Source organism: Neodiprion virginianus, chromosome 3 (genome assembly GCF_021901495.1).
Source record: "Neodiprion virginianus isolate iyNeoVirg1 chromosome 3, iyNeoVirg1.1, whole genome shotgun sequence".
NCBI classification, from domain to species: Eukaryota; Metazoa; Arthropoda; class Insecta; order Hymenoptera; family Diprionidae; genus Neodiprion; species Neodiprion virginianus.
In genome coordinates, this window is record NC_060879.1 from 3,627,973 (window position 1) to 3,737,143 (window position 109,171).

The window sequence follows — 109,171 nt, forward strand, 5'->3', positions numbered from 1 at the left end:
GGAAATTCCTTGCAAAATCGACCAAAGTCTGATCCTCACCATTTCCAATATTGTTTAAAAAAATTTCTGCAATTTTCCCCAGTCCGAAACAGCATCCTGAATTTTTGTCAGAATTTTTATTCAAATGCTCAATTATTTATAAATATTTGAAGTGATTTTGGAAAGGGCCTTTTGTAGAATTTTTAAAAAATTGTTAGAAATTGTATTTTATATTTGAAACATTTGAAGACTGGGTCCATTATTAAAATCACTCGCAATATTTATAAATAATCATTCAAAAAATTTTTGAAAAACATCAAAGGTGGTGAGGTTCGAACGTTGGTTGGATTCACATGGATTTTCCAATAAAATATTCGAAAGGCTCGCATAATATTTGTGTAAATTTTAATTTCAAGTACTTACTCATAAAATGTTGCCCTGATACAATATAAACATCTCCAAATTTCTTCACAATCTTGACACAAGAATCAACTTGATGAAAATATTTGGACGTCTTTTTCGTTTCTTCAACTCGTTCGCGAACCCTTTTCTCTAGCACAAAGGTTTTTGCCATCTGAAAAAAAAAAAACTGTGATAAGACAAAGTGTCACCGACTTCAATCTTCACATCAAAGGGCTATTCATTCTTGAAATCAGCTGTACACCCTAGTTTAAAATCAGTTAGAAATCGTTGTGACTGAGAAAGAAAAATTACAGTATATTACATTCGAAATTATCTGAATGGAACTGAAATCAGTTAAAATCACTTAAAAATATTTGGAACCGGAATGAAAATCGTTTCGAAATCATAATCAAAATCATTCAAGATCGTTTGAAATAATTCAAAATCAATCGACATCGTTAGAAGTCACTAAATCACTTGTGTCGCAGTAAAGCCTGATAGAATAGCTCCCTGCTTGACGCAATGAAATTTTTCTATTGACGGAGGGTTAATCGCCGATCGCGACGTCAGGAGTTAATAATTATATCCATTTGCGCAAGGTCCGTCTTTCAAGGCTCCGGCTGGATCGATACCGAGATAAAGGGTTCAAGCGCGTTAGTTGTTTGGACTTTAGGGAGAGGAGCGCATTTTCAAGAGGAAACCAAAAGACCTGATGAAGTTCGCGTTTTCGCTCGTAGATATTCGTGCAGATCGCGAACAGCGAATATTGGCCAGACGGTTTCCAGCGCGCGATGATCACCATGCTCTCTGGTCTTGGCGTTCAAAGGACGCTTGTAACCCGGCGTCCGGACGCCAGTTGACGCCGCGACGCTGCAGCGACAGGCTCGCGAATAACGGCAGAACGGCGTTTGCTAACTGTCGGATTTTATTTTTCGCCGAAAAGAAAATAACCAATATTTGAATGACCGAAGGATTTCTCACCACGCGATGTGCGAAAAGAGTAGTTATTTTAACGGGAATAAGATAGGAGGATAAATAAATTTCTAATTGAACCTTGACGAAGTGAAAATGAAAAAACTGGGTGATACTTAAAACGTTTATGTAAACGTTTGTGTATATATATATACGTGTATAGATTTGTAGTCGAATATTCTTGCGGATAGTTTTGGGTAAATGACCGTTTTGTGATGTACGTAGCGTAAATAAATCTCGATATAAAAGCTTCTCAGATACATAACATTTTAACGTACTTATCGTTTACATTATACTCCGTGTATACTCGACGTCCAATTCGTGGGAATTATCAAAATCTGATAGAACTCGGTTGGATTTCCTAAAAAACAGAAAAAAATTTAAGCTCAATGTAAACTGAACCGTACTCGGTAACTCTGCGTTCAATGATACTGATACTTTTCTTTCAAAGTGACACAAGAAGACTGAAGTGTGACATCGAAGCTTTCACGGCATTGAATTAGTGTGTGGATTGTCTTTCGAAAAATCCCGGACGCCGGCATATACGTTACATATACATACGTGTAACCTGTAACAGATATATTTATAAAAAGACACGTGAAAATGTGGGTGGTTAGTGTATTTTAGAACCCCTTCAAAGCAGCGGCGTATATGAAACAGCTGAAATTTTTCAGAGCAGTAGAGAAGTGTTTTTTCTTTGGTGAACGTGCTCGCGAAATCGGCATCGCCAAAGGCGGGAAAAGTCGGCGTCTATCCGATTTAATTCAATCGTGGATTTCAAGTATTATCCTAGGTCCGGGATCCAGCCAACTAGGAACAAGAGAAAGATCTACGTCCGAATGTTATGGACCGAATTAAATTGCCCGGCAGCAGCTGCAGTCCGCCAAAATTCTCGCCGGCATTCTTGAGCTTGGAATTTATCAGACTGTCCGAGACAAGTGGATCGGAACGGATTTTCAAAGCGTAGAACGATTTGGAGTTGTTTTTTTTTTCTCTCGCGCGCGAGTGAATTTCATCGGAAGAAATCGAACGCATTGTAATTTTAAAAGCTATGTGAATCGAACGATACAGTCGCATTCGTCCAACAGATTTATTGACGATCGTCATCTCCGCGAATCGATCGTCGATAGATTGTAATTTTTTGGGAAAAAGGAGGCGAACAACAACTCCGAAAATGTCGAACTCACCGAAAGTACGTCAGCTCCCGCCTAGGCCAAGAATCACACTTCCGGTTCCCGGACAGTACATGGGATATCCCCAGACGCCGATGGCCTATGTCGGAACCCCGTACGGGCAATCTCCGATCCCCGTGACGCCGATTGCCGGCACACCGCACGTTATGTACGCAAATAAAGCCAGCGAGTTTATGTTCACTCAGTTCAAAGGTATCAAGGATTGGACAAAGTCGGGGCTCAGCGTTGGCGAAAAAAGCGCCTTCTGGCTTTACGAGAAGGTAAATTAGTCGATGACTCTGACGACGTTTTATCCCTCTTGAAATTTCTCCTCAACTGCAAAGCAAAGTAAATACGCGTCAGAGACTTATCAAAGAAATTAGGTTAAAGCTAATGTCTGCAAATTATTTCAACATGCTTGGGATATTAGGAGAATTTTGTTGCAAATGACCAATTTATGAACATTCATCCGCATTTCTTTTGATCCTTTCAGTCACAGTGGGATGCTCACCATCCCTCTACAAAAAATTCCATATCCCAGCCTTGTCAAATTTTGTTATCAAATTCGTCATCAGCGACCTCAAAAACCTCCGAGTAAAAAAAATTCAGGCCAAGATATTGAGTTTAAAAATGTGTGACTGAAAGGGTTAATATTGTTTCTAAATTATCCCGGTGCAGATTTTTTGTTCTTACTTATCAAGCAACGCAGAGATATAGACGTAAAAAATAGAGACACGCACTGCTTCGTTTGTAGCTTCATCGAATTTTGTGTCACGTTCGCAGGTCAGCTCCTGGAGTAAAAGATGGTTCACCCACATTTTCCTGTTCCTTATAGTCTTCCTCTACAGCGTCGTCGGCGCCGTGGTCTTCGTCGAGGTTGAAGGAAGCAACGAGAACAAGCAGCGAGAAATGTTGCGAAAGCACAGGTGCGTGAACCCAACACCCTAAATTCGACGCTGCGATTCATTTCAAATTTCTTGACAAAACTGTCACTTGAAACTGTCGAAAAACCAGGAAATAGGGAAGAAAATTCACGAACTTCGGCGTTGGAACAAAATTTTCTTCTACGAGCTGGTATTACAGACGTTTGCTAGTTCTTTGGAATGTTCAGTGAGTTCATCTGGTTACTGAAAAAAAGAAAAGATACGTATAAGTTGAATCATTTTTTTCAAAAACAAATAATTTTTGTACACGTTCTTGATTGTTAAGTATGTGTATTTCCTAATTTTTTAGACAAGTAATCGAAAGCTTCAATTTCTAGACTATCGCAATGGCTTTGTCAGAAATACTTAATCAGTACGCGATAAAAACCAGAAAAAAAAAAAAAAACTTTAGGATTAAATCAACCGATTCCTCGAAGATTACATATTTTCGAAGTACATTTACTTTCTGTGAAATTTCGCGTTGTTTCTCTTGATTAAAAATCCCAATAATTCCCCGTTCGTCAATTTTTTCTTTTAATATAATCCGAAGTGGATGATTTCGTCAGGCTTCATGAATTTTAGTTACGAAAATTTCTGACAAGGTTTCAGGCTCGTTTACCGAGTTTCACGACGATAAATTTCCATCAGAAACTGGAACGAAACTGATAAGCAGACGTTATGAAATCCCCTCGGGGCGTTTAGTTCCTTAAACATATAAAAGGTTCGCCCAAATTCTGGGCATGTAGGCGTACAATTTACCCCCTTCGTAAGGCGGAAAATCGGCCACGCTTTTTCGATACCGAACAACCTCGTTACATGCAACCTTCCTCGACCCCGGTTATCTTTTATCCGTATCATAATAATAATAATTCGCGATCAGAGACTCGTGTAACTGTTCAAAAATTTTTCGATAACACCACACCGGTCCAATAAGTTGACGACAAGCTAAATCGAATCTAAAATCTTCATCACGCTTTAAAATGTTGCTTTTAGAGCGCTCGTTTGTCACGAACAATTTTTGTACGGTACAGTACACTTTTTATGCGCTATGCATACCGGTTGTATATTTTTTTGAAATTCCTCAAAAATCGTAAAAAAAACATCTTCCGAAGTTGTCTGATAGTTCAAAATTCAATTCTGCAAAGTATAATCATTTTTTTTTTTGTATACCCAAGAACTTGTGCTTGAATATCTTATTGCACCTTCGTCGTTGCCTGAATTTGAATACGATCGAAACGGTAGTTCCTCGGAAAATCGCGATGATAGTCAAACTCCGCGAACTGCGACCGAATCGCTTTTCACAGCAATAAAACGTCGTTAAAATCGTTTCTCCGCGGTCCAGCTGATATCGATTACGCGGCAAACCGTGTCACTGGTTTAATCTGCGCGTATAATACGCCGAGAATCTATAATCCCACGATTCTTCATCCACACGTGCATCATCGAATCACGAATTGTCCCGGACAGCCGAACCTTCTCATGGAATTAGTCTCGGAGTAGTAAGAAGAAAAAAAAAACGTTCCATGTTTCGGAAAATCCGACAGGACTTTGTACGAGAGATTACTAATCAATTTACCTTCTCCGTAGAGTTTTGGGTCGCCTAATTAAAGTCCCTTGATTAACGGTCAAGCCATTCTCGGGCTTCAAAGCTCCAGCGAAATACCTGGTTCTCAGGAATGTGCAATGCGACGCTTTTATAAATCCCATGAAATGCTTTTCTGCAGATAGTTAACGAGCTCCATTCACCGTCTGTCCTTCCGCAGATAAATTCGTACTGTCGTCGTGGTCCGAGATCGTCTCGTATGTCACCAATTTACGTGATATTCCATAAATAGCAAGGAGAATGTGAACATAAAGAGCATCGATTGAGTTATCGGAATCCAAATACGGGCGTGGCTGATCAATATGGCGCCGATAAGGGAATCAGCTGATCCTTTCAGGTTATTATCCCGCGTATTTGGGGTGCAAGAAATCCCGTTCAAGCTGCTCGGAGCTTATTTCGTTGCGCTGATTGAATTCGGAGTATATAATGGAACGAAATACGATCGGTTTAATCGGTAAATACAAGAAATGTATTTTGCCACCAGATGGCGTTGTTGGGTAGGTCGAATTGCGTAGAATCTGTACGTCGATCACACACGTCATACACGTGCGATATTAATGATCGTTGTGAAATACATGTCTCTGGATAATAGATTTTCTGCGTTTTGCAAGTTATAGGTTAGTACAATTTTTGTAGTTAAACGTTGAGCGCGGTTAAACGCAAGCGGTATATTATTATCCGGCACCATCGATTTGTAATAAAAACTGAAGCCCCGCTGGCAGGAAAAAATCTCCTCCCGGTAAACTCGTGCCGAAAAAACGGCGCTTAAGCCAGTCGGTAAATTGTAACAAAATAACTTTTCAATTATTCCGATGGATCGTTCTCTCGAAAATATAGGGATTTTGACAGGGATAAAATTTGTTGGACACTTTGAAGTTGTCGCTATTTTTTTAAATACTTTATTTTTAACTCTTTTTCAACCTTTTTCGAACATTTTATTGCGAATTTCCGCGTTTATTTGATTTCTGCGAATTGTAACTAGCGTAATTCGCGATCACGGAAGCGTGGCTAATTCGAGTCTAACACAGGTTTTATACCGAGGTCAAGGCTGATCGTTAAACGTGTTCTCATTCTCGGCAAGAACTTTTGGTTCGTGTAAAGCGGGACCAAGAAACGTTTCTAATCTTATCAGCTTCTGTGGAATTTTCTCAGATCTAAGGAAGTCTCTCAAAATCTCATTTTCTCTTGATTTGGAGTAGAGTTATTGCTTATCTACTTGCTATGGCGCCAGAGTGCTAAGACTCAGAGAAAAACAGCTGCCAAAGAGAGCGGTGGATCAATGTTCAACCTTGAATTATTTAGATCTACTTGCTGCGGGATGAAAGCCAAGCTTTTTTCCAGAGAACTGATCAGTCCAGCATCCTGATTGTTGTAGAGGTTCGAATACATATTTTTTTTTTCTACTCTGAGCCTATTTTGCATGAACGATAAGATTTAAATAATGTTGAAGAAGTGTATGGAAAAATGTACAATTCTAAATTTTTGTTCACAGAAACGTTTAATTTATAAATATATTCAATTTCAGTAATAATTTCAATTCAAACCAAGCTTAAAATTAGTTGCGACTCTGATGGGATTGCGCATCGAATGAAAATTATTTTTAATTCAGCGCACTGTAAATTAATAGCGAAATACAATCAACTTTGAAAAATTGAGACAACATATTCTACGAATGTTGTATCAGACGATGTAAAGTCCAAGACTACTTAATCGATAAAATTTCCATCTTACCCTGTGATTTCACAGTCCTCCACAATGTAATGTGATAAATTCGCAATTTACTTCAGATTACCACGAGCATTATAAACTTCCTGTGATAAATTCGATATCAGTATACACCAGTCGCAAAATAATATGAAATCCCGAGTTAAACTCGAATGAAAAAAATGATTTCGTAATAAATTCGTCGTACAAATGTAAGACGTATTCCATACATTGAAAACATGATATTAGAAAAAGAAGAATAATTTACTTTGCAGAAACGAGACTGTACAGAGTATCCGAGGACTATGCGACAACGTTGATCTGAGAAGGAAAGACGCGTTAGTCTGGGACGGAAACGTCGTAAAAGAGTTGCAAGAGTATGAAGATTACGTTATTGAATTTTCGAAAAGCGGCTTCACATCTACACTGAACGACAGGGGCGAGGAAGAGAAGATATGGACGTTTTGGAATGCGATATTCTACTGCGGTACAATCTACACAACCATAGGTAAGATACTCCGTAATACGTTAGTTGTACAGGGCATTCCGTGCCAACTACTCGAGGCATGCTTCTGACCCGCAAAAAAACATTTCGATTAATCCAACAGCTGAACATTTTCAATCGGTGTATTCTCACGGTGTCTCAAAATGTTTCGCATCACACCCGATTGCCAAAAAATTTACAACCATGGAAATGCTCCGTGTGTTTAACAAACGTCACAGAACACGTGAAAATCGTTATACGACCAGATGGCGAGTTCTATTTTACTGTTGCAAGCACACCGTGTAGTGTCGATGAAAAGCTTCAGCGACACTCTGGTGTCTGCAAGAAAAAAAAAAAAAAAAAATCTTTCACCACCAAACGCGAATACCAATTTCCGGTCTGATTTCATTTCCTACTTACAGCTGCACTCACTGCTTGAATTGTATACTGAACAATAAATAAACATTGCCACCTATCGCCTTGTGGGGATTGATTTGTCTCTCTCTCTCCCTCTCTTTATCTCTCTCCTGGAAGAGAGCAAAAAAAATCGTGAAAGCACGTAGTAAAAAATTAATCGCGACGACGATCGACGCTAGTTTCGTGCTTCCGGCTACCTCACAGCTGACGATCCAAGAAGTGGGCGAGGTTGATAATCGATTCGTAATCGAGTCGTAAACGATGACCGTTAGCCGCGTTCGACGAGCCTCGTTAATTCGATCAGCAGACGTATTTATCATGTGTTTCAACTCTGGGTATCGGAATAACGATTCGTAGGTTCAATTAACTGAATCGTATAATCGCAAAACGGCGTGCTGACTGAATAAACGTTACGAATCTGATCTCCTAAAGTTTCCCACTGTATGTAATAGTATTGCAATGAAATGGTGGAAAATAGTGAAGAACGAGATTGTTATGAATTGCTGTGACCCAAACGGTGAATGCATGACGATTGGCGTTGACAGTTGGTATGATTGATTTTCGTCAAATCAGTTAACTTTTGTTTCATCAGAAAATGTATTTGCATCAGTCACCGTTGAACTAGTTGGCACCTGGCTAGACGGTTGCGATATTTCTTTAGTTGGCCCAAGTCATTATGGTTCAGAGATCTATTTTGCGAAGATTGAGGCAATGACGAAGGGTAATGACTGACACGCGCCCTTAATATAAATTTCGACAGAATTTATTTATTCTGAAGCTCAAGGCTGAGGCAAGTTATTCAATTTCCGATGAATCGTTTTTCATTGATGCAATGAGAACTGATCGACGTCGCATTTTTGTGTGCTGAAACTTTTGAGAAAACTAAATTTATTAAACATTTTTATCGTCGACGCGTTATTATTTGCTTTTTGAGCGTATTTGGAGTTACGTTTCTATTCGAAATGCCGACCCTAAACACATAGTGAGACGATATTTCAACCGAGATATCGAATCCGTTGTCTTAAAACAATTTAGATCTTATTTCAAAACTTACGCCCACACTTCCTGTTCAAAATGCTACACCCTTGACAATTTTCTGAAAATTTTCTCCGAATGAGACTTCCAATAATCACTAAGCTAAAGGTCGCAAGAGACCTTTCAATCAACTAAAAAGATGAAAGGAAAGATCACACCCTTTAAATTAGGAAGAAGGTAGAAGCTCTCTGAGTTGTAAATACCGCTTCCGAAAATTAATTTTCGATTGCTTTTGAACTGTCCTTGATATTCGGTATGGAAAAATACAGACATTATTAAAGTAAAGTTTTCGCATTTGATAATTTTTCTAATCAATTATGCAGTTTAAAACTTTCAAGTTTGTTTAAACGAGGTTCAAATCTTGCTTGAAGAATAATCAATTCAAAGGGAAACCAGAAGAAAAATCGACATTGTATATAACAGATTGAATATCATAAATTGAGAAAATTCGATAAAAAAAGAAGAAGGGTTCAGCGGGTGTTTAAAAAATTGGCTAAACAGAATTACATTTACAATTCGATAAATTTTGCCCTTCAACGGACCAACAAAATTCGCTGCTCGGTGCATCCTGTGACGTGACGAATGACCAGAGACAGAGCTTTTCTACACGCGTCAATGGAATGCGGAAAAGCTCCGGACATTTGTATTTCTCATTGCTTGTTCCCCGTGTGTATAATGTTTTATGCACAGCCTGAAGAGGTAGCTAATGTATAGTGTTCCATATTCTGTCAGGTCGTTGATCGACGTGTTTTTACTTGAATACGTGGGTAAGAGAGACTAAAGTACCACTAAATCTATTTCTAGGAAATTCTCGCTTCTGTGGGACTCGGTGAACGTGTAATTTGCCGGCATTTATGAGTGCCAAACTGAGATATTTGCTGCAATTTATACACAGACGTAATTTGTCCGTAGTTTCTAAAGCCACGTGTTTAAACTTCTACACGTCTAAACAAAAGTTGTTAGAATGAAATAAGAAAATGGAAAGAAAATTGAAGAAAAAAAGAGACGATCTCCTACGTGAAATTTCCCGTAATATCAACACGTCTAACGTGTTCTTTGATTCTTTGCAAATTATCGGCACGTGTACACACTCACACATATATATATATATATATATATATATATATATATATATATATATATATGTGTGTGTGTATATGCAAATACATACCCGTCATTAACATCACGTAGACCAGAAGTCAGTAAGTTCCGGTCGAGTATACGACGTGATGAAGTTCGAAGGTGTCCGAGGACGGGTTTTTCTACTTTTGAATCTTATCGCGACCGAAGTTATCCTGCTTGCGTAACACTCAAAACTCAACCGAAATAGGCAACGTGGGCGGTTCACAGTTGGCGTCGCCGACCCAACAGTTTATCTGCAAAGTTTCAGCAAATTCCTTGACGCCCAGTCGCGATTTTAACTGCACGTATATATAGAAAGACCAGAAATAGTGAGAAATATCCGACTGCAAGTTTTTCTTCCTCTCAGAATTTTAGAGTAGAACAAAACTACGTTTCTCACATCAGACACCTTTTTTTCCTCCCGTTGACTGTTATTTTCATGAACAACAATTTGGAATATCCATCGACGAATGTATGCAGATTCGAAAATTGCACGACAGATTCGGATGTTCGTTTCTGGAAGAAAACGTCACAGCTGCAGTTAAACATTGTGCGGCAGGGTTATTTTTAAACGGCGCTCAAGCTGAGTTGCAGCTGTCGTCAGGTGATTCTCTGTGATTTTTACCAACCGCTCAAAGTTGCAGGAAAAATCATAATACCGATGATTTAGATTTTATTATATACAAATTTTGCACATCTTACGAAATACACTTTTCCTCGCATCGTCGTGAGATATAGAAAAATCTTTACACATTTTCATTACTTGTCAAGTTATAAAACGTGCGAAAGACGTGCTTGAATTTTTTAGCATTCGAAAACAAACAATTAGATCTAAAAATAAAAGGTGTGAAGTGTTTTCTGGGAATATGTATTTCTGAAGAGAATGAGAATATTCACTCAGGTTATCAAGTGTTAAAGTTGTAGTCGAAAATCACTTCAACGTGTTTATTTTCAAATCAAGAACAATATACTTCTTCAAAATTCTCATGTTATTCGTCTTTTGCTTTTTTTTTGTGATCATTTCGGACACGTGGATTAAACTTTTCAATTATTATATTAATTTTGTGAATTACTTTATACGTCCCTTTCTAATTTTATGAATAGGCGTGTCTCACTCTGCATAAAATTATATCAACCACTCACTCTAAGATTTTACTATCCAGTAACTTGAGTTGTAACACTTTTTTTGCCAAGAGAAGCTTGGATTTATAAATTAGAGTAGACGCATGAAATTTCTTTGTCGAAAAATGTCTGTGCAATTTATTTAAAAGATTTATTTAAAATCATAAATTTCCGTAATCACTCATGATGCACATAAAAATGAAATGCATATAAAAACTGAATGGTTGTTAAAGCATGTTCCGTAAATATTTGCAACTTGTTTCCGTCAATAGTGTATAAAGAAAAAAAAATTAAATCAATACCGAAAGTAAACAATCTTACTCGTGGGGGAATGAAAATTACAAAATTTTCTGTCTGGGTCAATGAATTTAAAACAAGTCTGTTTCAAGAATCACTTTGTCACAAATAAGTTGAAATTGTTGAAGTTTGAACCTTGAATATTTGCTGGACATGAAATTCTGAGACAATTCTCGAAATGTTTGCCCATAAAGGTCTTGTGTTTTTAAAACAATGAAGATTAATTGCCAGATAATTCTGTCAGTACAATAAAATTGATTCCAACTCTCAGTGCTGACGTATTTCCCTTTGAAAAGGTTCTATAAGAGTCCGAAATTTTCATCGCTTAAGATGTCGACGGGGAAAAAAAAAACGTTTGTTTCAAATCGTCTTCCAAAAATTCGCTACGTCGTCCACGTTTAATTCAGTATTTCAATTATATTACGAGACAAAACAAACCATTTTCATTTATCAGTCGAGATTAAAGTTCAAAAATGTCTCCCCAGAATGAACTTTCGAAAGCTTTTTTTTAACCCAACCCTGCAAGATTTTTCGTTATCCTAGAGCGTCTCACGTCTTCGGCGTAGTAGATACGGTTCGATATCTCGACGGTGGTTTTGCCGCAGCGTCCAGCCTAGCCGGCGCTTGACGTCGGGACGCGACGAAGTAGCGCCGCGTCGCGACGCTGAGAGACGCAGCGGCGGCGTCGTCAGTTGAACTCGGTAGTGGGAGCGGCTGGCGCGCAGTTTTATTTCGGTCGAGAGTGTTTGCCGGGGAGTAAGTAAGCAGGCAAGGAGTCAGGCAGGCAGGCAGGGGTACCATAACCGGTTACCAGGCCTCAGTAAAAAAAAAAAACAATGGAGGACAGTTACACGGTGCATCGTCGCCGCAAAGCGGCGGCAAGAAGACGCGAAAAGACGCCGGATCCTCCGCGTCGGGAGGAAGAATCCGGCGAGGATGATACCGTGGCTAGGGCGAAGATGGAGAGGATGGCTGAAGACACGGAAAACATGGCTCTTCGGGTCGACGATCAGCCACCGGCGAGCGACGTCAGGGTCGAAAAGGTGCGTCGAAAAGGGGCTGGGAATGGTACCGGAAATCAGCCGGAACCCGAAGCAGCGGAAGCCGGGATCGAAACCGAGTTAAAACCATCCAATGCGAACGATGCATCCGACGCGGTGAAGAAAATGGTCAAAAAGTCCGTCACAGAGAGCGACGGAAGCGAGCCAGCTAAATTTAGCCACGTTTCAGAGAGCACTGTGCGGCCACGTGACGAGACTGACGTACCAACGCCGCGGAACGATACCGAGGATATTCGAAACGCCGTTGTTGACACCGCGCCAAAACGTCATCCGGATGAAAAGATGGCGGCGGCGATAAACGAAGGCGCCGATTTTCATCCCAAAAAACGGTCCCGCGACAGATCGGCGCAGAGCAAACAGATTCCCTTGACCGACTCCAGCGAGGATCAGGACGAGGGAATGAGGTCCTTGCGTAGGAAAAAGTCACCCGAGGGTCTCAGGGCCAAGACTCGTTCTCGACATACGGCGCCTCCAGCTGACACTGATGAAGATCAGACCACCTCGAATGCGGAATCGAAGGTGAAGTTGAACCGCGATAAGAGACGAACCAGCAGGCACAGGTATTCGACAGGTACCGAGGACGAGTCCGGGACCAGGAAAGGCGATTCTGGAGCGATTACGAAAGGGGTTCAGAAGGTTTCTGTGGAGCTGGATAACGAACCAAAGGCGAAAGTGCGGGAGAAAAGGTCCCTGAGTCGACATCGGTACCCAAGCGAATCGGAAGAGGAGGTCGGGATCAGGAAGAGCGAGACCTTCCCCCAGAGGTCGGCCGACAAGCAGATTATACGGAGGTCGGCATCCGAGATGAAGAAGCAGATCATTCCGCTGAAAGATGACAGTCTCATAGAGGACTTCGCCAAGGCGCAAGAGGAGTATTTGAAACGAGAACGCGGAATTCTTGATCATGACGACATGGACGATGACCGGAAGTATGCAGCTGACAGAACGGATCCTACGACATTGAGGAAACGTAAACTTGGCGTCCTCCATTCGGACCACGATGAAGCGTTTAAGATGAAGGAGAAAGAGCATGGAATGAAAGGCGAGGTAAAGAAGTCCTGGTTCTCCTGGTTCCCATTCTCCCGAAAAGAGAAAGAGAAACAAAAAGTCGACGATCCTCCTACGGATGATTTGACTCCACGGAAAGTAACTGTGAAAAAAGTTTCTTTTCTGGAAGTCTTGAAGGCCGTGCGTGATATCGTGACCGAATTCAAGGCCTACGTTGATCAAAATCCGAGGGAGATCGAGGCCTTGAAGAAGCTAAGGAACTCCTGCATCGGCGAGTTCATCGTCATCGTAATTTACTGCGGCCTCGGGGCGTTCGCATTCAGATTCACCGAGGGAGCTTTCGAGACGTTCTACAAATGCGGTGTGAAACGTGTGAAGAGGGACTTTCTTGACAACCTCTGGAACTATAGCCACAATATGAGAGAGGAAGACTGGAAGAGCATGGCACGGAGGAAACTTATGGAGTTCGAGGAGCAGCTGCACAGCGCTCACGAGGCTGGGGTCCATTCTTACAGTGGTCAGAAGAACTGGACATTTTTGAACGCCCTCGCCTTCTGCATCTCCGTTATTACAACCGTCGGTGAGAAGGATATCTGTTTACACAGAGTGCCCGACTACGATGATGAAACAACAGTGTGATACGAATTTCGAAACTACCCCTGTATTTTGATCCCCTTAAATACTGCGTACTTTTTGCCAACTTATCTATGAGTCAGTTTATTTACCTTGGAACGAAAATCCCCCACGACGTGTGTTCACTTCTGCTTGATCAGCGTTATTTTCCTGGTTCATTGCTTTCCAGGTTACGGAGACATCGCGCCGAAGACTCAGGCAGGAAAGGCGATAACGATAGTCTACGCCATATTTGGTATTCCGATGTTCTTGATAATACTCGCTGATTTCGGCAAGCTCTTCACTCGAGGTATGAAGTTCCTATGGGCCTTCGTACGGAGGGTCTACTACACCGGAAGCTGCCGTAAAGTTAGAAGAACAGGACCTGTTCAGGTGAGTCGGATGATTCATTTTCGTCAAAGTAATGGAAGGTTCACGTCAAAATTCATGGATCGTGCGAGTGGAAGCGTTTCACAGAGTACGAACATCCTTAACGTGACTTACCATAATTTTCAGGAGGTAATGAAAGGGGTGCAGCTGGTGTACGACTTCGCGACCTTCAGAAGACCGTCGCAGATGAACCCGGAAGAGGTTGAGGAGATCCAGAGACAGCAGACGCAGACGATACTGAATTTGGACGGGAACTTGCCGCAGCCGGAAACTCCGGGCACACCGGCGATGTCGAACTTTGTAATCGATGATGAGTTCAATCTTCCGATATCAGTCGCTATCTCCATTCTACTCGGTTACATTTTCGTCGGTGCAACTGTCTACCAAATTTCCGAAGGATGGGGATTCTTTGAGAGCTTTTACTTCGTCTTCATATCCATGAGCACCATCGGCTTCGGCGACTACGTACCTCAGGTATTGGCCGAACGGCCTGCTGATGCAGTGTGGTCTCTGATAAGCTGAGAAAAAAAATTACAGTTTTCGTTCAATCATCTGGTCCCTAACTGATTTCATTTTTGACCAAGAGGAAAAAATATCGTTTTGGATAAAAATTGAAATTAGTTTTTCTATCTGTGACCAAGAAATCTAGCATGTCTTACTATTCTTTTTCGTTATAGTCACTTTTACTATTATTCTTTTGTATCTGTTCCGATCATTCAATGTTGATACAATAATGAGTTGATATTGAAGCCTTGCTTGGCTGAAAAAAAAGTTAGGAAACTCAACGGAGAGATTTGACATAGCGATAACAATAAAATATAGTATTGACAACTATGATCAAACTAAATTGTTACTTGTAGGTATGATAATGTTTTGTCATACCAACAATATTTAAATCGTTACTGAAACGATACTTGCGTTACTAAAATTACCTTAGTAACTATAGCACGTGAAACTCTTCTCACACCAGTCTAAGGTCATGAGGGTTTAGAAATTCTCGAAGTTTGTAAGTTTACGAATTCATCGTCCGCAACCTGTTGTTCTACTTGAAATACAATGTGTCATGATTTGTTGTCGCGATTGATGCTGTCGTGTTGGGAGAATTCAATTCACTGCAAATTGTTATTTTTTTTCTTTTTTTACAACGGACGTTGCAGCAAACTCAATTCAATCAACTCGGCACAGTCTGGAACGTAAGTAAGCATTTATGTCATAAACGCTTTGGCAATCGTACGGAAGAAGTGAATTTATGGTATGCGAAGATCCGTAGGAAAGAAGAAGGAAAGAAGTGTCAAATCAGACAACCAAGCTCACTGTATTTTTATTTCACAGAATTCACTGGTCAAGATGTTGTCGCTTGTCTACCTGTTCTTCGGCCTTGCTTTAACATCTATGTGTATCAACGTTGTGCAGGTGAGTAAACCCCATAAGACTTGGTCGCCGAATTCCCCCAAGATGAAAAAAAATTCTGATTACAGTTAGGGGTATTTGTGTTTAAAAAAAAATTATCCTATTATTTTTCCAATACAACAGGTGATGCTCTCAGACTCCTTTAAAAAAGCAAGTCAGAAAATAGGCGCCTCGATCGGATTCGAAGTTGCGGCAACTGACGGTGCCGAGGGTGCGGTGGTGGAGGTTTTGGGTGAGGATGATCCGGTTGGTGAAGTACAAGTTACGGTCAAAGAGTTCGAGAGCCAAGAAGAGATTGCCGCTCCTAAGGCGAAACCGGAAGTCGTCGACTTGTAGGCTGCGTTAGAGTTCCTAAAAATGACGGTAATGAGAAAGAAAATTGGAAGTAATAGACGTAGTAAAATAAGGAAAGAGAAATATCGAATTTAACGATAACGAAGCAAATTAAAACAGTTGAATATAAAGTTACACAAAATGTCGCCAATTGCTGCCGTAAAACGAACGATATTTAATTACCATACGTTTCGACGCTAATCTTGCCACATATTACATTACATACGCATTATTATACCTAAGCATTACATACGTTTATCTATAATAAAAATCTGATTGTTGCCATGATAATAATAATAATAATAAACGAACGTGGCTAATGGATTGGCTTATCGAGGATTTATTTTTCGATGTCAGATTAGGCACGTATTTCCATACATTTTTAATAGAAACTTATTTATTAGTTTTTTTTTCTTCCGTAGAACAAAATTTCATTCTACTGGCAATAAATGTAATTTTATTCACATTTTCATTAATGCCACGATCGATTAATTATCATCAAGACATTCGCCGAATTTCTTTACACCTTTATTTTTTGTAGTTTTTAGACCGTTTTTTACGCTATTATACAGCTGCCATGCGAGCTTCCGGATAATACAATATAATCTTCTCGATTGCATTTAATTGAGGGATAGATTTGTTTTATCTTTTTTCTTATGGAACGAATGTTTCAATGTAACGAATGTGCAACTATTTATCGTAATATATTAATTGAGTGCTCGTAGAAAATATCGAATAATGCGGTATGTTTATAATTTTTGAATATATAATGTTCGCTGTATTATATTATATTAATAAGAATCTGAAATGTAGTGCTGCAAACGCACCGAAATCTTGTGCCTTTTACGACGAAAAATATTTTCTTTAACAATTATTCTAGTCTTTATTGCAAATAAATGCATGTGATATATTTAATAAATGAATATAAATAAATACATACATACGCGCTAAGAGATGTATTTATATCATACTCATATGGTATAAGTTTGCGTTTATACATATAAATTTACTTCGTTATTCTTCTTCCAAGTGTTATCACACAAGATCAATTAATTACCACTTTTATGCTTTTGCCACAAACTGCACGTGATCAAAGTCAATAACTATTGTATATTTATATCGTACAATATGCATTGTTACACGTATAATAATCTCATACAGATATTCGCATATATTATGTAGGATACATGTGTGTGTTGGGTTACGAATTATGACGAAAAATAAAATAAAAAAAAAAAAAAAATGAAGGATTTGCCACTGTATCAGATTGGTTTTTTGACTGAATGATTTCACGATTGTTGAAATGAACGCTTCATCACAGTGAACCTCTCAGTGATTCCGTTACTTTTCGTTCGAAAATTAGAATTTGCGTTTCCTTTTTTATTTTAGTAAATAAATGTGATAGATGCTAAAATGAATTGCAAAATTGCGCCACGTGATAGCTGACATATTTATCGCAACTCATACATTGCGCATTCGCAACGGGATGATCTGTGAGCTTTTCCCAACAGATAAAAAGCCATGCGATTTTAACGATTGATAAAAAGTAAGGGACAAGCTCTTTTCTCCACCTGCAAACTCAATTGGCATACATTAAATTCCAAACTTACCAACCGAGCAAGTCGGGAAAACCGAATTTTCATCATACGTGTTACCGACGGTCGGTTATTCTTCTCACAAAGCTCAACGTTCGTGTTACTATGGCGGATAAAAAGCTCTCTTCACGCATCGTGATATCTCACAGAAAAATTGCAAAGGTGCAAAACAAAGAGCAATTCATCGTTAATTGAAATAACAGCCTGCGTATATACCGATAAATCAAACGCTTGAAGACCGTACGAAGCTTTGAGTGGACCTCACGGTTTTGGGTTTTTTTGAAATACAGTTTTGTTTCACATACGTTACACGCATAAGAAGTTTCAGATAAGATATTAACGCTCCGCGTTTTGAACTCGACACATTGGGTCAAATCGAAGAAAGCATGTGGGATACTACATCGCTTCTGATTTCTCACTTGACATTTTGTGACAAAGAGCAAAATTTATTGAAGCGTAGATCGAAAGGCGTCACATTATACCTCGATTACTTTTTGTTTCGCTGTGGTTCAACTTTTCTTTTCGTTCTTTCATCTTAATTTTTTTTTTTTCTCTCTTTGGATTTTTCTTCTCCATTTCGTACACACATTTACACACCAACGCACATACAATCACCAAGTTCAAGGACACACCGTACACTAGAATAGTCGTATGTCTGATATCGATTCCTGTGACCTTCTCTTACCATACAAGTATACAACCAACCGTACTAACACTCATTCCCAATGACGAAGGCAATTGGCACCGACGATATAGCTGGCTCTATATAAATATAGCAATGTTGCGTTTTGGCGCTTGCGTTGGAAACGGTTCCCTGGTCCTAATTAAACGGTAGTTAGGTAATGTAGCTGAGCAAGAAAATATAAGGGCCCAGATCTATTGTACAGGCAATCAGCGAATTCAGGGAACCAGAGTAGCGAAAACTGAATTGCACCAGTAACGATATAATTCCGAGAAGTCATATTACCGCCGTCTGCGAACGAATTATTGCTCAGTGGATACATATTTTTTGTATGTTCTATTTTCCAGGTCGGTGGTTCCATTGGAGACACGGCAAAAGTTTAGAAGTCGGAAAATGGAAGGGTGACAATATCGAAATTTTAAGGACGCACGAAAAATCTACAATCTTGTATCAAATATCGAAATGTAACACGTCGAATTACAGAAAAATGTTAATGTAGAAAGTCCAATACGTAGAAAATTAAACTAGGCAAAATTTCATTTGTTTTCATTATACTAGAAAATTTTTTTCGAAATCGGCTTGAATATCGTTGGATTTACTGGAAAGTACGTTACGCTCAACTGTTTAGTGGGACTATATAGCAACAAATGCTACATGTTATGGGTGATTGCAATCAACATTAAATTATCCGAAAAGTTGAAAAAAAAATTTTTTTGATTACAAGTATGGAATGTAGACTTGCATGATGTGGATGAATTTGCAGTGACTATGAATTTAATTTTGTATTGAGAAAAAAAAAAGAAAAACAATATTGGTTCACAGCATTCTGAATAAAAGTGAGAAATAAAAAGTTCGGGTGATTTGCAGGAAATTTATTAACTTAAATGGTTTCTTTGAATAAAATAGAAACACTTTTTACACCAGATTTGGCACCACGTGTGGTGAAATTAGATGAGTTTTTTTCAACATGTCGAATTATGATAAAATTCATTATCATATTTACGTTGTTCCTAAATACGGATAGAGGTAAATTGCAAAAATTCTCGGGGAAAAACTCACATCGCTTTCAGGATCGAAGGAGCTAGTTAAAGTCGACATTTTGTATATCTTCCTAAGAGAAGGTTCCAATCATACGTAACGCGGGGCAAGAACCTTTGAAACAGTTTGGCGAAGCGTTGAAAGCCACGTTGATTTGCCTGAAAAAGAAATACATATACTCTGCAGATAACATACGGGATATCCCAAGGTATTTGACCAAATCCTTCGCTTTCATCTTTCGCGAGCTTTCCAGAAAAATATCCGCTCGCAATCATTCCACAGGTACGTCGTAAAATGAAAAAGCAAGAAAGCAACCACTCACTTCAAGTATACTATAACAGATTCGACTCGAGAGAGTAAAAAATATCGTTCCACAATTCAGGGTAGATAAAGAAGGACACAGATTCCTATACCGATATCTTACCGACACTTTCCCAAGACACAAACCTTTTTCTACGATGTTCGAGGTTGAGGGATAACCTTTTTCGAAAATGTGTTTAGGGTTCATATTCGTTGCAAGTCTCTCGACTTATCACTTTCCCGTCATGTTCACTGGTCATCGAAGGGATGGGAAAGCCTTCTCGAATTTGACTCACGATCGAAGGACCTTCTGGAAACTGTGGGACTGGGAGAGGCTTGCAAAGGATATCGAATCCTGAAGAATTCTCGGAAAGGGATATCTCGCGGCCTCCAACATTCTATAAACAGGTTTTTGTATCAACGAACTGTCATTAAAATGTCAGTGTCGCAATCTGTGTCGAGAACTCTCCTTCTGTAGCTAATTCCACGCGCATAATTCTGGACCGATTACGAAGACACAAGATATACCGTCCAGATTGCAAATTATTGGCCAATAGTATGGCGTGATTCTGCAGATTCCCAAGATCCACTGCAGACTGGAAAATTTGCAGATTTCTTTCCTTCGACAAATTCTCACTACACTGCTAATTAAAATTTTATTGACGATTTTGGAATCAGTTTGTGTGAAATTAATTGAAAAATGTTTTTGGTTACGTCACCGCGATGCTACGATACTGAGAAATCAAGTTGAAATGAAATGGACACAAAATTATTGTGAATTAGTGAAATTTCGAGTCCATTGCCTCATTTCTAAAACAGTCGTAGATATTTTTCATCTAACTTTGTGTGCAAAATAATACTTTGCTGAAGTTACAATTTCGCAATTCCATTACAAGTTTTTACATTTTAATATAAGCAAATATGGGTGAGATAAATAAAATTTCAGGCCAACGTCCCCTTATGTCTAGCCCTCATTTATAACAGTTTAGAGAACTGGGAAGTTTTGAATTGCAACTGCGTGTACTTGGTAATGTATTTCAGTATGAAATACTACCTGCAAAGACCATCTGACACAACATAAAGTTGTACTTTTGTTTCAAACTATCTGACATAAGCTCTAAGACTATAAATAGCATTAAGGAGAGCTTTGAGAATCATGACTCTTCAGTCATGTAAATAATTTTTCCATGTCATGATGAACGGAATAGTATAATAATCAGGAAATTCTTCGGCTGATGAACGACAAATCAGGTAGAATATATATTGGGACTAATTATTACTATTCAACATTTGAAATTGTGTTACTATAAGTAAATTTCAGGACTAACATACACCAAAACCTTGCGTCGGAGTAGCTAACGAATTTTTACAAACTGGTTTGTAGAAGAAATAAAAAAATCAATATTCACCCCTTCTACGAAACAATTCGGCATTACAAACTAAATTTAGTGAATATGTTTGTTAAACTGACTAAAAAAAATTATTTAGTTGAATCTATTACCAGAGGCTGGTAAAATATCGTTATTTTGATGATACCAGGAATCGAGGTATTATTTCATTGAATTTGCAGTATCGAAAGTAAGATTTAGCATATCAACAAGTATATTTTATTCAGTCAAATTTTACTGTCAAAATCTCGTTGAAGCAATTACTTGAACAATTTTGGTATTTGCTATGAAATAATTAGTACTCTTGAAGAAATTTTGTACACAATACGCGTTTCTTAAATCTTTACTGTCATACCTCCTAGGAATAACATAACTGTCACAGGGGGTCTATCGGTCACCAATACGGAGATGTGAAAATTTCTTAAAATGCTTTCAATACTTTGTTATGAAAATATTTCTCTACATCTTTAAAATAATTTTTCGGAAGACTGCCCAGTACTCAAACTAAAATTTCGATTTAAACATCATCAAGAAAATTGTTCAAATTTTTTTTGTTTGCAATAGTTCGAAATGTAAAAAAAAAAAATAGAAACCTGCTTTAGTGGAAGTAACAGATTTCGCTTGAAACGGGACTATTCAAATATTACCAATAAAAAAAATAGGCCGAGGTCAAGTGCATCCCGTGTCATAATAGTTGAGATTCGAAATCGATTTTGATAGAAAAGCCAAAAAATGCATTCACGTAATATTTCTGTCGCGGTTTCAGCGAATCTTGAAGCTGTGGGTGCACGAGAGACGCATATTTCAACCCTTGCGCGCCCGGCGCGTTTCGGGGGTTGTTTTCCGTCGGGTGGCGCAGCCACCTGGAGGCCGTGCAGCCAACGGCGAAGAGCGAGGCGAGCCGACAGTTCGCCCCGATCCGCCGCAGCCAAGCAATCGCGAGCGCGCGGTTAAAGACGGCCTTCCGAGCTTCCGGAAGCTCATTGCCGTTGCAGCGACGATGCGCAAACTATGAAAATCGTCCCCCGGGTCGGACCACGAATTCAACCGGACTCGATATGTCCGCGAGAATCGAGAGTGGCGAGGTTCGAACCGCCGGCAATAGCGCCTAGTGACGGTGGTAAAAACCGCCTTGATTCGGCGCCAAAATAGCGATCGGTGTATACAACGACTACCGGAAGTAGAGCGGAAGAAAGCAAAATAAATAAATATAAGAAATAGGGAATAACACTATCGAAATAAAACCCCCGTCGATGTTTTAATTTTGTGACACCGACATTTTTAGGAAATACATACAAGTATATTACTGGATAACTTACGAGAAGGTAAAAAGAGTGCCGATGTAATTGGATTATTTTTTTTTTTTTTTGTTTTTCTTTTCTTTTCAAATGCAAAGTGCAACGAGTCGGGTGATGGGATGTTGACGAATTAATCAGTCCATCTAACTGCAAATGTTCCGAAAGTAATTACTTCGCTTCGAAATGTCGAACCTCGTAGTTTCTGCAGTTTATATAAAGTATAAAATAGCGGCGAAATTTGAAGGAATATTTTCACTCACACAGATCGTGTATTCGCGATGCTGTTCTATACTTTATACAACCGTACGAACACATCATTTTTCATTAACATCCGAGCCTGTAGCTCAAACAATAATTTCTCTCAATTGCGTACAAAGTCATTGGAAGTGATCAAATTAAGCGTCTTAATTGAATTGTGGAAAATCCAGTAACTTGGCATTGTAATTACAACTGTTTCCCGGGCTGATTTTCTCGAATTTACAGTTTAAATTAAATCAATCTTCGTATTGAAATGTGTGAAATTGAGGACTATTTCAACAATGATATCAAATGATATTTTAAAATATAACCTATGTAGAAAATTTTCTTTTACTATATGAATCCCAATTCTGAGACGTCATGCGAACCCGAAATGATTCAATGATAACGTGTCCAAATCTATAGTTACTCCGAAACATGTTGCAGTTCAAATGAGAGTTATCTGGAATGCCCAAGTCACCCAGGCTCACAGTTATAGTTCTCAACTTTTCATGTTGCGAGAGCGTTGCGCTCTCAGCGACATCTGGCGACCATCCTTAGCACTACCAACAACTGAGATTATCCGTTACCTCAATCGCCACTTCAAGAGTTTTTGATTTGGATAAGTAAAAAATAGAATGAAAATTTAAAAAAAAAACACCGCCAAAACTTCACTTGTGTAAAAAATTTAGAAGCTTTTTCCAAAGTCGTTTGACACTGTCCAAAAAATCGATGTCAACGCAAAAAGTCGAATCGACTATAAATTATGTTCTATTTCAACTGAAATGACGACATGATGGACAATCCGATGAATCCGTTTCGACAGCGGATCTTGTTTTCATGTGAATTTTACCTCCATCTAGACAACGCGAAACGGTTATTTCATGCAATCTCAGCGTTTCCGGAACGGAAACTAAAGTTTTAGAAGCAAGTTCGTTCTTCAGCGGTAGCTGTTGAAGTTGGCAGTTCGCGTTTACCGTTAATTTTAGTGTTATCATAACACAAATAAGCTCGACGGAATATCAAATAAGAAAGTTTTTTTGTTTTTTTTCGTACTTTTTACAGCGTTACGTCCGCGTTGCGAACAAGCTGTTACAAAATTTACAGCAGTTGTGACACAATTCTGGTTTTAATATTTTTCTCCAACATTTCCGACCACGTTCAAACGCAGCTTAGGCGTACTTTATAAACATGAATTAGGCCTGTAACTACACGTGGGAATTTTTAATTCCACGTCTAATTTCCCAGTGGAACTTCTCCCCCTGTCACACAACTTGGACGAAGTTAAATGCTGCAGTTATATTTCTTTTTCTGTTTTTTTGATTTTTTTGTTTTTAGGAAGAATGATTCTCGTGAAACATTGGAAACGTCAAACGAACGGTTGTGTACAATTTTTCGTATTCACAGTCTGAATCCAACAAGTGTAACCCAAGAAACAGTTCTGGAATGTGAAATTCAAAGATGATTAGGAAAGAACATAACGTAGGCACTGTCAAAATTAAAATATAAATTACGGTATTATCGCGATGTATAATTTCCCATAATATTATTATTGATAAGAATTTTGACAAATTTTTGCTGATGGAAATTTGGTCGCGATAATGGGACACAATTTTCTTCTATGAAAATCGGAAAAATGAATAAAAATGAGAGTGGAACGGTAAGAGAATGCAAGTCGGACCAATGTCGCGAGTGACTTAAACAACGTTTATATTTAATTAATTATTTGACAGACTCGGAAATTCTCTCACGGAGTCTGTCGCAATGTTGATAATTCTCGTTAAGACGAGGAACGACGTCCTAGCAATTTCGTTCACAGAGTTCACATAGCCGGGAATGCGAAGCTAGGCGAGGTGTTGTCCTAGATTTAACCAACGCCTCGGAAATCGGAAGGTTCCCACCTGCAGTCTTAATTGTAATGCCCCGGGTGTTGTTACGTTTCCTCTAAACATTTTCAGTGATCAACCGACTCGCCTCTCTCGTTGCGCCGCACAAATGCACTTATTTACATCTATGCACCTCCTTCTTTCATCAATCGCAGCTCGAGCTCAAATAACAAAATCCATTCCACATCCTCCGTACCGAACTCAACCCAACTGTTCGTTTTTCCTCCGATGACCTAGTTCAGACTTTTCTGATGCATATTTGTTTCCAGCATGAAACTGATAATAGAGAAATGAGAAAGTAACGGACAATTTCTATGAAAAACTTCAACTTCCGATAGATTACAGAGACAACGAGGCGAATTAAACCTACAAGAATAAATTGCTGAAATTGTTGTGTAAAATAGAAAAAAAAGAGTGACGTGAAATGAAATAAATCACCGCGTGCTTGAAGTATAACGATAATAACAATGTGGGTTTGAATAAAGAGAGGGTTGATATAATTCGTGAAAAGGTTGAAAAATAAAGGATAATGGGAAAAAAATACAGGTCCAAATAAATGATGATAAATGTGATGGCATCATCGGGAACGACGACGCTACCTAGCAGGGATGATTCGAGTTCGATAACCGTAAACGCAACGTCGAACGTAACGTCGTCACCGGAAGGTAATCCAACGGTGGAAAACCTACCGGAGAACGTTAACGCGTTAGTGGTTGCTGTAAAGGGTATATTAATGGGTACGATAATAACAACCGCGGTGCTGGGAAACGCTCTTGTTATAGCGAGTGTACGACGACACCGTCGTCTGAGAGTTGTGACGAACTGTTACGTCGTCAGTCTCGCGGCCGCCGATCTCCTCGTCGCAATTTGCGCGATGACTTTCAACGCCTCCGTTGAGCTTTCCGGGGGTAGGTGGCTGTTTGGTAGATTTATGTGCGACGTATGGTCATCCCTCGACGTTTACTTCTCGACCGCCTCGATTCTCCACCTATGCTGCATCAGCGTCGACAGGTATTACGCCATCGTCAGTCCCCTCGAGTACACCGTTATAATGAGGCAAGGGACCGTCTCCTGCATGCTGGGATCCGCCTGGATCCTACCGGCTCTTATCAGCTTCATACCCATTTTCATGGGCTGGTACACGACCGAGGAACATCTCGAGTTCATGCTCAAAAACCCCGAGGTAAGCTTGGCGACTTTTATTTTTATCAACCTGGGTAGAAATTTTGCGTTGAAAATTTTACATCATCGATTATGAGAGGGACGATAAGTGCTGGCCAAGTTTGAAAAACGTTTCGACGGGTCGTTTTGCTCGAAATGTTACATCGTGGGAAATTTAGTTCACGGTAAATCCGCCTTTTTTAAGCAAATTATGTTACCTTTTTTTGAGGGCCTCCTGAATTTATGCAATTTCATCATCATTTGTTTGATGTTTCATGTTCAGGTATAAATCGCATGTTGGTTTGAAATGAAATTCTCATTACCGAATGTTCAATACATATAATTAGCCGAATATTTTATGTCTTAAATAGGAAAATTCCTGCGATATTTGGATTTTCAATATTATTCGGCGACTGATTGCGATATGAAAATTTTCCAAGTAAATTGAAATTTGCAGATCGTTTACCCCGTTCGTGCAAAAAATGTTCCATAAAATGAGTGATGGGTTTATTCGATATCATGAAACACAAGCGACGGTTGAAACGTTCAATGAAAAGTGATCAACGAATAATATGTCAGTGTACGAGAATATGTTTTCATTCCGTCCAATCAATTGGACAAGCGGGGGTCGATCCGGCTTCGTGTTTATCAGGCGAAGAGTGTGCGTGAAGTTGAAAATTTATACCTGCCATGCACTGGCAAATGATTATCAGCACGAATCCAATCATCCTGCCGAGGGGTGTTGAATAGGACTCGATTCTGTGAAACGAAACAAAACGGCTGTGCGTTGAATCGAGGCATGATACAGGAACATATTAAATTTTCCAGGTCTGCGCGCTGGTCGTAAACCGAGCTTACGCGGTAATAAGCTCCTGCGTCTCGTTCTGGATACCAGGCCTCGTGATGATCGTGATGTACTGCAGAATTTACAAGGAGGCGGTTCGCCAGAGAAAGGCACTGAGCCGCACATCGAGCAACATCGTTCTAAATAGCGTGCATCAGCACAGATCATCAACCAGACACCATCATCATCAGCAGCTTTTGCTACAGGCAGCTGCCGACACCGGGGAGCTTGCTTTGCACACGGCACAATGCAGAGCACCGACCGAACTGAACGCCATCAATGGTGAGTAATCGAACAATTTACTGCAGACTCTGAATGGCCGCCGTTCTCCTTTCAGTCTCGTGTTATTACATCCAGTCTCAAATCGACTCGCAAATTCGTTTTCAAGCTTTCGCACGTGCTAAGGATTCAGAGCTTTCACGATGCGAAACTCCGTGTGGATGTTGGAAATTTAATCACACCAGGCTCGGAGTTGTTAGACAATGAGAATTAAAAATCGACGGATGGATTTCAACAGTTTCGTCAATGCCTCGGAGTGTCCTTTCTATGCGACATCTGCTCCAGAGTGGATAACTTCTGGAATTGAGATTGACAGAAGGAATACATTGAGGAAATAGCCGGCCTTGGAACGAAGACGAAACGTCTTCAGTCTTCGTCTTCCACTTGGAATGGGTGAAAGTGACAAATTGATCAATGTACCGCTCTTGAAGTTTTCTTACCACCGATTATATGCCGAAACGTTCGGTCTGAAGGACAAGTTTTGCGTTAGGTGTGAGGACTATAAGGACATTGAAAAAATTTGTACAAACGATGTTTGCATTGAATGAATGAATAAATGAATACTGCAGTAGCGATTTCATCCTCTCACCTATTTTCTCGAGGGATCTTTAACGATCAACCGTCAATTTATATTCATCGAGTGAAGAATTACGCCATTTCCATAGATAGTGAATGCATCAGGGACTCAACGAGGCTCGGGTTCCTTTCTTCCTCGATAGTTTTCTCATTTTAACTGTCAGGGGTCCATGCGGTCTTCGTTTCGTGATTTGTTCGAAACTTTGGCTAACGAAAGCTTTGGTATTTTGGATTTAATTGATCGAACAAATTCATCGATATTTTCGAAAAACGATCCTGCAACTATTGCGATTAGTGCGTTCGACGAGTTTCGCGTGCGGACAGGTATCTTTTTGCGTGCCTATTCGATGACGTAACTATAAAACGTTGATGTCTGGAGCGCCTTCGGTGTCGTCCCATCTCCGATGCAAATAAAAACAGACCTCGTATCGTTTCATGAATAAATATTTCAATTTTACAAGCAATCGCCCCTAAAGACTATTCCATACAGTTTTCCTCAAGCGTAGAGCGCGACGCGAAGTTTCGCGCTGCAACCGTTTTCCCATAAATCTTTGGAACAAGATTCGCATCGTGATAATTATAGTCATCGCGTCGTTGGCTCAAGTTCCGATCTCTCAGATGTTCTACCGGCTTAAGAAGCGTCGAGGATGTGAATGAATGCGGTTATGAATGGAGTGTCTAATTCATGCTAGCTGTTCGTTGCAAACCGTGGCTTCACAGATAAAGCTGGAAGGTTTGTCAAGTTCCAGGATTGAATTCACCGCTGAATTTCCAACGACTTGGCTGCGCGTAATGTACTTGTCGAAAGCTTGTATGTTTCACACGACGACACGCTTCTGAATTATTTTTTTTTTTTATGCGTAGACCAATTGTCCTCAAGTTTGCGTAGGAACTCAAAATAGCAGAGACAATTATACCTACGTAATATGATTTGTAGAAAATTACAGAACGAACCCGAGACAAATTCCCGCGTAGTCTAATTTCGTTCAATTGAGTGAATAAGTTCGGTTCGTGTTTCGTTTCAAATTTCATTCACCCCGACTGCTGAGACAAAGTTATTATTAATCTCGAATGATTGCCTCAACTTTGAGTCCGTGAAGATATTCAAGACTCACGATCTAAGGAAAGACGCTCGATTAATTCGGGGTGTAACCTCGGTCGGTGAATATAACAAGAATAAAAATGAGAACGGACCAAAAGTTGTAAATATATTTTTTAAAGCCATACCGGGACAGCCGGACTCGTATTTCACTTTTTATTTAGCTTATAAATGCGACTTTCGTGCACCGTCCTGCTATCTAAATGAGCTTCGCACACGTTTTGGGAATACTGAGAGTAGAGTGGCTCCGTGTGTTTAGTCCCAGAAAGTGGTTGCAAAAAGGTTTAAACTTTGCGAGATGTCACCTGATTTCGCTTCGCGTCACGTAACGGCGTTAAAATCCATTCGAGGTCAGAATTGAATTTATTAAGTAACTTCAGCTTCGGCATATTTACCCAAAGTTACGCAAAGTCCACCTGAAATCAGATCAAGTTAGTTAAATCATCGTCACGATTGTAACAATACGAGAAAAGTCCGTTGAAATCAATTACGGTAATGTGAAATAACTTCAAGCCAATTCAACTTACAAGAAGCGAAGTCCTGACGCGTTGAGTACACTTAGAATGAGATTCAGAATATTAGAAGCCTCGAGGAGATTTGTTGAGCGACTTTCCTGAAAAGAAAATCGTTCCTAACGGTTATAAAACGATATTAAAAGTCGAGGGGCTGCTCGCTCGCAAATTCGGTGAGTCAACGATTTCTAAAAGGAATCGATTTCTTCTTGTTTCGACTGTGATTTCCGTGATTTCCGAATCAATGATATTACATGCGATTTCGCGTGTGATTTCTGCTGATTCCGACGATTACGAGTGACATCTCAGAAATCATTGATTTTGAAACTGTCAAGAAATGAACATTGATTCATTATTATAAATTAACAATAATTAAATTACGACCAGGGATAAATGGGTATTCAATCAATAACACAGGTTATTAAAGAAATTGGAATAATTTTTCTATTCTCTTATAAACATTTTCACGAATACTTAAACTTTTTTCACTTACAACGGGAGACGAATGCTTGCTTGGTTGGAAAGTGGATGAGTGATTCCCAGTGATTTCCCATGATTTCCTGTACATTTTGAGAAATCCCAAGAAAATCAGGAATTCACGCGATTCGAGCGATTTCTAGCGACTTCTAGCGATTCTCTGTCTGACTTCGGATGAGATGGTTCAATGATTGCCTAAGTGACCAGCCTCTCGTTAAAAGTCTAGAATAATATGGCTGACAATTCGAATATGTGACGTGTATCCGCTCATCCTCCGCACACACCCTTCAACGTGAAATAAGGCTACAATAAGGCAGGCTGCGTGAACATCGGAGATCAGTGTCTGAACTATATTCACGTTGCAGCCAAGAGTGAATTAAAATCCCGACTTAGTAAATCATTGGTTTTCGAATTTGGTCTGACTGATTAAGCCGGGAATCCTCGTTCGCTTTTTCTTCACCAGTTTCCCGCTGATTTTGCTCCTTTCCGCCAGGCCATCTTCTGGCAGCAAAGATTTATTTATCGAAAAGCTTTCACCCCGCTTTTCCCTCTCTCATATCTTTTCTTTCCTTCCCAGCGGCTGCGTCTCGAGACTTTTACCAACTGAATTTTTGAACCCCCAAATCCAACCCTCGCGATAAGTGGTTCTAAATCAGAACCACAGGCGTACTGCATCGAGGAGTGCGTTTGAAACTCGTTGATAAAAGAACGTTGTGTTAAAAAAGACAAATTTATTTTTTCAACCAGAAATTGAGTTTGCTCGATGAACCGAGTCCGGATTGCCTACCAGCCCCGCTCGCTTTATTATGAAAAAAAAGAAAACTTCTGCAAACGAATATACACCACGTAACAAAATAGAAGGCGGGATAAATTTTCTTCGCATCCGGTATCTGTCGTACCGTTCGATAGGAAAATTCTCGATTAACGGCAAAAGAACGAAAAAGAAAAAATTGCGCACTGTGTGAACCGTCGACACCTTGACGTCGATGTCAGCGACAAAGCATTCCTTCGATATTAGTTTTTTCCAACTAGGTCTCGTTGTGATTGATTAGGAGCAAAGCCGGCTCAGATCTTCTCGTCAAATGACAATTAAATTGCTTCACTCTACTTCATGCTTTCCTTTATCTTTCCCTCAATGGAATCCTCCAATAACCTCTAAGAGTGAGTAGCTGGGCTGTCTACTTCCAGTTGACTCTCTTTCTCTCTCTCTCTGCAATTCTCCAGAGAATGCTCTTACTTGCTGGCTAAGGTCTGGTTAACTTTTCCTCAAACATCACCAGTGGTCATTGATTTTTCGATGCAAGCTCCCATTGTCGTCTGGAAGAGGCAAAGTGACCCAACCGGTCCATAGAGAATGATCAAACTAGCAGTCATCTAATTATGGTGAGTAAAGTCAGTTCTGCAAGATGATTAGCTACACTATAAGAACTTGAAGATTCGATCAACTCCTTACTCGAAGTTTTCAAGGCACTTTAAAAAATCAGTCTGCGCAATGACGCGATCCTGAATATTATTCTTTATAGATTTATCGGCAGTATATAACATATCTGATTATCCCTCCGGAAGATGGAACGTTTCGTTACTCAATGGCAATACTTTTGCGAGATATCAGTGGATTTGTTGACAAAGGATCTCCGGATTTCTAGCCATCGCAATTTTCCTCATCACAGAAGCACAGGAGGATATCGACCAATAGACGGTGAATTTTTTTCTTATAGAAATAAACAAAGAAAAGACGAATCCAAGGCGTTCGTCTTGAGGACCGTTTCGGACTCTCGGGATATTGGCAAAGCATTGAGCGTTAGCCCGTTCGAACGAATGTTGTCACTCCGAAGGATAGCCTGCACGGCTGGTACGATGCCAGGACTAAAGCTGGGCATTTCTCGTCCTCCATTCAGAACCCCAGGCTTAACTTGTATTCTGCGATAGAATAAATACCACCGGGCATGAATTCGAGTGCTATCAATGTCACATCAATGAAAAAACACTCGCTACGGTTCGCAAACGGAGCTTTTTTCAAAATTCCAACGTATCGTGTGTATATTTGTTTTGTGATTTATCAGGTTGAGCTTGACAATCAGTTGATATTTCTTCTTTACGACGTCGGAAAGAGAAAAAAAAACAAAAAAACAAACTAATCAGCCAACAAGGAGGTAGGTATCGCAGGTCGATTTCTCCGATTTTATTTCTATTTTAATATGTTATAGTACCTAGACTAAAAAGTAAGCGACACGTCTTTTTTTGTTTTTTTTTTTCATCTGTTATTAAACACGTCAAGGGGGTGAAACCACCCTCCAAAGTAACGCATGTCAAGGGGCGATTTGGCAGTTTCATCCGCAAGAACATAATAATTTTCTTAGCAATCCAACTGGAAAAATTTTCTCGTAACGAGACATGAAAAATGTAATTTTCTCAGTCAAAAGTAAGAGAAAAAAAAAAAGAAGCTGCCAAATCGTTCCTTGACGTACCTTACTTTGAAGGGTGGTTTAACCCCCTTAAAATGTTTAACGGCAGACAAAAACAAATACGTGTTGCTTAATTTTTAATCTACCGTAACATATTATAAGAATAAGAAAAAAAAAAAAATCAAATCGGAGAAATCGATCGAAGGGATATCTTCCTTGTAAGCCGAAAAGGACGACTTAAGTAGAATTTTCTACCCTTCTAAGCGTATTTAAAACTAAGCGACACAAGGATGGGTGAGAAACTAATTCGACACTATCGCGCGTTGAAATTTTCAGCAACTGACAGAGGCAATCACTGTACCGTCAAGGCTGGCATAAGGCGAATAAACGACTCACTGCGCGGTAGAAATGTCAGCAGTATCGCAAACAACACAGATCCCGGCTGGCTTTTAATATCGTGAAGGCTGTCATCCCGGTTGAAAGACGTTGCCGCAGGTGGGCTACGGGAATCCAATCTGCAAATTGAGACACGAAAACCCTACATTCCGCTCCTAAGCCAGAGCTTTCATCTGATAACTTAGACTGAAAATAGAACGTGATATTTTTTTTTTTTCCACATATCTCCTCGCGATGGCTGGAAAGTGATTGAGATGAATGAGAAATTTTTCACGTTTTGGCAATTTGTTATTCTCGAAATTTGTACAACGATCTATTTTCGCGACTGATTTCAAATTTTGCTTTCGTGCCAATTTTTTCATACGCATTAAACCGTCAATTCAATAAACACAATTGCTTTGCTTTTAGGTATGATGATTTGAAAAGAAAATATAAAAATTGCAATTCTTCTTGATATCAATATCGAAATATAAAACGAAAAAAAAGTAACAGCTTCACAAAGCAAAGGTAAACGCTATCACAAAAATGATACATCGATTTTTCTTTCAAATTTCATGCTTTTATTCAAGGCTACCAAAAAATAACCACATCGTTCTTTTTTTGGCGGGCAAGACCGAATGCAAAAAATTTAAAGCTTGCGAACATATTTTTCTCTTCAACAGCTGAGCAAATAATATCTTTCCAAGTGTTGAATAATTGTGGATTTCGTAGTCGTAGTCCCTCTACAGGGATCGCGAAAGTATTTTTACAAGCAAGTTTCACGCGGTTTGACAGATATATTTATTACACGAGGACGATTTTGAATATGAATGAAAGCGCTCGTATATATATTATACATATACAAGCGTGATGCTAAAAATGGCGTGAAAATCGCTTTACGGAGTAGAAATAAATTCGTATACATTAAACATATAGTGGGTTTCAAATTACACAGAGAATTCAACACCGACATATGAAATGTTTATTAAAATCCTACAAAAAGTATGAATAAATTTTCTAATCTTTCAAAAAGCTTCCAGACAGCAAATCCGACGTTTGTCTGCGATTTGAGCTGTACACCGACTACGTTATTTCCGAGCAAATAACACGACTTGTTAGAAATAGTCTACAATATTGTAACTTCCCGGCAGAGCAATGCACGAGTATCGATTCGTCGGTTGCATTTAGTATGGTAATCCTTGAGGATTTCATGCCGCACGCGTCAGACTTCGATAAATCGAAAATCGCAAGGTCGCATCCTTCACCGTTTCAGCTTTTGCCTGGCAGCCGGAAAAACGTCGATCGATTATTTAAGTTCTCGTATTATAGTTACGAAAATCAAAGGTCAGGAGGGAATTAATGCAGCCCTTGAAATCAACCCCAAAACCACATCCCCTAAACTTCTTTAAGCTGTACGTAAGAAGTTTTTTTTTTTTTTACAGCGCACGATTTACAGAAGAAATTGTACTTGGTCACCTACTTCGAAGGTGTGTTCAAACATCCCTGCGGAAAAGTTTCATTCCACGTATAATGTGACGTGTACGGTTGATTGAAAAAGTGTTAAACCCGAAGCCCGTATCGAATTTCTGTACAACAAGGTTACAGAAGCTTCTGTAATATATCTCGCAGTCTGATTTACGTTTAACTTTGTAATTGCGAATCGATTGAAACGCCAGGTCAGAAGTTAAGCTCTGCACGCATACGAATTCACTTCAAGGTCAATATAATAATGATGACAATAAAGTTATAACTCGTACGAAAATAGATAACGAAAGGAACGATCAAAGCTACCTCTTAGCTTGAAGAGAAACAAAGTCCGTTGCTCGGCGCTAATTCCCCGAATTATTTCAGAGCTTGCAGCAACTTCTCGAGCTTTGCTGCTGCGCGACAAATGAGGGAGAAAGAGAGAGAGAGAGAGAGAGAGAGAGAAATCTCGTTGTTTCATCAAGTTACTTCCCACAACTTACTCCCGCCTTCGAATTCCGTTACATGAATTATTCATGTGTTTTTCTAGTCTATTAAGAATCCAACGGCGTGGGATTTTGAGCTTGAATGAGCGCGCATTCTGCCCTCCAAGCACAAATTAATGCTCCCGTCGCCTTGTGCATTCGAACAACAAATATGAACGGGATGCGCAACGGAGTCAAGGTGAATGTCGTAAAATTATTGAACGAGGTGATTGTTATATAGACGTTAAAAATTTTATACTTGTCGCATGTTTCTTCTACCTGTTGCAGAAATGCGTTTCGTACGTTTTATGGATATAAAATAATCTCCTCCTTCTTCTCCCTCTCCTCCTTCGATACTTGATATCAAGATCAGTTTGATTTTTTCACACGCCCTCTTGTTGACTAATTCGAACAACTTCACGTATGGATCCTGGGGCACTTTTCTTCGTTAAAACCTATCTGATATACGATTGTGCCTAAATTATTTTTCGACATGTGACGTTATTTCTCATCCAAAACTAAGTACCAAAGAAAAAATTAGCGGCTTCGCGGCATATTATAATGTATCGTAGGGCTAGAATTTCACTTGCAGGTCCCTTTAATTTGATAATCATACTAAAGAAATTTCTTACATAGTCCCAAGTTGTAAATTTATCATCAATGTTCGTTAATACATCCGCTACAAGATAGGTGAACATCCATGTGTGAATTTATCAGCTTTCTTCTGAGGCCAGAGTTTCATGGTGTATAGTATTTCACACACACACGAACACGATCATTTGAAAACGTATCAAATAATTTTTCAAAATGACAGCTTTGGTTTCTACTTGCACGTAACACTCCGACTAGACAAAAATCGAAATGAAAAACGTATGAAAAATTCAGCAAACCGGAAAGACGTTTGTAATTGTTAATAAAATGTCTCGCAATATTGCACCGGTCAGTTTGTTTGTCAAATTTCTCCATCTCTCCATAATTCTTTAACTAACGAGTTCATTAATCGGACAAAATATCTTCCGGAGCACTTTGTCAAAATCAGATGCCTCGACTTTCTCACCGAACAAAGGAATTGCCGGATGAAATGTACCCGCGATATTTTTGGAACGTGAACTTCCGGGCTGGCAGTTTTTCTTTGGCAAGAGAAAGAAGAATGAAAAAAAAAGAAAACGGGGAATTATACCTCACCGAAAATACATGTATATAAGGGCATTCCACGCCAAATTAGCAGCCCGTGTAACCCACCCCCTTAGATTTTAATCATTTTTTAAAATGATATTCTTACCGACCCAATAGGATCTCGGAATTTTTTTCAGATTTCTTTAGCCCCCAATGAAATCTAAAAAAACTTAAAAGACCAATTTCGAAGAAGCCACGTTTGTAGATCTGAAATCATGTGATCAGTGTAATTTTTTTTTACATTTATGAAAATGATGTTTCAGGAATTAGTTTTACGATTTAATTATAAGTTTCACCAGTGTCTGAAGAAAATCTGCAAACAATTCCTGAGACCTTTTTGGGTTGGTCAGAACATCGTACCAAAAAAAAAAAATTAAAAATTATCAAAATCGAATCGAATCAATTTGACAAGGAATATCCCATACACGCCCAACTATACCCCGTGGAATTCTCCGACTCTACGCTTTTAAAAACTTCACTCAAGACTTGAATGTTAAATGAGTAGACTCTGGACGGTGAGACTTTTCGGTGCTAGAAATATAAACGGATAGAAAGAAAGAAAGAAAGAAAAAATGGTGTAAAGAAATTTTGTAGAAAAAGTGTTGAGAAAAAATACAGTTCACGATGTAGTTTTATCCTCGCTTCAAACTGCACAGAGCTTAATTCGCCAAGCTCTGTGACTCGTGCTTATGTAATGCTGATTAATATAAATTCCGGTCTGAAATATCATAACCACTCTGTATTATTATTCATGAATTATTATTCAAGCACGCGACAATTGTACTCGAGTATTCATTTAATAGAACTCGAACTTCCGCGACGCGACAACGACTTAAACATGTCCACTAAATAATCATATTGCGTAGGTATTTTAACCGTAAAACAGTCGATCAGTAATTTATTGAAATCAAACACGCGGCTGAATCAATTTCACACGGTAAAGAAACGTTTTCGAAAATTTTAAAATTACACTTTCAACTCCGATGTAAAGTAAATCTTTCGTCAATTTATAACTTCATATTTAATTATCATTAAATTGAAATGACTCTTTGTGACTTTGAGCCATTCCTAATGAAGCGAATTAGTGTACAATGGTACGAATACTCTCTTGCAGCTCTGGTTAAAGCCTTTCAATATTCAATAGCTGAATCAGTGACGTTGTTCAAATTAGTACTTGTAACACGGTCAAACAAAAAAAAAAAAAGTTTCTTTTCGTGACCCTGATTTTTTCCGTAAATTTTGGTGTTTCAGAGCGTAGTAATTGATAATAAAATCATGATTATACCAGATTGGCTCTATTTTTTTTATGTTATTCTAGTATTGCAGGGGTGGTGGTGGTGTTGGAAGGTTTAGCAAATAAAGAAGGAATAAAGATTTCAGATCACTGCATGTCAGATCAGTGCTGGATTCTACAAAGACATAGTTATCAAAAATCTTATTAAAGAAAATTTTACAAGAGAATATTCTGAAAATTGTAATATTTTCTATGTTTCTTTTTAATTTTTGTCTGAATAAATTAAGTATAACTAAAGCCGTTTATAGTATTTTTTTAGAAACTCAATTTTTGCATCCAAATATAGATTTTTCGTGTGATATATGAAAATAATGTCGATAGAATAAACAACTACAACGAATTTATAAAAACTACGCTCACTCCTACGGGTCGTTGACATTAAATCCTTTCAAGACCACTCAATTATTAAAGCCAACAAAACCACTGTTGACCAGTGTAATTGTGTACAGTTCGGTGAGCAGCGTATTGTTTTACCAAAATAAGATTAGTAAGATTTACCCGAACCGATGTGAAAGCGGGATGAGAAAAAGAGGAGGAGAAGAAGGATAACGAGGGTGAGGATGATGAGGATGAGGATGAGGATGAGGTCAAGTGTATTCGTTTCGATGCTGCGTGGGACGCACAAAAATTTACATAATACAGAGAAGGTCAGGTTGTATTATTCCGAGCGAGAAAGCGAAAGGAGGAGACAAGCAAAGAGAGGAGACAATGCCAAGCGAGATTCAAAGCTCATTCGGAACTGGTTTAAGATGAAAGCTCGTTTACTAACGAGACGATGGTATGCGGTACCTACCCTATTCCGCCCGATAAATACCTTATCATTTTACGTGGTACGGAAATATAACGAGAACATCGACCCTCAGACAGAGAAGATAGGAAGCCTTCCATATTCCGTACCTTGAGATTATTATCCCCGCCCTCCTCCCCCTCCCCAAAGATGATACATTGAACCGAGTAATTCAGCGGTTCGTTTTTGGTAGCGAGAATATGACTTGTTATCTTGCATAACGATCGGTGTGTCGATCCTTGAAAGATAAAGTATAATAAGGTGTGTTCATTATACCGTCAAATATCATTTTTCAGATCCTTATTATTCTCCTGAATCTGTTCGTCATACCTACGTACGAAAATAAAAAAAAGAAGAAGAAAGAAAAAAGACAGCTTACGAATGATCCCTTTGAATTAATTCCGTGCTGTCCGATCAATCGATTAATCCGCATTTTCTATTAATCGTTTTTGCAAGTCAATCGGGATATCGATGAACTCTCATAAAATTCACTCAACTTTAGAGAGACTCATTACAAAACTACGGGCCCCGATGATAAAACAGTTGACTCCTGTGCTTAAGCATAACTGTTTTATCATCTGGGTCCGTGGAGTTCCTTGGATTATGTAATCGTCGCGGCAAATTTTCGTCTTTTATAATCGACCTATATTGTTATATATTATATTCTCGCCTCTGACCTACGTACGCAGAATCAGCAGAATATAGAATACAGAACCTATATATTTGCATCGGTCAACGATTAGTATAATTCGAAGACGGTAAACGAATCCGCGAGTCGTATACCGATCGAGCCGCAGAATCGTTATGACGCAGCTTTGATTAATCGATTGATCGGTAAAACGATTAATCGAAACTGTCGATTAATCGATTGATCGATTAATCGCACAGCGCCACTGCAGAGTCTCATTTCATTGAAACCAAAACTCGTAGGATAAGTTATTTCACCCGTTATATTTACCGTTTCTAAATTATCGCGATGAAAGCGTCCGATTTAGTTGGCAATTTCCGTGCTATTCAGTGTTAAGAAAGTCAACGACGACGACCCGACTGTGTTTTGAGCAAAGATTAAGGTCCGCTGTCGCTGTGTATTCATTTTCAACTAATGAGGTTCATCCTGCGCCCAGTAAGAAGAGCAAGAGCTTCGGACAAGACGGTTGGGCGTTTATCTTCAAGCAAAGGAGATGGACGAGTAGAAATTTGCGCACATTGGCGCAGTGCGGAATAACTTTTGCGAGACTCGTAAACGTGGCAAAACTGAGGCGAAAATTCCACTCGCGAATATATTTCCTCGTCGATTCGATAATTTCACCATTGTCGGTATATAAATAATCAATTTGTACATTAGCGCGTTTCAATTTCGTAATGCGGAATAATACGAGCGGAATATTTAGCGATTGCGCAAAAAAATTTATATTCATTTTTCAATCATTGTTGCTAAGTCACTTGGCTTCATTCAAGTCGTACTCCTTCTGCAAACGTATTATGTCGGATCCTTTTGCAGTCGTAAAATAAGGTGGAAACGAATTTTCGTACCGTGATCTAGAGTTTGTTTTACAATTACTGCAGAATTTCTTTTTTTTTCAGAAATGATGTGTAAATTATGAGGGCAAAGTCTGTAGTTTTCTCGCGAGGAAGCAAACGTCACTCTTTCGTTCACGTCAATACTCGAAACGTACTACGACTGAATTTAACTAATTGTAGACATCTGATGTAATAATTTAACCATCTTCTTTGATAAGACATTCGGTCAAAGATGTTATATGATTTATATATAAACAGACAAATCTGTGGGCGTTCGGAAATCAAAGAAATATTCTTAAACAAATACCCAGAAAAAGTTGGGCTGCCTTAAGCTTATCAGACCGGCTTAAATTGCAGAGGAGAATAAGAAACGACTGTAACTGACACTGAAGAAATAAATTTTTTTAGGAAACAAAAAAAAAAAAAAAACTCCTACTTACAGCATTTTTTAATTCTTTTCTTTGACTGCTCTGGGTAAGATGATGATAACGAGATGTTCTTTTTTTTCCAAGGTAATAACACATTGAAAGATATTTTTCTGCGACCTGAAAGAAAAATTAAACAATCTGTAATCGATTGCCAATAAAATATTGAACACATGCCTTCGAAAATTGTGAAATTTTAAAAATGTTTCATGTTTCTTAATTTTGCCGGGCTTCGCAATATTTTTCGAGGTTTTTTCGACTGTGGTACTAACAATTAGTTTTAAATTGAGGTTTCTAAAGGAACACTTCAAAATCCGTGAAAATCTACCGTAAAATTTTTTCAACTCAAATTAATCAACGAGGTGTTCTTTTTTCAATGATGTTTTAATTTTCGACAACTTCGGCGTTATTTCTAGCGAAAGTGTGTAAACCGTCTCGAGTCTCAGTCGATCTACAAAAGCGAGAAACTGGCAGCTTTCCGAGGGGGTGGACGAAAGAGGGTGTTTCTAGGTCTGGGTCGCGGTTCGTGCTCGGCAATGTTGCCGTGACCAGGGACCTTGTCTCGCTAGATCCTATCGTAGACTAACTGGGGTTCTTGCCGCCATGCAACTCGGCCCTGAAACGAGTACGGACTGCAGTTAGAACGGCGCCAAGCCACCTTTGACCTCTGTAGAAAAAGCGCCTCGTGTATTACCGGAAGTTGGACAATTTGCCAAGCGCTCACGAGCAGCTGACCCTCGAATTTTAAACACTTGCACCAATCGAATTACGAATGCCATGGTTCCATGGTTCGTTTTGTTCAGAAAACTATTCGCTGTGAATTAGCTGAAACGGATTTTATATTCGTTATTTTTTTTTTTTTCTTGTTCTTTAGTAGCACGGAAATCAGAGTTGTAACTTGTTGACTCAAATCAAAATCAGTGAAACGTTGTGAGATCCAATATTCGATAATTCTGAAGAAAAAGGGCCGTCGCAGAGTGAGATTAAACAAATAAGTAAAAAAAAAAGAAACCGTTTGAGTATTGTTGGAATTACGAAAAATGAAGTACGGGTAACCGTTTTCCGCTATCGTCGATCCTTTTTTCGCAATTGCAACGCAAAATCAGTTTCTGAGGTTTACTCTACTTTTTTATATTTACTGTATTTCGTCGATTGTGGTAAAATATGAAAATAGTCAAGGACTGAGCGGTAACCGGAAATAAAAATTTCTCGCAGTGTGGGAAAGGACAAGAGGGCTGAAGGCACTTCGTCGAATTACATGTTCAGTCCTGGTATTAACAATTGTAATTTGTCAATATAACTTATTCCATTCCCATGAGAAAGATCCTCGACCCAGATCCCTTTCCACCCTCCTCTTCACCCTTCGGTCAAATTATCATTTTGATACCACCAATCGTCGTTCACGCTTCCATGAATAAAGAAGTCGTTCTTTGAAACAACTTTGTGGAACTCGACTGACCGAAAAAATTCATACTTTCCATTGGTTTTATTGCGAAACATGTCGCTTGTTGACCATTCATGAAATAGCGATCTTTTTAAAAATCCAAAAATAGAGAGTACTGGATTAATATAGAAATATTTAGATGTACCTAAATGATTCGTTTCAAATCGATCTTTTTAGGGGATGCCGTGGTGGAAAATGGTAATTTTTTTCTCTCAAACACCCTAATGTATTATATAAAGAAAGGAAACGAGGAAAACAGCTGATCAAAACAAGTATTGAAAAATCATACTCACCGGCTTTGCGCCGAATCCATCCCTTCCTCATTTTTTGTTTCTTTTTGTATTTTGCGTCCCCCATTGATTCGACATCAAGGATTTTTTCCCGTTTCATATTAACTTTCCTTTCTTGATTTTCGTTTTTATTTTTACGACATGCTAAATTCACTAAAAAAGAGATTTTTACTTCTCAGACCGCCAGTAATAGGGTAAAAAGTTTTCGTCAAATGAAATAATGCCGCTGAAAGGATTTATTTATTTCCTCCTTCATCCTTTGGCTTTAATTTATCCCTCATTGTTCTTCTTTCATTACTTTTTTTTTACGAACCACTGATCAATTATCGTTTACAATAATTTCAGTAATTTGAAACAATAACGCTTAATTTCAACAGGCGAGGATAAAATCTGTTATTATGTTTCCGAGTACATGCGATCGAGTTGAGGTGAAGGAAAGGAAATTATTATCACGATTACAATCAAACCGGGGGATCAAACTTTCACCCGAATAAAACAATGAATACAAAATACGCGATTAGGCCGATTAAATTTTCAAATGAAAAGTTTTTAACGATTTTTTAAAAAAACTTTTCCTCCACATTTACAGATGTGGTGTGATCGTTGTAAATGTATGAGAAAAAGTTTTGTAAAAAATCGTTAAAAAAGTATTTCTATATATATGCTGTGCTGGGGATTCTGTGTAGAATGTACGCCATTGGTATGAAATATTTAAACGCCGCCAGGGAGTACAAGGCGTTTCTAATTATCTTTGGATTTATATCCCCCGGCCTTTGTAAACGAATCGAAGTGGATTTCTTACTTTTCAAACAACGATACGGTGCTCAAGAGTTTTAACTGCAGGAAGTTCTTCCAATTTCGAAAAAAAAAAACTTCTCAATGTGATTTTTATGCGAAGGTAATGAAATTCCAAGGTCTCATAAAATGTTTGCTGACAATTTACAAAATACGACATTGTGATTCTTAATTTGAAGAAAAGTTTTATAGGATTCTTTTTCGGTATCTTCAGCAATTTCACTAAAAAACTGAAATTGGCCGTCCAGTTATTTTTGTTTTCAATCTGTTGATATGTGAATGGAAATAATTCAAAACTGAGATCTAATCAATCGAAATGGAGTGACGAACTATTGAAATGTGATTTGTTCTTGTTGTCGTAAAAAAAAAGAAAAAAAAAAGAAACTCAAATTTCAGATAAAAGCGGCACAAATTTTCAACGATATTTATCGTCACATTATTCACACCGAAATTCATGTCATACGGTAATTAAACGAATATTTTGCACTACTGTTTTTCTCCTCGCAAGTAAATTTGTAAGATTCAAGCTTGAGTAAAGCAAAAAAATGTGGTGTTCGAATTTGTGTGCTAAAATTATATTGCATTTTCAACTGCAAAGGTGTCATAAAAATTTTGCAAACTATTATCGACAACGTTTGCGTGAAATTAATGAATATTTTTATATTTTCATACTTGAAAACTTGCAGGTTCCAAGATTCACTGCGAAAACTGGTACGTTTTGACTTACACCATAAAAACTAGGACGTTTCGGATTTCACCGTGAAAACTAGTATATTCGTCGAACTCAAACGAATAACATATCTATTTTGCAATGTATTTTTAATTCTTTCACTACGTACTGTAAAATATTACACAAATGACGTATTAAAGTCATTTCGTTTACCGCACACCGCAAGAATATTCATAAAATCCTTATTGCACTAATCGAAACGTGATAGTTTTTCTTAGTGAAAACGGAAACATCCTACTTTTTGTAAAAAGGAGGCGTCGATATGCGGCTGAAAAATACGTAGGTTCGTAAGTCGAGGATTTTGCGACGCAGTTGCTGCAGCAACTAGGGGTTTGTAATATTTTCGCTGAAGTCTCGAGCGGATTACTACAGTTGACAAGGGTGAAGGTGAGCACTGCGTGTATAGTCAGGGTATGCATTGTGCTGAAAAATCCCTTTCCCCTGGGTTACTCCCGCTGCATTGTCTAAAACTCCGACTGCTGAGCTGTGTCAGCTTCCAGCTTTAACGTTTCATGCATTGCTCGTTATATTTCGCTTTTCGGATCAACAAACAATTCTTGCCGAATGGCTGCACCGACAGGAAAAGTATTACCAAAAGAAATTAGACACGTGTCTATTTTTTTATTAGAAAATTTGACCGTTTAACCGGTAGAAACTAAAAATTGTTCAAATTTAAATACACTGTTAAAAATGATTGTGAATTTGCTACGCATTTACTGTAAAAAAGAGTTGTTAATTTACGAAGTTGGGTTGCAAAATTACAAATTCGGCGCAACAACGAAAATTACTACGTGTTTCCCTAAAATTTACAATGAAAAAGTTTTCTGTATTAAAATTTATAAGAAAAATACAAAAAAGTAATTTGAATTGACTAAATTGTGTAGTGATTTTTTTTTATTTATAAATTCTATAAGCGATGTATGATGAATTCACTGTTCCGTATTTGAATAAAGCTTTTAATAGAGTGCAGAAAATTCCGTACAGAAACTTTTAACAGTGTAAAAAAAAAAAAAAAAAAAAATGATGGATGCAACTCCTGATGGTGAAATCGACGAATGATGTCATTATCAATTTATTGAAAGATATAGATTTTTCGTGGTGAACTTTTCGTGTGGGCTTTTATCCCTTAAAGAGTGAATTGGCGAGTAAAAAATAATGGGTGTGTCATGTTTTGTGATTATCTACAACATTTCGAAGAATAATGATAATTGGTGAGGTACACTTGAAGTGCTTCATTTGTGAGAGAAATTTAATTTATTGTGTATAGTTACGGAAAAATTCCAGTGAAATATGTATCGATAAAATCACGTGAAAATCTATTCGTCGATGATATGTTTTCTGGTTATTGCAACATTCAATCTATTCGCTCACTTCAATACTTAGAAGAATAGTAACGCAGATACTAGATTTTCTGGTTACAACTGCAAAATCAATGTTCGTTTTACACCGAGAACTGCTTTTTCGATTATGATAAGAAATGAAAATGTTCTTGACGACTGTCTGATAATCACAACTAGAAATTTCTCTCACAGTCTAAAATGGCTATATTTTTGTTTTTGCCGTTGACATCAGCACGCTCTCGGTGTAATCAAGGATTTGTTTATTTATTTTCTTTTTTTTCTTTTTCGCTTTATGCTTTTTGCAAAAGTAAAACAAAGGAAATTAACAGAGAAACAACGAACTCGCAGGAGGAAAACAAAAGAAAAAAAAAACGGAAAATTCACGCCAACAAGAAACACAAAGCTTGCTTTCACGTATAATTTCTTTAGAGAATTTTGATTAAAAATGCCGTAATTCGTCGTCCCTGCAGGGAAGTTGCCGGAGCCATTTTCACTTGACAGGTTTGTAAAAAACGAAAGGGAACGAAAATCGTCGCTTGTGAGGTACGTACCGCTCCGTCACTGTCTCTCGACAAGTTGTAAAGAGCGTAGAAGTAAAACGAAGAAGAAAACGGTGCAAGATGATGAATGAAAAGAGACGAAGAGAGCGGGAAGAGAATAAAATAAAATAACCCAGTAAAGAGAGAAAGGAAAAATGGTGGGTGAGGATGGGACAATTTGCCCGTCCATGTGATCGCTTTCGAACTCAATTTCCACTGCAATTCTTCACCGGCGGCATCGCCACGGTTATACATCGAGGTTATAAAGTTCCAGCTGCTGAGAACGGTTAGAAGTTATATGTGTAGAGCATCTATCGGCTGTGATTTGTCAAAAAGTAATACAGAGGGAAAGCTTGCAGCAAGATAAAAGAAAAAAAAAAAAGAACAAAAAAATGGCGAATGATTTCGACTGCGGGAAATAAATTTCACCTTTCGAATTTCCAATGCGTCGTCTATCTCGGCTGATAACGAGCTTGCAGTAAGGTTCGAAACTTTACTACATTATACCAACCGTCGATTAAACTGCAGTAAAACCGTAGGTAGAGCTTTCGAGAGGAAAACGCCAGACTCGTTCTACCACCACCACTTGGAAGTCGTTAGGAAAATTACACCTGTGGTGTTGGTTCGTTGATAGATACACCGTGAGAACTGCATACACACATATGTACGTGTGCTTGAACTTGACCTGGGTAAACGCGAGGGATTCCGACCGTTACGTTACATATGTACTCCTGCCCATATGCCAATATTATACATGCAGGAGTACTTTACTGTGATAAGACAAATTGCACTCTGCAGACTTGCCAAATTTAATGCCTGCTATACATCGGCGTGAGTGCCAATTTTCTCATGTTTCTTTAGGAGGGCCAAAAAGAGGATGAGAGAATGGCGAAGAAAGGAGAGGAAAATAAAGAGACTGTTGCACCCGATACAATTTAAGGATATGTAGTACTCCTACTCTTACTGACCCTTACCGACCGAGCAAACTCGCACTTTTTCCTATATTAAATAGACGAATGAACAGAAAAGGGTCAAATTTTGACGGTGCATCACTATTTTATTGCGAATTGAATGCGAAAAAGTTACTCATGTCCCGAAAATCGTCAAAAGAATGTGTGTTTTTTTTTTTTTTGACACGCGTTACTGTTCCCATATTTTCCACATTTGAAGGTCCGGAAAGAATAAGCAGTAAAATGAGCCGTTATGAGATTGTTTTCATACAATATTAAGGTCGCTAGACGAGAACTAAGAATTAGAATAATTTCGTAAATAAAAGATGCTTTCACGATAAGCTGGGCACATGATCGAGCGTCCTCGTAAATTATAATACGATTTTTAATTGCAATGTATAGCAATTTTCTTGATGAATAATTTTGAAGAGAGTTGTCAAAGCGCACAAAAAAAAAAAAATCGACGTCAATGTTTAAACTCCAAGCATTTTCCTGCTTGACAGAATTTTCTTGACTCGGATTCGGAAAAGTAAGATCGGAACTTCGGTATGCGGGATGTGTCAAGGTTGAAGAAAAAAAAAAAAATCAAAAACGAACAGAGTGTGTTGTTTATCATTCTTGTTACACGAGGGTTGTAAACATGACGAAAACCTTTCACCCGCGCCATTATATCGCACTTGGCATTACAGCATCAATAAAACCCCGTTTCTTCGATCCGCGCCATAAATTTTCATCGTCTAAGCCAAAGTATAGGGTGGACGTTTTTCATGGTTGAACGTCGCGCCTTGTTCGTTCCCATTATACGGGGGATAGGCAAGGCCCATGATACACCAGTAGTAGCCAAAACCGATTTACCGCCAGGACCATAAAGTCTCCTTGTCCGACGGGCCATCCATAATTCCGGCCCCTCTCGAAGCTGCAGGCTTGTTTTCCTGCCATGATGAAAAAAAGTTTTAAAATAAAACGAGAGTAAGAAAACTAATGTTTCTTTTCTCCCTCCAATTTTTTTCTTCCTGTTTCCTCCATATCGTTCAGAATAAAACCAACATATTTGTTTTGCCACCAATTTCGAACTCTATCAGCATCCGGTTCACGCGTCGCGCGCCGTTTTTCCCGTTAGTCAAAACCTACCCTTCTCATCCCGTGATCGGGGCACATTTTTTTAATAGAAAATGATTATAAAGATCATTCGTACGCGTGTGGATCAGCCTTTTATTTTATACAGATGATTTACAGCTCCGACGTTTCCGCCGTTCGTTAAAAACGTTTCATTTCCAAAATCCTTCGTGCATGGTGGTGCTGGGAAAAATAAAAAATTACACGAACGAAAGTAAAGTAAAAAAAAAACAAAAAAAAATATTTATCAATCTCTTATAACCGTGTAAATCTACACGAACCTAAACGACAACATCACGCGCCAGTCGCCATTGCACAAGCTTCGAAAGCCGGGACAGTTTAAAGGAGTGAGAAATTAATGGTCCGTAAAATCTGGCCATCAATCACGGCTCAGCCAATATGCTCCTTTCACCCCTGAGACATAACTTGAAAGTGCGAAGCAGAGCCCGACTCTGGCTTTCACTACCTCGCGATATTCCAACAGCACGTGTTCAGCATTCTCTCAAATAGAATCTCGCTGACGATAGTTTTAGATTTTTTAAATTCATTCATTTATTTATTTATTTTTTTGCATGCACTCGTTGAAAAATTTACCGATTCCCCTGTTTTTGGCCGAAAATAGGTTCGAATTTGAAACACTACAAATTTGGATAAATTTCGGTAGAAAGTCTAATGAGAAATGATTTCGTTGCTGAAATATCTTGGTTTTAAGCTCCATTTTCTACATTGTTGCTAGCCACTTCTTTTGACGTTGGATAACTGGCGTGAGAAAACATCGCGGACAAAATTTGCGAAAACCATTTTGTAGGAAAAATTTCAAGGTAAAAAATTGCTGTGTTGAAAATTTGAGCATAAATTCCGTTCGTCACGTATCACCGCGCGAAGTCAAAGGTTCGCTTTACAAATTTGACTTATTGATACGGCTTAAGCATAAAATTACTCGAGGAAAAATGCGTATGGAATAAATCTGAAAAATGGGGCTTGAAGCCACACTGAGAGAAATTTTTAGTTACGGTTACCGCTCAGTCCTTAACTATTTTCATTTTTTACCACAATCGGAAAATATAGTTCTAGGTACAAAATGAAAATTAGTTTTGTAGATGTTACCGGAAAGTCTAGGATCCGTTACTATTAATTCTCATTACGATCACTGTTGCTATATTTTCTTGTAACTGTTGCATAAATTTAGTGTTTGTGAATATTTCAGAAAACTTTCTGAAATCCTTCGTGAAAGTAAAGAAACATTTCAAAAATATTTCAAAAAAAAAGGTTGCCGCAAGTTGAAAATGTCCGCGCCAGAAACTTGCAAAAGATTTTTGGATCGTTGTTGTTCTTAAAAAGATTCTCATAATCTTTCTGTAAAATATTTTATTGAAAGTTTCTTAGAAAGTTTTCATGTTACGTGGATGAGAATAATCTCGTTCCGGCACGTTTTTCCTTTACAATTCAATGCGGAATATCGCTCATTTTCTCATTCTTTCTTCCTCCGATTTTCGCATATATTCCGCCGGGATTTCCATTCTGCGACTGATGATTTCACATTCGACAGGTCATACTCCTCGAGCTCAGCTGCCGCTGCTGCTGCTGCTTCTGCTGCACCAGTGTAAACTGGGTCAATCGATATCTACTCGACAAGTCAATGCTCGAGGCTGGATAATTTCTTTCTTTACCTCTGATTTTTGATATTATTTTTTAAAAATTCATCCCTCTACGTCGGTACTTTAAATGCGAAAAGCTGGAAGCGAAGAAGAAACTGGCGCTGAAACCGGTTCAAATATTCTCTCATTTTTATTATTCACAATTCTAGTATCCCATCTAGTTTTTCATTCGGTATAAAAACGAGCTTCAAAATTATCTTCGACGAGGAATTAATCAGACCGAATCTTATCACATCGATTTTGAGCCCGCCTTTATTGTGCCTGAAAAAAAAAATTAGATTACCGGTAATTTTCGGTAAATCGCAATTATTTCTTTAACGTTCGTTTTTCAACAATTACAACATCTGACGGTTGTTATTATTCGAAATGCGATCGTTCGATTCCGCACTTCACTGCACTCAAGTTTTTCCGTCTCGCCATCTTTTTTACTCTTTGATAAGAAAAGTTTTACAAAATTACTATAACGACTTGTCAAAGTCCCCGCATCAAAATTAATTCACGGAATCTGCCCACCCGCATTTATTTCAAGAACCGTCAGACCAAAGCTCAAGAATCTTTATTTCTGCCCGCAATGTCGGTCGAGTGGTTACATAAATAGGTTGTGTGCCACATCTATACACGTTCATGCGGCTCTTGAAGCGGTGCAGTTTTCAAGAGATTCGTTTGGAACGGTGAATTATTGAGCGAATTGCATTATTCGTATACATATATATATATATATATATTACACTAGATAATATATATATATATATATATATATATATATATTACACTAGAGGCAAGATATGATGTTTAGAAAAATTTAAGGTACCTAAATTCAAACATTAAGGGGGTATTCTAGTGTAGAGGCATGAATTTGAGGTGTTTTTTGAAGTGCTATAAACAAAAAACAAAAAATATTTATACCATCCATTTTTTTATCAGGCGTTTTTATTATTTCACGATTACAAAAAAAAAAAAAAAAACAAGTCAAAAAATACAAAATTGAAAGTGCTATGAGTTGTTGAAGTGGGGGGTACAAAAAAAATGGCGCGCCAATGTTGTCACGATTGCAAGCATTTTCAAAATCAGAAAAAAAAAAAAAAGATTATTAATCTACATAAATGCAGCTATCGTACTAACTAAAAAAAAGTCGAAAAAAAATTTTTTTTTGCCAAATTACGGCTGTCCGAAAAAATAATACGTTTTTTTTGACTTTTTTGGACGTTTCTGAATTTTTTAAAAATAGTAAAAATTATTATTTCGTTATAATAATAGTTCGTGCGATAGAGACATGTATTGAGAGATTCTCACCAAATTTCAAGTAAATCGGTTCAATAGAACTTGAGAAATCATGTCAACCGTTTTGAAAAATGTAGTTTTGAGAAAAACGCGTTTAAAGTCTCGAGTAAAATTCGTTCCAGCCGCGCCAGTATTGAAGACGTGTCACTAAAATAGCTATATCTCTGAAAATAATTGAAATTTTGACTTGTCCTTTTAAGGACACATTCTTCAAAGGTTAAGCTTTGAAAATATAAAAAAAAAAAAATCGATTTTTTCAAATTTCTACACTAGAATACCCCCTTAATAGTATCTTTTTGTCAACAACTTATTTTTGCGAAAATATCGTGCGTTAAATATTGCGTGCGGCAAAAAGGAAGTCCCAATCCGCGGGAAAGCTTACACTTGTCAAAAATTTCTTCCACCATCAGACGCAATTCTCCAAACTGATGCTCCTGCAATTTGTCTGGTTAAAGATTGATGGACGAGTATTACACACACACACAAATATATATATACGTATACATGTATGTACGCATATGGAACTTTTGCTATCCCAGAACGCGTGCAGCGTGAAAAGTCTCGTGCAAATAGCGAAACGCATGCGAAGGTCGAGGTTGGCACGCCAGAAAAATTTTTATTACTTGGCTGACCGTTCTGGCAACTGACTTATCCTGTACTCCGTGAACTTCACTCAGGACTCTGGGATAAAGTGTCGTTTGTTCAAGGATCGCGTCACGGTTTTAAGCCCGGCTGAAGAGTTGCGTGTATACTTTTGTTCTTTTGGGGGGGGTTTTTATTGTTTTTTTTTTTTTTTTTTACCTTTCTCTTTTTTTCCTTTGATCGGATAACAAGGGTACAGGTTTATTCCAGAGGATTAGTTTAATCTTGCAATTGCAGGTCGAGAAATTTCACGGTCTCGTGAATATCGATTTATAATTGCTTCGTAAACGATTGTTTTGAATTTGCATTTTAACGGAATGAACGAAAAGGCTTCGCTTTTTCTGCCAAAGGCAAAATCCTGTCGCTGTTTGTTGAGGTAGTTGATTTTTCGAAAGCTTTCCAGTCACGCGATAATTTTCATTTCGGAAATAACAAACAGAAAAATACGCCCATCCTATCATAGAGGATTTTTCTTTCGCATAATCGGTAAAAAGGTTTGATGAATTTGTTGAAATGTAATGTATATACATATACATACGTATTGTATATTATTTGCTCTACTTATTATTTATATACACATCGTATACATACATACATATATATATATATATATATATATATATATATATATATATATATATATATACGTATATATGTATTAGATACCTGCATTAAATTCTAACAAATTCATCAAAACTTTCTTCATTACTGACTTAATTATAATCAACGCTTACATAGTTAGGGATGCAAACTTTCCTTGCTCTTCAAAAGGACGATTCATTACTCCGAGAGTCGTTATCTAGATATGTAATTTATTATCCCAGCGAAGTATGGCTTTGCCGGTTGACTAGAATTAAACACCTCCGCAGTTTATCACCCTACAATTCATCCCTGAACAGATGATCCTCTCTTGATATTCTCGCTGAATTCGATCCACCATTGTTTGCAGTTTCAGTTCGCGCTTTTTCCTCCGTTCCTGGCGCCGTGCTTTTACTCGGTGAAATTATACGCTCACGCAGGAACATATATCCCACCAATTCGCGATCCTCTGAGTAGAAAAGAACATCGATTGAAATGCACTTAGTCGAGAAGTACGGAGCTTGGAAAATAGGGAGAAAAATAAACAGAGAGAAAGAGCGACGAAGATATTGAAAATCTTTCGTCTTTATATTCTTTCCCCGTATAAATTAACCCATCTTTATTCATGGTGTAGAAGCACCGCAACATTTGCCTTTATATCTTGGATTTTAATTGCGACCATCCAAAGAATTATTATATCCATTTCACATTCTGTACACATGTAATTTCGTTTCACGTTAGGACAACGATCGAAATTTTTTACACCTTTGTTGATCATTTGATGAATTTTCAATTCTCATATTACGTAGGAATTACGTATAGGATCAAAAGTTGTATGATCAGCTGCTGCAGCTTTCGAACCATAGAGAGGATTCTCTTTTTCTACAGGTCTTTCTTCGATACGACCTGCAACTTTTCAATACTTTAACAAAAGTTAGTTCCTTCGCAAGAAACTCAGTAGATACGTTCACAAATATATATACATATACATATATAAATGAAAGAAAAGTTTCGGTTCTGGAATATCTCCAGCTGTCCTCGATGCAGGACGATTATCTTATTGAAAAATCGGGGGACAAAGCAAAAGTAAAAAAAAAAAAAAAAAAGAAATTACCGTACAGAATCGTGCGGTCTCGTTTGATTATTTCCTCAGGATCAGCTTACGTAATATCGGATATATTCTCCGCGGGCCGTTCGCGGATTGATTAAATATTATCGACTTCTTTTCGCTAAATCCTTCGAGTTACAAGTGAATTTTTTTTTTTTCATGTTCCTTTTTTCCACCGATCACTTGTGAATTTTGCAAATTCACCGAATAATTGTTTTCCATCAATTCTCGTCTAAGCATAGTTTGAGGAACGACACAGAATTTTGACATTAATAAATCAGTTTGAATAGTTGTTCAGTGACGATCTAAAAATCAACGCGATATTAGAGAAAAAAACTGTACAGAATAAATATGCTATTTAAAATTTTCCGTCACGAATACCTGCAATGTCGGTTTGAATCCGTATTTATTTACTCCACAACCACAAATGTCGTCCATCGAAAAATTTGTCGGTACATGGTAAAAAAATTTTCGATAATAAATACATAAAAAAAAAAAAAAATCGATGACTTCGAAAGTAGGATAAAAAATATTTCACAAGTATTTTTGCTCATGTCGTATTTTCAAAGTGGTACGATTTGTTAATTTCCCGAGAATAACCGTACATCAAATTTCAAGTACAACTGTTATTATTTAGTCCAGGTATATTTACGGAAATAAATGCGGGGGAAAAAATTTAGATCGACCGATCTCGAGGTTTTCTTAAAACCAAACGACCCGTGGTTCAAATATCTCGCTCAAGTCGGAGAAGCGACTGAATTTGTTTTTCAAATTCGACCTGCGTAAGAAAAAGCTCCCCTTTTCAAATGTGACAGTTCGCAGTTGATATTCGGGTAAAAAAAAACCTTGGGATATGCAGCAAGGACCGGCAAGTCGCTCACTCGATACATCTAAATAATGCATTTCAAACCTGAAGCCCCGACTGTCATCAGGCAAAACAGGACGCGTCACATCCTGGAGATCTACCAGAAGAATGCGCTGTCACTTCTTCATATTTTATCGGTTCATTCGGACTCAGGTTTTGTCTCACCACAATTTTTCATCGTTTTTTGTAAAAGCAACGATTTTTAATTTCACTTGTAAAGATTGTGGTCAGAAATCTGTCGATATTAAAAAATAGGACTTGAGAAATAATAGAAATGCACAAGTATAGAATTTCAATGTCGTGAGACTGAGAAAAATTTCGAAACGTCCTTGATTGTTTTTATTTTTTATCATTGCCGAAGAGTATAGTTGTGGATAACGAACCTGAAGTGAGTTTGTTTTTGTTTTTTTTTTTTGCTGTAACTGGAAAAGCAATAATCAATTTATATTGATATATCTTTCAACTGAAAAAATGTAGGTAATCAACTAATAAAACAAACAAATCTAATGTTGCAATAATCAAAAAAATTAGTATTTACAACTGAAATTACACTATTTCAGTAGCTTACACTTTTACTTCATTTTATTCTAATTACAATAATGTTTGAAGCGTGATTGTAACGATACGTATTTAACTAAAATTTTCTGGTAAGAAAGGTTCCGAAATAGTTCAAAATTTTGAACGGCAAGCTTATCGAAATTGGAATTTACACAATTGTAATGTAGAGAATTTTCAACGTGCCGATAAATTTTTAAAAGTGATCAGGTGGATGTAGAAAATTATTATCAACCCTAATAGTATTCTTTAGAGTGTAATTCACGATATTTGAAACTTCCAAATCACCAGTGTTTCAGTAACAAGTATACAATATTAAATTTACTATCATTTTACTCAATTTTCTGCAATTTTGCATACTTACAGTCACCTTCCTCTTTCCATACACCGAAAATTCAACTCTTATACCGTTATTATGTTCATAAAGTGGCTACCGTGTATTTTATTTTATTTTTTTTTCTCTTTTTGCTTATATTTTATCCACCTCGAAAATCTCCGTATTTTGACATTTCTACACTCTGTCCGCAATTCCACTGCCTCGTCTGTTTCTTTTCCTGTCTCGTATCTCTTATTTATACATATATATATATATATATATATATATATATATATATATGTATTTTTTTTTTCATTTCTTTTCTTACCATAGATTTTCTCCCTTTTCATTCAAAGTTTTGCATTATAAGAGAAGGTGTGCGGCGGTGTAACAAAGTGTCAGAATTTGCCCTCGAGCCTCGGACTGGAATTGTTACCAAACAGTCGGTTAGGTTGGGTTATGGTTGAGGCAATAAAAACCGGGTAAAAACTCCCTCGGCGTGATAGGAGCTGGAGGAAAAGGTTCATTACGGAGGGAAAAAAAAGCAAGACTGTAAAGTCGCGCGTACAAAATAAGCGTTATTTACATCTCGGTTAACACTGTCGTCAAATAGATACATTGTCGCAATATAAATGCTAAGCGACTCGTTTGTTGATATGAAAATCTTTCGTATTAATGAAAAAAAAAAAAAGTCATTTCACGCCGCATCGCGATTATAATATAGTCACCAGCAGATCCCGCATGACGAATTTTCACGAATCATTGGATTATTATCGAATTTTATAACGTTCGTGAATTTTCACCGATGCGTGAGAGGAAAATCCTGCGGCCATTTTCATCGACCTTCGAATAGTCGGACTGCAGTTCGGGTATTTTTTGCACACGCAAGGTAATTCAAGCGGATAATTGTGATACTGTCATACGCAACAACCGGGATTTTGATTTTCATCTCGATTTTTCAAGCCGTTCCGAACGGCTGTGCACCGATTTAAAATTCGTGTACGTAACGCGAATCATGAAACAAAAGTGAAGCGCGCAAATGCACGTGGAAACATTTTGAAAACCGTAGGAAATATTCATCTGTGCCAAATTAACGATAAAAGAAAAACCAGTTATTATTCTTACTACTTGTAAACGTGGATGTGTGAAAAAAAAAATAAAAATTCCGTTGCAACGTCGAATCTAAATAACCGACATTTTTTGTCCGGTGAAAAAAATAACCAACCATAAAAATCGTATCGCTCTCGTTTGTTCGTGAGAAGCAAATTGCCGAGTAACGTGTTGAAAATAAAAAAAAAAAAAAAAAATTAAAAAATGCTGAAAGAATTTTCACTTTCAGAAAAGTTTTGTAACACCTTTAGGTCTTACGTACCTCGAATGATCCTTGACTCAATGATCGATAGAATTGAAAATTCGCTCGCGGAAATGATATTGTGATTCGGTGAAATCGTGTCCGTAAAAAATGTCGACATCTGGTTGTACTCGTTGGATGTTAGCGGGAGGTTGGAAACGTTGGCCTCGTTTCCCTGCGTCTTTCCATGTGCATAGCGTGCATTTATATACATCCTCACCTTACATATACGTGGGATAGAAAACCGCGGCGAAGGCCATTTCAAAGGTTATCCTTGCCTGCAGCTGGACCACTGCCAGAATTCTATGTACCGATGGGGTTCGGATAAGTGATTCCATCCTGAGCTTTGTGATTACAGGAGAAGCCGAGCTTTTGTGCCTCGACTCTTCGCGGCATTCCGAACATTTGATTGGATTTCTAGTGTCTCGATATCCGGTTGGTCAGCTTATGTCACACGTCTTCCGTGAATTGCACTTTGGTCGTAGAAAATTACTCGATAATCACTTTCGCTAAAAAGGAATGCAAAAAAATTCCCAGATCAATCCAAGAGTTTTAAGAATTTTTTAGATTGTTGTAGATGAAACTTACATACCTAAAAAAAAGTACGGATAATCGATGTGAAATTTTATCGGCTGGTTTATCGATGCGTCATTTGAAATGATATTAATTTCTGTGTTATATCATCACCGGATCATCTGTTATATATGTTATTTCCATGTCTAAGGCTTAAAAAATTTCTATCTCTCCTTCGACCTTCAACTCTTGAATTACGTGAGCGATTCTACAAGCCCAAAAGTAGAAAAACTTTTTCTCGAAGTTTGATGCACGAGTAGCTGCTGATGTATACGTGGAAGAAAACTGCTCCGAGTATAAGCAATATATCCTTCGACTTTTTTCTCACTTACGGAATGTCCGGCGAGAAAGATTAATTCAACGGCGTAATCCGAGCAGTTGTTAGACCGAATGCCAAAAGTTCGCTTCTCACGCTCACGGAACGGCGTTCAACTCGAAAAACGGCTGGAAATTCATCACCGCGTTTATAGAAGTCCGTTAATAAATTCGTCGTCGGATATGAGAAACGAATTTGGAGCGATTGCGCCGGTTGATAATAGGAGTGAAATATTTTCCACCGCATCGGGTGTGCAGAATGTAATAACAGAGGGAATTAGGGAATCAGGAAAGCCTCGTTCATCCCCGGAACAGCTATACGTTAACGAATGGTGGCTAATTATTCCCAATCGAAAATTACGCGCCTCGGTGAAATTGGAATTAGTCTTTAAAAGTGAATTTCTACCGTTAACACGCGGACAGATTGGTTTTCTACTGGATTTTGCGCGGCGACGAAGCGCCAGATGCGATGATAACCGATTTTCCCAGCGAGCAAATTTCGATGATGAATAAGCTCTTCCAAGTTTCAAGAAAAGTTTCTTCCGTTGCAAGCAACGCAGCGAAGTAGCTGCTCTTTGAAAATAATCCCATTAGTCTGATAGCAATGAGAGATCTGGACGTAGATTCCTGTGAACAATGAAACGACCGAAAAGCACAGATCTTTAACCAATCAACCGCATTGTGAAGTTAACAACTTGTGAAATTAAAAAAATTTAAATCCGCCGGTTTGAAGTTGGTTACGCATCTGTCTGAGCTGAGATAGAAATTCAAGTTTCAGTGCTTTGCAATAACGTTTTACAATGATTACGGAATGAAAGCACCCAATCGACCTTGAAGATAATTAGCAATAAGTTTCGAAGCCACCGCCGCTGATTCGATAAGGCTTTCGACGGACGCAAGTTCGTCTAATTAACACTCCCACCCATGATACAACGGGCCACATGCCACGTGATAATAACAGGAGCTGAAACGTGGTTGCGGGTAGAAATTTCTTGGCCAAATGATGGAATAATTATTATTAAAGGGGATATCGTGTCTGATCAAATATTAATCCTGGCAGAATTTTTCAGATTTTTTTCAAATTTTTAATTTTGATCGGTCGATACAATCATTTCTAAATATTGTAGAAAATTTAAATTGAGTCAAAGAGAAACAAAAAAAAAGACACAGGGTACCTTTCAAAGTGAGAACAATCGTAGAAAAAATTGCGCGCCAAATCTAAGAGGTCAAGGGTAAAACCCAGGTCAAATTGGCGTGGAATGCCCCATATAAACACTACGGATTACAATTACGGTTGATCTTTTCGACGCCTAATGTCCACAATATTTTCAGCCTATCAAATTTCATTTTAAATTCCCGGCACACACGGAGAAAACCGAATATATACGTAAGCATAGAACGTATAAAATGTAAAGCGAATGGCTGGTGTCGGGGTAAAAGTTTCGTTAGCCGGTATATTTAGGGACAATTGAACGCAGTATATAAGGCATGGAAGCTGCGGCAAAGAATAATGATTGGATTATCGTGTAACTGTATCCACAATGGAAGTGAAAAGTAAATTTGTAAACCGTGACGTTGAGTAATTCTTGACCGTCGGTAGCAGAGCTTTAAAGCTGAGTGAAACAACAACGAATAAATTATTGCATACATATTATATTTCTAGAATAATAAATGAATTATTTTTATCGGTGAAATTTTTCTTATTAACGAAGAAACAATTGAACACCGTGCAGATGTTGAATAATAAAAATTTACCCCACACTTCAAATGTTTTTCAATCAACGATGAATCAAATAAAGTTTTGCGTCACTTTACGTCCTCGTTCATTTAAAACTTTCACTTGAAACGCAGCATTGAAATATTCTGTTTGCTGAATGCAAACTGATTTTATAATTGAATCACAATCACGATCAACAAAATTCCCCTTTTCCTGCTCGGTAATATATTCGGTTGGTTCAATTCGTTCGTTTCATAGATTCTGCATCAAAACGTGGTCGGCAAAACAAATGGTGCGAATATTGATTATTCCCAAGGGACGCTGAAAAAAATTTCACACTTCATATTTATACTAGAAATTTCTTGTAAAACGGATATCGTTACTCACGTAACTGTTTAATGTGATTATTGCCTCAAATATTAGCCTTTATGGTTATCGCAACAATAAATTTTATTGTTTCGATTATTGCATTTTTTTCGGTTAAATTAGTCCTCAACATTAACCATTCGTTGAAACAATATCAAATTATTGCAATGGTTACAAGAAAATATAGCATATCTGACCATGATTGAAATAAATTTTAAGACATACTAGGTTTTCCAATTTTCATTTTATGCTCAAAACTATGTTTTTTGAATATAATAATAAACGATAATAATACCGCTATAAATAGAAATTTTCCTCGATGCAATTAAAACGAAATTCACCGCCAGTCCGCGCTGCAAAATGAGGTTATAACGAAGTCCGTAGCTGCGAAACGCTTCGTGAAATCAAATAATGAAATTGTTCTCTGCCGTCGAAAAGCTCCTTTATTTTTTTCCTCGATCTGATTTACGTTACTTATATACTTACGCACTAGGTCTTTCGGTAAATGTCCCTCGTCATTGTTTTTCATCCAATTTTAATGCATTTAATGTGTTGTCGATTTCAAAATCAATTAGTCGAATTTCAGGTAGTTTTGCATGACCATAAATTTGCTGAATTAAACTACCTCGAAAGGGCTTTAAATGACTTTGAATCGGTTGAAACAAACTTTCAACGAGTGTTAAAAAAAAACTTAGATATCACAAGAATTGACAGTCGTAAATGTTTTCCGACCTCAGATTGTGTATTGATTTAAATGTCGTAAAAAAGCTCCTCCGCAGTTCAATGTAATCAAAGCTTTTCAGAATTATCTTGTACGGTGTTCGAATTACCGCGCGACTGTAAAGAAAAGGTGCAAATAAATCGAGTGAAAATGAGTCAATTGTTCGGCAAAGCGATGCGGCCTGATTAAATCCTAGTCTTTGTACGTGTCAGGAACAGAACATGATCAGGAGAGCTTATTTTCGCTCGGTCGTGAACGGCAAATGGTTAAGGAATATACCTCAGTTCTAACGCTGGAGAATAGAACCACGATTTTCAGAGCCTCGATCCGGTATATATTTGCTCACTATACGTGCCGCCCTTTCCCATATACGAGGATCTGATGAACGAAGGTTGGCCGAGGGGCAATTTATTTTAAGAGCTCTTTCAAAGGGAGGAAAAGCCAAACCTTTCTCGTCTAAATAGAACTTCGTTTTGTGAATTATACCGATAGACTGATTTCGAAAATCGTGCAAATAATTCAAACACTTCGTTCGACTCGCGATCTGGAAAGGAAGAAATTCGATTATCGATATATGCAAGAAATTAGATCAAAATGTGAGGATTCTTTCGGGAGTAAATTTCATCCAAATGCAATTCCGTTCACGAGCTGACAAGAAAAAAAGAAACAACGATTCGGCAAAGTTTGGAATTTTTAACGTCAGGATTAGGTTACAATTTTTTCAACCGTAATTGATTTTGAATTTCAATTTAAAGTTAGGATCAATGTGGTTGATATATACTAAAGGAGAAAAGTGCAAGCTTTTGTCGAGATTGAAAGCTTTCGAATTCTTGTTAGTTTCATTTGGTTCACGTTTTTTGGATTTTAAAATTTCGCGGACAGATTATTTCTAAGGCTAATACAATAAGGCGTAAAATGTAGAGAAAAAGATAATTTCTGTGAAAACGAAAACGCTACAGAGTTCCAACTTTTCTTAATTCGTTATTCTGAGGTGAAATTCCAAGTTATACTTGGCATGGAACGTGCCATTCTTCTCAACCCTGATTACGGCTATTAATCATTTTCAAAGATTGGACCGGCAATCTCTTGTTGAAATCTAAATACGCACTTTATTTCATACCCTTCATAACTCGATGTGATTGAAGATGTACTTCTTTTTCAACTTTACCGGAACATTCAAGAATTAATTCAACTTCCGCAGATAGCGGAGATTTCCCGAACTTTTATATACTTTACGGCCATTTAATTTTTACAACAGGCCCGAATGCCCCGCTCTTCGGCTACACGGCATTGCTTTTTTTTTCACGTAGAATAATCGAATCGTTGCGTACATTTGAAACATTTGAACGTAAGCTTGGAGTTAATATCGACCTTGAATTAAGGGGAGGTTGCAGTTTGGCAAAAAATCAATAATTTTTATTAATTTTATAACGAGATAATGCCGTAGGTTGGGTATTTATCAAAACAAATATTATATTTGTAAGCTCCGAAATTCCCGTTAAAAATAAAAAAACAAAATTAAAAATACTGTAATTATAAATCAAAGCTTGTATACGTCGACGCTTTATTTTAAACAGCTTCAAAGCGTTTGAAAATGTAGAAAATTTTTTCGTTTTTAATTTACGATGGCTACGATGGATAATTAATTTTGCGGCATTTCACAGATATTATTTATTATCAACAAACGGCAATACCGAATCTACTACCAAAAAAAAAGAAATTTATATCTGATAGTTTGTAAAAATTAATCTTCGGAATAAAATGAGTTATCGTGTATGAAGTGAAATCAATCGAATCTGCTGGAGCTTTAACAATTTTTTAGTAAAATGCAGTAGAGTTTCGATACGTTTAATAATAAACTTTTGTTTGCGATTCGAGTGTTTATTATTTTTTTGTTTATAAATAAATGAAACGTATCGATTTTCGGCCAAGAAAATGAGAATTAGAAACGGAATCACCGATCCGTTTCACGATATTTGACAAGATGCTAGTCCAAGCCTAAAGTCGTTACCTGAACAGCCTTCGCGCAGCGATCTTTCCCCGACGTCAGCGCTGCCTTAAAAGCCTTTTAAGGTCCGTAAAGGTAATTCAATTTGGGCGGCGGCACGTAGTGCCAACTTCAGGTTCATCGGGTGGTTCAGTGATACTGGCGCTTTTCCGTGAACGAGGTAAAAGAGGAAAGAAGGCAGAAAGCAGAAAGGAAGAAGGGAAGAAGGGATGAAAAAGGTGTCGGGACCCGCGAGATAATTTGACGTTTCGATAACGCTATTCAACTACGTTTTCTGATCAATCTGATATCGGTTCTCCCTTCTTTTCACCCCCTTGATCTAATGTGCAGGAAAAAAAAATTGGCTTCCAAAAACGAGTCTGGAAAAGCCGGTTTATTCGCATAAATGAATCTCAAACGTCGATCTAAAAGAACAATCTAATACCCGCTTTACTAATGCACTCAAAATCAATTTATACGCGTTCGAGTTGGATTCATATAAATAATATGCGTATATTTTTTCATGTGGTTAAAATGGGATTGCCGTTGTAAGCCGAATTCGGAAAGCTGGATGAAAGTTGACGGCTGGTTTAACCTTAAGTTGGAAAGTTAGTATCTTTCGGCAAAACTAATTACGATTAATTATTTAACAGAAAGTTAAAGCAGTGATAAGAACCTTGCACAATTCTGTATCCCGTTTTCTCAACCCCGGTTTTAACCCCTCAAGGTGAAACAAGCATTGACATTGTTTTGACACTTGTCTAATGGTTCGCTCGAAATGGAACGGCTTTCAATACTACGCCCTTAGTCAGACACAAGAATTAGATTAACGAGGCGACGGATTGACGGAATTTGAACACGAGCTGAGCTCAGTCAGTTGCGAGTCTGATTTTGAATTCCGTGCCATGCGCCGTTTCCCTGTTTCGCGGTATTGTGTCAACTCAAATCGACCTCATCATATGCAGTTCGAACGGTCGAAGCTGCAAACAAGTTTTGATTAAACGTAACGGATTTACGCGAATGCAATTACAACCATTCAGAAATTTCATCACTCAAAGTTTTATTCAAAGCAGATTATACGAGATTCGACGATGTGCAGAAATTCTGTGACCATTCGGACGGAAGAAATCTGACGTAATGCGGGAACATCGGAATTTGGTACATTTAGAACTTCAACCCACGTCACCGTACCAATTCAAAAGTTAGAGGATGGATAGGATCGACGTATAACAGTGATATGTCGCGTCGCAACTTACGGTCCCATACTTGGATCGAGGGTTCGAGTCCAAGCACGTAAAACCAATCAGTGGCACGAGCAGCCAGATGTGATTCGAAGGCCACGTGGGACACGTATTTCCAGATAATTTGAGGCGAAAGTGTTGGGAAATATCAGGGTTTTCGTAGTTGCCCAGTTTTCCAAGGCCCTTAGCTCTTAGTATGGCGATCCGTGTGGGACACTTACGATATATTTCTGCGGGAAGGTGCTTTCGAAAGCGAAGAATAAAGTTTGCCTTACCAGATACCATTAGGTATGCAAAGAGAGTTCGGAACGCAGATTCCTGCACCGACACAGTTACCGACACTTAGCCAAGACGCAAATTCTTTTCTAGAAAGTTCGAGGGTGGGGGATATTTCCACCTTGAGCAACTTTACCGATCATCCGATAATTTTATTGCCCTACTTTACTGGCGATCTACTCTGCCTTGCCATAGTTGCAACATTCATAGAACAAAATTCCGAGAGGTATCGATAAAGTCAATGAGAATGGGGGTATCTCCTATACTCGGATCTTCTAGAAAAGGGTTCGTTTCTTGGCTAAGTGACGGTAACTGTGTCGGCTCAGTAATCTGCATCCAGAAATCTCCTTTTACACATAATGATACAACGGGGTGAAAAAAAAATATACAATTGCCAGAAAAACAAGTCACGCTATCCTCACTGAATTTCGTAGATGGCTTTACCCTCTGACGATCTCTTGCAATATTCTGGTTTATTACAGTATGTTTTTATCAACTTTTCCTCGCGCCTTTGAAGCCCTGCAATTATACCTCAAGCAGATTAACGATGCGAAAGGTGGCTTGGCAAGGCTTGGTCCTATTATATCTACACGATTGGAAATTATTGTAATCCGGAGTTACACGCAATCTCGAGGCATTGAATCCTCCCGGTGATGAATTAATTCTTCGACATTCGGTCGTATGTTACTGATTAATAGAACGAAAGGTAGTGCACGCTTTGAATTGAATTGGAAGGCTCAAGGGTTGCCGGAAAAGTTCGGAATTTTTATCCACCGCACAGATTTAAATTGGAAAACTGCAATTTCACTGAAGTGGTGGACAAATTTTATCAATCAATTCCACATGTTAATTTATATCTCGGCTCAATTCTTGTATAACTCTGACCTCTGTAACCGGATTTGTTGCAAGGTTATGGAAAGTGGAAAATATTTTAAGAAAATACATTATTACAATCACGATGACTCCTGATCTTTTTTTTTGTATGTTTATTATTTTTTTTTTTTTTTTAGCAATATTTCATTTTTTTATTCTGTATTCGTGCGAACTTGTAGAGAAAAATTCTATTTTCTTCACCGCAGTAAAACATCTGTGCTGCTGAGTCGAGGTGAAATTTTTCCTGACATGAATTAGCTACTCTTGACTAAAGAAAGGCCGACATAGCAAAAGGCCGGAGGAAGTTTTCACTGATCCAGCGATAAGTTACAGGGTTTTTCAAGAATAGCTCCAATTCTGAAACCCTCCCGAAAACTTTCTTATCTCCGAGCCAAACTTATTTTCTCTCGCGAATTTGATGAACCAGGGAAAACTTCTTTTTCCTTCCTTTTTTCCACATCCTTTTATCAACAAAGTCAAGCTGCGGTCGTATCAAAATTTTCACCCTTTGGACTCCGGGAATTTTTGTTTTTGCGCTTGCCGATATTTCTAATAAAAAATTATTTGAAAAAAAGCGCAGTAGAGCTTACCACAAAATTTTTACTTCCTCTTTGAAAATTGAATATCGTCAACGAAACTTGACCGATATTTTCTAATTTCATGCGCGATGGAAAGCCCTTCAAAAGTTTCGAGCTTTTCATGAAATGCGGCAAATTTTGAGCTAATAAATCAGACGCGAGAGCGAAATCTCGATGAAAGTCCGAAAGTCCAACGTATCAAGAGGATTTGCCGCAGAGCTTCTTAGACTGCGAAGACGGGTTTTTCAGTCACTTTGTAAAATTGGCTGATCAATTTACCCAGTGTTTCAAAGTGCTTCTTACAATATTCCAAGCTTCCTCAGCGAGTGTTTTAATCATCATTGATTCGTCATTGAGCTGAGTGTGCTGAAATTCATTCAACATCTCGAAATACTAAAATCGTGTCTTCGTGGTTGGAAAAAAATCATTGTTTGTGCTTTTTTGTATTTTCTCTGTTTCCTCGAGAATAAAAGAAAAAAAAAAAGCAATTCACGTCGTCACAAGCAACCGATTTCATTAAATATATATACACCTTAGCATGCGTGCCGGGATATTACTGTGATTTTGAACCAACCGTTTTTTTTTTTTTTTCATCAACTTCCGTTAAATCGCGAAAAGAAAAAATATAACCCAACTATTTTTGGTTCCTCTGCTTAATACGTTCGTAAAATTTTTTCCTACGCATAGATTCAATTCTTGCGGTTCAATCGTGGCTTTGCGTAGCTGATCGTCGGATATGACGTCGGTATAATTTTCTCATCAATACATCCGACGGAGAGGATCGCGAATAATCCATCGGCAGAGGCGGGAATTATCGATAAATAATCAAGGCGGAGTTGTTATACCTATTCGGCGGTACATAATCAGGCCTGAGAGACTAGCGGCCCTTTTTTCTGGCGATCCATATTTTCTGCATGCAGGAAAAGCTCCCACGACTCGAGCTTACATCCACCTCGCCTTGCCTTGCCCCACACTGCAATGTCCAATGTGTCAAGTTCATCAGCTAAAAATCGATATTCCCGCACGCCGAGGGGATCGCAAACAAGGACAGGCTTCTTAAAGCTAAGGTCCATGCTGCAAGCGCGGAAAGCTTGCGCCTCGAGTCTCCGAATTGTCATTCGGAGCTTAGCTAGAGAACTAATTTCGCAGGAATTATCAGATTTCTTCAGAATTCCGAAAACAACTTCAGTTTTTTTTAACGTTTCAAGAAAATATCAGTTGTAACGCGTTTGCATTTACAGCTGTGAGAAATTTGATAATCAATTCGTTCTACAAATTAAAATTACAATTTGTAAATTGCGACGGTAATGTTGTTTGTTACTGGAAATAAAGTTGTAACACAAATCACATCCGTATATTTTCCCAGATGAGCGTTCACCAGAAATTTTAAATCAAATGCAGCGATTGACTGTGTTGGGAAATTGTGATTAGATCGAATCAAGATATTTAATACAATTAAGAAGTTTCTTTTCATCCGAATGAAAAAACGAACTACTCCAATAATTGTAATTCAACCAAAATTAACGATTGGTACAAATGCAAATTATATCTGTCTTGTTTCGATCTGAATACAGAATAAAAATTGCGTTCACCCAAATTACAAAATATAAATGTGATTGTTTTAACTGATTTAGAATACTGCAGACCAGGGTTTCAAAAACTTGGATTGATCAATAATTTCAAGCAGCTATTTTGAGACACGTAAATTTACATGAAATCTTATTTCGTCCTTTGACTGCTTTTAAATTATCTCTGTTTGATCTCTTCGCAAAATCCTGTAACATTTGATCGAATTTCACATCAGAATCAGATTATTGTTCTTATCATGAAATTTATGCAAAGCTCGATTTTATAAATACGTAGACTATAAAGTCTCATACGATTCAATTGTTCAATTATATTATTAAACACCATATCATGAGATCCGTTAAACCGTAGACAAAATTTCGGTCCATGTTATGTAAGTAGTAGAAAATTGTTCAAAAAATTATTTCCATAAAGTATCGTAACGGTTTTTTAAATGCATAAAATACGACGGCGTTTCCACGAAATTTGATCAAATATAATATATAGTATGTGGTTATAAAATGCTAAGAAATCGTGCGTAATTTTCTGGATTCTCTGTGGAATCGTGTGAAAATTCGATATTAAATATAACGTTGAATCCTACTTATGATCGTCTGAAATCTATTCAAGTCCATTTCATTGCTGTAAAATCTAGTGGAGCTTACTGGAAAACACAAACTGTGAAATTCTATTAGACCCCAGAGATAATGAAATCTCATGTAGGTAATACTGAAGACTTGAGAGGAATTTCGTCAAGGTTTCGTAATAATTTGAGATCTCAGAGACTCGACGCGGTATCGTCGAAATCTGAAAATCATTTATTCCCCTCGTAACAAAAACACTCGTGTATAATAACTTGGGTTACGTATCACTAATTAATTGGCCCGAGGTCAACAGGTATTTCGTCTTTGATACGTTATTTTTTTATGATTTGCTTTTTTTATGATACGCTCAGTTTTTCGTGCTCTTGTCTAATTCGATCTTGACTGTGACTTCAGAAGATTGGACGATATCATACTTCTTTAGATATGCCTGAACGACATGAAACAAACAGTTTTTGTAACTTCCATAAAGTATCGGATTTATTATTTCGATTTTCTTGTCTAGACTGCGAGGATATTGTACCAGTGTTTTCTGTAGCTTTTGTCCGAATTTGTAATTCCTTCATTATATTTAAGAGTGAGAGGGATGACGATTGTATGAGGGAATGATTAATGGAACGTTATATCTTGATAGGTTTATACAAAATTATCGTTAGGACTTCGTTATTGTTTTTTTTTTTTTTTTTTCTTTCTCAGCTCACACGACATGTTTTTTAAAAGCGAACAAAATGGCAATTTTAAACTCATTTTGTCCATACGCTATAAGCAAAAATATATGGAAGACCATTTCTTTTAAATGGACCATATTTAATGATACTTGGTAATGAAAAATTTTGAAAAAAACTATGACCGAAATATCAGAATTTGATGAAAAACATCCGAATAATGCTTGCGAATGGAATTTGTCCACATTGACTTTGGTCACAACTGTTCAACTTTCGTGTAATCACCATGAATTTATTCATTTCATCATTTCAATTTTTTATTCCATCAAACTTTCCTCAAGACTGTATACCAAGGACCAAAGTATCTTTGTTCTTTCTCTTCATTAAATCGGAGACTCGATTCCAGGGTCAACAAATCTTTTAGTCCAATTCCAAGCCGTAAACATCGAGAAAAGAAGAAAAAGCACATAGCACAAAAAAAATATCGTGCGGGTGCCCTGAAACCTTTGGTTCATTTAACAGGAAACTCTCTGTATACTTTTCAAGCTGCTCGGTGAATTCAAATGTTATTTAGGAAGAGGGAAACGGAAATTGCGTATCGAATACCGTGTGGTCTGATATTTGTTTTACAAGAAGATGAAGAGGAAGAAATAGAAGAAGGATGTCGATTCAGTTTTTTCTGTGTCGTTTTTTCTATTTTTATTTTAGATTTTTTTCCACGATTTTTTTCATACTGCGTCTATGCCTCTATATATGAATATATATATATATATGTATATATGTTATACTTCCTTTTGTGCCTCTCTTGAAGCAAAGCCGACCTCTCATCCCTTGCTTTCGATCAAATAGCGGGGGCAATTTTTTCCCCCGCAGAAAAAAAACGAACCCATTCAAAACCGAGGTGTGAAAAAAAATGGTGTGGCCGGGATAATAAAAAAAAAAAAAAAAAAAAAAACAATGTGAAAACAAAGAAGGGAAGCATAAAAAAATAAAGATAGGAATCTTGGAAAATATGCATTTTTTCACGATCGCTCAGTGTAAATATAGTCGACGTTCTCCACCATCGCCATTTTTTTTTTTTTTTATTCCGTCTCGCCGTTCATTTGTTGTGACAAAGTGACTTGAGGAAAGTAAGTCTGCCAGAGCTTTAAAACTGTTTCACTTGCGTTTGGAGATCTTGGACGGTCTTATGCTTTCCAATTTCGATGTACAGAGAAATGTCAACATCCGCGGTGTTCAGTGTGTATGAGAAAAAAATCCCGATCCATGAAAAGAGTTTAAAAAAATTGCGCGATAATCTTCCAAAGAGAGCAATTTACAATGTTTTCGTACCACCGTCAAAAAATATATTCAATTCTGCAAGAAGAAAAAGGAGAAAGACGGATCCAAGCAACTAATGGATAAATGATTTATTTATTTTTTTGAAACCCTTACATAATAGAACAAATTTTTTCATTATTTATTTCCGTTATTTCTTAAGCGGTGAGTATAAAAAAGAGTCTAGATTTTTGTTGGTTTGAAAGTAAAAAATCAGACAAGCTTAACTTGGATGATCATAAAACACTGTCCTTGCGAATGCACTCTAGCCCAAATTTTTGATAAGACTCATACTTCAGACTCACTATCAGCCTGTCACCCTTCTTACAAGACCGAAACTGCAGAAGTAAGAAGTAAGTTTCGGATAAACTTTTGGATTGACTCAATTTTGTTGAATTTAGGAAAAGTCCCGAGTTGTCCTTTCTTCTTTCTTACCGTAATTTTGTTTCGCGCCTTTTTCTCGTACTACTAGTTTTTTTTTTTTTTTTCTTTCATTTCTTTTTCCTTCATTTATCTTGTTTCTTCTCAACGTTCCTCAAGAATTTTCTACGACGTACCGCGCGGTGACATTTAACTCGGTCACGGAACGCTTGAAAATCCAATAGGTACATTTTTAGAAGTAATTTTACGAGCGGTTAATTTCTAATACAGATAACACCGAACAGCAATTTAAAGAGGTGAAAAATAATAAAAAAAAAAAAAAAATGGTTCAGAATCAAATCATTTTCACGAATAAAATAGAGTTTCAATTTCATTGTTGGTTAAATTCGTGAAAATTTGACTGACTGAGAATATGTAAGCAAGCATCGAAGCACGTTTGAACGTAATTTAATATCGTGCATAATAAATCACATGGTTGCAACAATTGTTGTGAATTTATAAACTTTTTTTCTGTGTCGTATTTGTTTTTCCAACAACTCGTAACAGCGAAAAAACTCTTTTCAACCCCGAATCATATCCAATTGGTAATATTGTGTTTGCTAGTTAAAATTTTCGATTGAAATACGTTGGCAAAAAGCGGGCGAGCCAACGACAAAGCCCGACCGAATTGCAATTCGCAATTTGCAATTTGTGATACCGAATTGCGGAGAGCGGTTGATCATTCGTAATAATTGCTTGCGCGGATTACATCGAATCATAAACAGCACCTCGGTGACCTTAAAAGCTGGCGTACACGGAGGGCTAGACGACCAAGACAAATACGTCTCGCCCTGAGATCGATTCACAGTTCAGTTAATTGCTCCAAACACTAAGCAGCCAGAGCTTGAGCTTTGGCGAGGGCCTGAGGCAGCTGCGTTGAATAGACGAATTCCAGTCGCACAAATACGACTTCTGTATGATTAGCTCGTTATTCGTCGGTGATAATGGACATTGGCTTTGCCGTAAGCTCATCGTTGTCTCGACTAAAACATGCGTAAGCCGATAAGCGCCGACTGAGAGAAATTTTTAGTTCCGGTTACCGCTCAGTCCTTGACTATTTTCATTTTTTACCACAATCGACAAAATATAGTTCGAGGTAGGAAAATGAAAATTAGTTTGCTAGCTGTTACCGGAAAGTCTGGTATGCGTTACTATTCTTTCTCACTTCGTACTTCGTTGTTCGTAATTCCAACGATATTCAAACAGTTTTTTTTTCTAACGATACCTGTTTTACTGAATTTTTCTAGTTACCGTAACAAATAAAATTTTTCTCAGTGCAGACTGTTGGTCAGCGAGTCGGAAAAGGAGAGAACAACGTTTCGATTGAGAGATGAAGTGATCGTTGAGGCAATCATCATCTGATTTCAGAATGCGGTGTCGATGATAACCATGGCTGAGTAAGGAGTCAGAAAAAAAGGAAAATACCGCGTTCAAAAGTCTGTAACAAAGTGGACGCGGGACATTTGGAAACTATATTTTACCGTTCTCGATCTGCGGAAATTTATGTTGCAGGCATTTTACTGGAATAAGCAAATTTCCATTCTTCTCTATTCAGAAATCAATGTGATACCTGACGTGTGATTACCCAAACGTAACCAAGAATCATTCTGACCTAAGTAATTCCAACCTAAGTCAGAATCATTCTAAACAAAGTCGTCATAACCCGAGTTAGAATCGTTCTAACCCAAGTCAGAATCATGCTAATCCAAGTCGTCATAATCCGAGTTAGAATCGTTCTAACCTAAGCCGTTCTAGCTCAAGTTAAAATCATTCCAGCCCAAGACGATCTCACCGAAGTCAGAATCATCGTAACCCAAGTGGTTTTAACCTAAGATAAATTCATTCAAACCCAAGTCGTCATAACCTAAGCTAGAGAGTCGTTCTGACTCTGAAAAGTGTAAATAACATGTTACTGTGTGACGAAGTTTGGTCAAAAAATAAAAAAAACATTTCCGACGAAGACAAAAATGGTCTTGCAAAGTGGGACCTTTCACGTTCCGCGTGGATTCTGCTCCTCGAGAACTAGAAACCTCGAGAACAAAACGTCAACTAAAATCGCATCTGACTAGGTTGAGGTGTAAATTTTCGAGCCTGGTTAAATGCATTACAGCCAATCACCGGCTGGATTTAAACCGAGAGTAAAACAGCTCGCTCCTGCGGGAGTCTGGAAGGGAGACTTACGTATTAATTAGCAATGACTCAAAGCTACTTAACTTACACCGTATTCGTGTTAACGTGGCGCAGTCTGTTGATGAAAAGTACATAAGGATTTGAATAAATCATCGATGGGCAATTAAGCTCAATGAAATTTGGCGAATTTCGAATCAAGTAAAGAGTTTGGTGCAACGGCAGACTGCGACGGGTAACTTGACCCCGGTATCGGTAGGAAAGTTAACGAGCGTCGTACAGCCAAAGCGGGAAGTTACGGAGAGTCAGGAGGTGTTTTATTATCCGGTGTTTGTCATCACGCAATTCATTCGCTGTGCGTTTGTAGGAGGAATTAGGAACACTGACTGCTAACCCCGAGTCTCTAATCTCTGAGGATTTAATTATAACTTCTATCAATTAATTAACCGACTGTTTAGTAATCCTAGCGGGGGTTACACAACCTTGCCATAACCAGCTGCGATATTATCTCTCAATAGTTGACTAGACAGTTATATAGTCGAAAGCTGCCAGCTCAACAAACTTGTACCACTGGAATAATTTGATAAAGACCAGATAAGACTCGAGATGGTTCATCGGGGTGAGATTCGAGAGAACACGGAGAGAAATTTTTTTTTTTTTTTTATCAAAGTTCGAACCCTCGCCGAGGGACTTTGCGAGAACTTCTCCAACAGTCGTCGGAGAGTTCTAAGAAGAAAGGACGAACTTGAAAACGTCTCAGCGGTCGTTGCTAATTGGTAGTAAGAAATTCACGTATCAAACTTGTCGATGTCAGAAGATAACAATTTTTATTTAAACCCTATTAATCTGCAAAATTGCTTGTTCTACAGATTTTTAGGCGCGAGTTTCGACGCACAGTTTTCATTAAAGATCAGGATTCACAATCGGGTATAATCATCGGGAATTTAGCTTCATGTGAGAAAACGAAAACTTTCTTTCGGATCAGAGTATTAGAAAATTTCTGAGAGTGTTATAAATGTTGAATACCGCCTTAGAGAATAAAAAAAGAAATAAACAAGTTTTCGAAATCTATCCACACGTTTGAAAGCACTTCAAGTAATTTTAATAACGTCAACGCGTGACTTTAAATTTTGTAATAACTTACTTTCATGGAACAATTTAGTTATTAAGGCTTCGTGAAGCGTATAAAACGCTGCTTTGAAAATTTTCGACAAACAAGTCAGCTAAAGTGAACGAAAGATTAACTGTTTTAACGAGTGAGGGTGAAAATGTAGCAAGATTAGAATATAGCAGAGTTCAAATGTCGAATTTTCAAAAAAGTGAAGATCTACCTCATGGAATTTTAAAATATACAATGTCCAAGAATGGAAAAGTTAGAAAAAATCCAAAATACGAAATTGACACGGTGAATAAGAATACAATAAAACAAAACGTTTACAGAATCATGAAAATCTCATCGATTCTACGTTTCGATTTTCTATATTTTGACTTCTCGATACTTCGACTCTGTAAATTTTGTAATTCTATTAAACAGATATTTGCGTCACTATATAATTCGATATTACGGCCCTGCCACGTTTTGTGATCCGTTTTAATTTCGGTTCCACGGACTGAGCGATCTTAGAATGATTACAAAAGTGACCGAGTTCGATTTCTTGCTTATTAAAGAAATTACATCGCAGCTACGTCATCTTTGAAGCCTTAGCGAAAATTCGTCACTAGTCCTTTGAACTTGTCGTTTGTGAAAACTGCGATGCAAAAACCGCAAATAACTCAAGGATGCTAAAAGGGCGAGCGCTTCTTCGTGGCTGAGGGTGAGGGAGGGTCGAGATGCGGGTTTGGTTCGAAGCAACAGGCTAGGCGTAGGCAAAGAGAGACAAGCCCTTAATTGCCGAGTGTAGGCAGCAGAAATTACGGAGCAACACCGCTCAAAGCATCGGATTTCGATTTCGGATCACGTTAGAAATTACGCAATTTTATACAAACCTTACAAATTCCGTTCCAAAATTTAGTGTCCTAGGACTTACATTTTCGTCCACAGCTTTTAAAAAAAGTTAAAAATGTCTGTGATTATCAATTCCGATACAAATGTATTGCAGAAATCTGATGCGAAATTTGATCGCACTTCAATATCAGAAACTATTGTGTTTTTAATTCTTTTACTGTAATATTTAATTCATGTTTCAACCGCAGTCGAGATTGCTCTCTTTGAAGTCTGTGTTCAGCACATTCCGTTCCGGAATTGTGATCCTTCAAAAATTCCTGCACAGTTTTTAAAAAGGTCAAAAAGAATGCTTTCTATTAACGTTAAAGATGTTTAACCTCTTTCGTTACGATAATTTTTCACCGTATAACAAATATATCCGTGGACTGATAATCGTAATGAGAAGTGGCTTTAAAAATCTCAAGCTCTTGAGACAACTTTTACACTCGTTTTCACACGGTTGAAAATCCTTGGCTTGAGCTTAACTTGAAAACAAGCTTTATGAAACAATTTCTAAACAGGAGCTTTAAAATACCGATTTTAAAGGATATTGTATTTTAGAAATTTTTATCACCATTCGTTTGGCGGTAAATTTGAATTATTATTGTTTTTTTTTTTTTTCACCAAGGAATGATTGAATTCAGTTGATAAGATTTAGAAAGAAGTTTAACCGGAAGCTCGTAACCCGTTTGAAAATTTTGAAAACATACGTTGTGCTTCGAAGTGAGAAGAGAACCTTGTTCTTTGTTTCAGATGCAGTTTTTTTTTTTTTTTTTTTTTTCTTTTTTTGTTTTTACAAAATGTTTTCCAATTTTATTCGGAAATGAATTTTCTTCCCGCCCGGATGAATAACTATTTCCAAGCTTTTCGTCACAATCGTTTACACTTCGCCCCGTCACTTTACAACCGTACGTGTTTAATCTTCTTAATGAAGAATTTCTCGGCGCTTCTTTAACGTTTCTCTACGTTACGGGTAGCGACGCAAAACGTAATTCCCGTCAGGTTGTAGAAAATATTGGAGCGAAATACCGCTGATTGCATTTGACATACAGTCTGGTTCATAAAGTTACGTAATATAGGTACTTATATTACATAACAATCGGGGGAAGTGGTATCGATAGTAATAAATATAAAAAAGTCTTGGGTTTGCCGGTAAATTTAACGCGAAACGTGAGAGGAAATGAAATTCGCTAAGTAAGTGTATCGAAAATATTTCAAGGATTTTCCAATCGAATATCAAAAGTATAATCGAATAAATAGAAGGCAAAGAAAGACGGGAAATTTTTGCACAAAATTTTATTTAAATTCCACACCGCTCCGACCTGCCGACTGTTGCTTTCACAAGATCTTCTTCACGTACGTGCTCCGAACGAAAATTATGCAAAATCAGTCGTCGAAATATTTCAAAAATACGAGATCCGTGAATAAATTGAATAAGTTATTCGTTTCTTGGGTTAAAAAAGAACGTGTTTTACGATTGGCTTACATTAGGTTTCATATTCGCGTCAAAGACGATAGATTCAATATCGGTTCGAAAATTTTCGACGGTTTAATTGAGAGTGGGATGATATTCATTATCAGCATTACGGTATGCCGAAAGAGAAAATAATCAATCAATTCCTTCGTTGAATTACCGTAAGTTTTCTCAACGAGCTTCGGTGAGAAATTTGAAAAATGTCAGGAATCAATATTTTTTTCGCAACCTGTAACGACGAACGACGAACACCAAAGGCTTAAGTATGCGCAAAGGTCAGCGACCTGTAATCGGTATTTCGGAGGTATTTTGATTAATATTTTTCCTTCCTGTGCCTCATTATACCCCAAATTGCCGGCAGCAGGCAATATAACCGTGCAATGATAAACTTCGATAAGGTTTTCACCGGTTTCAGTAGATGTAATCACATATTTCGCGTGTTATTAAACCTCGCGACCCAATTTTCGAATTACGCATCTGTTTCACATTTTTTTAGAAAATTATTCAAAGAAAAATCTAAAGTTAAATAAAAAACAAAGGTCAAAAATGAATACATCGCCGAACCATTTTTTGACACGTCAAAACACCTGACCAAATCAAAAATATTTTTTTTTCGAACCTCAGTAACAAAGTGTTTCATTGAATAGGCAAGTTTCGTTTCTTGGTGTGTTTTTACACAGTATGACGTTGCAAATAATTGCCATCTACGAGTATAACTCAATGTCACGTGACGCTCCGCGTATTTCACAACGTACCTTACAAGCTCAATTTACGATTCTTTTCGCAACGTAGTAAGTTTCATCCTTTTGACCCGACGTGACGCATAGCCGGAGCAATGGAGAAAGCGTGAAAACAAAATAAATAAATAAAACACAACGAGACGAATGAATAAATAATAAAATCATCGCACCGACGCGACGTTCTATCTCAAGTGGCTCGTGGATCGATCAAAAGAAGCCTTCGTGGTACGCTTAAAAGCTTTAAAGCCGAGAACCGTGTTAAATGCGAAAATTGATAGATAAATATGAGTTGAGTTGAATGGGGCAATATTGAGTGGGTGAGATGACGAAGGAATTACGCGTCATGTATCGTATATGAAGCTTGCCAATTAGTAGATTCCTATAATAAATTTCGCTCGAGTTGCCGGTCAAATTACCGCTGCATTCTCTAGATCGTAAAAAGAGAAAAAAAAGTAAAAATGTCAAGCAAGTAATTTACAAACCTCGTATCGCAAAATGTATGATATAAAAATAGTTTTTCGATCTTAATCAACGAATATAATATTTGAACTGTGAGGTTAGTTTGTTTTACAATTTACCGGTAGAAGATTTTTGAATTTGAACAGAAGGATCTTTACAATCTTACACTCAGTGCTAAAAAAAACTACGCTAGTTGCAAATACGTTTGATATTTCATTTTTTTAATCTAAAGACAGCCGAATGATTCAAGTTAAATTGACTAACGTGCCGAAGTAGATTGTTTGTTCAAATATAATATACCGTCAATTCACATTCTTACAGTAAATATAATCATTACAAATTAAAAAAATATCCGTCGTCCTGTACCTAAATTTTGTAAATTGTAACCAGTGGTCTTTTATAACGACATCCAATTGTGAAATAATCTCCTGCGATTCTGCATTATATGCATATAACAATCGTAGACTGTCGAAAAGATGGAAAAATATTTAAAAAAAAAAAATACCCGAGAGAAAGAAGCAGAAAAAAAAACAAAAAAAAAAAAAAAATTTTATGCTTAAACAGTGAAATGTCATTACAAATAGCTGTTCGCGTGACAAATAACCGGTAGTGAAAACTTTTCAGGGGGTTCAATTGTCAAGGTTGAGCTTTTGTCGCTACGCGCGTAATACGTATAGGTGGATAAAATCGAAGTATTGTGGGAGAAAAGAGGGGATGGAAGTTTCACCCGTTGAATATAACGAGGTGGCGGCTGCACCCTTAGCATTTCCAAACGTCAAGGTTTTCCCCAATTGTGCAAAAGCGATGTACCTACATCAGAAGCAATTGTCTCTTGGGGGGGGTCGAAGAGGGGGGAGCTTGCGGTCATGTCAACCATACTCGATGCGTCGTCGGGCAGTTTAGTTTCGAATCGAATTTTTCCTCCGTCGACAACAACGCGCGGCGCCGTTGTGCGTCGCGACGCTCAGTCTGCCGGCGTCGTTCGAGGACGTCGCGTACATGTACCGGTGTCTCTTTTCTCAACGTAAAAGTTTTACCCAACGGAACGGAACGTTAAACAAAACCCACGTCAATTGTGATTCGCTCTTGTTGTACAATGCATACGTATACACATATGTCGCATGTAACCAGATATAGCACAAGCGTACACGCGTACGAATGAGACACGGTGATAAACGAGGAGGATGAAATTATCCCAACGCTAACCTTCCTCTCATTTGTGTTAATATGAAATTTAATTATTTTTGTGGTTTTACCGTGCTTTGTACGTACGATGATGATTACATGATGTCGCAAAACACGGTGTTTAAACTTATATGTTTACGTTCATTCAGCGTCAATATTATTCGTTTGAAAAATTCAAATTGACTTTGGGATAAAAAATGTTACGTCTTTACGTGATAACAGTAATGATAAACAAAAATAATGACGACGATAAAAATTCTTGTTTCTTGACGGATATTGGAGAAATGAGATTAACTTCTGACGAAAAATATTTCACTCACACTTTCGTTGATTACTTTTATCAGAGCTTTTAAAATTCCCCTTTCAATTCTCTCGCTTGACAATAATGTTGTCGGAGAAGCAGACTTGTACCTTGAGTATAAGCACCGAGCATTCAAAATTGCATCAATTGCAATTCGAAGTACGAAAGCTTCGAGCGTGAAGATGATAGAGTGAAAATGAGCAAACAGTTTGCATTGTTGTTTCCAAATTTAACGTCACATATTTTCGATTAAACAACGTTTTTTCACGAAAAAATCAAGATTCTGATGTGAAATTTTTTTTTCAAAATCTCTCGAAAGACGTGAAAACTAAGAGAAATTTCAGTGATCACTGCGTATCTCTAAACATATTCGAACGAGGACGTTTGAAAAGCGAATAAATTACATACGAATTCATCTTCGCGTTCTATTTTCCTTGCCTCGTCAATTTAAATTCCTCTCGAAATAAAAAAGGAAAATAAAAAGTATGTATACAGTTATCGATAAGAATCTGTTTCGTTTTACGGACTAAGAATTTCGCGATTATTCGTAGCTTTCGACACTGTCATAATTTTCGACAAGTCGAGGGCGATCTTTCGCTCAAGTGTCGTCAGACGTGTTATTGAAGTGTCCAAAATCTTGGCAAGCGTATACGAAATCTTATTAATACTCCAAAATACGACCGCTGTAAGAGAACTGCGCTATTTAATACTTGTGACATAAAGTGCAGAGAGCGTGGATCGTCTCGAAGTTGATCTATCGCGTAAAATAACTAAAATAAAAAAAGAAAACTCATCCTCGTTTGGATACACTAAATAATCCAAATTGAGAGCTCTGAAATCTACGCAATTTATCTCAGCGGGCACGGAAGCAAACTAACCGCAGATGCCTCAACGAAAATTAACTACTGCTGCTGAACGCTCATCATCAACTCTAGAAATAACCATTAAACAAACGCGTTGTATTATAGATGAACAGAGAGAGAGAGAGTGAGAGAGAGAGAGAAGTAGAGCACTGCAAGCGCACCCGGAAATTTGAAAATACTAAAACACGCACTCCGACTTCCGATCTGGCAGTTGTTGGCGTTACGTTGAGACAAACAGTGCGGCTTAATGTAATCGACGATTGTATGTTATAAGCGGTTCAGTGTACCTGGCTTGTACAGTGTCCGGTAATTTACTCTCTGTTATCGCTTCGGGTACATATAACGTCTTTCAGACATGAAAATAATTTATCCATCTGTGTTACATATATATATCTTTTCTTTTTCTGGCTACTGTATTTGTTGCCTTACGTCCGTCAAACAATGTTTTGTTGATGTTTTGGCTACGTTTCGTATAATACCAGTCGAAAGCTAGAGTGCAGACATTGGAAAAGCACAAGATCAAATTTCTTTCACGTACTATTTGAATAACGTGTACCACACCACCAATTTGCAGGTAGTTAATGATCAATTCAATAATACGACTTCCAACGTTCATTGATTCAGTTCCTTTCCATGTTCTTGAAAAAGTGCCACGGTAATTAAAGCAAAAAAAAAAAAAACACTCAGAGCAGTATCTTGGACTGTAAAAGGTGGCGCTCCGCCTTTGAGGGATACTGAGATGTACAGTTGATGAATATCAGGCGAGGAATGGAATTGGCGAGCAAGTGTCCAGACCTGGAAAGAAACAGATTGTCAAGTAGCCTGGACATAGAAAGCCTGAACGAGTTTGGATTCGACTTGGTGAACACAGGTGTGGTACCGACGAGTTCGACGCCATCGGCAACAGAGGCGGACGTAGCCAGCGTGTCGAGTCATCAAGTGCACTTGAACGTCCCATTCACGGTGATTAAGGGCGTGATCATGGTGAGCATAATGACTACCGCGGTTCTGGGCAACGCTCTCGTGATAGCCAGTGTACGAAGGCACCGGAAACTCCGGGTACCGACCAACTGCTACGTGGTGAGCTTGGCGGCCGCCGACCTCCTCGTAGCCATGTGCGCCATGACCTTCAACGCCTCGGTCGAGCTTTCGGGGCGTTGGGTGTTCGGCAGGTTCATGTGCGACGTCTGGAGCTCCCTCGACGTCTACTTTTCGAGCGCTTCCATCCTCCACCTCTGCTGCATAAGCGTGGATAGGTATTACGCCATCGTACGACCCCTTGAATACCCCATAATAATGCGGCGGGCCACCGTAACTCTGATGCTTGGAAGCGCCTGGCTTCTTCCCGCCCTCATCAGCTTCATACCCATATTCCTTGGATGGTACACTACCCAGGATCATCTGGACTTTCTCACGAGCCATCCGGAGGTACGCGACTATCGATTCTTCCGACCCTGCCTGCTTCCACAACCACTTAGCGACACTTTCTCCCACCTCTTTTCGTCCTTGCGTCTGCTCGGTCACACGACCGAAATCGACCTGCTTATTTTACTGTACTTGACAATCGTACTCATACTTTTTTTTAAAGCAGATCCGAACGTCAGTCTGACTTCAAAAAGTCGAAAGCACGTCTAGGTGAAGTTCTAATCAACCAAACAGTTCGGACAAAGCTCAAAGTCTGGCTCAATGATGAATCTATACTTTGAGGTTCTGGAACGTTTTTCTTCTGGACGAAAATCACAGCTTTTCTTACAACAGATCCATTCACAGTCAAACGTGAATTCTGCGTCTGAAAGTCTCTTTCTGCAAAATCGCTTCATATTTTTATAATTTAGTGTCTCTGACCTGTGTAATATTTCACCATAGTGTTAATCTTGAACTAATAATTAAACAACATGATTTGCTGTTACTTTCTTTCCTTCTCATTCTAACCGCATCCATCTTAATACTCGAACATTCCTAGAGTCTTGACTCGTGGATCGTCACCCTGATTTCAACTCAAGACTCTGACCCACAAGTGGTAAACTCCTTATCGATAACCACTTTTAAATATTCTCTGTTCTTTCCGGTTGGCGATGAACTTTCGTAAGTATATCCACTGGCTCAACTCACTCCGGTCGCTTCATAAAACGGCCTGCTCATTTCAGTTGAGGATCAAGACTCCGAATGAAAAGATAAAAGTCCCAGATATATTTTTGCTTCAATCAGGGAACCACGAGATCCGATAAGCTTCGAAAAATTCAATCTTGTATTTCTTGCTGAAAATTACGTAACCTGATAACCACCGCTTGCTTTTCTCACCAAGCCGAATCCAATTTCCGAACAATTCCATTTCATTATCTCACGTTATGATTTCACCGGTGACGTTATTGCGCAGCGAATAAGGGCCGAGCAACACCCACGACTTCGGGGTTACCCGTATAAGCCAAATAGAAATATGCCATTTATCAAAGAGTCGAAGGAGTGAGTTGATAGCAATCCCCAAAGGGGCCTTTAGCGACTGGTTTATTTGTTCTTAAATTGCGTATCTCCCAACGCCTCGATTACACCTTTTGTTTTATGCAGGATAACGTTTCTCTCGAGGTTAAATTAATTAAAATCGTGGGTCGAGAGGAAACACGATTCGACGCATTTACATTAGAGATCCTATCTTGTTAACCAGAATTATTTCACTTCCCTCCGTCAGCACCGTCAGACCTCGCAAGCAAATGACCTCGCGTGTTACGATATTGGAGTTTCCGATTCAGTTTTCCTCCTTCCGATGGCGATTTGTCCCGGGTAAACCTTGAACCAATAGATAAAAATTATAACAAATATTAAAGTATAAAGGTGAAAACGTTTGGGTAAATCAGGTGTGCGGATTCGTGGTGAACCGAGCTTACGCGGTGATCAGTTCCTCGGTATCATTCTGGATTCCGGGTATAGTGATGATCGTCATGTATTGCAAGATATACAAGGAGGCGATAAGGCAGAGGAAGGCCCTCAGCCGAGCTTCGAGCAACACTGTCCTGAACAGTGTTCATCTCCACCGAGTTTCCACCTCGCGTCACCACTCAAGGGCCTCTCATCAGCTTTTGCTCCATCCCAGCGACGCCAGTGATTCCCGACGTCCTTCGTACAGAACCGCCACCGAGCTCAATGCCGAAAACGGTGAGTATAAATGGGGGAAAAACGTTTGGTAAACTATACCTGGTGTCCTTAGAGCTTGCACGGAAGAGGCTTATCGATGAAAAAGAGAAGAACCGTTTGGTGATGGTCGTGGAGTTCTTCGCCAAGGCTTTACCGGCTACGATGAGGTATACGGCAAAACTATAATTAGGAACAATGTCGGTAAAGTCAACTTTGTCGCTTAGACGTGAAGACTTCGACTCGTTGTCGGTTGGTAGAGTTTTGTCCTTTCGAAAGTCTCGCAGCCACCGTTCCACGGTGTTGAAATAGTTACGGCTCTTCCGTTATCGCGCTAATGTGAGTTCTGGCATCCTTTTTACTGCTTTTAAAACTCTTTGAAAGGGACGAAGTTCCGTCTGCTTGCAGTTTTGAACTTCTGCCCGACAGACGCGCTGTTTTAGAACTTTCCTGACAAGAAATTTTATCATTTTACTCTTCTCGTTTTCATATTGTAAAGGACGTTTTACGCCTTTTTTTTTGAATTTCAATAAAAATATCGCGTGTGTGTATAATCCGAACAATAAGATATACAACAGTGGTGTTGATTAATTTTACATGAGTTTTGTCAAGTGGTCGAAGCTGAGGGTGTAAATTAAACGCTGTATATTGTTATACCGTAAAAAGCACAAACTGCCAAATTCCCAATTTAGTATCAACCCCTCGCCATCCTAATGACTGAGAACTGGGTTTCTTTATTAGTTTGTCTTTTATATTTGACCCTGAATGATGGTCTTTTTATTGAAGCTGGGACCACGCTCGTAAAATTTACCACCCCTGGATCATTGTATCAAGTATTGATTTTCCTCGATTCCGTTTCCATGCATTGGATTTTATTTTTCCCGGTTGATAAAAACCCGCGATTGTCGTCACGTTTTCATTTCTCATGTACCACGTGAATTTATATTCAGCTCCACTTTAACCGTTCAACGATAGGGGTCACGAAACAACCCGACACTCAAGCTTTGTGAAGTTTTTCACGGTTTAACCTTGGGTTACGGACTAGCTTTCAGCGTTTTCAATACCTTTGGAAACATCCATTAGAGTCAGTTTGTTAGAGCCCTTATTGTAATTCACCGGACACGAATGTCCGATTAGTGTTCGATGTTTTTACCGGTACAGTACGAAGTGTAAAAAAGCCTAGCAGCTGAAACGCATTGACTTCAATTTCAAGCAATGTTTTTCTAAAACACAATTATCCTGAAGAAAAAAGATTGCTCTTCACTCGTGAAAATTTTGACAAAAATTAAACATCTTAGGATACCGATGGCGATCATTACTTTTCCAAAACAATGGCGGACATACGAGTAGTCGAAATTCTGAATACTTAGCTAGAAACGCAACCCTCTCCTTGATTCCCTGACACATTTTGGAACTCATGGCTTATCCAATCGCTTTGAGAAATTGGATCGAGAAGCACTAATCGATGCCAGAGTATATTTTCACGGTGACTTCAAAATCTGCACGAGAGACTGTGACCGTCAAAAATGAAAATTGGATACGAAGACGTAAATTACGCTCTGAATAAGCTGTTAATGAAAGTAAAACGTTAACCACGACCGTAAACAACAATTTAATGTTGGCCAATTTGTTTGCCAAGATGATATACGGTTAATGTACGAAAATCTGAATATTCAGGATGAGTTTTAAGTCCTCCCCCCTCAACTAGCGCACAGAGTCAATATATTTACGCGAGCAATTCTGTTTCGAAATTCCATCGCTTATCTACCCTCGTTCAGAAGTTAAATTAAGCAGCATCGATCGATGTCGAGAGTATTTTTATTCCTTTTCATCGATTAAATGCAAAGTCGAAAAGTCGACCTCCAGCTTTTCAAAATATCAACTTAACAATTCACCTGAGTTTTTTTCAGAAATCAATTGTTGTGATAATGTTGAAGGCCACATTTGAAGCAAGTACATTCATAATCCGTAAAATATTACGGATTATATTAAAATATTAGAAATCTGTAAACGTGCGTAAAAAATCACCGCTACGGAAGTCGGTTTATTTCCGTTTACCAAGATAACAGCGTGTCCTTGTTAGTATTCCGAAAACCCAGGATAAATTAAACGTTCCCTTTAATTCCCGGCTCAGAGTGGATATATTTACGCAAGCTATTTAATTTCGGAACTCAGCGCTTACGTTTTATATCCTTCTTGAGGAGTTAATTTAAGAAACATCGATCGATGGATTATCGCAAAGATCAGTGACCTTGGTTCGTTCGCTCTGCACGCAGGTAAATAGCACACGATCCATTGGTACGTAATGTTAACAACAACAGAAAGAAAAACATTGTTTAATTTAACGAATCACTCTTGCAGTCTAGTGAAAAAATCACTGAAACCATAAATAAAAAATAAGTGTGTAGGATTTGAGAATTTAGGTTGAAATTGGTTGACTCGCATTTAGTGACCAAAAATCTCCTCTTAACGTAGAAAACATGTCAATAATGGATATTAAAAAGGGAAAGTTCGGTTTCATTGATACAACCTCAAGATGCTCAAATTGTTATTCGGTTATTTCGATCACACTGTTTAGTTCAGTTTTAACGAATAAAGGTTTGTTTTTCCGTATATAAATTCTCTGTGAGTGGTCTGAAATTCAATTTTCACGTATAATATGACTGAAAACCTTTTATTGTTTTGGTAATTCATATTTGAGTAAAAAAATTGATCTCAGGTGGATTTTGCAAAATTAATACAAACAGTACGCGTATTTGATAATAGAAGAAAAAATATTGAAAAAATCCATAGTTGTTTCAAAATTATTACCAACCGAAAACTCTCCGAGTTCAATTTTGTGTAAGCAAATTGATTTTCTTATTGAAAAAAAAAAAAACAAAAAAAAAAAACAAAGCAAAACAAAACATAGTTTCAATTAAATTTGCATTATTTTTCGTATCTTATCGTCGATAATTGTTCCAGGTTACTCAACGTGATTTATACCAGAAATTTTGGAACTGAACGATTATTTTAATCGACATGCGTACCCGATACACATTGATATTAATTTTTACAAGGAGCTTTTATACCAGCGATAAATATCAGAGAAACGAATGGCTGCAGGGGCGTATCTATACACATAATGGAAATGTCAAAGTCGGTAAGCTCCCCGAAACAAAACGTATATATTCCGATTTGAATAATATCGGTATAAACAAACAACTGACGTTCCAGCCTCGATGTTTTCCCAGCTGCAAGCTGGGATGAAAAATGATCGAAAGGGATAAGGACAATGCCAAAAAAAAAAAAAAAAAAAACCAACATGAAAGGGAACAACGAAAACAAAAATATTGGTTACGCTGTTTGTGAACCATCGGATTGCTGAGATTTTCATCTGAAGCCAAAATCAATATCTAGCCGTGTTGCAGGTCAGACGAAGAGTGAAAAAAAACTTTTTAAATTACTGCAGTTATTCGAGTTTGGCGATGTTCAAAATTCTTCACTTATGATACGCGTTAATTGATTTGAAGAATCCTCGTGAATTTCAGAGCTTACGAAGCTTCGTTTATTCCTAAGAAAAATAATGCGACAAAAAATGTCTGTAACTTACAACAATCACTAGCAATTGCTGATGATAAATTTGTTGAAATTTATCGATGTTTGATAACCGAAACATTCTGTGGTTGTATAATTATCCGTCCGAAGCTTAGTTTTCAGGAAAATCCATTGCAATATTTAACAGCATAATTAATGCGTCTGATACTGAATAATCTCTAGGTTGATAAGGTAATTGCGGATTAAAAATATCCATACAATTGATCCGTCGAAGTGTTTTTTTTTTTTCTCCATAAAAGAAGTAATTTTAACGAGCTTAGTTCAACCGTTGAGCTTTTATCGATAATCTTGAGTTCGCCCATTTCCTTTGATTGATTTTCAAATAATTAATGATCATTCAATCGTCGGAAAGAAGTTAAATTCTTGTCTGTCAATTTTCAAATTTTCATATTCCCTCAAACAATTCGACGATCCGCAGTAATTAGACGCAACAATCTACCTTCGAAGTAAGTTTCCCAACGATGAGCCAAATTGTCAGAAGCTCAACCCTGGGATGATATTCTCTGCGACAGTTTCATTAAGAGAGGAGAAACGTCCGGTTCAATTTTCTCTGATTTTTATTTACCCCCTAGGAATTCGCCGCGTTCGCGTAATGCGCGAAAAGCGTGGAGGCCTCAGTTCTCGTGGGAAATCCGTCCCGAACACCCCGCCGTTCAGAGCTTTCCTCATAACAAGAGACTACGCGAATGGTATCCTTCAAGAATCGATTCTCGCTGAGGCGACTTTTTGCCCCCCGAATCCCTCTTTTTTCACCTTGAATATTTCTCAGATATACATATATACATATACATATACATATATATATATTCACTAGGAGTACAAAGTCCGTTTGAAAGCAAAAGATCTTTCGGAACAAGAAGCGCTGCGTTAAATTTTATTTAATCAAAACCCCGCGGAGGAGTTTAAAACGTTGATAAAAATCGAGGAATCGCTTATATCTTATCGTACCAGGGATGAAAAGCTCCGGCGTCAAAAAGTTCCAAGCGGAAAAGCTTGCCCATGGTTTAATATTAAAGAGATATAACCAACTCTGAATAGCCTACCGAAATTTTTCTCACCATCCAAAATGCAAAGGCATGAGTTTCAATTTACAGCATCCAGATGTTTTCTTTCGCGTCGGAATTCTTCGACGTCTAAAGCACCGAATTTCTATGAAACGCTAATCAGATGCGTAAAACTTCGCACGAAAATAGAGAGAATTTATCTTAAAATAATCGATACTTCAATTTACCTCTTTGAGTATAATTTCAATTATATCTTTTTTTTCTGGTCAATTTCAATGTTTCCAATAGCTTTAAATTTGATAGGTAACAATTGGTTCAAAATTTGCAAACAAAAGCTTTAAGGGGGTATTCTAGTGTAGAGGCATGAATTTGAGGTGTTTTTTGAAGTGCTATAAACAAAAAACAAAAAATATTTTTACCATCCATTTTTTTATCAGGCGTTTATTATTATTTCACGATTACAAAAAAAAAAAAAAACAAGTCAAAAAATACAAAATTGAAAGTGCTATGAGTTGTTGAAGTGGGGGGTACAAAAAAAATGGCGCGCCATTGTTGTCACGATTGCAAGCATTTTCAAAATCAGAAAAAAAAAAAAAAGATTATTAATCTACATAAATGCAGCTATCGTACTAACTAAAAAAAAGTCGAAAAAAAATTTTTTTTTGTCAAATTACGGCTGTCCGAAAAAATAATACGTTTTTTTTGACTTTTTTGGACGTTTCTGAATTTTTTAAAAATAGTAAAAATTATTATTTCGTTATAATAATAGTTCGTGCGATAGAGACATGTATTGAGAAGATTCTCACCAAATTTCAAGTAAATCGGTTCAATAGAACTTGAGAAATCATGTCAACCGTTTTGAAAAATGTAGTTTTGAGAAAAACGCGTTTAAAGTTTCGAGTAAAATTCGTTCCAGCCGCGCCAGTATTGAAGACGTGTCACTAAAATAGCTATATCTCTGAAAATAATTGAAATTTTGACTTGTCCTTTTAAGGACACATTCTTGAAAGGTTAAGCTTTGAAAATATAAAAAAAAAAAATCGATTTTTTCAAATTTCTACACTAGAATACCCCCTTAAGCGAAAGAGACTGAAGACATTGACACAAGTTCGAGGATTTACAAACTTCAAAATTAGTCGTTAGATTGACGCATTTTTTTCTATTCCGCAGATTACGTTTCACGTAATTTTTTTGGCTTCTATGGAGATTTTTCAACTGACGTTATTTATATTCATTGCTTGCGAAAAAGCTGTTATTTATTGCAAAACGTCGGGTCACTAAATATTTGTGAATATTGTTGTATATTCTTAACTCTTTAAACTGAATAATAATACCCTGCAGGTTGTACTGATCCATAATAATTATCAAAGTTTAACAAACCATTATCGTTATTCTCTAAATTATTACTACGCGTTATTATATTCATCGCCTACGCATATTAAGTATTGAATATTCATCACATCGTGCCGAATGCTGACCTAATGTATTAAAAATATCTTCAACGAACCGTGATAATTAACTATTTTACAAATCGCGAGGCGGCAGGAAAGAACACTTCAAACGTTATTGCGAAAATTAATTGAAACGTTATTTTAACATTAATCAAGCTTGCTGAATTTCTCCATCACGTCTTTTTCCTTCAATTTTTCTCATACTGTTCTAAGTGTTCATTTTCCGAATAAAGTATTTCGAAATGCCAATGGTCCAAAATTTTTTCTAAAAAATACGAAACGAGAATACGAGCTGTAGAAACGAATCTCTTTAATTTTAATTAACTTACAGGGCTTATTTTGTTCGTAAATAAATTTTCTACAAATCTACAAAATCCGATATCGTATTACGGTGAAATATATTTTGTCAAGGCAATGATTCACCATTCATCACTTACAATAATTTCACTAATAACGTATTTTTCATCAACAATTCCATGTATAAAGAATTCATTTTGAATAAAAACGATACCTAGTTCGTTAAAACCGTACGAACGATACGGTTTTTTTTACTGTTCATGTAATTTATCTCTTCACAGAAAAAAAAAAATAAAAAATATCTATCCGAAACCGTCGTCAAGTACGTGAGATTTCAGTTACTACAACTCTTTGATCGGACTGTACATCTGCTACGTATTTAATTAACGTAATACAAGAGACAAATGACAGCTGATCGTGGGGGTTGAAAATTTCGTACGAATCGGTGCGCAAGATGAAAAATAATAGGGTGAAAATGCTGAGGGATGTTGCGCAAATTAGCGAAGCCGATATCATACAAGACGTCAGGTTTCGAAGGTACGGAATCTTCACGTAATTAATTATTACACCCTGTTATACGCATCGGGTCCGCCGGTTGTGTGTAATTACGCGTTACCTTAGGGTTAAGGGTGGAGGGTGCAGGGATGAAAACCGTGTCAGCCACGCAGATGTCGGCGAGGTTTCTTGCTTTGTTATACATTATACGTACAGCCTAAGCTCCGCGGTCTGAAAGAGGTTTGCCACAAGTTTGCACTGCATCCTCATAACCGGAGGTTATATTTAAAACTACTTATCTCGGCTGTGCAGCCTCCGCGGAACCTTCGTCAAACGTACACTTGACCGCAGTGATTCTGAGAAAATTAATTCATTTTGTCAACGAGTCGGTTAAGTTGGCAATGCGGAATCAGCCCGCAGCGCCACCGCCGGTCGGCTGCGAAACGATAAGATTAATATTTGTAAACATAACGTAATCTAGGACCCTCGAATTTTGTATTTTTGTAATTTTGTAGCTTACCTGAAACACACCAAATATTTGTAAATATAACGTAACTTATAACCGTCGAATCTTGTACTTTCGTATTTTTATATTTGACCTAAAAATACAAAATCTTTGTAAAAATAATGTAACCTATGACCGTCGAATTTTGCATTTTTGCATTTTTGTATTTTACCCATTAATATAAAATCTTTGCCAAATCAAGATAACCCATAACCATCGAATCTAGCCCATAGATACAAAATTCTATTCAATCTTTGTGAACATAACAACCCATTACCGTTGAATTTTGTGTTTTTGTATTTTATCCCATGACCGTCGAATCTAATCTAAAAATACAAAATCCGGCTCAACCTTTTTAGACATAACACAATATTTACCCAAAAATAAACAATTCATCGATCATTGAGGTTGTGTCACGTCTTCAAATATTCAACCGAATTTTGAATTTTAGGTTAGTTTCTACAGTCATAAATTATGTTATGTTTACAAAGATTAAACCGTATTCTGTATTTTTCGATTAGGATTCACGATCATGGATCGTGCGCCGTGTTCACAAAGATCAAACTGAATTCTGTACTTTTAGGTTAGATTCTACGATCACGGGTTACGTTACGTCAGTGATGATTGAAGCTGTTTCGAGGCCGGCCGGCGGTGGCGCTGCGGGCTGAATCTGTATTGCCAACCCAACCGATTCGTCGATAAAATCAGCAGCGATAGAATTATTACGGCCAAGTGTACTCCGCCATGCTTCACGCCGATTCTGTGGGCGTTATACGCGCCTCTCGTTATGTTACGTTGTGCGTTACTTTGCGTCAACTCGAGCCTTGACATGGACGAGTATTAAATGAATCAACGTAATGTAACAGCTTTGTAGCGTTGCGATCTTTTGTCGTGGATTAGGAAAATAGGATAAGGGATGGATGAAATGACACGAAATAAAGGAAACGCCCCGTTTCAACGCTACCCGAAAACAGCTTTCCTTCATGCTCGCGTATTACGCTTTTCGTTCGCATTACTGCCGCAGAATTGCGGATATTCGGTGTCATATAATATAAATGTATTTGTGTACGCGGTTTCTGTGTTATACGAACGAATTTCAATGAAAGGAACCGAAATCATAATGAATTATATCTGATTCAGGAACAAAACAAATGTGTTTTGTAAACTGTTTTGTGTGTAAATACAAAACATATTTTTAGAAAAATATATCATAATTCAGACAAATTTCACACTAGTATCTAATATGGAGATTAAATTTGTAAAGAAAAATCAAAAATTCTGCTCGATAGATCGTGAAAAGTTTACGTATATGTGCGACCGAAAACACATTTTATTTTCAAAAACGTGCAACTAGAATTTGAAAAATCGTTGTGTATTATGAAAATTTAGTTTGCGTTGTAAGAGAGAATAAGTAAATAAAAAATTTCAAACAAACTGTTCATCAATTTGGAAGATTCTGAGCCTTCTGTAGAATTGTTTATAAAATACTTTCACGCAACTTATGAATAACTGATCAATGATTTGATTCAACGCTATCGAATGATTATCTGAACTTTAATATCAAAATTGTTTCTTTCTTCTATATAATTCAATAACCAACCAATAATTATCCGTCAACGGTAAAGAGAAAAATATTTAAGCCTTCTGTCATTCCTACAATCGTTATTTCTGATTTCATGAAATACGTTATATACCCATCTAGTTTTGAATAAAGAAGAATAATCAAATTTTGGTATAAAAATAGTTTTCAAAAATACCGCGGGATGAGAATAAAATGCATCATCGATTGGAAATATGTATTTTAAAACGTATCTTCTCGCTTGCGGAAGGAAAAAAACGAGCTTTTGTCTCAAAGGTTATAGACTATATATCGGGATATTGAAGAGGTTAGCCGAGGACTTGGTCGCAAGGATATACATGCATATACGTAATATAGGACAAGTTCTTGACACAAAACTGTGAGACACGAGTGATGCGGCATTGATTCGTTGCCACTTTATATTTCATCGGTGAAATTTATCGTCAGAGACAAGCTGCTGGCTCGATAACTGTAGTAAAAGAATCGGCGGAAATTTACATCAAGCATTTTTGTAAGTGGGTTCTAAAAATTACCAACGACTGCACGAACGGCAGTGAGCTAATGAGTTGGCAAGTATTTTTTTATAACTTTCAATTAGAAATCAAAAGCGAATGATCCGGTCTCCGGGTTTTGAAACCTAATATTTTTCCACACCTAGCTCAGGGCTGAATTCCACGATCAAGGCGGGGCAAAATTGGCATTAGTCGATTCTGAAGTCTCGACTCGTTGAAATTCGATAAATAAAAATTTATCCTCGACTTTTCCCCTCAGGCCCGAAACCCGTCAAACAGAAATCCAATTTTCCCCGTTCTTACCCTCATTCTGGACTTCGTTTGTTCGCCCTTCTGCGAAACCTTTCACCCTCTGTACACCATAAGCACACATGTGTACTTGTGTAGGTGTTTTACAGAGACCCGTCAACCTACTTTTGCGATTTTATTTCCAATCGGGAATCAAGCACTCGGGATTTTCATGTTAATCGAGATTCGTTTCGTCGATGGGATGTTTTGGCTCTTGTTTCTACATCGGCAATGAACTCCCATTTGCAGATGAAAAGAGAATGAGTAATACGAGTCGATCAAATTTATCAACGTGTGAAAAGCAAGCGACGCTTTTCGGGGGTTTTGTAAATTACTTTTGTGTCGTGCCTCTATACGGTTTCGAAAATTGACATTCAAAATCAATTTCCTTTCCGATTCCCTTGCAAATTTTTGCACAGTTTGAAAATCCAACGAGATGTTTTTGAAAATCGGATTTACAGATTCAAACGATAGATTGAATAGACGAACCTCGAAATGTTAATTTTCAGACAAAAATTGTTTACAAATATTAAACTACAATTAAAACACAACAATCGTGCGATTTTTCAAAACCTTCCATCATTTTGTCAAAATTCCCAATCAAGGTACGAGTCAAATTCTTGCATCGGTGAAACGTGATTAACCCGTTCACTTTAAAATAAAAACAATAACTCAAAATTCCTTTATTCGAGTAAAGAAACACTTTTCGAGTGATTTTGATATGTTTTGGACATGTTTCGGAAATTAAGTTTTTTTTTTTTTTTCTTCGAAATTAGCGTTTTTCCCGTCGTCCGAGAATAATTCTACAAAACGGATATCGGCAAGAAAATTTTACTCTTATTTCGTTCGCTAGACAATTATTTAATATGCTGTATATTTCGAGAAAATCGTAAAAAACAAAAATCAAGATCGTACAATATAGTGTACAAAAAAGCAAATGGGTCGACTAATATCATCGAACCGACTCAAGAAAGCTCGAGACTCGATACCTCCTCCTCCTACCCGCGTAATAGACTTATGTAATATCAATCAGGTAACATCGACCGGTAGTTATATTAAACGCAGGTCGTCCATATTTGCCTTCCTGTACCTGATACACTCAGTGACGTGACTGCAATTCCGAAATTGGATACGGAGACGACCTTTTCAATTAATAAGAGAGAATAAAAAATAAAAATAAAACAAAAAAAAAAAATCGAAGTCCCTTCTACTGAAATAAAGATTGAGTCCATTTTTTGAAAATTAATTGTACAAATGCGTTGAAATTGTAGATTTTGTTCACGAGACTCGTCATTTTTGACTTCTCAGAAATTTAATAGTAATTAAGTGGTTCGCTTCGGTTCATCTTGATTCGGTTTGATGTCGAATATTTTTGTAATTCTTGAACGTAACGGAAATAGGTACAAAGATTTATTTGAGAATTATGATCGTATTTGATAACTTGAAATTTATTCCAAGACTTTGCGAAAAAAATAAATAAACATACATGCCCGTAATGTTTCACAATATTATACGTGACTCGAAGAGATTCGATTTTGTGAGATTTGAATTTTGGACAATTTTGCGAAAAATTTGTCGAGAGAGTGTAATTCGTCATAGATGATTTATGAATGGCACATGGAGCGATAGAAAGTTTTCGATAAGATTTTCCGCGCTAACTATACTTTCCGTTACTAGTTCGGAATATATATCAGAAGATTTAGATCCCTTGGGATATACTCGCGTCCGTTGAATAAACGGCTTGCAAAGCCGATCGATAACCACGAATCCAAGTTCCGCGTATTATAGTTGATGGAAGAAAGTCGACCGATTGACGTTATATTTGTCTGTTTTTTACATTAACAGCGTCTGAAAATTAATGATTTTTAATTCGATTGATCGAAAAATATGGTTTGTGTAAATTCCGGGACATGAAACAAGGGCTAGTAGTTGCAATTTATCAATTATGCGTATAGAGTGTCTCGCAAGTAATTGGAAATGAAAATTTGCAATATTCTACTTTGATATTTATAGGGACAAAGTTTCCTAGAGCGATATTTCTGTACCTTGAAATTCCAATCAAACTTTAGAAACTATATGTTGTATGCATGTCACGTGAGAAATGGCGAATTATTCTTGTGAAATATCGCGCATATATCAAGAAAAAGAATTAGAATTGAGAAAACTTGAAGCAAGAATAAAAATTTATGTTTCTTCGCAAATGATTTACAGCGTTAAGAAAATACAAGTGACAATGCTATCGACAACCTTGACCAATCCCTTCGGTTATGCGTTCAAAATAAAACATGTGGAATATTTCCTGGAAAAAAATGTAAGCCTGCTGACTTGAAATAAGTTTTATAAGTATCAACATGAATATATGAGTATAATTTAAAAACTGATAAAATCGATATATCATTTTATACAATTTTTTATCTACGTCAAATACCAATTTCGTTACAACGATCAATTTTTTCTCGGTATCTCTTTGATCTTTTTCAAAAATTAATATCGCATTATCGTATAGAATGTAAAAAATTCTTTTACTCTCAGCAATATGTTTCATATTCCATACACTATATATTCTTTACCCCGACGTAATACCATGTGAATATCCTTTTTAAACCCGATTGCATTCTGTCTTCAATGTTTAAAGATGTTCCACAAACTTTCACAGCCCGTAAGTACACGAATTTGGAGTCTGAAAAATCAACTCCAGGGTTTTTTTGTTCAAAAAATTTAACACCCTGCAAGAATAAGCGTGGAAATTTTTTTTAATACAAACTGTTCAACGTTTACAGAATTCTTAACGAAAAAAAAAAAAAAAATGTTCTCGCGTGTTATTCAAATAGGAAATTTCAAATGGCCAGCGAAATCTTTTAAAATTGAGCTACGGGAGAATTTTTTTCTCAGTAAATAGCTCCTTTCAATACCGTAGATTCGATAGTTTAGTTTTTTTTTTCTTTTTCTCTTTTTGGCTCACCCAACACAGACGTATACCAAAATTCCTGAGAGGCGGCATAAATTTTTGAGAATAAGAATTCTGGGCAAAGAGGCGGGCTGGGTTAGGCGGGAGGTTTGGGGGTGGCGGCGAATCCCGGGGGTTGCGACTCCTCTCTTCTCCTCCTTCCCGTGTTCCCGTGTTCCGGTGTTCCCGGTTCCCGTTTCTCGTACATCTACTCTCGTTTCGAGATATCGAACGACTTCTCCCGGGTTTCCCGGTGGAGCTGGTTGCTCCTGGCTAGGCTGCAGCAGCCACGGTTCACTGACCCGGTCTTGCCTGTCCTACCGCAACCCGGGGCCAACGAAGCCGGATATTATTACAGGCCAGCCTCGCACAATGAGCTAACGCGGCCTCATTCACGTCCCCCACTTCTGCCCCCAGAGCAGCTCCTTTTAAAAGATCCGGCAGCGCGAGATTCCGAATTTTTTTTCTGCCGAAAATTAAATTGCAGAAATGAAACATCGACGAGACGTAAAAGTTCCGAAAGTGCGAAAATGAGAAAAAAAAAAAAAACAGCACAATTGGTTACGTATCTTCAGAGAAAACTACCTACAGATAATCGTCGTGCTGAAAAATAATTCTTTATTATGAGCGCGCGATAAGATCCAAAACCATGAAATTTTTTTACTTCTCATTTTTTTTTCGAGAAAAATATCCGTACATTCAAAAAGAGTGACTTTGTATGTAAAATATTTTACGTTAGGATCAGTCACATGGAATATTTTGTTTTATTCCTATTCTCAATGGAAAATGGCTTTTTTGAAGCTTGAACGAAGTGAGCATTTGTTCTTTTCTCATTTACAACCAGTTTTCAGCTTGCAATTTAAAGGTCGTGTCCATATGGTCATATATACAGGTAGAACAGGCAGCGAGATACGCTGTTTTCAAATACCCGTAAGTCTTGTGGACACCGAAACCGAGGGGTTTGAAAATCTGCATCTTTTACGGGAAAAGGTTTTGCACAGACCTGCATATCATGAATATTGAGATTCATGGTTATTTATTGGAACAGAAAATATGCAATATATCTGCATTGCAAATTATTATACCCTCGAGGAGCTTGTACATCAAACTTGCTATAAACTATAATGCGGTGTAACAAGAATTCCGCTTGCAAAGACTGACAATTTGGAATCAAAATTACAAATATTAAAAATCGTGACAGCAAAAAAAAGACTTCCCTATACGAAGTATGAAAAAAGAAAACCGATTGGATTTAGCAATTCGATAAATATCAACGTCGTTGAGAGAACAAAATTTAATACGAACAAAAAAAAAAAAAATAAATAAATATCGAATGTATTGTAATTTTTAACGATAAATTACAATAAATTGAACAAAGCAAAGTTTTAGAATTTCTTTTCCCGATACCGTCAGCATTCGAATTTGAAATACTCTACTCTGATATTGGAAAAACTTTGCAAGCTGACCGAGAACGTCTTTTATACGTTTTTACAACTGCAACCGATTTCCGCTGTTTCGTTTCGAACAATATTTTCTTATCTGAATATCGATATTCTTTCGATTTTCAACACAATATACACCCTTTCATTTTTTTTCTAAAAGCAATCTCCGAATCCTTGCAAAGAATTTCTCCACATAATATACGTATAACTTCCCTTGATTCCTTATGCATGAAAACGCCGCATAAAATGCTCGCGGATGCTAAGAGTTTCGCGGTGGGGTGAGGAAAAGGGTGCGAGGCGACCTTAAAGTTGGAGTCAAGAACTTTGTTGCTGGATTGTTATTCCTCCTAAGTATAACATGCCGGCATGCACACTCACATTCGCATCTCTATTCATCCATTTCCCAAGTGCGTCGCTGAATTGTACAGACACACGACGCGCCGCCCCTTGCTTCTCGAATAGAGGGTATTTTTATGTTCACCTCACCTTCACTCACACCGGCAAAAAGTGCTCAACGTCTCTTCAATTCCATGCGCAAGTAGATATGTAGTGCAGATACTGGTTACAGATTCCGTTATCGACACTTCGCCAAAACATTCTAGAAAATCGGTTTGTAACTTGGCTAATTGTGAGTGAAGTGTCGGTAACGGGATCTGTAACCAGCACCGGCACTCTGTATCTATTTGCGCAAATTCCGTTACCGACACAATTTCAGAAACATTCAGCGTATATCTTTAAATCGCAACGTGGTTTATTCAACTGTCTGGCTTTACGAATTATTATCGCATTAGAGGGGCGTAAATTTCACGGTCTTTGCAATACCAAGCATTTCTTTATCTCATTTATTCTCTTTTTCACATTTCTGATCTTGCGACCTGTGTTGTACTTATGTACATAATGTTTCATAATTCTCCCCTTTTCCGTTACTTTTTATGTATAAAATATATATGTATATGTCATACACATACACAAACACACATTCGAAGATCAACTTCTTACCAAGATTAAATTAATTTTCGCCAGCACCCGTGAGAAAAATGTATAAATGAAAAAAAGCCGCTGGGTTTCTTGGCGAAACCTGGTCGTTTTAAGGGATCATCACTCGACACGAATAGCGGTCTGTGTTTTATCAGAGTTTATGGCCCGCCGGCAAATGGACGAGTCTTGTTCATTTCAACTTCCATCATTCACCGCGTCCCGGATTATATTGTCTTCTCTTGGGACCAATGTCACCAGGATTCAATTCGTCAGATGCGAGGTTTGCGCAATTTCGGTCTCACGGTATCTCAGTATTTTCATCCTTATTTTCACCCTCAAAACGAACGTCGAACAATTTCTGAGCCAGCTGTTCGGAGAATATTTAGAGAAAACTTTAAGCTTACAGCCTCATACAAGGTGGTTCTTCGGTGATCCCGGAATCAATAGAACATCCTTTCGGAAAAGTTTATAGTTTACATTAAAGCTATTGGAATAATTCACGAAAGTAAAATTCATGAATTTTCACAACGATTTGGATAGTTCATCCTGATTTTATTAATAAATTTTTATCTACGCTTTTTCATTTGACTTCCAAATTTCCGTCATTTTGATCGTTAGAGCTTTTGTACAAGCTTTGCGCGATACCGGACAGCGCGGTTTGAGAAAATCTCGAGATCCCACCTTTCCCCCTGCCTGTATTCATCCCGAATCAGTCCGACCCAACTCTAAACTCACTCGCGTATCACCCCATTGTGTCCGATCTGTCGAGTGACTGCTTCGGGGGTGACTGCCTTTGACGTTAACAGATGGCGGCTAAGATACTCGGGCATCAGACCCGAGGACTTTGGCTTCTTCGAACGTATTCGATGCCCCGAGAAAATGTCACGGATAACAAACGAACCGAGATGAAAAGGATCGATGGAGAAAATTTTATTGCGCGTATGAATAAAAATAGAACACAGATTCCTCGCCCAAAGTTCATTCAAAGTATCATAATATATCAAACATTTTTCTATTCACAGAATATTGAAAGAAACGGTATTTTCTATATTTAGCCAGTTAGGTTCGCGGAATAAGAGAAAAATAAGAGAAAATTCATTTTATTTTACGGTATGTAATAATTTTCGTGTTTCACCTCCGTTCGAGAAGCAGAACGAAACGGGATTAAAACGTGTAGGAAGATGAGCAAAAAAAAAAAATAAATAAATAAATAAATAAACAGAAAGAGAAAAAAAAAAAAATTACGAATAAGCCAGGGAGAAATAGAAAGAAAGACAGGTGAAAATGAGTCTCGCCGTTTTATATTGCGAATGTGTTTAAACTTTCACCACAGTGGAATGGAATACTCGAGTATGAGCGTTAAATTATTCTGTAGCGTACTGCGAGAATAAGTAACATATATATATATTTACGATTATATACGTATAGCATGTACACGTGCAAATATATTATTTCTGGGCCTTAAGATAAAAATGAAAATATTACGCCTATGTAAAAAAGTTGAAGCAAAAGGAACGTGTGTAGAATAGAAAATTTTCCGTACAGATTATCCAAAGACTATCCTTGTAAAACAAACCGTGAATATAATTTTTCACCGAAACCTATTTCTTCAAGATTCGCGAGCAAGTCTTGTCAGAATATCGCAATTTTTTTTCTGCCAAACAGCGATTAACAAAAAAAAAAAAAAATATTCCAAGTATACAATTTTCTCAACGTCATTAAAAAACTGAACTTGTTTTTTTGATTTGCTTTGGTTATCTTTCCTGTTCTCAATTGTAATTTTGATATGAAGAGAAGAATTAATTGAAGTCGTGATTGTTTCAACAGCTGTCACTTTTTCGCGTGATAGAAAAAAAAACAAAAAACAAAAAACAACAACACACGTGTATTTATACAATGTACGATTATTACATACATATATTTCGCAACATGTCTGCACAAGTGATTTCGTTTGTCGGTGAATCTCTTTATTATGCAAACACCCATATATAGTTAATTTCCTGCGGTGAACCGAGGGGTTGCAGCTGTTTCACCCTTCCTCTCTATTTTTACCGGGGTTGATATTTGATATCGGAAAACTCTGACGTCAAAAGTTTATTTTCGGCACAGGTATATATATTACGTATTATTTTCAATCCTCCGCTCGTTCGTCTGCGTATATAATACTCGGATCTATTCGAGATTCTAACCAAATCAGGCTCACTTCGTCTGCATCGGCGAAACTTTTCTAATTCTCGCATGATTAGAACCCTGATCCACCGAAAATTCAAATCGTACCAGCTCGTCATCAAGTGAATTTGGGGAAATCTCAAGCACTTCGAATCAAAGGTTTTTATTCTCAATCGTAATAATAATGAAGTGCGTAACAATGCAGCGGAGATAAAAGAAAAATAAATAAATTATAAAAACAAACAAACAAAACGTCGTAAGATAAAGATTTCACAGCTTTGACCATTTTATTGAGTTTAATTCAATCGAAGAAATGTTACCTAATCACAGGAAAAATTAACGGCATGATTGCGTTATTCGAAATTTATTTCAGGAACCCCGAAAGCTTGCATTTCGACATACGATGAGCTTACGAATAACAGCTGAAGGCAATTTTGATTATTGGACTACGTTGAAAAATTTGGCAGACAATTTTTTATACGAACGAAACGAAATAGAATCAAATCAGCTTTTCAAATTTGATTCATGAAATACCGCATATTTATGAAAAGTTTGAAGTTAGAAGGGAGTCTTAAACGAATTCAAAATCTGCTTTCTATTTTATGTTAAATGAATAAAAACTCTCAAGTAATAATTTGCAAGGAAAACATCAGAGATCGGTTTCTTTTGCAGCGGTCATTTTTTTCCCAGTGCCGATCTCGTCAACAGATTAATCCCTTCTTTCAAACGGACGATGATAAGAGAAAGCGAAATGGACCGCGATAAAGCCGCTTTCTTTTTCATCAAAATTTACACGACCTATTCGAGGGAAATAAAGTGTGAAGAAGCGAGGAGAAAGAAGGTAAGCCCATAAGTATAAAGGGGGAGGAGGGCGGATGTCGAGTCTGGGCATTTTATTTCCCTCAATTTTTTTCATCGCTTAGGTTCAACAAATATTATGATGTAAAATCGGGAGCAGCCCGAGTTAAGATTTGATCGGATAATGAGAATTATAGTTGGTCTGAGCACGTTAAACTGAAAAACTGAAAAGCCTTCGATATTTAAAAAATTTTTCAATTTCTAGCTTGAGAAATTTTTCGTTAACAATTTGTTCAGTAATTTTTAATCACTACCATGGGGTAGAAACTGTAATTTTACCAACTGAAAATCTTGTTTCATTTTACAAAATTATTTCTGAGACTGAAGATTTCATTCGAAATTTATTCGAGACATTTTTTGTTCAATGTAAATGTTTATAATAGAATGAGTCCAATAAAATATATGACCGTTGATATTTCTACTGTTTTCGATTGCACCTTCAAAGAATTTAAACTGAATAATCAAAATCTGTAGTTTCAAGTTTGCGGTGTATAATTTGAAAAACTCTTCGCTTTTGTTCGATGTGTAAGTTGGCTTCAAAGGATTTTTGTGATCGTTGAGAAATTGAAATTCATCTAGCAAATCGTAGGATTGGAGAAAGCAGATCAAATTCAGAAATCGAAAGAGTGGATAAATTTTAGTTGAAATCGATTTTGCGTTCATTTTAAATTCAAAATCCACGGTACTAAAACAACAGGGAAGAAAATATACTTCCGTGGAATCAACATTTTGAAACTCACTTAATTTCCTCCCTACGAGACCGAAGCAAGTTAATTTCCTCGAAAATTACCAGAATCTTGAGTTTAATTTCGTGAAATTTGATCGCACAGTTTTAATTGTTCGTAACTTCAACTGCAAGGTTAATAATAGAACAGCCAAAAACCGTAAAAGACAATTAAATTCTGCGTAATACGGTAAAATATACTTCAAAATGAAGAAAAAAATATTTCCTCAACGAGTTTCTCTTGCTTGCCGATAAGTGAAGACACGCATTATATATTCGTTGCCAGTGCAGAATGTGAATCAAGAATTTCATAAGCCCACATGAATCGAAAGCTTTCGCACCATTTGAATGCTGACAATACACTCAACAAAATCTTGATCAATTCTACGCAATTCAGAAGAATCATTTATCTTTTCTATAATTTCATTGGATAACTTGAGGATACATGGTGAAGAGAACCATAAACGAATGATCAGGCAGAACAATGTAGCCTGATAAGATTTCCATTTTCCGTGGATTAATAACGCCATTGAAACGCGATTCGATCAATTCTACGGTTGAATGAGACAGTCGTCGTTACGATACAAATCAGCGTTAGTATTATTCAGTCGCATGCCTGTCGTACAATAAATTTTCCCGATGTGAAATATCAGGTGTACAAATTACTTTATACTTTTTTCTATCAGTGAGCAGTTAAAAACGACAGAAGGAATCGATCGGTAGTTAATCGGTGTGATTCAAAATAATTTTCAATGTCCGCGGAGTAACAAAGCGATAAATTATTTTACATAACGCGAGCATGTTTTAAACGTTTTTTCATGCCTCTTTTCCGTATATGAAAAGACTACTCTTAATACTTCAATTCTCGCTGGGATGCTCAGTGAACTATTCACTAGTCACTGAAATATTTCTAACTTCAAATTAAAATAAAACTTACTTATTTATTTATTGCAAAAATAGCGCATGTAAACAATTGGTCGAAATTCGTACTCTTCTACAAAAAAAAAAGCATTTTCTACTAATCTACCGTAAAAATCAGAATGCCAATTTTCTTACAAACTAAATGAACATAAAAAACATGTACAGAATTTTTTCAAAATTTTTCACGTTACTTTTTGTTTGTCCGCTATGATATACCCACCATATTCAATTTTGTAATTTTAAGCTCAGATTCGGAATCAGTGATCCCAAATACCAGGTGACGTAAAGTTTTATCAAAATCAAATAACTTTTTGAATTTCCATCCACCATATTGGATCCCCCGTTTTGAATTTCTGAATTTCGAGTTTAGATTCGTAATCAGCGGTCCAAAATCCCATGCCTGCAAAATTTCGGGTAGATCGTGGGCAAGGATAAATGTATGCATGAAAGGGTTAACTTCTAGGAGTTAAAAGTGTTTTTTTTTTCAGTACTTCGCGCATGCGCCGTTGCTATCAAATCTGACATTACGCGACCCTAACCTCAATTTCCTTACTTCGTGAAAAAAAGGAGGCAGCCGTCTTTTCGTCTCGCGTATTTGCAATATTCGCGTTAGGCTCACCAACGACTAAAATTGAAAATTTACGCTCGACCCGAAAATACCGAGTTTTCCTCCTTGTTACACAATTTACTATTTCACACGCTATATAAGAAACGGTTTAACGATCGAGATTGCTTAGCTGCAGGTGAGCCTGAATTTTGCAAAACAGATTACCAGCGGCTTCGAGTCTAGTGCGGCCTCTCAAGTTCTTAATTATGCAAGTCGAGGAGCTTAGTCGGCCTGATGTAGAAGGATGTGAAAATCGTCGAGGGTTAGACACTCGCTGTTGTCGGGAGAGAAGATCAATTAGCCCTTGAAGCAATCGTTACCAGACCATGTGCTAAATTGCACGAATCGATATTTACCTCGCCTTCCTTCCTCGGTACCGGAGGGTCTTCCTACCCTCTCAACTTACGAACCGCAACGTTGGCGCCACGTCTAACAACTTGCAAACGGGTTTCATCAAACGAGCCCGGTTACAGAGGAGAAAACTGCACGTTATTAGCTTCTCGGTGGAGGGAGTTAAAATATGCGGAAGGACCACAAAGGGTGGAAGACAAAAAAGTCGCAATCAAGGGGTAGAAAATTGAACGTAACGATGATTCGCGAACTTCTTATTCTTAGCGATTGGATTTTGTTAGTAAGTGAAAATCGCAGTACAACGTAAAGTCGTCAAACGTCAAGACACTTGAAAATCACTGGGTTAATGAATTTACGACGCTTATGCAACGATGCAATTTTAGAAAAGAAAAGCGACTATATAACCTTAAATCGCAGTAAAGCCGAAAATATTATCACATTTCCCAAAAACAGCAGCTTCAAATTCATTCGAAAGTTGCTATAATACTGACAATTTTCATTCGATAGTTACGTCATTGCATGCTACCTTGAACCCCATGGACAATTAAAATCAAATTACAAAATATCCCTAAATTACTATCGAATCAACGATTTAATACGTGATCATGGTCACTGAAATTTAATGGAGCTTGATTTCCTTGAATCTAAAAGTAAACGTCACACGATTATTCCACATCTTGGACCGTAATCTCGGCAAAATTTGTCAGTCAAAGACTCATCAGACTTGTGTGAGTGTGTTTTGAGATGATTGTTTTCATTCGCTTCGTTTCGTACACCGAGTGCCTGTTAGACCATGTAAAATAACGCATCACCATTCAAAAGTGATGCCGGACATAGTTACGAAAATCATTATACGAATAAGGTCTCGTGTGACATGTTTTACTTATTAAGAGACAAATTTTTTTCTGTTTTTATACTCGGTCGTGGAACGTGCAAGAACAACACCGCTCTTTCTCTCGGACCATGAAAATAGTAGAAAATGAAATGGAGAACTCGATGTCTGCCTGACCCACATCCGGTTTGACGTTGAGTAGAAAAGCCGCTCGGGTTCAAGAGGAGAAGACACATGTGCATTAAAGATAGAACAGCACATAATGCGATGTGCGCGAGTGGAAAAGCTGCGAATTACTCTTTGCACTCGATATGAAAAAGGTTTCGTTCCGGTATTGACTTGGCCAAGAAGTAAAAAAAGAAACGTGAAAGATTCCGTGTTCACGTCTCGTCGATATATCAATTGAGTTACGATTTTAGATCGTAGTTTAAAAAGCTCTCGGATTCCGAGAAGAGAAATTGGAACACGTTTCAGCGTTTGTCTGATACCTGACGATTAATTGATCGAATAAGACTTTGGATATCCAATCAGATTGGATTGGTGCTCCGAAACAAGCGGTATGGAACGTCAAAACTTGATCCCTTTCGGCATAGTTATTTTTGGCATTGTTAAAATAATACGACATGGAAGGTTATATCGTGTAATGGTTGAAAGGTTGCGTGTCTCGATGCAGTAAAGCAGATTTAGGTTGGCTACCCTTTATTCCGTTGTACAGCCCGATGTTACCGAAAGAAATCGATGGGATTCTCTTCGGTTAATTTACAAAGACGCGAATATTAGTCCATTGTCATTAATTAACGATCATGATTGTTGCGATAAGTACGCGATTGAAATTAATACGAACAATCATTTACCTCCAAGCCCCTTATTCACAATTTTTCTCAACTTGGACTGTTTCAGGAACTACGATACGACAGCAGACCAAAAGCTGGAGAGCCGAACACAAGGCTGCCAGAACACTTGGCATCATCATGGGTGCCTTTCTCCTCTGTTGGCTGCCATTTTTTCTATGGTGAGCGATAACTCGATCAATCATACAATTGTCACAGACGGAATCAGCGGAACCTCGAGCCTATCCGAAAACCAAACTACCGTACAAGGTGTATTTTGTCTGAGAGTAAAAAGGTGTGAATAAACAGCAGTCACATTTTTCGAGTGAAGAATACGAGACCGTTCGATGTACACTTGGGGACAATAAATCTGTGACGGCTGATTTTTTTTACACTAGACAGTTATGTTGGCAGCACAGGGAAACCTACAGTGCCACAGTCGGCCAAGCGCGGAACTAACTCAATCTCAATAAACGTAACATAACTCATGACCGTCGAATCTAACCTTAGAATACTTGTTGACGTGTCAAACCAACAAGTCATTATCCCTGCGGTATTCTAAGGTTAGATTATTTTATTAGAGCTAAAATTAGATTACGTGCCAATCGAACAAGTGATTATCCGCACGGTATTCCAAGGTTAGATTCGACGGTCATGGGTCATGTTACGTTTATTGAGATTGATTTGTTTTCGCGCTCAGCCGACTGTGGGCGCTGTAGGTTTCTCCGTGTTGCCAACACAACTGTCTGACGTAAAAAATCAGTCGTCTCAGCTTCATTGTCCCCAAGTGTACATATTTTCTGCGGTTATTGGATTTTCAAATTATTTTCTTCTACCCTCCGTTGACGTAATAATATTATCCAAGAATGCATATCGTAACATTTTTCGAGACCAGGGCCGTAAACGGTTTGGGAATGAATTCATTCAGCATCAAGCGGTTTCGACCGGCAAATAATCGCCGTTAATGTAACGATGCGTTGAAACGAGAGAATCCACCACGTTCAGAAGCATGAAACCTTGATTAAATCCAGTAAATTCTAGACGGACGCGTAGCTGCAGCTCATACTTATAATACCATGCGGCTTGACAAACTAATGAAACGTTCCGTCGTTGATGCGACACCGCTGGTTCGTGCAGACAGCTATAACCGTCGGTACACTCACTCACTTATTCTCGGTTCACGGTGGATTCTCGGGTCTTTGAGCCCCCGTGCGGTTGCCGTTGATTACAGTTTTCCACAAGCATTATACGTATATGACCACCCTACTGTACTCGGACGACGTTGAAAAGAGTATTTCTAAAGGATCGTCGGACTGAACTCCGGTCCGTAAAGTGAAACTGAACTGGGTTGGCATAAGAAAGAAAGAAATGTTGGTCGCGTTCCTCGGTCAAGGATTTTTTTTTATTTTGAAATTGCACGTTTTTCATACATTATACTTTGATGTACTCGACATTGATACAATGATACTTCGAGAACGATAAGGACAAATTTCTCTTCGCTTAAAACAAAATTGACGCCTTTTCGAAATCTGGTCGAAAGCCCGAAATTTTTGAAGATACGAATCCCAAAAGTTCATTTAACCAAACGCTCTCTTATCCGATAAAGTATTTTCAGAACAGTCGGCATTACGAATGAGCAAAGCACGGAATGCGGAGATAGAGAAAAATCAAAGTTCCGAAATAAAAAATTGAGAGTGGCTGATACTTTGAACAGCCGCAGAACCGAAAAAACTATTTTTCGACAATTAATTTGACGTCATCCAACTTTTTGGCATTTTAGCCATTCTGTATTTAGCGGGATTCGGGACTTTGACCTTTCGAGTCGTTATTGATAAATACGGACTCGTAGATTTTCAAAAAAAAGGCACGAGTCTGAAATTTGAAAAGTCGACGTTTTGACTATTCGGTATTTTCGCAATTCAATATTTTGTCCGCCGTAATCTATTTTTGACCGTCGTTAGTCCGACTTCCGGGATTTCGTCTCATCTACTTTCCGATCATTCGCATTTTTATACGCCACCCGTATAGAATTCAAAAAATATTAACGCAAGTTTCGGGTAGCTCGAAAGCTTTGGACGACACTGATACGTAACATCGTCGAAAAGTGTTTCGTTTTTGATTATTGTAAAAGGAAATGTACCCGTTATGAACAGTACGCCGATGTAATTTTATAAAATTCAGCAACTCAATGAATATGAAAAGAATCTCACTGTTCGAATGAAACATTTTACAATACCGAACATGTTCCATGTCTAAAAAAAAAAAAAAAAAAAAAAAAAAAAGAAGGTAATGATGATAATAATTATTAGCGGTAGGTAGAATTATCGCGTAACAACGAAGCACTCAATGCGTGATAAGCGATAAGGGAGTGACGGAGACGAGGGGAGACGGTCTCCGGCCTCAGGTAGCGTCAATATTAACGTTCACCATGGGAATTCCCGTATCAAATAGATGTACGCATTACCTCGTCTGGTTAATTTGTATTCCCGGGACGCGGGATTGTTCCAAGCACGAACCAGGCAGCCCTGCATTCGCTTTCAGCAACGAACGGGCGGAAAATATTTCCCATATGTGGGTTGCAACTCCTTGCATTAGTTTTCCCCCGATTTTGAAAGTCTATCCATAGTAGATGCAAAAATTTGAAATTCTTCGAGGTATGTCAGCTGAGAGAATATGTAAAAATTTGTGTATTTATGTTGAAAAATATGAAAGATATGGTAATTTTATGCAAACATAACCTCAAATGAGACATAATTTCTAATCAAACCTGATATCTGCATTTACAATTATAACCAATGATTGTAAATGTTGGATTAAGATACGGGTAAGACTTTAAACAATGTAATAACCTTAAAAATATTTTTTCCGTTGACTTACTTCGACGAATTTCAAATCGTTAACACACCAGAGGTTTGAAAATCTCGGGAGAGAATGTGTGGCCCGTTTTAACCAGAGATACTCTTTGGGAGGGTGGTTTTCGTAATTAATACAACCGAATATTATCCAAACGAACAAGCTCCTGAATTGTTGCTCAGAAAGAGCTTTGTGATATTAAAAAAGACGAACTGAAGCAAAATAGTATCAATTCAATGGGAAGTTGGTCGCACGTTTACAGGTTTAGTTCACCCGCTACGTGAAATTATTTCGAAAAACGCAAAAACGCGTATCTTCTATTGTCTCTTGCTCTTTCAAATTCAATTAATTGTATCCAAACACGAGCAAGAGTTTTTTAGTTATAAACAATTTGTAACTTTCAACCCCTACGATTTTTTACCATTCAACCCCATCGTAATCGGACAAAATGCATTTTTCATTATTCGCCATGAGAATTGTCCTCCAATTAGTTTCATTCAAATATCTCAACTGGAAGCATGCGAAACTGCAAAACTGCGAAATCACCACTGGGATTGCCAAACTTTTAGGGTTGATTTCACCCCTTTAAGCCGTTCCTCCGCAAACAAAAAAAAAAAAAAAATACGTGTCGCTTAGATTTTGATAAAGAATAACAAATCCTAAAATGAACGAAATCGAGCATTATTCATCTGCTATCTCCACCGAGAAAGAAAAAAAAAACCTAGTCAACGACCATGCAGTAACCGCAATTACTAATTTTTCATGGTGTTTAAACAAGACGCACATGTATTTTTTGTCTGTAGAGAAGCGCACTCGTCTATACATAAATACGAACCAGAAGCGTTACAAAAGCTTTCATTTTCCAGCCCCCTTAATTTACCTACCTCACCACCTTCAAACCTCAACAACTCAAAGTCTGCATGCCTCGCTTTTGTTCAATAAACGGTATAACAAAGATAATAAAGTGAGATAATTTGTATTCGAATATTTTATAAATTTAGACGGTATTTTTTATTTTTTTTTTTTATCTTCAATCGATCCGCCGATCTTTTACAGTGATCGCAAATTGCAATTCAAGGGCAATTGATTCCCTGCAACGCAGTTGTGCTTTGAATTTTATCTGAAACACGCGCTTCATTCGCCGTATATACATATCTGGATAACGAAAGACGCGGAACAAATAAAACTAACTAACTCATTCAGCCCGCCGTTAGGTATGTCAAACATTTGCCGTCCTCTCAATTCTTGAATGAATAAACAGTCAGTGTAAACATTTCGACGAGCAAGAACTGGATAAAATAAAAAGAAGTCGGTATTTTTCTCTGGATTTCTTTTATTTTCAAAAAATTTTTCTTTCTATTTTGCATAGTTTTCTTTTCTCTTTTCTCTTCTCATTTTCCCCTCTACAGATTGAATTGAACAGACCGAGAGAAATTTTTTATTTTGTTTGCTGTGATACGGTACTCAACTGTTTTAATTCTTTTGCCACAGATAAAAATTACTTATAAGTTCTGGATACAAAATAGAAATTGATTTCTCATCTGCAGCCACAAAAAACAAAATCCTTACGATTTACATCATATTTTTTTTTTTTATAATGTGAATAGTTCGCGAGATACAAGAAAAAATCAAATTCCGCAGTACACGGGGAGGTGGATTGATAAGAATTACCCTTAGAATTACTCCACACGCATATTAGTAATTTTATTCATCATGTCTCAACCTTCCCTTTTCTTGCATAATTTAATTTTTTCTTACATTTCGCGAACTGTTCACTTTATATTTCCGAGAAAGTTGTACATTTTTGAGTAAAAATTATTTTACTTGAGAGAAAAATGTACGATTCCGTTTAAGAAAAAAAAAACTGATCAATTCTCCGCAACATCACCAGTTATGAAAATGGACTGCGTGAAAAAAACATCTTCACGCGTCCCCCTCTGAACCGTACAACTTTTGTATTTAGAGCACATTTTCCAATTGAAAACGTAACGCGTCTTTTGAATTGGGACACCCTGTATATACCGTACACTGAGAAAAATTTCATTTGTTACGGTAACTAGAAAAATTCAGTAAATCTGGAAAACTGATTTTAATTTTGTACCTAGAACAATATTTTGTCGATGGTGGTGAAAAATGAAAATAGTTAAGGTAAATGAGCGGTAACCGGAGCTAAAAATTTCTCTCAAAGTCAGTGTATCAAGTGACAAGTTTTTCCAGCGATTGTTCGGAAAACGTTGATTTAACGAAGTGAATCGATTTTCACAGTATAATTTCAACCCTTGTTTAAAAATGTTTCAACCGTTGTTCTTGTTCTTTCTCAGGTACCTGACGACGTCGCTGTGCGGAGACGCGTGTTACTGTCCTGACGCCCTGGTCTCGGTTCTCTTCTGGATCGGTTACTTCAACAGCGCCTTGAACCCCGTAATATACGCGTATTTCAATCGGGATTTCCGCGAGGCGTTTAAGGACACGCTTAAAAGCGCGTTGCCTTGCTGCGCAAGCTGCTGGAAAACACCGTCGCAGTTTGTCTAGCGGGAAGTTCCCGGGTATTCTGCAGCTCCGATTAGAAATCGTTGGGGAGCAGATGATCTCGGCTAAACTGCGCAGTCTTCCCGTAAACACCGATTAAATTCGAAAAACACGATTTCACGTGGAAGAATCGAATCCGAATCTCGCTGGCAACGAGTTTCTATCGCTTCGTTATTACATACGTAATAACAGTGACGTACGATTGTAAAATTAATTGCGGGTGTGAAATTTCAATGCGAGTAGGCGATTGGAACATTGATTCGTCCCCTTTGCGATTACGCGATTCGAGGAAAAGGAACTGATATTTTTATTTATTTTTTTTTTCCATTCGTTCACGTAGAGGAAATTTTTATTTTTCGATGAAATAATTCAACCGATAATTATTTTACACGATTCATAGTCAACTTGTGACGATAAGAAAAATTGCGCCAGATTCTACTTGAGCAAATCACTATTAAATTATCGTCATTTCAGGATTTAAATTGAGGCAGCTTTGCCCCTTGACGATACTTTAAGATATTCCGACACTCAGGGAATGTAAAATTCTGCTGACTATATAATCATCATTTTACGGCGAGATTATAAGCTGTTGCTCAAATTGTTTTACGAGACTTTGATAAGCTCGTTTGTAAATGATTCAAATTCAAATGTCGTTTCGATGTACGTATGGTATGTTCAAAGATCGAGTCCTCGCATTCGTTCGTGAAAATATTTATCGAAGAAAGCAGAATTTTCGAACATCCGTAGCTATTTATTCCGAATGAATCTTTCGAGTTTCTGTTATTTTTTTTTTTTTTTTTTTTTTTTTACGATTTAATTTTTTTTTTTTTTTTTTTTTACGATTCAAATTTTTGCACACGGGTGATTCTAAAAAGCTGTAATTAGTTTCAAAGTCACGTTTTCTTCGTCTAAATTTCTGAAAATGAGTTCTACTTTACCTTGGTAAATTTTTCCTTAAAATTGTTTTCGAAAAATTACTTCTACTTGCAAAGAATTGCACAGCGAAGAAAAAATCGC

At 37.6% G+C, this 109,171-nt stretch overlaps 2 protein-coding genes and 1 long non-coding RNA gene across 8 annotated transcripts; 2 read left to right on the forward strand and 1 right to left on the reverse strand.

The window, feature by feature from the left end:
* Positions 1–252: 252 nt before the first annotated feature.
* LOC124299903 (uncharacterized) lies at positions 253–5,294 on the reverse strand. 2 transcript variants are annotated; one of them, XR_006907102.1, is made up of 3 exons: positions 5,025–5,294; positions 3,266–3,652; positions 253–553 (listed from the first exon to the last, which is right to left on the reverse strand). It is a non-coding gene; the product is annotated as an uncharacterized LOC124299903 (long non-coding RNA). The 2 variants fall into 2 exon arrangements; XR_006907101.1 differs by lacking the exon at positions 253–553 and adding an exon at positions 2,704–2,861.
* Positions 5,295–11,918: 6,624 nt separating this feature from the next.
* Positions 11,919–16,424, forward strand: LOC124299900 (uncharacterized). Its single transcript, XM_046753326.1, has 5 exons — positions 11,919–13,881; positions 14,104–14,306; positions 14,430–14,777; positions 15,636–15,716; positions 15,837–16,424. Exons 1-5 carry the CDS (start codon positions 12,069–12,071, stop codon positions 16,047–16,049), a joined length of 2,658 nt encoding a protein of 885 aa, XP_046609282.1. The 5' UTR covers positions 11,919–12,068; the 3' UTR covers positions 16,050–16,424.
* A 5,545-nt stretch (positions 16,425–21,969) lies between these two features.
* LOC124299901 (octopamine receptor beta-3R-like) lies at positions 21,970–108,443 on the forward strand. 5 transcript variants are annotated; one of them, XM_046753329.1, is made up of 5 exons: positions 21,970–22,374; positions 24,626–25,653; positions 26,460–26,757; positions 102,843–102,954; positions 107,947–108,443. In XM_046753329.1, the coding sequence occupies exons 2-5, from the start codon at positions 25,027–25,029 to the stop codon at positions 108,155–108,157; spliced, it is 1,248 nt and encodes a 415-aa protein (XP_046609285.1). In that variant the 5' UTR covers positions 21,970–22,374; positions 24,626–25,026; the 3' UTR covers positions 108,158–108,443. The 5 variants fall into 5 exon arrangements, with proteins under 5 accessions (XP_046609285.1, XP_046609284.1, XP_046609287.1 ...); XM_046753328.1 differs by having other exon boundaries at positions 24,740–25,653; XM_046753330.1 differs by lacking the exon at positions 21,970–22,374 and adding an exon at positions 22,486–22,511 and having other exon boundaries at positions 24,740–25,653.
* The last annotated feature ends 728 nt before the right edge of the window (positions 108,444–109,171 follow it).

What these genes read in the sequence shown, in the direction of transcription:
- LOC124299900 (XM_046753326.1), top strand. Translation starts at nt 12,069, where the DNA reads ATGGAGGACAGTTACACGGTGCATCGTCGCCGCAAAGCGGCGGCAAGA. An exon ending in CTCCGTTATTACAACCGTCG is followed by an intron (nt 13,882 to 14,103) that starts GTGAGAAGGATA and finishes ATTGCTTTCCAG; the next exon opens with GTTACGGAGACATCGCGCCG. An exon ending in TCGGCGACTACGTACCTCAG is followed by an intron (nt 14,778 to 15,635) that starts GTATTGGCCGAA and finishes TTTATTTCACAG; the next exon opens with AATTCACTGGTCAAGATGTT.
- LOC124299901 (XM_046753327.1), top strand. Translation starts at nt 78,010, where the DNA reads ATGAATATCAGGCGAGGAATGGAATTGGCGAGCAAGTGTCCAGACCTG. An exon ending in CGAGCTCAATGCCGAAAACG is followed by an intron (nt 80,410 to 102,842) that starts GTGAGTATAAAT and finishes GGACTGTTTCAG; the next exon opens with GAACTACGATACGACAGCAG. An exon ending in TGGCTGCCATTTTTTCTATG is followed by an intron (nt 102,955 to 107,946) that starts GTGAGCGATAAC and finishes GTTCTTTCTCAG; the next exon opens with GTACCTGACGACGTCGCTGT.